General features: G+C 35.3%; 6 protein-coding genes across 15 annotated transcripts in view; 3 read left to right on the forward strand and 3 right to left on the reverse strand.

Annotated features, from left to right (window-relative positions):
- Nucleotides 1–3,719: 3,719 nt before the first annotated feature.
- Nucleotides 3,720–13,794, reverse strand: LOC120331007 (mitochondrial carrier homolog 2-like). 2 transcript variants are annotated; one of them, XM_039398024.2, is made up of 9 exons: nucleotides 13,722–13,794; nucleotides 12,895–12,979; nucleotides 10,405–10,511; nucleotides 10,242–10,319; nucleotides 8,282–8,339; nucleotides 8,100–8,211; nucleotides 7,928–8,021; nucleotides 7,450–7,638; nucleotides 3,720–7,114 (listed from the first exon to the last, which is right to left on the reverse strand). In XM_039398024.2, the coding sequence occupies exons 1-9, from the start codon at nucleotides 13,734–13,736 to the stop codon at nucleotides 7,010–7,012; spliced, it is 843 nt and encodes a 280-aa protein (XP_039253958.1). In that variant the 5' UTR covers nucleotides 13,737–13,794; the 3' UTR covers nucleotides 3,720–7,009. The 2 variants fall into 2 exon arrangements, with proteins under 2 accessions (XP_039253958.1, XP_039253957.1); XM_039398023.2 differs by lacking the exon at nucleotides 13,722–13,794 and adding an exon at nucleotides 13,505–13,714.
- Nucleotides 13,795–37,443: 23,649 nt separating this feature from the next.
- LOC120330830 (UDP-N-acetylglucosamine transferase subunit ALG13-like) lies at nucleotides 37,444–42,951 on the forward strand. 3 transcript variants are annotated; one of them, XM_039397778.2, is made up of 5 exons: nucleotides 37,444–37,462; nucleotides 39,475–39,554; nucleotides 40,784–40,943; nucleotides 41,368–41,506; nucleotides 41,804–42,951. In XM_039397778.2, exons 2-5 carry the CDS (start codon nucleotides 39,477–39,479, stop codon nucleotides 41,913–41,915), a joined length of 489 nt encoding a protein of 162 aa, XP_039253712.1. In that variant the 5' UTR covers nucleotides 37,444–37,462; nucleotides 39,475–39,476; the 3' UTR covers nucleotides 41,916–42,951. The 3 variants fall into 3 exon arrangements, with proteins under 3 accessions (XP_039253712.1, XP_039253713.1, XP_039253715.1); XM_039397779.2 differs by lacking the exon at nucleotides 37,444–37,462 and adding an exon at nucleotides 38,756–38,774; XM_039397781.2 differs by lacking the exon at nucleotides 37,444–37,462 and having other exon boundaries at nucleotides 38,969–39,554; nucleotides 41,981–42,951.
- Nucleotides 42,952–43,153: 202 nt separating this feature from the next.
- On the reverse strand, nucleotides 43,154–85,498 carry LOC120330829 (uncharacterized). 2 transcript variants are annotated; one of them, XM_039397777.2, is made up of 87 exons: nucleotides 85,367–85,498; nucleotides 85,044–85,068; nucleotides 84,689–84,780; nucleotides 84,361–84,423; nucleotides 83,974–84,158; nucleotides 82,727–82,845; nucleotides 81,174–81,373; nucleotides 80,848–80,948; nucleotides 80,299–80,518; nucleotides 80,015–80,146; nucleotides 79,594–79,705; nucleotides 78,897–79,080; nucleotides 78,354–78,483; nucleotides 77,833–78,105; nucleotides 77,411–77,638; nucleotides 77,120–77,257; nucleotides 76,671–76,761; nucleotides 76,523–76,560; nucleotides 76,214–76,345; nucleotides 75,973–76,102; nucleotides 73,924–74,062; nucleotides 73,119–73,229; nucleotides 72,573–72,794; nucleotides 72,189–72,299; nucleotides 71,785–71,934; nucleotides 71,402–71,558; nucleotides 70,943–71,094; nucleotides 70,530–70,629; nucleotides 70,079–70,128; nucleotides 69,571–69,790; nucleotides 69,057–69,129; nucleotides 68,636–68,732; nucleotides 68,383–68,497; nucleotides 68,033–68,091; nucleotides 67,307–67,526; nucleotides 66,468–66,520; nucleotides 66,058–66,247; nucleotides 65,814–65,866; nucleotides 65,499–65,682; nucleotides 65,266–65,408; nucleotides 64,904–65,017; nucleotides 64,600–64,705; nucleotides 63,894–64,012; nucleotides 63,592–63,745; nucleotides 63,162–63,342; nucleotides 62,956–63,058; nucleotides 62,316–62,502; nucleotides 62,041–62,142; nucleotides 61,742–61,782; nucleotides 60,692–60,852; nucleotides 60,388–60,560; nucleotides 60,044–60,127; nucleotides 59,670–59,814; nucleotides 59,195–59,346; nucleotides 58,769–58,870; nucleotides 58,340–58,380; nucleotides 57,742–57,908; nucleotides 57,118–57,290; nucleotides 56,626–56,771; nucleotides 56,200–56,298; nucleotides 55,672–55,777; nucleotides 55,378–55,496; nucleotides 54,986–55,136; nucleotides 54,594–54,774; nucleotides 54,085–54,187; nucleotides 53,407–53,599; nucleotides 53,175–53,276; nucleotides 52,793–52,833; nucleotides 52,321–52,481; nucleotides 51,788–51,960; nucleotides 51,366–51,449; nucleotides 51,006–51,168; nucleotides 50,475–50,629; nucleotides 49,854–50,009; nucleotides 49,461–49,646; nucleotides 49,065–49,163; nucleotides 48,853–48,960; nucleotides 48,028–48,179; nucleotides 47,677–47,878; nucleotides 47,188–47,423; nucleotides 46,352–46,562; nucleotides 45,769–46,055; nucleotides 45,368–45,575; nucleotides 44,763–44,942; nucleotides 44,450–44,560; nucleotides 43,991–44,128; nucleotides 43,154–43,853 (listed from the first exon to the last, which is right to left on the reverse strand). In XM_039397777.2, the coding sequence occupies exons 1-87, from the start codon at nucleotides 85,398–85,400 to the stop codon at nucleotides 43,630–43,632; spliced, it is 12,006 nt and encodes a 4,001-aa protein (XP_039253711.2). In that variant the 5' UTR covers nucleotides 85,401–85,498; the 3' UTR covers nucleotides 43,154–43,629. The 2 variants fall into 2 exon arrangements, with proteins under 2 accessions (XP_039253711.2, XP_039253710.2); XM_039397776.2 differs by having other exon boundaries at nucleotides 80,848–80,951.
- An 11,006-nt stretch (nucleotides 85,499–96,504) lies between these two features.
- LOC120330889 (sarcosine/dimethylglycine N-methyltransferase-like) lies at nucleotides 96,505–104,533 on the forward strand. 4 transcript variants are annotated; one of them, XM_039397869.2, is made up of 3 exons: nucleotides 96,505–96,606; nucleotides 103,103–103,287; nucleotides 103,614–104,533. In XM_039397869.2, exons 2-3 carry the CDS (start codon nucleotides 103,104–103,106, stop codon nucleotides 104,081–104,083), a joined length of 654 nt encoding a protein of 217 aa, XP_039253803.1. In that variant the 5' UTR covers nucleotides 96,505–96,606; nucleotide 103,103; the 3' UTR covers nucleotides 104,084–104,533. The 4 variants fall into 4 exon arrangements, with proteins under 4 accessions (XP_039253803.1, XP_039253801.2, XP_039253802.1 ...); XM_039397867.2 differs by lacking the exon at nucleotides 96,505–96,606 and adding an exon at nucleotides 101,526–101,775; XM_039397868.2 differs by lacking the exon at nucleotides 96,505–96,606 and adding an exon at nucleotides 101,787–102,242.
- Nucleotides 104,461–109,402, reverse strand: LOC120330983 (uncharacterized). 3 transcript variants are annotated; one of them, XM_039397981.2, is made up of 10 exons: nucleotides 109,246–109,402; nucleotides 108,781–108,965; nucleotides 108,440–108,526; nucleotides 108,001–108,135; nucleotides 107,307–107,482; nucleotides 106,378–106,497; nucleotides 105,806–106,007; nucleotides 105,449–105,663; nucleotides 104,963–105,019; nucleotides 104,461–104,648 (listed from the first exon to the last, which is right to left on the reverse strand). In XM_039397981.2, exons 1-10 carry the CDS (start codon nucleotides 109,352–109,354, stop codon nucleotides 104,579–104,581), a joined length of 1,356 nt encoding a protein of 451 aa, XP_039253915.2. In that variant the 5' UTR covers nucleotides 109,355–109,402; the 3' UTR covers nucleotides 104,461–104,578. The 3 variants fall into 3 exon arrangements, 1 of the variants encoding a protein (XP_039253915.2); XR_005567905.2 differs by having other exon boundaries at nucleotides 104,567–104,648; nucleotides 105,408–105,663; XR_005567906.2 differs by having other exon boundaries at nucleotides 104,596–104,648; nucleotides 105,441–105,663.
- A 28,069-nt stretch (nucleotides 109,403–137,471) lies between these two features.
- The window catches only part of LOC120331113 (uncharacterized), a 7,643-nt gene continuing 935 nt past the window's right edge, over nucleotides 137,472–144,179 (forward strand). The window contains exons 1-13 of the mRNA XM_078113751.1: nucleotides 137,472–137,493; nucleotides 137,615–137,748; nucleotides 138,172–138,323; nucleotides 139,402–139,597; nucleotides 139,777–139,924; nucleotides 141,207–141,399; nucleotides 141,706–141,847; nucleotides 142,157–142,249; nucleotides 142,533–142,676; nucleotides 142,833–143,055; nucleotides 143,302–143,427; nucleotides 143,885–144,033; nucleotides 144,141–144,179. The exon at nucleotides 144,141–144,179 is cut by the window's right edge and continues 107 nt beyond it. Of these exons, the coding sequence (XP_077969877.1) occupies nucleotides 137,472–137,493; nucleotides 137,615–137,748; nucleotides 138,172–138,323; nucleotides 139,402–139,597; nucleotides 139,777–139,924; nucleotides 141,207–141,399; nucleotides 141,706–141,847; nucleotides 142,157–142,249; nucleotides 142,533–142,676; nucleotides 142,833–143,055; nucleotides 143,302–143,427; nucleotides 143,885–144,033; nucleotides 144,141–144,179 (1,761 nt within the window). The remainder of the gene's footprint in view (nucleotides 137,494–137,614; nucleotides 137,749–138,171; nucleotides 138,324–139,401; nucleotides 139,598–139,776; nucleotides 139,925–141,206; nucleotides 141,400–141,705; nucleotides 141,848–142,156; nucleotides 142,250–142,532; nucleotides 142,677–142,832; nucleotides 143,056–143,301; nucleotides 143,428–143,884; nucleotides 144,034–144,140) is intronic.

A 144,179-nucleotide genomic window follows, 5' to 3' on the forward strand; every position in this document is an offset into this window, starting at 1 on the left:
GGTAGACCAAATTTTAAATTACCAAGAGGAGTGTCCAAGCTATTATCAACGCTATTTAAAAAGTTATCTCGCGTTGACCCACCATCCGTGGGCTGGAATGTAATGTTCCATAAGCCCTGACGGATGGGAAAAATACCCTCCACTAGAGATTTGAAAGGACGTAACTTGGCAACGGTGGAGAAAAGCTCGTAAAAGGCAGAGACGGTTGATATGTCCTGTGATGTAACGACATCAACCGACTCGCTGCGAGAGATCTCCACACCTTTGACACTGGCTACCCTGGGTAGCGACGCCGCTACGCTAGAAAAAAGCGGCTTTGTCGTTGCTGTTGAACCCTGGGTGGTCATGACGACTATGTTCTGACTGCCAGAAACACTCTGAACTGAATCAGTGCCAAGAGGCAAGTGTGTCCTGGCAGACATAAAGATAACAAAGAAACAATTTTAGCAACCAGATGATCGAACAAGGAGATAATACTATAGAAAAAATATTAAGTTGACTATATTATACAATTATGCTCCTATTTAAGGTGGTGCAGGATACAAATCCGGATACAAGTTGAACAACTATTATTTAAGACAAAAAGCAAGACTAAAACTGCAACGATAACGATTTATTAAAAAAAACAAATCGTTAAAGAAACGCCGGGGTGGCCTCAAAGAAATTCCAAGAAGGAGAGGCCACTCCCAGTACACCGAGAATTGGAGCGGGCTGGCAATGCCACAATTTAGTTATACCTTAATACAACCAATAAAACAACTTGCAATACATAATTTACTCATTAACATAGTAAATTATATAAAACAACTTGCAATACATAATTTACTCATTAACATAGTAAATTATAAAAGCAAGACAAATAACACTAATTAACGCCAAATACACCAAGAATATGGCAACTTTTGGATTAGTTAAATTTATTTTCTCTTTACTTTTTGGTTAGTTTTTATTCTCTATATTCTTCTTTAGGTCTATCCATCTTTCTTTCTAATCTTTCACTTCGTCATCTTGACATTTTCCTGCTTCTTCTCTCCTTACCTGGCCAAGACAAAATACTCGTCACTGGAAGGCTTAATGAGTGTGCATCAAGGTGCATTTCTCCGAGTCTTCCTAGTGACGGGAATGTTTTGTTGAGGCCGGGACATCTGTTAACTCTTTATTTTGTTTTATAGAAAAAGGAAATAACATCTACAAGCCTCCCCTGCAACACGTGAGTATAAAAACAAGGTGAGTATCGGTGGGTCGAGGCCTACTTTAAAAAAAAAAAAAAAAAAAAAAAAAAAAAAAAAAGTTAATAAAATATTATTCGCTATTTGATTAAGGTGAGCCCCTAGCGCCTGACCCGTGTCGGCGCTAGTTCAATAGCAGAAGATAAACGATCGACGGCAGAAGAAGAACGACCAACAGCAGAAGATGAACTACGCCGAAGCCGCCTCAACGACTCCAGAAAGTGAAGAAACATCTGGACTCTGCAACTACAAGACCTTCGAACAACGCAACCTCTCCGCAGACAAGACCCCGGACACTATTCCTTAAAACAGATCAGGACCTAGATTTCCCCAGACTTATGGATATACTTAGAGACAACTCAGCTACACGGGATTATACTTCAGAAATAAGAGGATTATTCGAAGGCAGAAAAGGTACGTGGATATTAACATTCGCCGAAACGGACAGCCCTGTTACAAGCTGCCGAGAAGAATTTCTACGGGCCACCCGAGGAGAAATCATCTCAGCCGACGCCCGCATACAAGTGAGTCTTCCCAACAAAACTCCTGTTCGGATATCAATTCGAGGGATAGCCCACGAGACCTCATTCGCCAAAGCCTCTGCTACAATTAACAATCTTAATTGTGGAAAAATCGTAACTGCGATTAGGAATTACTACAGGGGAAGTCTGATTTACAACGGACACACTTCTTTCCTAATGGAGGATTTCAAAAAAGAGAAATTACCGGATTATGTCATCATCGATGGCCAAGAATGCAAGACGTACCTACCTAGGGAACTTTACACCCCGACTTGTGGAAGGTGTCTACAGACTGGTCACACCTTTGCTGAGTGTGTGAATGATGCGGTCTGTAGGCTTTGCAAACAAACTGGACATCTCCAAAAGAACTACAGCCTACGGGAGAAGGAATACCCAAATCTCCAAGACGCAGCAAAAACATGGGCTTATCCGAGAAGGAGAGCGCAGATAGTAAGACCAGACGACTCTGCCACTAAAACTACTCCTCGAAGAACTATACGACAGCCAATGTACAGCAACCGTCTTCCAAAAAGACACCATTAAGAAAGACTAACACTCAAAAAAGCGTGAAATATTTGGTTCCAAAAACTGTCTCGGATACTACAATGGATAAAACACAACAGGACAAACCGGTAAACCCAACTACAAAAGAAAAACAGAATGGGGACATATCCCAAATTGAGAAACAACAGGAAGACACTACAACGGAAATTTCATATTCGGGCACAGACCTGAATGAAGTCAACAACTGGTCCGATTGTGAGGATATCGGTACAATTATCAGCCCGTTAAAAACTCCGCCACGTCCAACAATCGGGAAGCCACCACGGCTGAATCGCACTTCTACAATTGGAAATACACCATATCACCCACCGCCAAAAGGAAATGCTTACGTCAATGTAAGGATACCAAATTATGAAGCATACGATTCAACACCATCGCTTTTTAGTGAACCGCCCCAACAAATTCTGTCTGCACCACCTAATTTGGAAAGTACTATAATGGACTTAACTGACTCTAAAATGGGCAATTCGGACTAGAAAAACAAAAGAAGCCGTGAGGAAACAACCTCGTCAGAATCGTCATATTCAACATCATTAGAGGTTAGACTGATTGGTAAAAAGAAAAAATAAGTGAGTTAAAATTTGACATATTTCAATAAAAATAATTAAACTCATACTCTGGCTGCCACAAACATTAGTTTAAAATTTGACCCTGATAAAAGATAATACCATCTCCCATGTAGCGGAAGTGATGAAAGGAAGTTAACCACAATAATGTGGAACAAGTGATCTTTAAATAACACCTTTAAATAAACGTTGTCAATGTTACATTCACGCGAACGTCCGAACAGTACCGATTAGAATTGATTTTACATGTGATACGTTCGCTAACAATGTTAGCGGGAAACAACGAAATAACGCATTCACCTTCAGTAAGTACGCTAGCGTTGCGCTACACAGCAACACCAGTAACGAGAACATGTTCGCGTATTATACTGCATGGCTGAACGCAAAAGCGGGACTTTTGGCTGACTTGTCGGGACGGCGGGACAAGACGCTAAAAAGCGGGTCGTATGGTAAGCCTAAACATGAGGCATCAATGTAATGGAGATTCGAGAGGAAGCATTTATTGACATGAATGAATTACATACGATGAGACTTGTAATCGCTTGGTGAAATGCCACAGACCAAAAAATGATAAAAGTAAATGAAAACTTGATTTGATAAACTGCGCCAGGTATAGCTGCAGCCTGCGGGACAGGAGTTTGCATGGACTTCAACATAATTTCTAGGCTGAAACGTTCCTTCAAATAAGAGGTCTTTTTTGAGTTCCATGGAGACACCGGAACAGGTTAGTTTAGCAAATTCGATCGATAATTTTGTTCTTGTCCCTTGCTTAGAGAACGTATATAAGGACAGACCATCACTGTGAATTCTGCAGTAACCAACATCTACTCACCGGCAAGTCATTGAAAGAACATAATAGCCTATGTACTGTACAGATTTTAATATACATATATAGCGACAATATAAAAAGGACTAGTTACAGAATCAGAAAAAAACTGGTAAGCGTTATTTCACTTGAAAATATATTTACAGTAATATATATGTCCGGCACAGAGATCGAGCATATTTTACCCTCCATTTGTTTACTGGCATTTCTAATAATGCTACGATATTATTTGAAAATATTGGTATGTATACAAACCACTGCAGCGTTTGCCGAATGCAACGACCAAAATATCCATAGCATACTATTCAAATGCACAGAATGCTATATTTGCCTTTAACCTAATTCAATTTACGCCGACGAGTTTTCAGTGCTACGCGAAATTTCATTATGTCAAGTTAATAACTATACTATAGTCACTGAATTTGAAACAGTCAATTTTCAATCTTCTCCGATAAAAAAGACAACACATACTCCTCTACTCGAGAAAATATGATTCAGATAAAACGAGGCGATTGCACAAAGCATCGGCGTAGTCACAGCATCGATCATATGTGTGCCTCTTTGTTTATTTTCCTTGTATTTACGTATTTTCCCGATTCAAAAAACCTTTATGGTCGTTATATATATATATTAATTATTTTTCAGTCCTAATAAATATATTGGAAACTTGGCGCACTCAATAAATGCATTCATTCATTGACATCATTTAATCACAATTAGAATAAAGTAAAACTAAATAGAATCAGATTCGAAAAATATATATATTCGAAATATGCATCCCCACTTTGCTCTCATTGACTGGCTGACGTATGGCACTGTACCGGTGATATACTATATCAGACATGTCTCGCGTGCACGTGTGAAATGTATTGACAGAATAATTTGATATATCTCGCACTGCTTCTGGTTTCAGTCGGATTTCATACTACCGTGTTTTCTCAAGAAAAGACCTACTCTGAAAATAAGATCTAGCCTGATTTTTAAAAAACGATTTTAAAATAAGCCCTTCCCTTAAAACAAGACATAGTCAATAACGAGATTTTTTTTTTACCTAGTCGGATAGCAAGAAATCTCTCCTAGACGTTTTAAATGATCATAATCTATGTTTTGCAGTTATTTTGAATAAAAACTGTTATTTATAAGTAAATGTATATGGGTTTCCATATTTTTTTATATTTGAAAATATTGTAATTCTCTACTTTGTAATTTTGTTTTGATAAATTAAAATATGTGTGGCTCAACGGGCTAAGCGTTAGGAATACGCTCGCCACCGCACCTCTAATTACTCTGCGTGGGTTCGCATCCCATGCAGGGATGGTTATGTGCGAGAGGATTGCTGGACTCCTCGCCGTCGTTGGGTGGTTCACGTAACCGCTGGTCGGTTACGGCTTCCTCCACCACCAAGTCTATGCTTCCGAAAACAAACTATATAACTAATCCCATACCCGACTTGGAATGGTAACCGGACGAGAGGCCGTGGTTCGCCATATGGATAAGCCGTCTTATCGGCTTTCCTCTCCCCTGGGATAAATATGTATATCCTATCCTATCCTATAAGACATCCCCGAAAAAAAGCCCTAGTGTTCTTTTTCGGAAGAAAGTTGAAATAAGACCCAGTCTTATTTTTGGGGAAACACGATAGTTGTTCAAGTTGGGCAGGACCGAGTTATAAATTCTCGACTTTGTTTGTTCTGACCTTACTGGAGTAACAGGTCAAAATCAAGATTGACGAGCCAGGCGAAATAACAATGCACTCGAATCAACCCACGCTTCGTAATTTGGTCATGCCAATGACCACTTCACAGCAGGTCTGCTGGATCAGAATCTAGCATATTGTCGCGATAATAGAAGTCAAAATTTTCTTCCGCAGAAACTAAAAAGCAGTAGACTAAGAGTGCCCAACAACAGTTTTAGAAGGCTCGCACACGCCAAAATCTTTATATCAACATTTGACGCCGGGAGTTAGAAGCTCTAGACTGGAGTTTAATCAACCTGCAGTGCGATTCAATTTTCATCATCCCAGTGTCGGCAGTCGATTTTAATTACCCTGGAATCTAGTCCTGCAGCAGTCCATTGGACATAGCGCTGTGACGCCGTCTTCGTATTTGAGACATTTTGTTTCGAGACGGTGGAAAACTCGGGTGCAAAGCACAGGAGTGGCGGGGCGAGACAAGAATATATTGGAAAACCGTTCAAACTGAAGCCTGGGCGAGAGTGGATTTGAACGGAATTTAATGGACTTGGCCAACTTAATTCTTTTATTTTAATAAAACTAAATACTGGAACATCGATTTAGTACCAAATATTCACCAGTCCGCATCGGGTATGGATAGAATTTACATATTTATCCCGGGGGAGAGGAAAACCGATAAGACGGATTATCCATATGGCGAACCACGGCCTCTCGTCCGGTTACCATTTCAAGTCGAGTATGAGATTAGTATATTGTTTGTCTTCGGAAGCATGGACTTGGTGGAGGAAGCCGTAACCGACCAGCGGTTACGTGAACCACCCAACGACAGCGAGGAGTCCAGCAATCCTCTCGCACATATAACCATCTCTGCATGGGATTCGAACCTGCGAGTGCCTCTCGCACATAACCATCCCTGCATGGGATTCGAACCTGCGAACCCACGCAGAGTAATTAGAGGTGCGGTGGCGAGCGTATTCCTAACGCTTAGCCTGTTGAGCCACACCGCCGTTAGCCAGTTATTTTGTTTTCGACGCATGGACTTGATGGCGGAAGAAGCAGTAACCGTCCAGAAGTCACGTGAAAACCCTACGCCGGCTAGGAGTCTAGCAATCCTCTGCAAATTATTATCCAGCACAGGATTTAAACCCAAGCAGGGTAACCAGTGGTGCACGGTGGCAAGCGTATTCCCAACGCGATGCGAGAGCACGGTGCGCCACACCTCAGCCGGTAATCAATAGAAAGTTTTAGGCGTCTTTGATTCCTTATTAAAGTGTATTGCGCAATAAAATGCAAATTTTTACTTGAGATTATTCCTTGTAAACACAGAGATACTAACTAGAAGCTTATTTTCATATCCTTTCCGACAGCAACTGATAGAGAATTTACCCCCACCCCATATCACATGTTAGTAGCTGCTTATTAATTATAATTATTTTCTAAAAAGCCAATCTGTCATTACACTGAGAGAAGAATTTCCTTGAGATTTAGATCCAACCAATGTTTCCAGTTTGCTCTGAAGCTAAAGCAAATTAATGGGTTAAGTCGTCAATTAAGTCTGCATTCAGGATTCAACAAAAATGTTAGTCAATATAGTTTTGGAGTAAAAACGTCTAACGTGGAATTGGCGGAGATGGAGCCATCATATAAGAATTATGTTGATCAAGTGGCCTTATAACTGGGCGGAAGAACAAGCTGGATCCTCTACTCGACAACCCCTGTAAATGAAAAAAACTACATTTCACAACCAAAAATCCAATTAGCATGAGCTGGTGTCACCGATGATATGGCCAACACTAATTATACTGTATGTATTGCTAAATATATATATTATCTTATATTATATATCACATATTACTTGATCTGCAATGTACAGTGTGCACCCATCGATTCATTACCAATAATGCAGGAATCACAAAAGATGGAGACAAACAATACACAGAATCTCGATTTAACATTCCAGGAGTTGTAATGCATGAGGAAATTGCAATCATTATTTAAAAGGTGGTCTCTTATAACTGGGGGTTTAATTGTAAATTGAAAAATATCTTGCCCTTTGTCTCAAATCTTTGATACAGCTCAGCCATCCATCATAGACATCCATATGCGGCGGATTGCCAGCTGCTAACCTACTTCCACTTACAACAACCATTGTTGATGTCAATGTGAGAGGATAAGTGACTACACTTGCAACGTAACTTGTCACAGCTTGGCTGTATTGTCGAAGCTCACCCAGATCGCTCTGAATTCAACATGAGCATGTTTAAAATGAAACGTTCAGCTTTCACTGGTGGAATGAGGACAAAACTTGAACCTTTTAAACTTGGTTTCCAGAAATTTATCTTTCCTGTGTGTATTGCTTTATTTTTGCAAATGAATTAAAATCTATCTATTTGCTCAAAGTCAGTCTCTTATCTCACTGCGCAACCGAATTCGGCCACTTACATGCCCAAATGAAACAACCAACTTCAAAAAAAAAATAACTGGCTTTATGTGTTATTGTTTCATTAATAATATTTGGCTGTACGTACCTGGTCATTTAGGACATAAGTGTTAAGAATATGAGATAATATGTTACAAATCCATATCTGTGTTATCTCCAGTACTAATCTTGGTAGCAACCCTCTAAAGATGATAACACAAATAAAGAGGTTAATTATCAGGAGGCGTAAATAAAAAAAGACAGACAAATATGAAACTTACACAAAAAAGCCCATTATCCCATCTTCATTGTAAATTTCTTTTATTGAAGAGAAAAAACTAGAATAGTAAGTTTCATGCCCGACAAATTGTGCCATGCTTCTTAAAGCAATCACTAGAATTAAAAAAAATGATGTTAAATTCCTGAATAGACCTCTTTTCGAAATACAAAACAAAATTCTTACCATGGAATGGGTGTGAAACAATAATAGCACAACATTTAGCAGTCATTTCCTTGCATGTCTGCAAAACAAAAACAAAATGGAAAGTTGAAATGGAGGAACTTAAGAGTCAGAATATTCACAGAATGTAACTGATCATAATCCTACTAAGACAAACTAACTATGCAGTTGACGCATGATACAAACTTGGTTGGGGACAATTTGTAAGTTGATATACTGGAATAACTTTAGTTCATACTTGATAGCCGCTATTATCATCGACAGAGCACCTGAACCACAAAATAATTTTAACAATATAAGGTTGGAAAGCAATCCCCATTTTCTCCAAATTTTGTGTTTCTGCTTCTCAACATAAATATTTGTTGTTTGTTCTGAGCACCTCAGGAATTAAATTAAATAAATGCGCAGCATAACTAAAAAAGAAACTGTCCCACATTCCCACTAGATAGAAAAGTCTATCCAAATGCATCCACTTATTTCCGTGAGCAAATATATATATATATGGAGTAGCAATACCAAGCTTTCCATTATCGATTACGTAATGACCCCGTAATTGCGATATTTTTTTCACGCATTTAAACCTATCATAACAACCAATTTAATCCACTTCTATTCCGAATGGGACATCGAAGTTTGGTTTTCATATTCCCGGCAGTACTACACGCCGGCGACAGATGTTAAAGACAAATATCAAGGAGTGAATTCAAAATAATTTTATTCTGATTTTTATCTTTTGTATTAGCTTTGATTTTTTTTATCCACTTTATCACCAAATTTTATGCGATCAATTTTATCATTACCAACACTGGTAATATATTTAAGAAACGATAGTTCACTTTTTTAAAATCGTATTAACGTATTAATACGACTTTCGTATTAAATAAAAATTCCGGGTTGCTAATTTATTAATCAACCACAAGCGTATTGCGTTTGATTATACTTTCGCTTGCCTCGCGACGAAGACTTGTTATTTCAACGTTTTTTACAATATCCGACTTTACTACTTAGTTAGCATTTTATAATAATTATTGATGCCGACTTATTGACGATATTCCGAATTCCATGCTTCATTTTACATTAAATCATTTCGCGGCCTAAAAGTTACAGTCGACGATAAATCAAAATAAGTTGCCGCATTTGGTGAAGACAGGTAATCATATTTGGCCGACATATTGCGAGGCATTGTGAAAGACATATTGAGCAATGCCAAGTCCGGACAGATATATAACGATAAAATCGGTAACAGAACATCAAGATTTTGTAATAGAAAATGGATCTCGCGCAGAATAAACACGGGAAATCCCGTCGTATTGTTGTTTCTCTGCCGTCTCAGTCGCTTTACCGATGCCGAAAAGACTAAGTTGCGTTGGTTCATTACGCAATTTCTCTTCCGTCTTTATATTGCTGTTTGATAAGCGCGACATTAATTATCACGGCATTTACAAATAGACCATGTTTTATAAGTTGATCTCTTACATTCTTTAGTCATTTCACCCGAAGAAGTTAAAACCAGGTGTGTTGACGTCCATCGGTTTCGACACAATTCTATTCGAGCTCGTTTCAATCGCGAAAGCGCTCGACCAATAATTACGACTTTACGTAATTCGTAACTTCGCTTCCGTAACTCAAAATAATTCCGTAATTCCGTAAATTACGTGCAAGCCCACTGAAACAATATAATCAGGTAGGATTTAATGCTGCTCTACGTCTGTTCTTTCACAATTCACACATGCAATTAAATTTTAAAAAAATCTAAATACAGTTTGGAAAGATTTGTTTTCCCAATGTGATGGACTACAAAGAGGGCTGATTGAAAACAAAATTTATACACTTGAATGTTAAATCCATGCCTAGAGGAGCCTGAAATAAAAATGGAGCTTGATAGTAACGATTTTATAATTGATATGGATGAAAGCAGAGTGTTGAAGGAATTTTATCATCTTAAATGTTAATTACAACTTACGTCTATGGAGACCTTTTTCACAATTTTATTTACTCCTTCATTGGTAAATGGTTCTGATTCACAGCACTGGTCCAGTTGCTAAAAAGAAAAAATAAAGTCTTCACTACATATCCAAATTGCAGAAATGAGAGAATAAATTAAGATAAACAAAGTCCTTTGCAACCTTGACCATTGCCATATGAGATATAGACATTGACAAGTTTGCCATCAATCTTGGTTGCAATCCTCTGTACAGTCCAAATAAGCCATCTGTAGTTTTGATATGCTTCACTATAAAAATATAAAATATAGTGACAGCAAAAAGGTTAAAATACTTGAGGTAACTATTGCCAAACGCACTCTATAATCAGATCACACGCACATATAAACCACATTAATGGGCGGGCGGCTATTCAAACAGGCACTTAATCAAGATTGGGCGGTAAAACGAGCATATACGGTATTTCAACCATTTTTATAGTTTTAAAACAAGTTCTAAATGCGGGCACTTGAGAAATCACAATTGCAAATAGTTTGTACTGAACCTGCAATATTCACGACAGTGCTATTGCATCTGTTTCCTTTTGCAAATATCCAATAGCAAGCAAATAGGACATGCAAAATAGACTATGAATGGCGTCTGGCAAAGGGAGCAGAGCAACATGCAATGCTTTAATATATTGGATGTGCAATTACTAACTCTTCAAATCTAAGCACGCATCATGGCATTACTAATTTTCTTAATTTGAAGGAAGAAATTGCGTCACAAGTTTGGGAACTTCTGAAATATGCGTAATATCTTAAGAACATATTATTAAAATAGTCAGTCAGTGGTTTATTTTTTCACATAGGCTACCGAAAATACAAAGTGTACAAACAAAGCGAGGTAAAAATAAAAGAAAAAGGTATATATCAGCATGAATGAAGACACAATAAACCAGTAATGATGATCAAGTAGCATCTATGAGGGAGTCTAACATTGAATCATACTAAGATAAAAAAAAAAGAAGGACGAACAATATTTACTAACAGAAGCCGGCCTTCGAAGTATGTTTGAGCTACATTTATATTAAAATATAACAATCGACAATTTACCTTCCTCTTTTTGACTGATTTGAGAACCAGTATTCAAGGCTTTCAAGAGTCAAAGAATAGATAAATATTGTTCTCGATATTTTTGGGCCACATTTTCCAGTTCTGCCACAATAGACCAATTCTCTATTAATAATAATCAATGCCTTTTAAATAGTATATTCTGCTGTTATTTGGTGTCTGAACCCTGTATCATATGTTATCAATCCGAATAGACTATGAGTAATTATAAGTGCCAACTAACAGCGATAACATATTCAAAACATTATCAAAAGCCTAGGTGTGATAAAATGTGTTAAAGTAATAAATGATGGAATCAAGAAGATACGATGCGTTGACCATAAATTGGGTTGATCGTTTTCACGCAATTTTCACGAATTCCGTTCCGGCCGTCGTCGGGTGCGGACGTGTCTGCTTGAAAAGACTAGAGAATGCTACGCGGTGTATGTTTCGGTATTTGTATCGCATAATATCAACATGAGCAAAGCCCATCCACCGGAATTAAAGAAGTTTATGGATAAAAGATTGGATTTAAAGTTAAATGGTGAATGATCTGTTACGAATATATTGCGAGGTTTCGATCCTTTCATGAATCTAGTTGTGGATGATGGAAGCATTAGAACAAATACAATGATTCTGCCCTGGGATAGTGGATTTCATTTTCTAAAATATGGTAGACCAGAAAATTCTTAAGATAGGACTCTTTCAATTCTTGATAATTTCAATTTCAGTGCAAGCAGGGCTGGAGAGCTGGTTGGAAATCACATTGGCTCCATCTCACATTATATTCAAACTGTGGCCCCAGTTCAGGCGCTTCATTTTTCTATGTTCAGATGACTCTTTAACATTAAACAAGGATCCACTGAAAGGCACTGAATAGCTTTCCAGTTCGCCTAAGATTTTAACATAGTTTGTTATAAACACCACACCATCACAGCACTATTTTTTTAGTTGGTCAACACCCAAAAGCACCTCTTTCAACAATTTTTATCAGTCATTTAATGTTCGAACAAAGTCTTCATTCAAGCGACCTGTTTATTCTAATCACAATTTTCCTTTACCATTTGCAGTGTTATTCCTACAATCACTTCATTTTCTTGTTACACATAAAAACAATGTTTTTTATCTGTATGACCCCTCTTTAAAATAAACTCATTGTTGTCACTGTTATTCACAAATTTATTTATTTGAAGTTATTGCCCAATTCTGTATCGTGTATTTTTGTTTTATTGTGTTATTTGACTGTTTTTGGTGGACGGGCGCGTATTTTCACGTTTTTAACTTTTATTTAAGTTATGCCCGTCCTCCAGGTCCTCTGTGTTTGTTCGTTTGTTATTGTTTTTGTTTTATACCAGAGCGACCGAAATAAAATTGATTGATTGAAAGAGTTGTTATGTTATGAGATTGGCCTACTGTGTCAGTATAAGTAAATATTTCTAAATCACAGAGAGCTGCACGTAAAGTTGTACAGGCGATGGTCAGTGCTTAAAATTTATCACAAGTAAAGGAAAACCACCAGTCATGAAACGTTATATGGTGATCATCCAGTAGGCTACATAGATTGGCATACTAATATACTCACAGTACTGCAAAATGTTTGGGTATTGCAATTGTTTTCTAAAAAAAACATTTCTTCTTATCACAGGAGCAAGAGGTTCATGACCAATCTGAAAACATTACCAAAAGTCATGCATTTGAATCATATACACTCTCACAAAAATATCAATGGCATATGAGATAGAAAAAAAAACATTTGAATTGTTGCAATAAAAAATTTCTCGTCTATCTTGTTATGCAGCGCATATTTAATATATACTGCTCAATTCGATGGCTTTGTATTATACTGTTATAACTAATTATTTCTATAAATATGATGTAATGAAGATTGCGAGAGAGTATATTTCATGTCTGCTGAGCTACAGTAAGGTAAGCATCATTGTAATAATCTGCATTCTGACGCAAGAATCTGAGTGGGGCTATACAGTCGAGAAAATTTAACCAGACTCTGAGCCATTCAAAAAACCTCATGCTCAGAGTTGACAAAATATTGACCCCCCCGGAATTACTGTACTCCATTTTCGAGAAAATTGAATTTTAATAACAAAAAGTATTGGCGAATGGCGAGGGCAAGATAGTCCAAAAAGAGTTCTATTATTGCCAAACCCAAATGAAAGATAAATAAAATAATCTACCTGAATGAGTAATTTACAATATGACATTGGATGAGTGACAGTTGTCATGAATGCACCTGATAGAAGGGTTTGATAATCGATAAAACTCATGATGGCTAGTTGAATTATATCACTATGCTAAAACCAGAAAAGAATTATCGGTACCGGTAATTCTGTAGAAGTTTTTTTTTTTTTTTTTAAATATGTGTTATTACAAGAATACAATAAAGTTCATCACATTACACATCACCATCCAATTTAATCCCCATCATCATTGTATGTTCCATTAATTCAGCATCAGTATCATCCAATTTTCTTAAATACAAATTATCCAGTTGTTTAATATTATCAAATATTTAAGATATTATAGTCATAAATGTATGATAGTTACATAAAAAACAAAAATGACAATTAGCAAATGAATAATTCACACTATTAGTAATAAATGAAGTTAAAACAATCTTATCTTACAACTATCAATACCTAGTGCTGATGTATTTATGTCAAAAACATTGGCATAATATACCGATATTTAATATACCGTACGGTATTAACATATTTGTTGTCATTCCTATGCCTTTCTAAACTAAGTCTGTGTTTGAACCCTTTTAATTTTTTCTTTCACCCTTGTTACATCTGGAGTGACTCCTTGAAATATAACATCATTCGTTCCATTCATACTTTAAACCTAACAGTAGACAGGAGCAATATCAAAGCATCTATTTGAGAAGAAGTAGCATTTTACAGTTTCACTAAAAGACCGTGGACAACAATCAGACAGTTAACAGCCTGTGAAGTTGTGAAGTTAGCAGAAAATCACGAAATTGGAGCTGACAGAATCGCAGAAAATTCCTACACTTAAAAAAACGTTCCCAATCATTTTGTGCTAGGGAGTGGATATTTACCGATAGCAGTTAAAGTAAAACAATTAGTCATAAAACTATTCATCTTTTTAATATAAGAAATAACACGCTAAAACAACTGTAACAGTAATTCCAAGCTGTATCAAAGGGTTGTTTGAAATTGAATGAATTTCAATATTGACTCGATTTGGGGCAGATATTTCTCTGAAATCTCCAATAGAGACAGCATAACGACATATTGGGAGAAAAGAGAAACCTCATAGATTCGATTTCATCATGACAGAATAGTGGCAGCACGTTTTGAACTGGCCATATATAATACCAAACATAGCGTATTTTTCGGTAATTTTTGGAAAGTATATATATAAATGATAGTTAAAATTGGTTTTGTACTTCCACTAAACTCCATAAAAAATTGAACAATTATCTTTTTTAGTTGCTAATACACCGATATTAAACGTCTAATAAATTTAAAATGGGTATCGGTGAGATTAAAATAGGAAAAAACATTTTACGCCCCATCGTGGATTATTTTGGAAATTTCGAAAAGCCAGCATAACGACATATTGGGAGAAAAAAGAAACCTTATAGATTCGATTTCATCATGTCAGAATAATAGCAGCACGTTTTGAACTGGCCATATATGATACCAAACATAGCGTATATTTCTTTAATTTTAAGATATATATGTATCATAGTTCAAAGTAATTATGTATTCATCAAAACTTACAGAATAATTGTAAAATTAATTTTTTACTATCTAATACACCAATATTGAACGTCTAAGACATTTAAAAAGGGTATCGGAGTAAATAAAATAGCAAAAAACATTATACACCACCTCGTGCATTCTTTTGGAAATTTGGAAAAATTACAGTTTTGGATGGACGATTTCTCAAAAACCTCCAATAAAGCCAGCATAGCGATATATTGGGAGAAAAGAAGAAACCTTATAGATTCGATTTCATCACGGCAGAATAGTAGAAACACGTTTTAAACTGGCCATTTATAATACCAAACATAGCGCATATTGTTCGATATTTCCACAATTCAGATGTAAAATATTTCGAAGTGATTTTGTGTTTCATCTAAATCGATCAAATGTTATAATTTCACGTTCTCTCGTGAATAATTTCTAAAATAAATCGGAAGTGATATTAAAGATTGTCTAGCAGCGAATTATCAAAACATTCAATAAAGTAGGCGGTAGAAAAATTGACATAAATGTTATATCAATAAAAATATTTCACAGCAGCACGTTTCCATAAAGTCGTACATGATACAGAACGTATCGTTTATTGTGTGATTATAATATATTTAAACTATTTGTTGTTACAAATTTCAATGGGGTTTGTATGTTATTTTTTAATAACCGAATATTTAATAAATTGAATTCGAATATATTATTACAAATTAGGACTCCAATTCCGATGAATTTTCATGAGAATTCTTCAACGATTTTTTCCTCCCGCCCGTGGATCATTTTAAAAAACGACCCGATATCGAGACAATTGTATTGCATTGTATAGCAATGCGAGGTTAGCAGTAGTCGTGTGGAATTGCTTGATAAAGACAGATGATGAGATTTGTCTATTTTAAATTAAATAGTTAGGGTGCTGTTACATTTGTTATTGTAAGATATTCTTGGTTAAATTCAAAATTTAGCGCGGTTAAGAATTTTAAAGGTAGTTATGGTCACAAATAATGTTGACAAACTGGTTACTGGAGAATACTCCAAAAAGCCGCGAGCGGAAGATACAACGGAGAAATTAAGTGAGAACAAAACACCGCATGCACCTTCAGACATCTTTGCGTCTTCAAGCAGTGAGGATGAACGCCCGACAAAAGACTCATCTCCTCACCCTCATCGGATAGAAATACATCACTCAAACTATCCTTATAAGCGAAAGTACAGCGAAGAATTTATAAAGCTTGGTTTTACGTGTATTCTTATAAATGATGAGTCACGTCTTCAATGTGTTGTTTGTTACGGTGTTCTTGCCAACGAGAGCCTGAAAGCAGTGAGATTGAAACGCCATCTTACAGCAGAGCATCCAGAATTCATTGACAAACCAATACATTTTTTTGCCGATCATAAAAAGAATTGTTAGGCGAAAAGAAAACAATGACAGACTATCTCACAAATCACAATCTTAGAAAAATCTCAAAAGGTATTGTACGAAGTGGCAAATTCAATCGCAAAAGATAAAAAACGACACACCATTGGAGAAACACTAATCAAAACTATTGCAATTAGTCAAATTATGAATGGAGACAAGGTAACTAAGTAAATGAAAAAAATACCAATGTATGTAGATACTATTCGCCGACGTATCAGCGAAATGGGTCAAGATATTAGGTGCCAACTGATTGACAGAGTCAAAGGAGGCAAATACGCTTTGCAATTGGATGAATCCACGGATACGTCTGGTTTAGCGCAGTTGATTGTGTTCGTTAGGTATATAAGTTACTCATGTGTTTGGAGCTTTCTGGAACATGCACTGGTCAAGACGTATTCTCAGCAGCGGCGACAAGACTACAGAATGATGGATTATCATGGGAGCGGTGTACTAGCATTTGTACTGATAGGGCTGGGGCCATGGCGGAAAAACAAAGGTTTTTTAGCAATAGTATTACAAATTGCGTCTCATATCAATTTTACGCATTGCATTCTTCATAGGGAAAATCTGGCTAGTAAAACATTGGACACGCCAGGGGTCCGTGAATACGGGGTCGCGACCCAAGTTTGATTTTCCCCTGAGTTTAGACTTCCTTATTTACTGCCGTAACATTGGCCAATCAGCATAAGTGCAGAATTTGACGTAACAATAGACGTTTTAAATTTAGGTTGATGTTAAATTTAAAAATAACGTATTTCTTACTTTTAGCCTACTGCGATTTTCTAGTTGTCAATTTTGAAAACCCGATCTCACATAGATGTAAAAATGCCTGTAAAGCTTTATTTTGCAATGCCGGGGTATTTAGATAGCAGTATTGCCCAAAAGATTGCCAAAGTAGATAACATATAAATCACAAAAACTCTTTTCAACTCATTATTGTTTAATATTTCAATCAACTAAAGATGTTATTAGAACATTATCCGTCTTTTGCGTCACGTTTCTGCGGACCGGTAGTAACCTTTCCGTGGACCGGCGATGGGCCGCGGTGGTTGCCGACCACTGATTTAGACATTCAGACAGATTTTCATGGTTGTAAATATTACCTCGTTTTGTCGGTTTTCGCGTGTTATTTGTTAGATTTTAGTTGTGTTTTGGTAAATATAAGTCCTAAACTCGCAAAACCATTCTTGAAATATTGCAATGGTAGAGTGTAAAGAGGAAAGATCCAAGAGATCAAAAGTCGGGGAAACATTCGTTACTTAGTTGTTCGCATTGTTATATCCTACTACGTAGACTTTAGGTTCTCAAAGTGCTCCGTACGGAGCCTCAGGACTCCATTACAGACACTTAGGGCCTCCGCGAGCTATTCGTTTACTGGGGAACTGTCCTCGACCCACTGCCCTATCTCCATCTACTTACCTGTCCTCGACCCACAGCCCGACCTCCCTCAACTTTTCTATCCTCGACCTTCTGCCCTATCTACCCAACTTTCCCATCCCCGAACCAGCGCTCTATCTCCTTCAACCTTTCTTTTCTCGACCCACTGCCCTTTATCCCCCATCCTACCTATCCTCGACCCATTTCCCTATCTGCCACAACATACCTATCTTTGACCCACGGTGCTATACTATTCAGTACCTGGCCTAACGGCGCCTTATTCACGACCCGATGGCCACACTGAACTTTACCATCTTGCGACCAACATCCATGGGTTATACTGGTCGTGTATGCCAATGAGATGATTCAATCGTACGTCAACAAAACATGATTGACGGCATTCGTATATGTAGGCTGGAATCTCAAATGGTGAACAATAACCATAATTGTCAAAAATGTGTTACTAATTGGGCTACTGATGGTTTCTTGTTGGAAATGACAGTTTTCTAAATTTTAACAAGACGTTATATTTCCCCTTAATAATTAGCGAGGCAGACCTGGCGAGGCAGTCAACCGCGATCACGCAGGCGGTTCTGCCTATATTGCTGTTTGATTAAGGTAGCGCCTGAGCCTCGCTCGGAGCTTCACCGCAAACAACAGCTGGAAAAATCAACAAACATCATGGATTACCTACAAGCCAACAATGCAACGCCAGTGACAGAAGCTGCCTCCTCCTCAAGAACAATCCGGGACTATTCTGCGGTTGTCACCTCGACTCCAGCAGCTGAAACCTCACCAGGAGAGGCAAGACCAAGGACGGTCTTTCTCAAAACGGAAACGGATTTTACATTCGCTCCAATAATGGATTTACTTAAAAACGACGAAATAACAAAAGAATATGTTAACGAAATAAAAGGATTATACGAGACCCGCAAGGGCCATTGGATACTAACCTTTGCAGCCACGGATACCCCCAACAACAGCCGTCGGGAAAGCTTTATGGAAGCCACCCAATGTCAAATACAGACAATCGAAGCAACAATCTCAGTACAAATGCCAACCGAACCACTGGTCAGGATTTCGGTGAAGGCTACGCGTTGTATGTTTCGGTATCTCTAATCTGTATCGCGCAATATCAACATGAGCAAAGCCCATCCACTAAAATAAGAGAAGTTTATGCATAAAAGATTGGATTTAAAGTTAAATGGTGGACGATCCTTTTATGAATCTAGTCGTGTATGATGGAACAGAGCATAGAAAAGATGGCATCACTGCACCTGTTGGAATGGCTGAATGGTGGTCGTTCGTGGAAATTCGATATCAATGTTGGAAGCATTGGAACGGATACAATGATTTTAAAGTGAACTAACCGAAAACGACAAAAGAACCCAATACCCCAATTCATGATTTGTGCATAGACTGCTATGGAACATTCAATCCATTTACCAAGCTTGTTTTTTAGTAAAAAAAAAATTGTCACTGTGTTATATTTGCAATATAATTGAAGTAGGCCCACAACATCATCCTTTTATGTCAGCGAGTGTTCTTTAATCCATATATCTGTATAGGAAAAGCACATACACGTCTCACTTTTTTATTAAGTTATGCCCGTCCTCCAGGTCCTCTGTATTTTGTTTGTCCCTTTGTTGTTGTTTTGTGTTTTGTTTGTATCAGAGTGACCGAATAAAATTGATTGATTGATTGATTGATATACCGCACGAAATCACCTACGCCCAAGCAGTTCAAGCTATCAACAAGCTTGGTTGTGGAAATGTAAAAAGTGCAATAAAAAACTGGCACAGAGGGACAGATGTCTACAATGGTTACATTGCCTTCATAATAGAAGATTTTAAGAAAGAGCGCCTACCCGACTATGTGGTTTTCAAAGGACTCAAATGTAAAACCTATCTCCCGAGAGAATTATACATTCCAAAATGTGGAAGATGCCTACAATCCGGACACACCTTTATTGACTGCAATAATACGCCAGTCTGTATAGATATTGTAAACAGCCTGGGCATCTGCAAAAGGATTGTCAAATCAAAGCAAGAGATTTCCCAGCCATAACAAATACAGCAAGAACCTGGTCCTTTCCAAAATAAAGGAGGCCGCAAACGGCAAATCCCACAAATTCTAAACCTAGCAAAACGAAAGAAAACAACGGAAACACCAACCAAAATCCAGCGATAATTACACATAATCAGAGTAATAGCCAATCAACTGCTGAAGTAATTACACCCTCTAAAGCCAAACAAACAACAACGCAAAGTGGAAGGGATAAATCTGTCTCCGAATTCTCTTGTTAGCCTCTGAATTGCGTGAAATAAGCGACTGGTCGGAGTGTGAAGACGCTGGAAACACTTCAAGTCTGATGCAAACACCAAAGAAAGACGTGCAACCTATAAGATCGCCAAAAGATGTACAACCTGAAAAAACTCAGCAAACACCAAATCAACCGGAACCGAGCAGAAAACTCAAACAGAATTCGACCATTGGCAACACGCCTTTCCACCCTCCACCAAAAGGGAAGGCGTATGTCAAAGTTATGGTCCATAAATATGAAGCCCACGACCCAACAACGTCGCTATTCAGTGAGAGGCCGGATGAAATTTTGTCAGCTCCAGCTAATTTGGAAAATATCTTTCACTCAACAAGCATGGTAGATCTGACTGACTCAAACTTGGATAACTTGGACCTCAATAATAAAAGAATCAGGGATACGTCATCAGAATCATCATTTTCGGCCACCATTGAGAAACAATCAACTGGGAAAAAGAAAAAAGGAAAACACACGTGAGTCCATTACATAAATTGGCCTACTGACGTAAAAACTTGTAAACCTGTAACCTGTAATAGAACTCAATATATTTTGCGTTTGTACCACAAGTAGTAGTATACACCTCTTTATTGCATATATATGGCCAAGGTAAAGATAGTCTCTATGAACGTAAATGGTCTACAACACCATGCAAAAGAATTGGACCAATTTTTTCAAAGTAGAGAGGCCGAATGTTCTCTGTATACAAGAAGCCCACAAGGTCGACAAGGCCCTCATGGCCCAGTGGGCAAATGATAAAGAATGTAATACATATTATAACACTCTAGATAAAAATGACTGTTTCCATACTAATTACAGGCAAGGCACGGTGATAATGGTAAAAGTTGGTATTACCATCATACCACCAACCAACTTACACCCCACATATCATACATCGTTGCGATAGTATAGAGATAGAAATAGATAAGCGGATCGTCAAAATATTTAATGTCTATGCCCCGGCGCAAAACGGCCCACATAAAACGGAGTTCTACCAAAATTTGACCAACATACTGAGCAACTACTGCGAATCAAATCACTTGATAATTGTAGGAGATTTCAATGTCGTCCTGGACAATCGTGACGTCACGAATACCAGTAACTTCAAACTGCGACCCCCTGAGAGAGTCTTTCAAAATTTCATTCAGCGGAACAATATATTCGATACCTACCGTGCAAAATATCCAAACAAACAAATCTATACCTTTCACTTCAATACGCATGGACGGAGAATAGATCGGATATATAATTCGGCCAATGTAAATAGCATCATTTCGGGCATAACCCATATACCCAACACTGTTTCGGATCACATACTATGCCCACAAATTACATTAGAACAAATTAAAATAGTTCGATGGGGCAAGGGAACGTGGCGCAATAACACCGCGCTATATAAAGACCCTACTTATATCACCATCATCAAAAATACGTACGAAGACGCACTCGCCGATATCGAAAACTCAGACTCCCTGCCAGACTGGTGGGACTATGTGAAAAAGAGGGTTAAAAAACAAACCATTGCCTATTCGAAATTCCGGACACGTGACCATAAAAACAGCTTCATGCTAATTCGAAAAAGATTGGACATATTAATCAATGAGGGGAAGGCGGAAAATAGGATAGAAATTGAGAAACTAAAATCGCAGCAGAAGATACTTCTGGACGAACAAAACAAACGGGACATATTAATGGCGAAAATGAAAAACCTCGAAGAAGGGGAAAGACCCACCAAAACCTTTTATGAAAAAATTAGGCGCAGATCTAGACAAACAACAATAGAAGAACTCGTGACTAATGACCAAAATGTATCTACCAATCAGGGGGAGATCTTATCGATAGTAGAAAAATTCTACCTATATTCATGGGGCAAAGAAAGCACAACGCAGGAACGCTACCAAAAGCACTATCTGTCCCTAATGAACTGCTCAAAAATTACGGACGACGAAAATTCGAACTTGGAACGGTACGTCTCCCAGGAGGAAGTGTACACTGCAATTAAATTTATGGGAAATGATAAATCCCCAGGTTTTGATGGATTATCCAAAGAGTGTTATTTGACTTTCTGGGACCTTATTAGAACGCAGTTTACCCACCTCACGAATAATATACTATGTTTCGGCCAACTTCCAAAATCTGCTAGCATAGCGAAGGTTAAACTACTATACAAAAAGGGCGACAAAACAAACTTGAAAAATTGGCGGCCCATCACTACCTTGAACACAGACTACAAAATCTTATCCAGAATTTTAGTTAAAAGACTTGCACCCATTTTGAACAATATTATCAGCCTAACCCAGAAATGTTCACTTCCCCTAAGAAGCATGGAAACGGTACACTATAACATAGATGCAATTGTGAGATACTGTAGAATGAAGGATATTCCAGCAACATTAGTTATGATAGACAACCTGAAGGCATTTGATATGGTCAGTCATGGTTTCATATAGGCTTGCACGTAATTTACGAATTTACGTAATTACGTAATTATTTGGAGTTACGGAAGGGAAGTTACGAATTACGTAAAGTCGTAATTATTGCATTGAAACGAGATTTCTTCAAAGCAGACAATTTCGTCGATTGCGAAAAATGAAAGCTCAACAAGTAGAAAAAGTTAGAGTTCCGGTATTCGCAGCCGTTTATTTCTCTTTTCTCTCTCTTGTTACGTAGGTGAAGGAAGGCATGACGCGTTGCCATTTACTAACCTATTATCAACTTATCTGGCATGGCAAATGTAAATTATTAACGTAGTTAAGGGGGAAGAACTGAGTAGGGCCGTTTGACGCCAACACACCTGGTTTTAACTTCTCCCACAACTTAACCGTAGATAAGGGATATAATTGCGTTGAGACCGATTGACGCCAACACACCTGGTTTCAACTTCTCTCGCATCTTATCTAGCATGGCCAATGTACATAATAACCGTAGATAGGGGGGAGAATTGTGTTAAGACCGATGGACGCTAACACGCCCGGTTTCAACTTCTTCCGGTGAAATGACTAATGAACGCAGGAGATCAATCTTTCAAACATGGTCTATCAAACATTTGTATCCATTTTACTTTTATTTATTATTTACTTGTTCCAGTTTTCCGTTACTTATGGTATATATGTTCCGTTTCTATTTTATTCTATTTTATAGTCACGCGTTTAAATAAGGGGAATTCCCCACCAAGTGTGGATTAGCAATGCTTAACCATTCTTTATTGTTAATATCAACACTTGATATATGAACATTGAATATCATACTGTTTTTGGCTGTTTTATTTCAGACTTGGGGTATAAACAGGAAAATATCCATAACCTTTCAACACGACGATCTTGTGAAATTTAACGAAGAGCTTTCGCGACGAATTGGAACCAAATAAGCGAAAAGAGCGATTGATCACTCGCGCCAATACCTCGCCGTGATAATTAATGTCGTGCTTATCAAATAGCAATATGACGACAAAAGAGAGATTGCGTTATGAACCAACGCAACTTCGTCATTCTCGGCATCGGTAAAGCGATTGAGACGGCAGAGAAACAGCAAAACGACGGATTCCTCGCGGACCGCTAAAAATTTAACTGCTATCATATATAATCAAATATGAGCCAGTGTGTTTATTCTGTGCGAGATCCATTTTCTATTACAAAATCTTGATGTTCTGTTAACGGTTTTATCGTTATATATCAGTCAGGACTTGGCCTTGCTCATGTTTTTTACAATTCCTCTCAATATTTCGGCCATATATGATTAACTGTCGTGAGGGTAAAATAAATGTCACAAAATGCATTGTTTTGCGATATAACTTTGTATTTTCGGAGAAGGCATATCATTTAAGTTCGGTATTTAAATTATACGCAAATAAATAATATTTGATCTAAATTTATCGCATATAATGTTATAAACATTCAGTCCGCGAAATGATTAAATGTAAAATGAAGCATGGTAATCGGAATATCGTCAATAAGTCTATATCAATAATTATCATTATAAAATGCTAACAAGGCATTAATGTCGGATAATGCAGAAGACGCTGCAAAAACAAGTCTTCGTCGCGAGGAAATCGCAAGTATAATCAAACGAGAGAATACGCTCGTTTGATTATACGTGGTTTTAAAAAACTATAGTTTCCATAAATATCCGTATACCAGTGTCGGTAATGATAAAATAAAATTGATCGCATAAAAATGGGACGGTTAATTTGCGAAGGTGATAAAGGAAAACCAAAGCTAACACAAAAGATAAAAATCAGAATAAAATTAATTTGAATTCATTCCTTGATATTTGTCTTGAACATCTGCCGCCGGCGTGTAGTACTGCCAAGAATATGAAAACCCAACTTCAATGTCCCATTCGGAAAAGAAGTGGATTCAATTGGTTGTTATGATAGGTTTAAATGCGTGGAAAAATATCGCAATTACGGGGTCATTACGTAATTGATTTTGCCGTAATTACGGAATTGATTTTTGTCAATTACGTGCAAGCCTATGACACTTTCATAGTCAAATTACTAAATAAATTGGGATTGGCGATAAAATTACAAACGTAATCATAAGTATGTATTCCGAAATAAAGAGCCGAGTTGATGTCAACGGTCGATTGACGAAGGAAATCGCAATTCGTAGGGGTATACGACAAGGGTGCCCACTAAGCATGCTCTTATACGCACTCAACACTGAACCCTTTGCAAGAACAGTGCAATTGAACAACAACATACACGGAATAAGACTAGGGTCTTTCGGGCATAAAATCGATCAATATGCCAATGATGTCACTTTTGTTGCTAGAGACGTACCATCTATAACGGAAATCTTCAACGAATTGCACAAATTTGAAATAGCGACAGGCCAAAAAATAAACAAGGAGAAGACGGAAATTCTATGCGTTAACAAAAGATGCTTCAACTTAGTACACAACTCTCCTCATAGGAAATATATCAAAGAAACTACCAGAATACTTGGTATACAATTTGGGAACATGAAACTGGAAAAAAGGTGGCAAGAAATTGAAAACAAGCTGGTCAGAACGCTAAACTACATCAAACTGCGCAGCCTAACCTGGTACGGTAAACTAATAGCGATGAATTCCTTAATTATGTCAGTCGTAACGTTCCACGCGAGAGTAAAAAGAATTCCCCAAACCTCTGCAAAAAAAAATCGAAAGAGCGCTTTTTAAATTTTTGTGAGACCCTCAAAAAATTGAGGCCATAAGTCGGAAATCTCTACAAAGAACATGGAAAGATGGCGGGATAAACATGCTAGATGTGGACGCAAAGGCTAAGGCCTGCATGGTGGAAAAATTAAAACCATCATATGTAACGAGCCCCTAACCCAATTCTTGGAATGGGAAGCGATATACTCATTGGGATCAAGAGTGAAGAAAATAAATAAGGACAGGTACACCAACTCAATGCCCCACAGCAATACAATTCCAGAACAATGGGCATACATCCTGAACATATTCGAAGATATAAATTTCTCGACACCCACCTGGGAGGTTGCAAGACATAAAGATCTGTATACGAAAATGAAGAACAACATGACGGCCAAACAAGAACAACAACTACAGAATATTAATTGGGAGGAAATTCACTTATATAGTAACGATTACAGAAGCAAGTTTACCAACGCGGAACGAATTAGCTCATATCGCATTGTACGAAACGGTTACATATTCGGCGACCGCATGAGGGGAATGACCCTAAGATACAATGCATTTGGAATCCTGAGAATACTAGATTGCAAATTCTGCAGAAACCCCGTAGACAATACCAAACATATATTCCTGAACTGTCCTACAACAAAAAATTATATAGCTGAACTTATAAACCTACTCAACAGCGTACTAAGCACCCCATTTAATATCACGAGAGAGGAAATCTTTTACAATAGCTATAGTGGCCCTAATTCAACAGCTGTTACCAAATGTTTAACATACGACCAGTATAACACATGGAAGTTGGTCGCTAGATGGTGAAGTTCATTTTGACGATCGAGTCGTGATTATAGCGCCGATAGGTCATGTACTAAGTGGTATAGCGCCGTGGGTCGAAAATAAGTAAGTTGATAGAGGTCGGACGTTGGGTCGAAGGTGGGAAGTTTGAAGCAGAGAGTGCAGTGGATCGAGGATAAAATAAGTTGAGGGAGATAGGGCAATGAGTCGAGGATAAAAAGGATGGAGGGGATAGGAAAGTTGGGGAAAATAGGACAGCGGGTCGAGGATAGGAAGGTTGAGGGAGATAGGGCGGTGGGTCCAGGATAGGAAGGTTGAGCGAGGCGGGAAAGGCAGGGCAGCAGATCGAGAATAGGAAAGTGGAGGGAAATAGGGCAGTGGGTCAAGGATTTGAGTTGTATAACTTCACTGGCTCTAAAGTCTAAACCAGAGGTCGGCAAACTTTTGTCGTTCGCGGGCCAAAATTAAAGGTTGCAAGTCATTGGCAGGCCGCACGTATCTTCAGAAAGTTAAAAACCAAAGGAATGGCCAATGAATCACATTTTTTCACCTAGATTTCAGTTAAATTTCAAGCAGTGCGCGAAGACTGATCATTTAAATATTTTCAGCGTCATTAAACCATTTGTGATCAGCATCAACTTTTTTACGTTCTGTTGCCATTTCTCTAATTATCATCAATTTTAGGCTCATTAAACGAGTGATTGTGAATTATATATTTGTTAGGTTATAATATAATTTAGTTTCTCAAAACAAATTCTGTCACGTAAAGAATATAATCGTCAATAAAGTTATTTTGTTAATATAATTCAGTGAAGCGTCGCGGGCCGGATCCGGCCGTAGTTTGCCGACCCCTGATCTAAACCCTTCAATGAAAGTTGGATCATTTTACTGTGTCGACCGATATTTATCCCATCACTGCATCTAGAAATCACTGATACATTCATGCATAGACCGAATTCGATATGAAGGTATCAAATATAATTGGCTTCATAACTGCAAACTCTCCCTTAACAACGAAACATTGCGATAATCCTAAGTGCTGGAAGAGCAACTCAAAATACGATTTCAATCCATTCATTGCTAGTAGACGGTTTAACAAGTATTGCATGGTTGCCGTAGTATATTAGTCAACTCAAAGGCGAGCAACGATGAACACAATTGAATTGATATGACAAGACATTTTAAATTCTCGAGTCGGCCATGGATTGAATATTTTACGCAACAGAAATCTCGTTACCCGCTGAAAAAGACGTTTTTTAAGAAGTGGTCTAATCACGAGGAGTGTTGCTCGGGAATTTTCTATTCTGAACCCCTCCCTTTTAGAAAAACATGGCTGCTATGCCCTTAGTTATAGATAATGTTATATTTGAATCACTACCACATTTCGACACCACCGTCGTCAAATCTTATTAGTGACGTTAATGCTTCTTCACAGATACAAAATTAACCAAGTCAGTTTTTTAAGTGAACGAATAGCTCGCGGAGCCTTGAGGCTCCGTATGGAGCACTTATAGCAGTGGGGATCAACGCCCGACAAAAGACGGATAGAAATACATCACTCAAACCATACATATAAGCGGAATAACAGCGAATAATGTATAAAGATTGTTTTCAAGCGTATTCTTATAAATGATGATTCACGTCCAGGCCTGATTACATGTCCATCAAAACCAGTCCAGCGAACCGGTTAGGTCAAAGTGGTCTCGGAGACCACTTAGCGCCCGATTACATGTCCAAACCAACAAGATGAGAACAGTTTTAGAATTGCCGGTTTAAAGCAAATAAGTCATGATTTGCAAACACTGCATATATTTTTATTTTCAATAAATTCATAAATTCAATACAAATGTTAATTAAAGCGTATATATATTCTAGATTAAAGTATCAAAATTAAATGCACGTTCTTGATTTAAGTTATATGCAGAGTAGGGGTTGCTTTCCCGTTGAAATTTGCCCTCAATCTAAGAACAAAACGACAAATTTATTTGGGGCATAAAAGATGATCATTTTGGCCGACCATCCAGCGTTCAACGTTGCAGACTACTGGCATCTTACGCCACATGATACATTCAAAAATTACGGTAGGCCCACAGTTACCAGTAGTCTATTGGCAAACTGGTAACCAAATTAAAACAATTACACTTTATCAACCGAACACTTCTGTGAAGTGGGCTCATCATATGTAAACAGAAGCACTTTCATATTTATTATCGCCCTACTACTGCGATGTTACCGACACTGAAGCTTTGTGTTTGTGTAGTAAGATGTACAGTAAGAGTACCGGTACCAGCTAGGATGCGGTATGGCTGTATGGTGCAATTCCAAAAGAATTCTCAATGCAAACTGAAGTCGTACTGCGCTCAGTTTATACTAATAAATCTTTGGACATCAAGATTTAATTCTCTGTTTCAAAACAACAACCTATCATGCCAATATGCCGCAACTTCCGTACCCCTTCGATCACGGTGATTCACAATTTCTCGAGTAGCACGGCGAAGCAACTGAGCAAGACCGGTTAGCTCACTTCCAGATTTCCTAAATAGGAGGTCTGTTGGTCTGGAACGAGAGCACGGATTTGAATCACTGAACTGGAAATATATGGAACGATCTTCTCTCTCGTTTTGCGTTGTCGCTGCGCGGGACAATTTGATCGCCGCCATCTTGGCACTTATGCTTCCAAACTTTCTTCCTGCTGGTAGGGTAGTTCGCTGGTTTTGGCTTGTTTTTCGTGTTTAAAAGCTGCTAGTTTCATAATTGGGTATTTACGTTCAAACTTCCCTAAGTATAGGTGGCTAGGTTAGTATTTGTCACTAGCTAGTTAGTATTTTTTTTTATATTTCAGGCTGACAGTACGATATAGTTACGGAATAGTTTAACTAAAGGTACGGTATGGCATTGCCAAAAAAATCTGAGGCGGAGAAAATGATTGGAAAAAGTAGCGGTATTGGTACTCAGTGCTCCGCATATGGTTGCAAAAAACGTTTTAAAAGGAAGGACTTTCGAAGTGATAGCGAGGGAGATGATGACGAGGAAAGTGTGCTGAAACGAAAATATCCAAGGACATTTCATAAGTAAGAAAAATAGCCCAGCAGTTTGTGTTAACAATATCAGTTTTCAGTTGTCTGCCAGTGTGTGTTTTAGCAATTTGTTCATAGCCTGCTAAACATTGTAAAAGATAAAGCTAGTTTTATTATCATGATATACAGATATATGTTAGAGTAAATGCATACAGGTATAGCTGTCTCGGTACAGTATTGAGGCTCGTCTTCTGTAACTATAAGGTCAGAAGTCAGTTTGTAGTAAAGTTGTAATTTAGTCAAAGTTGTTGGAAAAATTGTATAAGCATTTAAATCATTTGGGCTGAAGGCGACAGCAAGTTTATAACATACAAAGTGGTCAACAATTTAGCGCATAAAACTATTATTGACTAGAAAAGAGCGTTTTTGACTATACAGATAGACTATGTTAAATCCAAATTCTGGTTCTGGCCTGCTTCAATTCAAGTAGCTCAAATCCGAATAAATTGTGCACTTACTGCATGAAATGATTATCAGTTCTTTTTTGCTCATACATAATTAACAATATTTTTCTCAGATTTCCTTTGAATAAGGCACTTTGCGAGAAGTGGGTAACTGCTTTGCGGAGGGCGAATTGGATTCCAACTAGTTCTTCACGTTTATGCTCTGACCATTTTAAAGAGAGCGATATTAAGAGAACCGGGCAACGCACAAGAATTAAGGACAATGCTGTTCCGACCCGATTCAAAGCATTTCCAAAATATTTAAGAAAGGTATGCATAAGATAAACAACAAATTGAATCCTCAATAACTTTAAATGTTGTACCCAAAGCGACAAAAAATCCTGTCACATATTTTAATGGGTGTTTTTTTCATATATCAGGCAATTAAGATCACTATAGCATGCAGATACCTAGTATTTTAGCTTATGGTAATAGACTTGATCTGTTATGTATTTTAATTTTTAGTTTATCGGAATAACTATATAAAATCATCTGTTTATGTGATGTGTGAGATTTTTTTTTACGACAAATGCCTTCTAAATTTTCAAAATTCTCGTTTTTTGTCACATGCTTCGGTTCAACGCATCTAAAGTGGGACATGCTCATGATCATCAAAATTTCTTGCAGGTCAACGAACAGCGAAAGTCACCGACAAAAAGAAAATTTCATTCATGTGTAAAGCAGAAGTGGTCAGTGCAGGAGAAATTTAACAATGTGCTCCATGACCACTCATATTCACAGGTCATTGCTTCACCTACAAAGTTAAAAAAATTAAATCTCAGCTTACAACATTTAAAAGCAGTAAGAAAACGACTCCGGCTTTGTCAAAAAAAAACATATCGATTGCAAAAACATGTAAAATCTCTTGAAACGGTGCTAAAGTCCCTGAGAAAGAAAAACTTTGTGAGTGCTTCATGTGAAGAAAGTCTACAGCGATCTATACCTTCATCAATCTTCAATAGAATTTTAATGAATTTACAAACTGGAAAAGGCGTCAAATATCCCAAGGAGCTAAAAACTTTTGCTATGACTTTACAGTTCTATTCAAATAAAGCGTATCAATATGTGCGGAAAGTCTTAAATCTGACTTTACCACATCCAAGCGTAATAAGAAAATGGTACCAGAAACTTCCAGCTGAGCCTGGTTTCACAAAAATTGCATTTGATGCGATCCGGCTGAAGGTGAGTGCTGCATCTCACCCATTGATTTGTGCTATGATGATTGATGAAATGGCAATTAGGAAACATGTTGCTTGGGATGGAGAAAGGTATCGGGGCTTTGTTGACCTGGGAAATGCTGAAAATCAGGATGATTCTGCCCCACTTGCCAAGGAAGCTCTTGTTTTGATGGCTGTTTGTGTGAATGGGATTGGGATATTTGGGATATTTTCTCATTAATGGATTGACCGGAGAAGAAAGAGCAAACATCATAAAGATTGGGATTCAAAGATTGAGTGAAACTGGAGCCAAGGTGGTATCCTTAACTTGTGACGGGCCATCTTGTCATTTTTCAATGCTCTCTCATTTAGGAGTTGTTGCCTCGCATGTAAGCATGCAATCATATTTTACTCATCCTTCGTGCCCATCTGAGCGGATTTATGTTTTCATGGACGTTTGTCACATGCTTAAATTAGTCCGAAACACCCTTGCAGAGTGGGGTGTTTTGCGTGATGGCAATGGGAACAAAATTTTGTGGGAATATTTTGTGCAGTTGCAAAAACTCCAATCAACTGAAGGTCTTAGGCTTGCAAACAAGTTGAAGCTAAGACATATACACTGGTATCAACAAAAGATGAAAGTTGATATTGCTGCTCAAACCCTGAGCAGCAGTGTTGCAGATGCGATCGAATACTCTGATACGGTGCTGAAATTCAAGCAGTTTAGTGGAAGTCAAGCAACTGTAAAATTTATCAGAATTTTTGACCAGCTTTTTGATGTGCTAAATTCCAGTAATCCCTTCGCTAAACGATTTAAGGAGCCACTAAGACCTTCAAAAGAGCATATTTGGGAACCATTCATAAATCAGGCATGTGCATACATTGCACAGTTGAAGGATTCTTCAGGAAGACCAATCTTGATGTCAAGAAGAAAAACTGGCTTTATTGGCTTTTTGTTATCTGTATCCAGTGCAAAAGGCGTGTTCAATGACTTGGTCACTTCAAAATATTTAAAATATCTTTCAATGTACAAATTTAGTCAAGATCATTTGGAACTCTTTTTCTGTGCTGTAAGAGGTGCTGGGGGATTCAATAATAATCCAACTGTGCAACAATTTACTTCTGCCTATAAACGACTGCTTATGAGAAGTGGGGTAAAAGGCACAGGAGGGAACTGTGAGCCCCAGGATGCAACAAGCATTTTGAATGTTTTGGACAGCTTCAGTCTGACTAATCATAATATGAGTTTAAGCTCAGTATCTTTTATGAAGAAATATGACCTTGAACCACGGACTCCACTAACTTCTGATCGTGACTATGCTGACATACCTAACACAATCAGGTTGTCAGAATACAAGCTTCAAATAATCAAATATATTGCAGGATTTGTTGCAAAGAGGCTGCGAGATACCATGTTTTGCATAAAATGCAAGGAGGCTCTCGTATCATCTACTGATCATACTTCAAGTTTAATATATTTTAAAAACCGTGGAGGATTAACAGTTCCGTCAGCAAGTGTTATAAAAGTTTGTAGAGAAACTGAAAAATGTTTTCAAAGAATATTAGCCACCTCTGGAGGTAGACTGCCCCAATCCACTGGGCTCATCAATGCTATCGTTATTGCAGTGCAAGATGGTTTAATCGATAAGCCTATTTTTCCCGACCTTGTAAACCACTGGCGCGATACAGGGTTTGGTGATTGCCATATTAGTTTGATGGTGAAGGCCATTATTAAAGCATATTGTGGCATAAGGGCCAAACATATGGCACGAGAGTTTAATGACCAAGCTTCTGCAGTTAATATAAGAAAAAAATTGTCAAAGTTAATTATATTTCAGCACCAGTGAAGAAAATTTTTCGTCATTTTCTCAACAGGTCATGCTTTGGCAATGAATAATTTTAAAATAAAGTTATTAAACAAGGTCAATCATTGTCTATTTGTATCACATTTTTCATCCTGGCATGGCCAAAATTATGTAATGTGGGTGATAATTTGGAATGCTATCAACGGATACCTAAAATAAATTTTAAGTTTAAAATTTGTTTTAAGAAGAAGTATTTCTAGTCTTTTCTGAACAAGTACTGGTTCATACCTTTCATCTCGTACGTTTTCATTTGTGCGATATAAAATGAAACGCTTTTTTTGCCACTACTGTTTTCAATTTTGTCCTATTTGTGTCATTACTCTTGTTTCACGATTATTAGTTACAATAAATTAACATGCTTTATTATAGGTATAATGTAAAATGTGAACCGCCAACCTTATTCATGTGGGGGAGATGTTTACTTAGTGTGTGTTATTATTTGTTTGGTTTGTTGGCTAATGACTGGATGTTAAATAAACTTCGCTATCTATCCAAGTTTTCTGATTCTTATTATATTTTTATGTCCTGTTCACACGGGCGGCTATTCAAACGGGCGCTTAATCAAGACCGGGCGGTTAAACGAGCATATACGGTATGTTATGAAAAGTTTTTTTGAACATTGGAAATCGAATATATTCTAAATTGGAAAAAACTTCATTTGGAAAATTACAATAATCAATGTCTTAGCTCCGATAACATTTTAATTAGCAAAAAATGGTATTAAGGCGCACAAAATATGAAGCCGGGCTAGGTAAACTATGGCCAAATACAAGAAAATGGGTTGGCGATTCCGGTAAGCCACTCGGAGCAATGTAGCCTACTGTGTGATTGGTTAGGCAATATTATTCATCCACGATTAATGCAAAATGAAAAATTAGCACGGTATGGCGAGCTTGGATGTATTAGCGTTTCATACCTAATAAGAAACGAATCAAGATCAAGCGAATATACAAAAAAAATCGACGCAAATAATTGGTATCTGTCAAATCCCATATGAAATACATTACGCGCTACGCAAAATTTGGAAGTCTAACGTCAAAACGAGAGAGGCTTCAAATGGTCCCGCGAAAACGAGAGAGAAGCACACTCTATATTTATATAACTCTGTGATTTGAATAGCAGGTGAACCACTGAAGCGTGAAATGTGGTGTGCTAGAGTTACCCTGTAATGGACCTTTCCCCGAGCATCGACTTCCTTGTTTACTTCGTGACATTGGCCAATCAGCAAGATGAAAAAAGTGACGTAACAATGTCCCCTTTTTGCATCCGCTCAGACACTTTTCTCACTCAGACAGATTTTCAAGCGTGGTTGTAAACATTACCTCGTTTTCGCGTTTTTGAACTCTATTCGTTAGTTTTCAGTTGCGTTTCGGAAACTTAAATGAAAATCAGATAATTCAATGATCACTCTGTCTTCCTAGGAGTTTTAATTTAATTGCAGTAATAAAAATTAGTGTAGAAATAGCTGTGATAGACTAGCCTGAAATTCTTTACCGGTACTTTGAAAAAAACGATTGTTGTGTGCAATGAATCATAATGATGGTTTGAAACACATACCCCATTTTACAGGCGCCAACTCGCAAAAGCGCTCCTAAAATAGCACTAAAAATTTTGCAATGGTAAAGTATAGGAAGAATTTTCCGGGGGTCAAAGGTCGGGAAAAGGTCCATGTGTTGTTTGTTCCAACGAACAAACGTTCCTCATGTTTTACCAACAAAAGCTTGAAAGCAGCGATATTGAAACGCCATCTTACAGCAAAGCATCCAAAATTCATTAAAAAACCAATATATTTTTTCCGCCTATCAGCGTTTTTATACATAAAATACAATTACAGATCAAGGCTAGAGGTAGAAAAATATCTTCGAGTTGCCGTCTCCCAAATTAAACTTCGATTTGATATGTTGTGTATTATACACAACAAAGCTTATAATTTGCATTAGTCATAATAAACGCTATTATTCGCAATTTTATGTGCTAAGTTTCATACAATTTTGTGCAAAAAAAATGCTAGTGTCGACAATAGTCTTAAAATCGATAACTAATTACATGTTTACCAAATGCTTGGGTCGCGAGAAGTTAGAAAAACTTTTTTTGGGACGCGCTAAAAAGTATTCGCGGACCCCTGTCCTAGATTGTCTCTCAAGCAATATAAAACTTGTCCAAATATAATATAAGGTTAGTGAGATATGAGGTTTCAAACTTCAAAGTTGCATAACTCACACGGAATAATAAGATAGATACCAGTATTATTCCACTAGGCAAATAGGCAAACTTACTCGAATAAAATGCAAAACAATAACAAATCTCCAAACAAATTGACTAACGAAACCTTATAAGCAGACTGACTGTAAATTCGATCATTTCATTTCGCGTTTTTATGGGGACGAAATAAACAAGTTTCGGTAAGATCATTGAAGTGTGAAGTTATGAATCATTAATTCTGCATATGTGCAGTTAAAGCAAAACTAGATTATTATAAACTTTTTATAACGAAGTAAACCAAAACGCAATGTCCACGAAGCGTAAAGGTTCGGAAGAGCACAGAATATTTAAAGAGAAGTGGGAGGATCTGTATTTTGTTTTAAATTATAATAACAAGGTTCAGTGTCTCATATGTTGTGCAATTATTGCTGTTCGAAAGGAATACAACATTCGATGACATTACGACCTATTACATAGGGGGAAAACACCATGTCTATACTGAAACAATTTGTCACGAAAAGGCATCGCAATTAAAATTTTTACTGATGAAACAGAGAATTTTTTTTCAGTCATAAACAAAACTTGTGAAGCTTCAGTGAGAGCAAGCTTCTCCATAAATGAGATGATTGCAAAATAGTCGCGTTCTTTCGTTGAAGGAAGCTTTATAAAAGGGTGTATGTTGAAGGCATGTGAAGTAATAGCAGCATTAGTTTTGATTCAACAATTAAAGTTAACAAATCAGCCTTTCGCTCACGACTAACAGACGAACGTTTGCATGCTGTTTTAAGACTAGCAAACCAACCCCAAATAAAGCCAAACATCGAGTCTCTCGTCGCTACAAAACGTCGCTTTCAATTTTGTACCTAATTTGTTGGTTTGTGGCCCGCGTCGTCGATAAATTTTCAAAAAGTGGCCCGTGACGTATTTTGAGTTGGAGACCCCTGATCCATAACATACGTCTGAAGCAGATATTATTTGAACTGGTACTGTGATACCTGTTCACATCATGCCGAACGTTTGAAGCCTGCGTTTTGCATTAATCATTCAAGAAGCTGATAAAATGTCCGAATTTTCTCGGGACAATTTTTCTTGATTTAACGAGCTGTTGCAACAGTTGCTTCAAAAATTATAGAATGTAAACGGTATCATGGCTAGCCCATTGTGCGGTATGAAAAGTTTCATCGAGGTGTACAAGTTGCACATTATAACGTACAAAATTTGAAGACCAGTTGCCGCGACTGGTGTTACAGCACTTATCAAGTTATTGTCAGGATATTTCGATTCCTTTGCGTCGGAAAATGTAAAATATTTACTAGGTGATCTAGCGACGCCATCATGTCTTCCACGTTCTCGTTGATAAAACCTAATTGTAATTTTAATGATATCCAACAGTGAGGGGGTGGGGTTCAAATTTTTTGGTTTGGCCATTTAGTTACGTCCCATAATCAGATACCAAACGTATATATCATGGCCCTTGTTTTTTAGGAATTATTATCTATGTTTAACCCTGCTAAAACGCTTAATCAATCGTTACCACAATCGTTACTTAACCCTTTTTCGGTCTTACACACATGATAAAAATTGATAGTTTTACCCAATATTTATGCCACCCATCCAAAAAAAGCAATCGTATTTTTGCGCGAAGTAGAAACTATATTTCGCGCCAATATTAATGCCTTTCATAATATATGTTCGCCAAGTTATTTTTGTGACAGATAAAGTTGACTGCTTGAAATATAATTTCCCATCTTGCCACAATGTCGCTTTTAAAATTTTGAAACGTTTTCTTAATATGAGGTTAAATATTCACGCAAAAAAGGTGGCAAATAAAATTATTGAACACAGTATGCTAGTAAAACTGCAGCAATAGCTCATGTGACATAGATAATATATATTATTTTATACACTCCAGATTATGGGATGTTCTTGTAACCTTGATATATACCGTTATTCTCCATTTCATGCATGTATAGGGTTACCATATTTTTTTGACTTCAAAGCGGGACGCCTCCAAAGACACGACCCCTTAGCTGTAATCCTGTAACTTTACAGTTTCCGATACTGCATAGGCCTACATTTAAAGTCATCCCGGCTGTCTTCATTGACCATATTGTCATCGAGAGTTCATGCGCGTATTCTCTGTCTAAATATCGGGTTCAGTTCGAAAAATAAAAAGAAATAGACGCTAACGATACAAATGATCCGAATTTAGATTTTTTTTGTACAGCAAAAGGAATAAAGAATAATGAGATAGTCTGCCGTTTTCAAGCATTGAGAATTTACTTATTCGCCCAAGCATGCTTTTCTGTAGATAACAACCTTCAAAAAGACGTTGCTGAATGTTACATTCACGTGAACGTCCGAACAGGACCAATAAGAATTGATTTTACATGTGATACTTCGCTAACAATGTTAGCGGTAAACAACGAAACAAACAAAATAACGCATTCACCTTCAGTAAGTAGGCTAGCGTTGCGCTACACAGTAACAACAGTAACGAGAACATGTACGTGTATTATGATGGATGACTGAACGCAAAAGCGGGACATTTAGCTGACTTGTGGGGACGGCGGGACAAGACACTAAAAAGCGGGACTGTCCCGCCTAAAGCGGGACGTATGGTAAGCCTATGCATGTAGTATATTTTTTTAATATATTTTAGCGATGTACACCGTGTTGAAAATTTCATCATGTACAAATATAGTTGCAAGTTTCTGTAGTGTAATTTGTATTATAATTCTGTTTAACTTTTATAATAGAAATGAGCATCGTTTTTAATGGTAGTAGTATATATTTACGGTCTAACGATCGCAGGTTTAAATCACTTAGTTAGGAATTAGGATCATACAGCGATAGAACTCTGGACACAAAATGGCGGGTGTGACGTCACCCAAGCGTTTATAACGTTACCAATGCATGTCCTCACTTGTGTTATAGTCACTTTGGCTAAAACAAACCGAGGCTGCCGCGCTACCTCGATTCACCAGACTCATAATGGCGTCCGATATGCATCATTGCACTCGTTGTCACCACTTGGTTTATAGTCACTTTGATCACACCACAGCACACGCTAACAGCCAAACCAAAGGACAGATCGACAGGTATATATGGGCTTTGAGATCGACAGAGTCACAGCGCCCTCGGTGTTGAAAATACAAAATATAGTGTGGCGCACCTGCCGGCACGCTGACAACCAGCTAAAAAAGAAAGATACTCAGCTGCTCACTAGTGACTCAAGTGATTGGAATAAATATGGTCATACAGAATAAAACAGAGTTATAGACGTGGTCGTCTCAATAGCAATAAGATCACATGACATCATTCAACAGATAAAACGAGAATATCGGTCGGAGACCGAAGACTTATCGATCAACAACAACAACAAAAACGAGTATATCGGTCAGAGACCGAAGACTTATCGATCGAAACTGCGGTTTGATTCATGACTCTATAGTGAGACCGCGTGTCCCATCACTAATTAATTAATAACTCGCTAATTATACGACATATTTCATCCTAAATCAATAGGCTTCTGGTTCGAGATATGATGAATGCATATGCTAAATTTGGAGGAGATTCAGCCTCGCTTTCGTGAGATATCGCGTAACATACGAAAGTGTCCAACAGACAAAGACACAAACACACAAACAGACAAATCGTAAATATATACTACTACGGACAAATACCTATTAACATACTTACCGATCTTTAGACCGATAAGTAACAAGGGTCGTTACACACGTTATATGGACTTTGAATCAACAATTATACATGATAAATAATTTTTTTTGTATAATATTTAATATTTGGCAGAAAACATATTGGCGGTAAAAAAATGGATAATTAAAATGACATCTGACAAATAAAAAAAATTTGTCCGGTGAGCAAGTTCTGAAGTTGTAAATTTGTGTTATTACTCATCGATTTTAATCGGTAAGTATGTTAATAGGTATTTGTCTGTCTGTCTGTCTGTTAGATGCACGCGATATCTCACGAAAGCGAAATTTAATATGCTCCAGATTTTGCAAGTGCATTCATCATATCTCGGACCAGAAGCCTATTGATTTTGGGCGAATTATGTCGTATATTTAGCGTTAGGTATTATTATTATTAATAAATTAGTGATGGGACACAAGGTGTCACTATGGAGAAAGAGCGCTGTTTTGGGGATCCCCTAACATTCAATCGATAAGTCTTTGGTCTCTGACCCGCATTCTCCTCTTTGCACTTGCAGTTTTGGTATTCACTTACGGATGGTGATCTAGGCAGCTAGAAGTAGTTAGATGTTTGGATTCTGTTAGGATAGGATAGGATTTACATATTTATCCCGGGGGAGAGGAGAGCCGATAAGACGGCTTATCCATATGGCGAACCACGGCCTCTCGTCCGGTTACCATTCCATGTCGGGTATGGGATGAGTTAGTTATTTTATTTTTTCGGAAGCATGGACTTGATGGTGGAGGGATCCGTAACCAACCAGCGGTTACGTGAACCACCCAACGACGGCGAGGAGTCCAGCAATCCTCATGCACATAACCATCCCGCATGGGATTCGAACCTGCGAACCCCACGCAGACTAATTAGAGGTGCTGTGGCGAGCGTATTCCTAACGCTTAGCCCTCCTGTTATTCAGGAATGTCTGTATTTGTTACCGTTGGAACAACTTTTTTCGAAGACTTGGTGGAGAATGTGACCAGCAAAAATGTAATACAGGTACGTACAGTTGATACCGGTATAGAGCAGGGGTGGGCACGATTTTTGGATGAGGCCTCAATCTCAACAGATTCCTTGAACTATTTTTAATTAAAACTTTGGCAAATACTTTCCAGAAAATGCGGATCCTCATCAGGGAAACTTTCGGATTAATATTAATCCTTTTGCAAAGTATATTAGGCTAATTCTTGCAATCTTTTAACACTGTTGAGAAAGAATCGATGATTAAGCTTTCCTGTGATACCACATTGATGTCCAAACATAAAGAGTTGCCCTTGTCACAGTTTTGGATATCTATTGAAAACTAATATCTTTAGCTCAGTGACAGAGCCATTAAACTATTGCTGTTTTTTACCTTTTGTGAGAAAAGCTTTTTAACATTAACTTTCATCAAGGCCAAACGGAGAAATCGTGTGGAAGTCAACTCTTTACTTAGCCTTGCAGAAACTTCTTAGAACGACATTTATTAACATGTATAATATCAAACAGACAGCAGCAAATTTCTCATTAAATTGGATTATCTTCTTTTGCACTGCCTGCCTACCTCTGTCGTAATTGCATTCTTTTGATTATGTTTCGTGTTCATGACATTTTTGGTTAATTTTGAAGGTCCGCCGGTCTGTAAATTTTGTTTTGAAATTTTACCAGTCAGCGAATTGAGAAAAGGTTGAGAACCACTGGTATAAAGCCAACTACTATTCACTAATTACACATTACAGCGGTTCGCAAAGTTTGAGGTGATTCAAATCTGTCAAAACAAACTTTTCTTTTAATTCTTCAAGTTCGTTCTATTTTGACACAAACTGGATCATTGCATCATTCGCATATCATCCGGCTTCGTTTTAAAAAGAACTAGATCATTATATTACATTCAGAGAGTTCTAATAGCCAGCACTGCTGCTACCAGCCGTAACTATTTCAAATGTTGCTAAGATAAGATTTGTTTATTTCAGAATTATTTTAAACTTGAATAGTTAGGTAAATGGAATATAAAGTTTTTTTCAATATAAAACACATCAAAAGTAAACATTGCCCTTTATCTATCGATCTAATGAAAGAAATGCACTAAAAAAACTTGTGTTACTGTAAACTTTTGAAAAGCATAAGTGTAAATGTCATGGCTCTGTGTAGGTTTGATGGAAGGAAATAATACTAAATGACTTTTTCAATGCTAAAGGTACAGTACAACTACCATAAATTGTTATTAAAGAATCTATATTTGTATTCAGATGATGCAGGAATTTGGATATTCGAGTCTCATAATTCAATATGGAAGAGGAAAATTTCCTGTTTTACCTGACAGCAATAACTTTCCATGTGAAACATTCGACTACAAATCGTCCATTACAAAATATATTTCAGATGCTGCACTTGTTATTAGTCATGCTGGTAAGGATAATAGGGCCTAAATATCATCTTAACTCCAATATCCGAGATGAAACATTTTTTTACTAATGTTTGAGGATTACAGATGCAAATCATTATTAGTACTAAATCCCATCTGTAAACTTGTTATAATCTAAACATACATCTTGGGTTATTAATATTAACTACTGTATGTGATTTCATCCAATTGTATCTGTGGTGTCCCAGAAATTTGATGTTGCTTTTTCCTGCAGAAGTAGTACTTTATGATTTTGCATTTGCTCAAGTGCGTTACTACTCCTGTTTATTCTTTTCTAATCTATATATATCTGTATTCCATTTATTAGCATTCTTATCATTATAGGCATTGCCTGCGGAGAGTCTGTGTGGATTATGGGCATTACTGTTTTTTTCAGGCTAATTTAGAGTAAGCGTGTATATGTTTCAGGGGCTGGCAGTTGTTTGGAAGTTTTAGCTGCTGGAAAACCTCTCATTGTTGTTATTAATGAGAAGTTGATGGATAATCATCAGCATGAATTGGCTGAACAGCTCAACAAAGACGGACATTTGCTCTATTGTACACCAAGGTATGCGTAGTGATTCATGTAAATGAATAGAAAATAAATTATCTGTCTGTGAAACATTACAATTCGAGTTTTACTTGATCTATAAATTCAATTCAAACAATGCTTTGTGTATATTTTGGCGATTTGGGAATACCTGCCGCTGTGGTTTTTGAATAGATCCTACAATATCCAGAACAAATATTTAATGTAATTATACTTTCATTTGATTCTCATCAGACTCTTCGAACTTTATTCAAACTGTAATGAGAATAACAATTGGAATTGTTCATTTTTTAACATAACATACTTATTTTTTAGTACTCTTGTAAAAGCAATCAAATCCATCCAGATGACAAAATTGCTGCCATTTCCACCAGCACGAGCAGAAAAATTTGCAATTTTCATGGATAGCTACTTCAGTGTAACATGAATACAGCGATACGTCATTGAGTATGCATACGGACAACTGATTACTTAACATTGACTTATATTCAGGTATTTGCTCTGAGTGGGCCCTGTACAAGCACAACTGCTAAAAAGTGTGGGGTGTGGAAGACTGCATCTGTACAACTAATAGCTGAAAAGTGGGGACTTATATCATTACATCGTTTAAGAAGACTTATATTTTCATCTTTAGTTTTTGTTTCAACATGGGGAAAAAATGTTTGAGACACACAGAAGTGGTTTCATGCATAACAGCTGATACTTCTTTTTGATTTATGTCTATTAAAATCTCAACAGTCGCAACAATCTGGGTGTATCAGTGATCTCTGTTATAGTTATAGTTTTTCTGATGGTAAAATTGGGGATACTTCAGGGTTACCACACCGAATACTTTTCCAGCTTCTAGAAACCTTCACACCTTTGGCAAAACCTGAAGTTCAACTGATGCTGCATACTACACCATGAATGATAAGTCAACTGATTCGCAGGTCACAAAGTGATTTCAGGTGCATTGGCTTGATGATGGATGATACAATGGTAAGGCATCCAGCAATCTTCATGTACATCATCTCCCATGGTATTTAAACCTGCACAGGGCAGTTAGAGGGGAGATGCAGGTTTTAGAGCTTACCACATTGAACCAAAAGTGTAACTGCGATTTATACAACTAAGCCTAGTTTGAGTTTCAAAAATATGTGCAAAATGCATCATTGTGACGTTTATTAATAATTATTTCACTTCTGATGAATTCTGCTATGATAACCTGTCTCTAAGACTAGGAATGTCTCGTGAGCGAAGAAGTTAAATCTGACTAGTTTACACTTTGCATCTAGGTTGTATTGCTTTTAAGCACAATTTGGTATAGAAATTCCAAATTTTTTTTATACAATTCTCATAACTTTAGATTTGGAGTTTGCATTACATTTTTGCTGTTCTGACCTTTGCACAAAGCCCATTATTTTCTGTTTCATTGTATTAGAGTTGCGATAATAATCTTCTCAAATAAACATTATGCAATCAAATTTTCAAGGTTGTGTTTTTGATTGACAGGGATTTTTGTTGGGTCATACAGCTACATACCCAAACTCGGTTTTATGACCTTGGATAAATCCTATTTCAAAATTCTCCATAGACGTTACAGCCTACAGGTATGCATGCACCTCAGCTTAGATGCTTAATTTCCTCTACATGTAGATCCCATTATTATATACCAATAGACAACTATTTATTTTATTTGCATTGTGTATTTTGGAGATCTAAAGCAGGTTCAATCAAAATAAAGTATTCTAAGAAAAATTCTACAACAGCCTCTACATGTTGCTCACACAATATTTTATTAGAAAGACCAATCCCTCAAATGACAACAGCGATCGTTTTTTTTTTATTATGGTGTCAATAACTTATTACATATAATTGTATTCGATTATCGGCATCAGGTGTATGATTTAGGGATGGTAATCTATTGAAGGCATCCCACAGCTGGGATTTATTGCACATGTCCCGACTTTCAAATTTGACATGAAATGGTGTACATTCTATGATTGAAATTATTGATGGCAGCGGCTATCATGATATATATACACTTCTCTACACAAAGTAAATCAAAGAATCCTGCTTTAGCTAGGCCGAATTGATTCAAAAATAATAAAAAGGACATATTCGTGGTCGTTATGTAGGAGTATTGGCCATATGGATTTCATTTACATATCACCCGAACCAATCATGCGATTTCCGCCAGAGCCGAGAATACGGTCATCACCTGATACACCGAATTCTGTTTCAGGGCATTGGAAAGAAGCGCATTCACAAGCAGTAATGACTTTGTGTTGATGAATTTTCGTTTCACCATTACTGCAGAGAACTGTGACCGACTTTGTATCAGTTGATATTGGATTGCATGTAGAGCATTCACTGTCCATTCCTCCTGAAACAGTCATAAATGCTTGTTTAAATATATTATCTTTCAACAAAACATAGATTTCCACAAATAATATGCGATAACAGATGGTTGTGTCTCGTATTCCGAAAATTGACGTAAAAATACCCTAAACAAAGTCTTACCGTTTGTTGAGCGAGTGGATACAGCACAATTTCCAACACAGTAAGCGCTTTCCACCGCTTCAGCAGACGCACAGCTTACTCCATCAATATTTACTTCAAGAGGTTGCCTCTCTGTTTTCACTTGGCAACCAGAGGTTTCTATAAAAAGAGATGACCAAATTAACAACATTGACCATGAGATATCATCACATGCAGAATCCGACATACACTTGATTAAACCTTTACTTACTGACAAGCTGTATTGGTTGCGAGCTTGCCTCAACCTTTCATTAGGGACAGGATGCTAGCGCTTGCTAATAATCTTTTGGAAGCATTCGAATGTTTAATAATTTGAGTGGTAAATTCAATGATATTCATTTGAAACCTCCAGAGAATCTTGAAGCACACCCTTGATGACGATAATTAATACACATATTTACAATTGAACCAGTCATTTTCGAGGAAAATATTCAAACTTACCACCACCAGCTGCACACACATATACTGGACATCCACATTCATCCAAATCTTCTCCTGGCATTGACACAGTTCCATCTTCATACTTTGGTGGTTCGGCACATCCACTACAACCTAATCAAATGAGTTCTATCATAAATACTCTCCTTATTGTATTTGTTTGATACTTTCATTGTTATTATGAACAAGTCTTGCAGCCATTCTACTCACTTATTTGAATTTAAGATTAAAAAATAGATTATTTTGTCTTCACGATAATGTTTGTTGAAGAATAATTTCATAGGCTCATTCATATACAATTATACCATATTCTTACATTTGATTGGAACACATTCTTCAGATGATGCAGTTTTTCTTATCATTCCTTCTGGACAGAAACATCCTGCAACATTAAGTGATCCAGTGACATTCAGAACAGGTGTATCACAAGACAAATCACGCTTAGCATCCAAATCACATTCTCTGTATTCCTGACTTGGATGAGGACACATCATATCTAAAGAGAAACAAGTTTAAAAATAATTTTACAACGAAAATGATATTTCAATAGAATTAGGCCAGAATTTTAAATTTAATGTAAAATATATTTAGAATATGATATTGAGGTTTATTTTATTTGTAAAGGTTGAATGCACAAGTCACATAACTACTTTTGATTAGTAAACATTTTCCTTTTCTGTAGGATTATAACAAATTAAAACTCAAGCAAATGTTGATAAAACGAATAATGGTCTTCTTATTGTCTTGAACAGACAGTTTTGAGTTATTAGATGAACCAAGTTATAAAAACTGCAATCTGTCAAAAGTCAGAACCACGTTAGAATAATCAAAACAAATGATCAACGACACAAAAATATATAACGTAAATACATTATGATATGTTACAACACTTCACTACATATACAATAACTCCTACTTTACCGTCACAATTAAGAGCTGATCTCCACGGGATACAGAGGCCATGCATTTCATTAATTGATGCATATTGTGCAACAGAGGAGGAAAAGCAGGCGTTGCATTTCTTTGTCATGTTGCTTTCTAGTGACAAATCAAAAGCACATTTGGCAATGTATACTCGAGGGTCGATGTGACTTCGTGCTTCCCTGTACACTTCTTTTGTTGCTAAAACCTGGAGACATATAATAATATATATATATACTGAATACACAATATACTGAAAATTATATTTTACCATTTGAAAGATTTTTCCTGAATTGTTGTTGATAGACTAAAACTGCACTAGCTGATATAACAGACAGAATATGGAGGATGAGATATAAAAAAAAAACAATAAAATCTTTTATTCAAAAGTAATTGCTAACCTGACAAGGATTAGTTTCACATGGATTGCATTTTGGATGGATGAGATGACATTTGTTATCACAGTTGATGCAGACATCTGGTGGAAGTTCTCCACAATCTGGGAACTCAGATTCTTCTGGACATTCTGGTTCCAAGGGGAAGCATTTTGGTTGATCATAGTCAGGGATGCCCTTAATCCAACTTTCTCCAAATTTGTCAATAGCCTCTTGATCTTCTTCATCCTTCACATGAATGAGTTGAGATAACTTGTTTTTAAACTCATCGCTCGGATCATTGTTGCATGTACCTACAAAAAAGCTCATGTATTACCATACCTGATTTTCATATAAAACGATATTACAGATATACTTTGCCTAGTTGCAATATCAACTAGTGCCGTTTGTTCAGAATACAGGCAATGAAGTTAGGAAATTCAGTGGTAAAAGGTGAAAACCAAGTTTTTTTAAAAATACTATCATTGCCACATTTTGAAGATTTGTGATAACCTTGAATCAGTTAGTATCTTTGAAATAATTTCAAAAACTAATTACTCAATCCCACTTTAACTGCTTTTGAACAGATACCAGTGTCACAATAACTAACCACATAATCCCAACATTTTTCCTTCAAGGGATTCAAATGGAACTGTAAGAATAAGTGATTGCTCCCATGTTCTTGTTTTGTATATAATTTGTAGATTGAGCGAATGAACAGTCAACATGAACTTTTTGTATCCAAATTCACGAACAGTTACTTCCCCATTATCAGAAGTCCATGGCTCGCGTACTTTGATTTCTTTTCCATTGAACAAGAACTGAAATAGATGAAAAGACTTGTTCTCTCTTGAATGGAATACCAGTGTTACAATAGTATGGTTATATTATACTAACACTTCAATGTTTAAATTTTTCTTATCTGGGACCTAGATAGAAAACCAAATTTACTATAATGAATATGAAGCAAGATTTTAACCTTTAAGGGCAACGATATAAATTGAGTGAGTGATATATACAAACGATAATACATCATCTTCCACATTGTGCTATACAAAAATTATCAAAAAAAACTGGAGTTATTTGAACTGATAAAAGGGATTAATGAACATTATGATATGCACAATCTTCCTCATCCTTCATGGTATGATGTCTCATAACATACTGATTTTATCACAAGATTGTTCAGTAAAGCATGCTTGTATGGCTAATTCTGATTTCTAACAGACAAATTTGATATCCGTTTTACTGGGAATACAACGGAATACTCATTCTACTTTTTCTAATATTTGTTAGACTGATTTATTACATATCTGGCATTATTTTGCTGCTATTTGTTCTAGAATAATATTGACATTTGAATATTGGCAAAACACTATGTTTTTTGCTAATCACGAAATATTTTTGACTGGTGCAAATATAGAAAATGATGAGTCATATGTTTACCTTCTGTCCAAATGTCAATGTGTAGTTCTTGGTTTTGTGAATTACAGTTAATGTTTTAAGACAGGATAGTGATTTTCTTCTTGCACTAAACCATCGGCATAATTCGTTGTCAATAATAACTTCTGTTTCATTGAAGGCATATTCTTTCATAAGGGTATATGTGCATTTTCCCTGGTAATTGTATGAGAATCCATCGAAAGTTGTGAAATGTGGGTCACCGTAAGCTTCACATGTGCCTGTGATATTGGGAAATATTGACATTTATAAATCTATTTCCCCTTATACTTTAAACTTTGATAATAGATATTTTTTGTTGAGGAAATTCACTTTACACATTATTCTATAGGTGACTGTATCTGTATCCTGAAGAGAGAGAGTCCAGTTCCCTCCAGAATTAGAATATCATGTCTACCAAAATGATTGTACATATACTTTTCAATTTCAGGTGTTAAATTGATTTTTCCTAAATTTTTCCATTGGAATACTTACAGGGACAAACCCATTCACGACAACATCCTTCCTTGGTAGAAGCGAGATATGCCGTCCCTCCATTTACACAACTTGGTTTTTCTGATGAGCAAATAAATCGATCAAATTCTTCAATCTTGTATGAATTTCTTGTTTTGGTGTTGGAGTATGAACATTGTAACATCTTGCACTTGTTATCTTTGTTGATCCACGGGACACCGACCTGGCAAGGATGTAATTTGAAATTACCAATTTCCAACAGTTTTGTTTTAGTCTCTCATGTCTTGAGACTGAATCGCCTCATGTGGAAGCCCAATGCTCAATTCTTTTTGTGCTGTAAATTCTAAAAATATTATGTATACAACAATTTACCTTTCTTCTCATTCCATTATAGTCTACACATGTTTGATCATCATCGGGAACACACATATATTCTGGGCAACAACATTTCGTTGCAGACACATTTCTTACTGGAACTTGTCCAGATGGACAAGACGGTTCGACACATTTTGTGTAGTTACATCCTGAAAACATAATTTGTGATAAAATTCTCCTGATTTTATTTTTACTTTCAAAAGCAAGAAAGTATGTAAAGAAGATTCTGGGAATCACGCTTTAACACTTCCTAGCCATATTCTAGTGCTAGCGAGTTGTTTTCGATATTGAGTTTTCAAACATTGTTACAATCAGACTTAAATTCAGTCGATCCTATATGCAATTGATAAAGGTGTTCTTGAAAGTAAGTGTGATTTGCAGAGCAAAATATTGAACCTTGTTTGTAGCGTTTTATATAGTTGTGTCACAATTTAGATCAGGGTTTTTTAAACGGGCTCCTCGCTCTCTCTGAGGTGAGAAAGTTGATCAGACTAAAATGAAACCAAATATCAAAGGTACAAGGGATCAAGGGAGTACAAGAACGCACTCTGCACAGACTACATTGAATTGAAGTATACATGAAGCTATGTGTTTACTCTTTGACTGTAATGCATTTGTTCTTCTATTTTTTCTAATTTACTTTTTCTCAGTACAAATAAAATACCGGATTGAAACTCCTTACAAGCACAAAACATGGTTGTAATCATGTGAAATGGGCTAAGGACAATAAAAGTTTGAGAAAAAATTATATAATGCTTTTGAAAATAAAATATGAAATACCGGTAGTAAAGCGAAATACAATGTAATACAAATATAACATACTGCAGCCTTGTTGTTTGCAACATTTGTTAATGGATAGATCCATCCAGCTGTATACATCTTCTTCAGGATTTGTGCACTTGGTAATCTTTGGTGGACATGATTTTGGTCCTGAAATTTAATTAAGAATATAGTTATGATAAATGAACCTTTTATTATTGAACTTATATCTGACCAGCTAAAAAGTCTCCTCCAAATAGAACATAGATACTCACTGCAAGCAAAGACTGGGCAATTACAGCTGTCCACTTCTTCAGTCTGATATACTTCTTCACATTCATTCTCACATGAAATTGTTGGACATGGATTTCGTTCTACAAATAATAACAAACTCTGATTGTAAAAAAAATAACTAATTATTTGTAATGCGCATTATCAAATATAGATTTGGACAAACATTTGCTTCCATATTTGGTGAATGCAAAAATAATAATGTACCGTTAAGTATAATGCGAAATCTCCATATTTCATTGATAATTTTGTACTTCATTCAGATAGCAGCTTGTTAAAAATAAGAATTCAAAATGAATATATCTTATTGAGCGAAATATCACATGGTGTAAGAATTCAAGAGTCTATGAAGTCTTGTCTATAAAACTTGCTCAACTTACCACACACACGTTCAGTACATCCACAATCATTAGTTGTATCTAATGCAGTATAGCATGCATCACATTCTTTCGGTTCAGTGCAGATAGTATTGTTGATAATGTATGGACATCCCAAATTCTTGGATGGATCAACTAGACATTTCCTTGTGTAACATGCATCAAGAGGATGGGGCCATTCTAGATTTCCTGTGTATAGAACAGCAAAGATTTATAATAACATTGAATTTCTCAATTCAAATTATGGTTACTTCTGAGAATAGTGAATTCAAAGTTGCAAATCTATACAATATATAAGCAGAATACGATCATATATATACAATGCCCACAAAGTATATATTCTATGTAAATATCATAATTTCGAACAAGACCGCTACATCATAACTATTTACTTACGATCATATTTCTTAGCAGTTTCTGATTCCAAGCATTTATCTGGGCAGTCGCAGTATTTTGGACAACATTCATCACCAGTAACAGTTGCATCAGATTTCAATGCAATCTTAGGTAATTCACAATCATCGAGAGTGTTGATGTCGCATTCAATCTTTTCTGTATACACAGTAAAAATTGGATTTAGAATGATAGTACATAATGGCTCACAAAAAGGGTCAAGTAATAAACATATATAAAAATAGCATAATCTCTCTATCAACAGAATAGCAAGTGTTTTCGTAAGCTTTCATAGTAACTGCAAATATGGAAGATCACTGGTCAATTAAAGTTATTATAATAAATTATTATAATAACTTTAATTGACCAGTTCGGACTCGTAAACCCACACAAGGCGATCAACAGAAAGATAACAAGAATATTCCTGTATTTCTAACACTTGATATGATAAATGTTAGACCAGATGCTTTCAACAAGTAAAAGTGCTTATATAAATAAGGGTAAGATAAAGTCCATAAATGAGAAGACAATCTGCAGCTGTTCCTTGCTGTTTTAATAGCTTCATGTTAGTATGCCATGAATAAGCTCAAAAAATTTCAGCTGAAACTAAGTAGTGTCACTCACTACATGTAATGACAGCACAACATCTATCATCCAGAGTTTTGATTTCTTCTTCACATGGTCCACATTTAATTGGTTCATCACATGGTACAATATGAGTGTGTGGGCAGATCTCACTTAATTCTGTTGACTCAGGTTTGGCAGCTCTGCATACTTTTCTATTGAGATAAAGAAAGGAAATAGATCCAAAGATTGAGCAATGGCCAATTGATGGTATAACTTGTTAGAACATAGAATGTGATATTGGAAAAACTGACATTCTCCCAACTCACAAGTATAGGATGACTTTGTAAGTTGCTGCTCAAATACGCTAATAAGATAATTTAAAATGAAAAACTATTATTTCTCAAGATTTTATGAAACTGTGAAATAGCAAAATCTGAATGTTATATAACAGACCATCACCGTATGTTTGAGGATCAATTCAAAATTTGAGAATATCAACTTTTAAAGCTCATTGAATGATTATATAAAAACAATTTCCACAGCAGAAATACAAAAATTATGGTAGCCAATAAAGGATGCTATTTATACCTGACGATGGAACCTGCGACAGATGGATCCGAGGTGCATGCATATTCTAATGGTTCATCCCAGGTCTCCCCAATTTCACGAGTTTGGTTTTGATAATCGAAGCAAGTTTTGTGACATGTACATTCTCGCCCAACACTGCAGCAAGGATATTTATCAGACAAGCCTAAACATAGAAAATATCAATGTTAAAAATTGAAAAGTATCTTGTTTTTATTGAATTTAGGTTAAGAATGACTTTGATGTTAACTTAAATAGAATGCTTGTCATTATTTGGAGTGATAAATTGTAAGCAGGATTAAAAAGAACTCTTTATATTTGAGTAAAAGATAAATCGGGACGAGCAAAATATAATTATATTACCGTTAAGAGATATTTCCACCAAGTTAGATTTTGGTTCTGAACACTCTTTGACATCATATGGAGATGGTGGACACTTGAATGGAGCTGAATTGAAAAATATTTGTAAACTATAAATGATAATTTTAGTGACATATTGATCCTTGATTTGAATATAAATGAATTAATCTTCAAAGTTAAGGTACATACTAAGCTATTTATTCAATGCATCAAATTTTGCTATATCATAGCAGTTTGAAACCTTTTAATAAAATCGTTTATCGATAATCAGAATGAGATCTAAAATAGCGGTTCGTGCAATACACGCATTAACCATAATCGGGAAGCACTTAAAAAGAAAAAATATGCAGTGGCTGTTCAAAATTTGATTTACAAAATCATAAATAATATGAACGAAAATTATGACTGAATAGTCAGTGACTTACAACATGTATGAACAGTGCAGCCACATGCATCTTCCGATTTAATAGTATTCGTGCAGTTGGGACAAGATTGGGGTTCTGGACATCCAATATCTCGTGCTACAGGACAAAGATCCATGTCTTGTGAACATTCTTCATATAATTTTGTTGCAATATTTGATTCAGTCATCATTCGTCTAAATAAATAAATAACATGGGATACTAAAAATGGAGTAAAATATATATAAATTATATGAAATTAGCAGAATAGTTGTTTCCTAGTATTATTCCTTGCAATGATATACACAGAGTCAAGATTTTGATTTGTACATAAAATACCATATTCTAAATTTTTGGCCACAGAATATATCTCTGATTTCTCATAGAAAAAAACCAAGCAAGAACATTTCAAAAATAGAAAAAGAGCTATATAATGAGTTTTCTAAAAAGATTTGCGATATGTATATTTCATGGTTAGTAGAATTTAAATAATCATAGATTCATAGTAAAGTATTTTTGAAACTAATTTCAAATTCTGCATACGACAAATGTTGTACCTGAAATCAATCTTGGATCGAAGTTCACTCCAGAAAGCAACATTTTCGGTATCTTTGAAATCAATCACCGAAAGATCATAACCTAACTTGGTAAGTAATGACTCTGAAGCGACACATCTCATTCGTTGACATGTTGATTCATCAATCCACACAGAGAAAAGCTACAGAGAAATTTTCAAATCAATTATATCAAGCACATTCTACTTTATAGAAATCTAATAGTAAGATTAGCCTAGAACCTTGAATGAGGTGACATATATTTCGCATGAAGTGACTGTGTATGTATGTATATTGCTGTTTGGCATTTAAATTATCATTTATTTTTGACATGTTCACAGATAATAATCCTATATAAATTCTGATCTTATACAATAACACAATTTTCATTAAAAAATTTCTGTAAATAATGTTTTTTTCCAAGGTATTTGATATTTTATTAAGTACAATAAAATGATCAGAAAACATAACATACATCTTTCTTAACTCCTTTGAAGTAGCAAGAAGAATCACACACTGAAAATATAATTATAATATTTTAAAAATAAAAATTTCTGTTAATATCATATTTGACAACCTATTGAAACATTTGTGCATGGAATTTATGGAGCCAATTATCAAATATAAACTCCAATGTAATATTCATTACTTTTAACATTGATTAACATTAATTTCTCTATGTGAATTAGTCAAAGCAAGATCTCATGCACTCATAAAGTAATAACCATCTTGCAGTGGTGACTGAAATGCCATTCAGAATTATGATGGATTTCAATTCATTTAGTAATTATCACTTTAATTTTATGCTGTGGCATCATATAGTTGGATTTATAATAAGGGATTTCAACTATACTTACTGCAACAGTTCTTTGATGGGAAACATGTATCCTTTGTTTCAAGTGTTGTAATTATTTGCCGTTTGGTTGCCACTGAGCAATGAGTTGGTTCCTCAATCGGAGCTGAATTGATAATAGTTAGTTTACAAAGCCTTACAAAATGAATTGCAAATTGACAATATTAGAATGCAAATATGACAAACTGCCTAGTCCCTAGTTTTAAAATTAGATACAATTATATATCTATACTTACGACAAGATACTTTATCACAGTCGCATTCATCTTTAATGATTTTCTTTGTAGTACAGGGTGGGCATTCTATTGTCAAATCATTTTCACAATGATCAATAGTTCTTGGAATTGGACAGATCTCCTTGTTCCAGTCTTCTTCCGACACATAACATTCCAGTTTCACGCATTTCTTTGGCACCCAGATTGTACCGTTCTGAAAATATAATCAAGCATGCATATTGGTGGTGTAGAAATCAACTGAAGATACCCACATAAGTGACTTCTATAAGCTTTTTTGAATATGTTTATGTGACAAATTACCACGATGATAAAATATAGGAATTTGAAAGATTTGAAAACTACAGAACTGTACAAATCTTGGGCTTGGGTGGTGCGATGGAAGCGCAAGGTTGGTAATCAACAGACTTTATTTTAGTTTCGTTTAGTTTTAGTTTAGATTAGACTCTAATTTAGTTTCGGCACATGTACCCACAGACCTGCGATGATGATCATTAAACTTCCAGGTTACTCAATGATAATAATTGGTAACAAGTAACTCTTTATATATGAATGTAGTAATCCTTGATAGTGAAATACAGTTCATAATACATTTAAGATTTCTCTTTTTCAATGTAAATTTTAGCATCTCCTGTTTCTGTTTCATCGCAATGCTATAGCAATATTATAATAAACATTCACCGGTACTCTAGCTCCATCTTTGATGCAGACTTTCTCTGCTTTGCATCCCCAGATATTACAACATTCACCGTTTGCTACATCCCGCTTTACAGCTAAATATTCACTGAAAAATTCGTTTTTCAAGATTATTAACATTATATCTCTAAATTATACATGGAGCCAACTAAACTAGATATTAATATAGATTACCGACATTTGTATAGCATGTCTGGTCAAGTTTGATTTGGATAAAGCTAGGGTTTTGTTTGTTTCGGATTTATAAATGTGGTTGATGTATGGAGTCTAACTGACAGAAATTAACAAAACATATTACTGTGTCAAGAAGCCTAAACTTTCCAACGGTCATCATACTGCGATCACCTCAAATATACACAGAACAGCAGCTGTGCAAGAATTACAAGAATGTTCAATATTGTTTGTGCGATTGAGTTAAATATTTATCGAAAAATAATACTGAAATATAGCATGAGACTTGGCTTCATATTCAGATCAACTTAAAATAAGCATACACAAAACAATCTTCGCAAACTTCTTTGGTTTCATTGCATGGAGATTCTTGACTTTCAACTTTCTTACATTTGGCTGGGTCAGCTTCATCAGTTACATTAGTACAGGTGTAGTCGATGCAATCTTTTGTCCATTTCTCACCAGGATTATATGATTTTCCATTGAAGCGACATTTAACACACACTTAAAATAGAAATTTAATATAGTAAATTTAATCAAATAAGGATTGATCAATGAAGTTTGTAGTGGATGATTAAAACTAAGACAAAAAATGGAGTAATACTTGTTCGTACACAAAAATACATATGGACAATTTAAACATATGGAACATTTGTATTAGTACATGAGTAGTTTAATTTTTGTTTCACTTTGAATATTTATAACGATAACTCACTGCAATCATATCTTGGGCAGCATGTTCCATCATAGCAGCAACTTCTGTCTTCATTCTTGATAGGAACATAATCTTCGGGACATTCAGAATCAACCGTGCATTCCTTTCTTGTCTTTTTCACTTCGTAACATTCTAGTTGTTCTCCAGATTTCTATAATTTTGCAGTTTTAGAACTTACCGGTACCTTGAATAGCATTCTTGTTCCGTTTTAATATATAGATTTGATTATTAAATTAAATTCAAGATTGATAATTCCCATATAATTTCTTTGGACAAAAAATTCTAATTAAAGAAATCATCATAAATCAAAAGTCTATCCTTTTCGTAATTGAAGTTACTGCTTCACAATATTTTTCAAGCATTATCAGGAATATGCAAATATTCCAACAAACCTTGATAGGATTACAGTAATATGTATCATAACATCCACGGTCAACGTCTCCTTTTGTCCATGATTCACCAGCAGATTTGTTCGCTACAATTTCGCCATCGAGCATACATTGTGTGCATTCTGAAGGAATTAATAATTATTAGGACCTCAACGAAAGTTTATGATTGGACAGCCATCTATTGAAAAATTGGCGCTCCAGAAGTATGTGTACCAATTCGTATGAAATTATGGCCTAACCCTAACCTGGTACACATACTACTGGAGTACCGTACAATTAATATTCTTTCCATCATACCACATGAAATCAGTTTTTTACATCCACAATCATCTTTTCCGTAAACAGCTTTGTTGTAAGGTGCTTCACACTTTTCTACCACTGGGCATGGTATTGGCATACATTTCTAAACAAAATATAACAGTTCTAATTTTTGTATGAAAGCAAAATTGGGTCCACTCTTGTATGCTAAGACCATCATAAAGTAAACAATTTTAAACAAGAGAGCAATGCTGAAATATATGGACACAAAGTAGTACAGTTACCGTATGCAATTTGTCTCAGTAGACTACTGTACCGGTACACCAGTCTTCACGACCAACGTGAAAGTGGAGCCAAAAAATATTGCAAACTTCACCATTAGAGCAAACGTAACTGACACAAGGTTCACAATTTTTGAGAGGTTGGATAATCCCTCTTTTTCTAGTATCTCATGATTTTCTTCATGCACCAAAAAACAATATTACACAAATAGATATAAATATAATAGAGGAATGGGAATTATTTACACAAACTGTTATTTTTTATACTTATACTTATTATTCAGACCTCTTTCAAGCATCCATCTTTCTCATCCTTGTCATCAGTACAAATACAGCTTTCGCATGATCTCGGGTCCATAATTGTCCTTTCCCATGAAGTACCAGGCTGCAGTAAATACATAAATGTATCATTGAAGAAACTAAATGCAGTTTAAATTAGAATAGGAATGTGTTGTAAAATATAAACAAATGAATTAGGATCGAAAATAGTTTTGCTGAAAAGATAAAGGTAAGTGAAATTACTGTTTAATCAATAGTGTTGACCATAGTGCATAGTGTAAAACATTCAGCAAAAATATCTGAATTTAACATATTACATCAATTAGGAATGTATAATTGCATGCCACCTGTATGGCTCTATGAAAAAACTTTAGTTCATTGTAAAAATCATGGTATTAGAAATATATGGGAATATAGGCATATAAGATCTTACATCATATGTTGAGTTGGTGACATCATCGACACATGTATGATCACATGTACATTCATAACATGGGGCTTTGCATGGATCAGCATCTTTGATTTCAGTTGGTCGGTATGGGAAATCGCATTTGATATTGGGGCAACGTTCAATCAAGGCTGTAAAATTCATTGGAGTTGAATATCAACAAAAATAAGACTAAAGAATTAAAGCTTCTGGTAAATTGCATTTTCATAATCATTCACCCAAAAAACACAATAATAAAAGACTATCGAATACATACAAATATTTCATAAATACATAAGATGACATATATATATATAAAATATTCCCTTCTATAAAGGCAGGCTGCAGCATGATGGCAGCGATATTTGTGTACAGATGTAGAATTTACAATCAGAAAAAGGCAACAATTTTCCTAATATACCGTAATATTATCATAATGTAACTTCATAACAATGAATGTTCCAATAAAATAACAAACAACAACAATAAAAATCTTACTGCACGTGGAAACATCGCATCCACATGAATCCTTTGTAATAGTGGTATTGAAACATTCAGGACATTTTTCAACTGGTTCGCATCCGATATCAAAACTTGTGGGACAAAGTGAAACATTTTGTTGGCATTCTTCATACAGTTTATGCGGTATTTTTTTCTCATCCAACATTTTCCTAAAATAATGAGTATACCTGTATTTTTATCAATAAACCACAAGACCATGACATGGTCTAGGTTGACATAATACAGTCCAGACATTTTTGTTGTTGGTTCCAGTAAGTTGTGTTATGTGATACAAATCAAACATATCAAGTAATAAGCAATAGCAACACACACATGCCATATTTCGATGAGTGTATTACTCATGTTCAAAAAGGTTTTCCGTGCAAATTTGCCCAATGTAAATTTAACAACATTTTCTGAAAAGCTTTATATTACTTTTACTTCAGCATATTATACAGAATAGTAATGGATATGTAAGAGAAGTGAAAATTTTAAATTTAACTTCATCCTAATTATTCTAAGGATTTTTTCGACTACGAAAAATGTAATTCGAAATCCTTATGTAGTAATCTGAATTGAATTAGTCAAACTATATTTATAGAAAATATTTTTGTAACACACCTGTAGTCAACCTTGGTTTTTAGGTTAGAAAATGTAGCTTCCATCATAGTATCAGCCAAATTTTCAAAATCAATCTTTCCTGTGTAACCAAGATGACGAATTGTTGTTTCAGGAAGAATGCATCGCATTCTTGTACATGCTTCAGTGTCCTTCCACACTTCAAATAGCTGAAATTATTTTGTAAGAACAAACAAATGAGAAATTAAATGATTTTATATTATGTTGCAGATATTGACCAGAAATTTAATAGACATAGATCTTGTGATATTTTCCGATATTGAAAGTTTTGAAATATGACATAACTCAAGGTATTGTCAATATCTCGATTCTCGAGACATATACATAATTCACACTCAAATAATGGAAGTTTACTACTGCTTGCTCTACCAATTAGATCTGTACAATTAAAGAAAGTTGAGGCATTGGTTATTCTCACATGTACGAGTTTCAAGATATCACTAGCAATTCCATCATGCAATCAAGAATTCTCAGGTGATCTTCAATAAACTTTGAGAGTGTATTTAAATATTTCTAGCATTGCAGCGTGCTTACTTGAGCTATATGGTTTTGTTACATTAGAAATAATTAAAAAACCTACCTGGTATGTAGCACCTTTGTATGTACAGGTTGTGTCACACACTGTAAAGCAAATACTATTATTTAACCTCAGACCATTATATCCACATGTATTGTAAAGACTAATATATATGTTTCCTAACACATAATTATTATTATGGTAATGATTTCCATCTATTTAAAAACAAGTTAAATATTGATAAACATAAGAGAAAACAATCAGAATTTCAACTCTGGTCAGAGCTGCTTGAAATGCAGGGCAAGAAGCAATACACTTTTCTTGGGCTGCAGAATTACTCATAAACTCTTCCGAACGCTTGATTTTGGTTCCACAAAATAAAACACGAACACTCTTTGGTCATCCCCGAGTTAATTACTATAATCTAATTATGTGTTCAACCAATATGAACATTTTATAAAAATAATATATATTCAAAAATTTTAGTCTTACCACAGCATTCTTTACTTGGGAAGCATTCATCACCTGTTTCCAGCGTTGAATGTCGTTGATTTAGTTTGGGTTCAATACATTGAGTTGGTTCATTCAATGGTTCTGTAAAAAAAACAGTATATTTATTTGTGATAATTAAATATAATTTTAATAGGAAACTGTGAAGGGATGATAGAAGTTTTATATTTGACACAATAGCACATTAATCAGAGCATCAAACTGTGTCGGCTTCAGCAATTAAATATCCCAAATTCATAACCATTCATTCAAGGCATCATTCACTAATTAAGAAATTAGAAATTAGGGAAAATTTTTTGGATATCATAACAGTGACATTTTCACAATGCCCAACTATATTTTTCAGAATGTTCCACTTCTTCCACATCATTTTTAGAGTCATTGTATGGAATGATTAAAAGTACTTACTGCAAGATGCAATTTCACAACAATATTCATCAATGTAACTGGTTCGATTTTCACAGTTGCCACATGTTATTGGTTCATCACATGGAACCTTGACAGCTTCTGGACATTCTGGTTTAGGATCTGGGAATTCGGCTGGAGCTCGACATGTTTTTCTGAAAATATGGCATCAATATAAAATGCAAAAATGGGAATTTAGTGTAACCTATAAGCATGAATATTTTGATTATAAGGCAACTGTGTAACTGTACCTCATGTTTGTATTGTAAGTTGAAATATAAAAATATTTTAATAATAATCCTATCATGATGACACACTCAAAGTGAATGATTGGCTATGCTGAACCATAACAATTAAAAGTATTCCATTCTGTTATGAAAGTGCTCATAGAATGGTATTGAATAACCTATAACTTTCCAATTACAAGATAATACAAGGAGATTATACATTCTTTAATAGGTAATATCATTAAACATACTTAGTCAAAGTCTTGCCACATTCATTAGTTCCAATTTCATCCCAAGATTCACCAACTGGATGTATTGTACCATTTTTATCCTCACACCCATCTCTACATACACATTGCCGTCCTTGCTTACAACATGGGTACAACTCCGTCAATCCTAAAAGTTGATAAGAAGAATAAAGACAAGTAATGTTTTATTTTAATTTACCGGTAATCAATTTACTTTATTCAATCAATCTGTTGCATTGGTTGGTTCATTTTACCCAATCAACTAAATTATATGTAATCATCCTCAACTAAACTGTTATTTCTAACATAGAGTACATACTTAGCAATAAACAAAAAAATTGTGAAATTTATTGAGTAAAAAAATATAAAATATGCACCTTCAAGTGAAATGTTCTTCATAACAACTTTAGGCTCAGTGCATAACTTGACATCATATGGTGCCGGAGGACAAACATACGGAGCTATTTGAAAAAATAATAATATATAAATATATTGAATATATACAATAATAATATATAAATATATACACAGCTACTCGTTGTCACAGGGTTGTTGGACGTAATTGCTAGTCTGTTACATTTTTCTCCGCCATTCATACAAAAACAATTTCCTTATCTACATTTGATTCGTAACTGGAAAAGAGGCCATGGTTTGCCATAAGACTCTCATCCATTCTGATATGAATGTAAAATTCCCTGTACTGGTCCATAAAATTACTTACTGCAAGTTACAATAGGACAGCCACATTCATCAACAGTTTCTGTAGTTGTCTCACATTCGCCACAATCTTTTGGTTTTTCACAACCTAAGTCATAAGTAATCGGACAAAGGGTAACATCTTGTGAACATTCACTATATAGAGATTTTGGAATGATAGAGTTACTCATCATCTTTCTGTAAAAAAAAATGAATTTACTTTAAAGAACTCAACAGCTATAAAAGAGATTTGCTACTTTCATTGAAAAAATAAACAACTTTATCACTTCATTCCAAATTACCAGATTCCACTTTTAATCCTAATTTACCTGTAGTTTAGTTTGCTTATAATTTGACTCCATGTTGTGACATCTTCCAAATCGTCAAAGTCAATTCTTTTAGGATCAAATTTAAGAGCAGTGAGTGTTGCTTCAGGAAGGACACATCTCAGCCTCTGGCAAGTGGCCTTATTTTTCCAAACTGTGAAAAGCTAGAAAAAAAATACATAATTTTGGTAAAAAAAACGTACGATTTTAGTATCTAAGTGACTGCAATAGAAAATAGTAAAACCAAGTTGAATTCCAAAAAAAATATTCGATAAAATAAAGGAAATGCAAAAAGTTGCGTCTTTAGCAACAACCAAATAGGTACATGACTGATAACTCCAAACTGATAATATTAAGACTTCTGAAATTGACGTCGGGATGCAATTTTGGCTCAAACTCCTTATAACAAATTTGAAAATTGAATTACCAGTACCAAAAGATCAATTAGACTTTTCATAAAAATGAAATTTTCATTGTGCAATTTACCAAATTTGTAAGCAACAATAACATACGGTAATAATTTATATACACATCAAAAATGTTAATGCATTCTTATACAGGATTTGATATTAATGTTGAAGGCCAACACAAAATCCCAATATCTATTGATCAGAAAATTGTAGTCCCAAAATATTCACTCAATTTTTACCAATAATACTATCGCCTACTGCACCTTCCAATCCAACTTCAGGATGCTAAACTTGCGCCCGCTCAGCATTTTAGCCTACAAATGCGACAAGTCTACATTGTGATGTAACAATGCTTATGTATTGCACGACCATCTTTTTTTGCAAATCAGCGAAAACGACAAAAGATTCGTTAAGACAGTGAACATCTGAATTATCCCCAAAAATTGCCAAATTACCTCTTTTGGAGTAATTATCCCCAATTTGAGAACCACTGGTATTGAAAAAGCAAATGATAATTAAGTTTGAGTGATAAAGAGCATGAAAAATAACGATTTTATAAATCATAAAAATGATTTTATAAATGGCATGCAAAATACAAATAAAATGGGAAAACTGAATAAAGTTTATTATTTAAAGAACTTACACTCTTTCTTACACCATTGTGGTAGCAGGCATCATCACAAACTAAAAAGTAAGAGTTGCTTTAAAAAAACGGGATCTTAAATTATTTTAGATGATATGATTCATAAAAAAGTATTAAAAATTATGTTGAGATACGTTATATATTTAGGAGATTATATTAAATCAAGAAGAGTCGAAACAAAAGAATAATCATAAAATTATTATATTCAATATCATATTCATACTATTTAGGTATAAAACTTTTCCTCTAAATTCTAAAATTATATTTGATACAAAAGAGGAACAGTCTAGCTCACTTACCGCAACAATTCTTGCTTGGGTAACAGATATTGGCTGTGTTGAAAAAATCGATGATTTGATTTGATGCAGGTTTGTCACATGAAACGGGAGGATCATTCGGAGCTGAAAATATTTAAATGAAGATATAGAATATCTTTATTTATAACACATTGGTTTTGAAGCATTCGTGTATAATAGTTTATTGCTGATGCATGTCAAGATATTGTTCTACCACATTTGTCTCTAAACCAGTAACTAATTAGATCATGATAGGTATTCAATGCATATATGCTTACGACATTCAGTGTAGTCACAACCACATTTATCCTTTTTCACAGTTTTGTTTTGACATTCGTTACAGACTGTTGGATCAGGATCACAATGATCAATATCAATTATTTCTGGACACTTTTCGGGATAATCTTCCTCAGATACAAAACACTGAACTCTTCTACATTCATCAGGTTTCCAGATCGAACCATTCTATAATAAAAATGCATGATGGTTGTTGAGAAAATGCAAAGTCATGTTTTACTTTAGGTTAATTAGAACGTTTATCGTTAAGTTTTGACACTAGAAATAAGCTTTGTCAAACATTCATTAAGTGATTAAGCCAAATTATTAAATCAGATAAGAAAGAATTTTAAACCTAATGTATTTCTTTGTGAGTGGGACTGGGAATTTTAACCAAATGGAGGAAAAATATATGTGCATACTTGATATGAGTGAATGATAGTGTTCAGGGAAGAAAATTGTAATTTTGAATTGCACCTGCTGTTTCCCACCATCAACTGCTAGTTTCTGATTTAATACGGTAGTTATATTTTCTTGATATTCACCAAATGAATTGAAAACCCCAGGGCATAGAGTTTCAGTTTATGTGAGTACACTAATAGATGAAACTTAAGCAAGTGAAATAGTGAAATGGATATTTACAAGATGTTTTACACCACCCTCATCATAGCAGTACGGTTCAGGTGTGCAATCCCAGATATCACAACAGTGATCAGGTACTTCTCTCTTTTGTTTGAGATATTGTCTGTGGAACAAATCATGTAATAAAAAAGACATACAAAATTAAGATATTCTTACAATATTCCAATTTCAGTTCATTTTATTTTTCAATAAAAAAAGAAACTTACACATGACATTCTGTGCAAGTAATATTCGTAGCAGGACAATCTACAACTTCACTAGTTATTTTCTTGCATTTTGCTGGGTCTGCACTATCAGTTTCATTTGTGCAATGATAGTTGATGCAATCCTTTGTCCAAGTATCACCAGGATTGTAAGATTTTCCACCAAAGCGACATTTTACACAAGCTGTAACATAATATTATACATTTATAAAAATACTGTGTCATGGTCTATTGCTGTCAATTCTTTTCATTTTGAAAAATTGAATTATAACATCTGCCAAACTTATTATTGCCATAAAATAAAAAGAATTGTTATCAAGCTTTCCTGCTAGAACCAATTTTATTAAAATTATATGTCAAACTTAGTGATATGATAGTATATCAATTAAACTCTGTGAAACCTGATATAATCGAACACAGTAAGTCAACATACTACAGTCGTATTTTGGGCAATGTTCCCCATCATCATAATCACAACTTCGCACTTCACTTTTAACTGCAACATGATCATCTGGACATTCGTCATTAACAACACATGGGTTCCTCACTTTAGTGATATTGAAGCATTCTTTTGACATTCCTGGGTTCTGCATCAACATTTGGAAAGCGTTATGTTAGCATAGAATGATTTACAATCAAATGGTGGCAAAATAACATGTAAATGTAAAGAAATATAAGCCGGAAAATGCATATAGAATTAACCAAAATAAAGTTAAAAGGTTGCATCTAAGTTACCCTGTATGCCAGGCATTGATATGAGTCATAGCATCCAAGTGCAAGGTTGCCAATGTTCCAGGTGTCACCAGGTTCTTTTCCATCAATAATTTTCCCATCATACATACAATGTGGGCATTCTAAAATGAATTAAACTGCTTTATTTAAGAAGATTCTATTCTACTTCAATTGTATATATACTAGGTCTATATTGCTAGACAATGAAGATAAGGTCAAAGCAAGTTTATGTACACATAATCAGAAGCATAGAAGTTTCTCTGAGCGAACTTCCGCTAGAGTTGCAAGACTATAGAGAATTATAGCGTTGGAGTGAGCTTCACCGATTTTTCAGTTCAGGTCAATACAATTATGAAAACAGCTATGAGGAATTTCACACAACTGAAGTTCTTTGAAAAATGATTTGGGGATAATTGTTTGTCTGGTAGTTACACTGAGAGTGAACAGATGAAGGCTCAACCAAGTATAATGACTGAAAATTTTATTTAGAGACAAAATTTTCAAAAATTCAGAAGAACATAAACCATTATATTTCGTGTAATATTAGCCAGCCATAGATACCACAGTTTGTCTACGAAAAGAGTGTTTGCAGTTTTGAAAATTTTGTTAAATATAAATTACATTATTCTCATTCTGATTGTTGTAAGTACATCACAACAAACACATGATTTCTTAATAATTTTAGCAATTGTACAAATTCTATTCTTACTGCATCCGAGAAGTATAGTGCAACCACATTCATTTTCTGAATGAATAGGAACATCATATGGGCTTTCACATTCTTCAACAGGCGGACAAGGAGTTGGAGTGCAATGCTGTTCAAAAATAATAATATTTAATTATTGCATCATGAAAAATAAATAAGGTGTAAACGCATCTTAATCCACATAATTATGACAGGATTGTTGAAATTGATTTGCATTCTTCAGAATACAAAATTTTAACATCGTTTTTTTTTTAATTGCAGGAACTCATTATCATGAAATTATAAATAGGATTGGAATTATACCAACCTCTTTCATACATCCATCATCATCCATGGCATCGGTACAAACACAGTCTTCACATGTTGAGGAAGTGAGGGCCTTTGTTTTAGCAGCAACTTGACGCTTCCATTCTTTACCAATCTATTGGAAAAACAATTGGATTTATAAAATCAGATAGACTCAATTAAATATGAAGCAAATAGATATCTAAAAAAATTAATAACATCTCAAACATCCAGTTTTTAACTTTCATGGTATGGCTGGTAGATTCATAACTTTTACTGCAGTTGCTTGGTCACAGTTTAAAAATACTTCAAGTACTTTACGAAATTTTATCATAGCTACTAGTACTGACACAATTTTCAGTTTTTGAAACCGATCAATTTTACCTGGTATGTCCTGTTTTGAATTTGGTCCCAACATTCCTTGCATTCACAATCATAGCATGGTTCTTTACACTTGTCCCCGGATGGATCAATTACGCGAACATATGGGAATGGACAGTCAATAGACGGACAACGTTCAACAGGCTCTGTCAAGAACAAATAGAGACCAAACTATAAAACACGATAACGGTTACCTTATATTGACTCGCTTCTAACAAACAATGATTATCACTTACGACAGTCATATTGCTTGCAGCCACATGTATCATTTACTGTTTTTGCAATGTATTCACACTCTTCACATTCAGTTGGTGCGTGACATGTTTTTTCAACTCTTGGACAGTTCTTGTCTTCTTCGGAAGTTCGTGGATCAACGCACGTATACCAACACCCATCGTCCATCCTTATCTCCTGACCAGGCTAAAATAGGGAGAAATCTTCAAAACCGACTAAGACGTAAATACCAAATCATGGTTAATTGCGAAATCACACATTTGACTCAAAATCAAGAGTAAGGATAGAAACATCCAAATAAAATTTTCAGTACTTACATCAATGATTCTCTCTGTTCCTCCAATTGTCACACGGCACTGATCATAACATACTAAACATAGAAACAAACATATATTAGGCATTTGAATAGTCAAAATAGTCAATTTGAAAATCGAATCTAGTCCTAGTTAAGGCTTAATTCTAGAAACTTAACTGCTTTTGTTTACTTTGTTACTTTTTACTTTGCAAAAAACATTTGCTGCAGTTCAGAATAAGTAAAGTTGATAGACATATAGTACTTACCACAGTCATAAATATCGCAGCATTCCCATTCATCAATTCCGACGATTTTTACATATTCATCTGATTTGCAAATTGGCTTTTTAGCACAAGTCACATTTTCATAATTTATGCTTCTGAAACATCCAGTAGCATCTCGAACACCTCTCACACATCGGAACTTCATGCACTTCTTGTTCCATTGATCTCCTATCTAAAAATTGATTCCAATACTTATATTAGAAATAAGTCAAATGCTAAGATAGGTTTATTGATAGTAATTGTTATAGCAACTAAATGAAATGTTGGAAACAATATTGAAGAATTCAAAACAATTAGACCCAAGCATTTATCGAAAAATATTTCTTCATACTGAACTCGAATTTTCTGATATAAAATAGATAATAGCTTGTAATCGAACAAATTCAGCAAACCAGTTTGAGATTCCTGTTGTTGCTTGCATCATAGTCATAACAAGAATCACATTCTGTAAAATAAATAATATTAAATATTCTGTGAAGTGTGAAATAATTTCAGATCATTTTATACAGTAGATCAGCGGTTCCCAAACCATGGATCGCGACCCACTGGTGGGTGGCAAAAGGAATCTTAGTGGGTCGAGAAAAGATGTAGAAAGCTTTGACTCATTATACTGGTTATTAGGATCAGTGGCGACTCGAATACGTAAATCTTCAAAAAAACAAAAGAAATTAAATTGAATTTAAATTCTAATCTGTGAAAGTTTCCTTTTTAAGATCTTCTTAAAGGAACAATAATTTGCTACACAGAGAATGACCATGTGACTTTTTTACGCATAGCAGTTTTGTACACTGTACAGCACTTCTTACCGTGTTTCCCCAAAATTTATACAGGATTTACATTTATTTTCTTTTGAAGAATAACACTATGGTTTTTTTTGAAAGAGGTCTTTTGTGTTCATTCATCAAAAATAAAATTACATTGTAGAAAATCGAGAGATGTGTCGCCATAAGCTGTGGTAATAAATAGTGGGTCCCAACTCTAAAAAGTTTGGGAACCACTGCAGTAGATCATGAATCCAAATCTCTACATGTGACCTGTACATATTGCACAGTTTCCCAATTATATATGCCTGCCTGAATTATAGAATAACTCAGGGTGATTGCGAATCATTAATTGTACTTAAACATGATTTGTTTCATCAATAAATCATATCTGCAGCTTTTAAACAAATACAAATTTCAGACTTCAAACAATGTTTACATAGCATCTAAAAATTTGAGAATATTTATACCGCATTCTCCCCATGGACAACAATCATCAGCTCTCGTTAAATTCCTCCAGACAAACCCTGGAGTACACGTAGGTGCTGGACCGGTTGTACATGGTGCTTGTGTTCTGGTCACTATTGGGCAAATTGTCTTGTCTTCTCTTTCTGCATCGACAGTGCAAGTGTCAGTATAGCAACAATTAGAAGTGCTCTCATCTTCACACCATTCATTGGTTACTCCAGGCTGTTTAGAGAAAGTTTGGAATATTACTTAGTAACGTAACTATCAAATTGAAGTGTTTTTTAGTTAATACACAAAGTCAAACTGAGAAGTGCCAATCGTTGTACTTTGTTAAAAATCGATGGCATAAAAAAAAAGTAGAAATATTTTTTGTAAGATGACCTTAACACACACAATCTTGTTGAATAATATCAATGAATCTTGGGATTTAATTAAAAAAAACTTATGAGGTACTTTCAACGCTTTGTTTAGTTTCCTACCCTAGATCTGTCAAATTTCACAGACCTGTTATCAAACTGCTTGTTTATAGTACTAATATTGTTGTGGCTTTTAATTGTCGACTGTTCCATATTGTACACAGCGCTATATATTGCTTCACCTTGAGACTATGGTAAGACATGGTTAAGTTTCAAATATACCGTAATCCTATTGCTGATTGACCTTCGTTACAGCATTGTCAAAAAAAAAAACAGCAAGCGCATCCATTGAATGCAGTACCATTATCTCACCTCATATGCTTTAATGTATTCAACTACACCATTATTGTCCAATGCGCAAACTTCGCAAACTGTCAAAAATAAATAAATATGGTTGAAATTTATTAATTAATGTACATATGCTCGGTTATAACACCACCATTCGACTTCCATCAACATCCAAACCTATACATCTGAACCTTTCCCTTTGTAGCATATTCCATATAAGAACTAGTAATCAGACTAGAGTTACTATCGAATATGAAACATTCATGCTTATCCCTAGTACTACCGAATTACATCAAAAACTATAATGAATTCAATAAAATAAGTCTGACAACAAATCATTGTAATATATATATATATATATACAAATAACATACCACATTCGTATTTTTCTGGGCAGCATTCATCGCCAGTGGGATAAACCTTCAACACCTCATGTTCTTTACAGATGACATCAGTGATACTCTGTTCACAGGTTACCCTTTCTTCTCTCTAAATAAGGAAGTTATGCATATACACAATGGATCTCTTACGCATTGTTAGACTAGTCTGAATTGGATTCCTTTTACAGTTATATTTAAATGAGTAATAAACTTACTGTGGAACACATTTCAGTAAATAAAAAGGTACCTGTATAAAACATTGTGGTTCTGTTGCTACTGGATGGTTTTCACATGTGTATTTAATGCAATATGTCTTTGCGCCTTTTTCTGGTGTTGGAATTACCCTGAATGATATGTAGTATTTTTCCAAAATATTTCCATATAAAGCTGGTTGATTAGTAAAACAATAAAAGTATTTTGATATTAATAAAATTATATCATCTTTATGTCATGAGATAAATTTTTATTTATTCGCAACGGAACAATTAATTTGTCCACTCAAGCTATCAAATATGCACCTTACAAACTATTGAAAATATCTGCATTTCAAAGTATTGCCCCATATTTGCTAACAGGTATATATGTGTAAGTACTTAGTAAGGCTTTGAGCTTGATAATCTTTTCTTTTATTCTCAACAGATAAGCAGAGCTAAATTATTGAAACTTACGGGAATACTTTCTTCCACGATGAACTATTGGATGTCTTGCCAGCTTCACAACTGTCATTCCTCAGCTTACATTCTAAGTAGAAAAGACTTGAATTCATATTGAATAATATGACAATTCTTGGTGTACATTATCGATTGAATTTAGCGATAACGTAAATAATACTCCCATACTATATGCCAATCTGAATAAATAAGGATCTCGAAACACATTTTTACTACCTTACCTCATTTCATTCAATTCAAGAGTCTTGCTGCACACGAACACAAATATATTTCTGTAACGTTTACAGAAATATATTTGTGTTCGTGTGCAGCAAGACTCTTGAATTGAATAGAATAGCCATTTACACTCTTGCTACAGCATCCTTGCGTAATACGCATACGGATCCACCTGCGCAAAGGCATAGAGAGCAAGAAAAGGTAGTTAGTTTCACGCAACCTCAACTGTTAGTTACTTCATTTCGGATCAGTTTTTAATCTATATATATATCTCGACTTCATCATTTAGTCATACCGCATTCGCAATCCCTGCAGTTGCTGCATTTAGATGTAGTCGAATTTGAGCATATTTGTGTGTAGTACGTTGGATCACAGGATGGAATTGGTTTATATTCTTCTTTGCAATCATACCAATTGATTGTTCCATTATAACAGAGGTCTCCTGTCGTGTCCATGGCACACCATTCACGTTCGCAAGCATCGGTAGCAACGGGGAAGTAAATGGTTTGCCCAGGCTTTTCAATAGAAAAAATACAAAATTTACTTGAAATCATAGTAAAGATTAGAAACATCTGTAAACTTTACAAACAATGTGGATACAGTCCAATTGTAAGGAATATATATATATGTGAAATCCAAAGTTTTAAATTCTCATAGCTACCGGTAAATTAATTTTTAAAGAGAAAGTCATGATATTTCATGCATAATATTTTTCTGCGGGACGGGACATTTAAATATTAACTCTATAAACAGGGAACATGTTTTTATTTGTGTATTAATTTTAATTATTATCTAGAACTTACTGTAACTCGAAGTTGGGCTCCAGATTTGGTTTTGCAAACTTCACATTTTTCTGAACAGAAAAAACAAATTTATTGAACAGGCAAAATCATCAAAGACGCTATATACAAATAGACAATATGTGGAAAGTCAATGAAGAACAAGAAAAACTTAAATTACGATTTAGAACGCACAAGGCTTATAACGCTGTCTGTCGGTTTAAGACGCCAAATAAAAATCAAACATGCCAGGGAACAAGGTCATTTTAATTTCAAACCTAAATATAGAAAATAAAAAAGCATAACAAGATTGCGAATTACATGTTTGTATCAACATTGCGAATATAGCTACATAGAGAGGCATGATTTCGAATTTAACATAAATGAATTAAAAAAAATCGTATGTGATAATAAAGAATACAAATTTTGTGAAAATATAAAAAAAATAAAACAATCAGCTCTTAAAATATCTCACTGCAAGTATGACACATGTTCTCTGTTGTATACCAAGTGCATTGAGAGTCTCTCTCAGTCTCCAAGATGCACCTCTGCGTCATTTCGTCAAGAATATAACCCTAGATAACACGAATGCAAATTAGGAAAGCAACACTTGTGAGATAAAAGTAAACGGAATGTTTATTTAATATTTACTAAAAATATTTCCGAGTATATTATTGGTTTTGCAATTTTAGATAGGACAATGGTTGATAATAGATCATAGTATAATTATATAAGTTGAGTATGTGTGGTTTTGAATTTTCATTTCTCTTGCAGGCGTCATCTCTTCTTATATATCTATTTCTATTGAATTCAAAAGGTAAAGGGTATGCATAGATGTTTCTCATCTTATTAAAAATGTTAAAGCACGCTGTAATAAATTAAACTCACATCAGGACATTTAGGGAAGCACCCCTCAACACACCAGTGCGTGTCTTCAGGCTGTTGGCAATCGCAGCATGTGTCGGTGATGCAAGTTGCACACGGTCTGTAGTGCCATAGACAAATGTCTTCATTATCATTGTACTGTTCACACATGATTGCTAAAAATATAATATGACATGATGGAAATATCATCTGTGAAGAAATTTAAAGTAGGGGACGTAATTTAGGCATAATTTATGATTTTTATTGCACGTCAAAACCAAACTGTTCACATTACAATTACATGTATAACTAAAAGTAATACAAATTAGAATGCAAATACAACAGAAAATCATGGTTTCATCAAGGCAAAGTGGGAGGGATTTAATTTCACGCTTATTCTCCGATGCCGTATAATGGAAAATTCATTGTTGATGCAATTTTTCAGACACTTTTATTTGACATACATTTGAAGAATTTACTTACGACACAAGTTATTGCTTCTCCATTCAATAGGAATGCCGTTATCAGCACAAGTATGTGCATAGTGAGCAATTGCGCTGCAAAGACATTCACAATCTCCGCCACCATCACATCCGCATGCATCATGAACACAGATATCAAAATACTCTTGTGGATCAACCTACAACAAAATGAACTGCACGATGAACATTTATAAATGTGTACTATTGATTTAAATTGAAAGAGCTATATATCAAATATAAAATGACGATCCAGTACAGCGAGAACAAATAAAAAACGAAATGCCAGCTAAAGGTTTTATTCAGGGAGCTACATTAACCGTTGAGAAGTCTTACATGGTCAACGACATTTTTTACAAAACAAAAATCGAAGAGAGGATTACTTACAGTTGAATGACAATCCGAAAATAGACCGTTGGCTTGGGTTATTGTTCGGCATTTGTTTATTGCCCATTCTTTCCTGGAGATGTCTGTGCATGATGCGTTGATATGTGTAGATATTGAAGAGTCTGGACAAGTTGTGGTTTGTAGAGGAAACTGGAATAATGCAATAATAACTTTATTTGAATAGCGGTGGTTATTTATAGATCATTCCTATACCCTTGAAAACATTTGGATTGAAAAAGATAATTTTACCGCTGGTGTAGTTGAACAAGGCGTTAGGGGTATAATTGAAAGTAAAAAGTATTTCCTTATTATGGGCTTGGACATTGCCGTTAAAAATATTCCAACATCTTAAAATGATATTAACACATCTAAAATATTCAAAAAATATCGAACGACTTAACCACCTTCCAACTATTTCCAAAGTTTATAACATTCTCAGTTTTTAGGCCAGTAGAAAGTTTCAGATCATTGTCATCTTTTCCGTCGTAATTACCACACATACCGCATGTTGTTCCCTGTTAATAATGAATAAATGAGTAACAATTTGGGGGAGTTTGGTAACCAAAAACGATATACTTATATTATGAAATAATTAATAAGCTACGTGCATGAGAATGTTAATTGTGTTACTTTATAAGAGGATGTCAACTTTATTTATCCAGAGTAAATTCTCATTGGGTTGCGCAGTGACTGCAATTGGATTAAATGGAGACGCGTATTATTTGTTTATACCTTGACTACTGGACTCACCGAATAAAATCATTAGGGTTTGATAATAAAAAATGTACCTGGAATTCTTCCGTCAATCTGATGTAAATTCGTGTTTTATTATCCCACAAAACAGTCATTCCGATGCAAGTATCGATAACTGTGAAAATACCCTTTTGCTTGATAGTGAATGTGCCAGCAGTTTCGTGATCTGTAAATCCTGTTATTGCGCGACGGAATCGAGTACCAGGGATAGTTTCAATTACTGGCTCACTGCCTCGTTCGACAGTGATTTTTTGGTTCTGGAAAAGATAATTATACAATGTTTATATCATATATTGTATGAGCACCTGTCTGATACATCTCTTTATAGTTCTCTCTCAATAGCTCTACTATTGATTACGTTGATCGCGCATCGATTAGTAGATATGTGATTTCGAGATTTCTATGTGTTGAGTCTTTATTGGAAGCTTATTTGAGTCACACACAGTCGTGTTTAAAAGTGGACACATTGATGTAGGACCTATTTATATAAGCTATATATTTATGTACGGTACATATCTTAAATCTAAAAGGAAGACAAACAAAGAAAGCTATTGAGGACAACTTCGACATTCACTGCTTACCTTCACTGTTACGACAAGAGCTTTTGAACAAGTCATCCCATGAGATCCGCATCTTGTATTCTTTGTGTGAACGCTGAATAACCCACCATTCGGATTATTGGGACAATAATCCTGAAAATATGTTTCATTAATTTGGCTCGAAAAACTAAACTTCAACGTATTTCATTCAATAAACATACGCATATATTGTAAAATTATGCATCATTCAAAAACAATATTCCATTCACCTCTTTGAGGGCAATGAAGAAATGTCGCTTCTTATTCCCAGGACATATTTTAATTTCACTACGCTATTATTATTAAATCCCAGAAACTGAACCTTTTTATATTGTAGTTTGTGAAACGTTTGTCTGTGAAAGCAATGGGCCTGACAGTGATGGCGTTATAGTTAGCGTTAAATCTATCTAATGCCAGCCAATATTGATCTAATTATGGAATAACAATTTTGAGCTCTAACTGCTTGTCTACGATCTAAGCCACGGTGTGACAAATTCGTCATACTCTACGCTGAATCGGTAAACTTGCACTTCCATGGGGCTAAAGACTTGTTAGGAGCAAAGGTTAGAAACAATTCATTAAAACTTATGTCACGTCTAAAAACCTAAAATAGATTATCTGAAAATGCAAATCCCCAAATGTATTTGAGATTATTGTAATGTAGTACATTTTTCTCTTAAAACAAATTTTAACAGAGAAATGAAATATGCAAGTTATGCAGATATACAATATTAAGGTTGAAGGGCGGTTAATTATTTATTTCTGGGAACATGTTGATTTCACTTGACGTCATAATTACTTTACTTACAGTGGCAAGAACGTATTCACAATCTCCCTCGAAGTCGTATCGCAAACCATCGAATGACTTGTAATGCGAGGCTCCGACGGCCCAGCACGATCTTGGACAAATAAGATCCGTTTGCGTGAATGTTCCCCCCATGCATGTTCTGGGATATAAAAATGCGATTTATTTCACCATATTAGTTGATTCCAATTGTATTACTTCATTTTTTTATGCTTGCGAGATACTCTGTCGAATATATATCAATGTTCCAAGTCAAGAAAAATATTGCGAAATAAATCACAATGTGAAGAAGTTCCTGATTTACGATGAAGGTGTTTATTTAACTGACACCACATTCATTTTTGATATTTAACCACTTACTTGTTCATTTTACTAAAGACATAAAAACACAATCAATCTAATGTTTATTATTTAAAAGAATGGTTCAATAAATTTTGCGTTGAAAAAGAGTGTCCCTTTGCCAGTAATAATTATATTACGGTCCATTAACCCTATACTAGTTACTGTTCGCGTAATTCGCGATTATGAACGTGAATAACTGGAAATATTGTATTGAAAAGGTCTGACAAAATACATTAAAAGCATCATTGTAATGGTCAAAAAAGAACTCATTATTAATGCGGTATCTCCAGAAAATCACTAATTGACTTCTCCTTCTTTTCCAACCAAGCGATTAGTTGGCAACGAAATAATTTTCATTTATAATTTTACGCACAGTGAAATTATAAAGAATATGAAAAGGGCGTTAACACATTTAAAGTGACCCAGTATGCCCGCAAATGAAACATTTTTTGCACGCAAGTAATAATTTCGAATTGAATTACACCATTAATTTTTAGCTTCAATAAAATTTTAACAAACACCATAGAAAATCAAAACGTTTTTAAGTCAGAGTTTTCTACAATAGTACATGACTCGCTAATAATTACTCACAAATCACACTTGGCCAGATAAAATATACCTCGTATTATTGATCAAATAAGTAAAAAAGATAAACGTGATTTGTGGTTTATATGAAAAAGATAATTTCATAGATGGGCGTAACAACATCATTTATGTTTATTTGCGTTCTTGCGTGCGTGACGACGCATACACTTTGCGTGACGATTGCGTGAGAACCCTTACGAAAGTTGGCATGATTAATCATCTTATTTATATTTTTAGGTTCAGTGTGTAGAGAATTATACATAATTAGGTTGGTTCAAGAGTAAATCATTGCAGCGAGAACCAAATTATGAAATCAATTAGGAATATTAAATGTTTAAGATATGTGAAATGATTTGTTTGAAAATAGCGCTTGAGAATAAAAACGATCGTCTTGTTCCTGTCTGTCAAATTGTAACTAATAATGAATGTGTATAACTGCTGTAATATTTAAATAACAATTTAACGAAATCGATTGATACCACAAATTTAGGATTTAAATGCTTACGTCGTGTCGAAATTACATATTACAAAATGCTGTTCTGATGTTGGATTAAAAAATCGATTCAAATGTTTGATATTTGAAAACTTGGAGAAGGTTTGGTGAATTGAAAAGTACAAACTTTCAGAACTAGCATTCGGCCAAATACTATTTCTACTATATTTAAACTGCTTTGATGGTCCATATATACCACAAAATACCAAAGATATGTTATGATTCATGTTGTTTGGGGTTCGAATGATTGATTGATTTGAGGTTGATTTTAACTCCTCTACTTTTGTTAACTAATTTTCTTCACAGAATTAAAACTTGAAAATCGATTCATGAAGCTGAAATGGAATTCAACTTAGGCCTCATAAACCCGTGAACATTGGATTGAAGAATTATGCATTGCGGAATGCAATTCAGTTTAGTTTCTTGTATAAAGTTCTTCTTGAATTTGATTTGTTTCCGTGAGTGGTTCTTATTCTATCAGGTGTAGAATATTCACATCTCCTTCACAACTCAAGAGTAGTAGTGCCACATTAATAAGATTGTCGTAAAACACAAAAAATTGATAATTAGTTTGAAATAAATTATACTAAAAAATATTATCCAATGAAAGCCCAACATAGATAAATACTTACACAGTATTGCAATCATCTTTAAACGATTCCCCATGTTTGTAGTATTTATCACCGGCATAACAACCGCAAGTCTCTTTTGGAACACAAGTATTCTCATCCGTTCTATACAAACCGGGTTTGCAAGTGCATCCTTTAAATAAGACATTTGTTGGAAACTGATTAAATTACGCTTTTATAAAATGTATTCAAGGTGTACAAAATTCGCAGTTAACGAAATGGAGCTTCTAAAATTTGTACTCACCGGGCATGCAAGCTCCTGCCACGCATAGTTGATCTCCATCTCGGCATGTTTTTTCGCAAGCGGCTCCAAAGTCTGATGTGTCCTCACATGAGTGATAAACCATGTCGGGTGATGGACAAGCAATCGTTTCGTCTGCAGCAACATAGTCATTATTTTGCCTTAAATTCTATTGTTTATTTATTTGTGAAAAACTCTAATTTTCCAGTCTTATATTCATAGCAAATCCGTCATGACATAAATTTAGAGGCACAATCTTTCATTATATAATTAATTATTTACTTTATTTTTTTTTTAAAAAACATGACTCACTTATCTCATTACACGTCATTTCTCCGGAAAAGCAAGAGCTGAAAGAAATTGAATGTGTAGTTAATATATAATTTAATACATCAAATAGATCTCTTTATGGATATTGAATGATGGCCACTATACCTAAATAAGTACAAATTATACATACCATTCTAAATTTATAAATGTAGTAATTTCTCCTTGTTTATACCAACTACCATCATGAAGACACGGACATTCTTCTTTTGGAACACATACTCCTTTCAATAAGAAAGATATAAATATTTACAAAAGTTATGGCCCGGAAAGTATTATGAGTTATTACAATTATTTTGGTGATTAGGCAATTTCACTATCAGACTGTGATAAAATATTTGTAATGAGATAAAGAAAAAATAAAATCGTAGGCGTTCTTATCCATTCGGACTTTGATCTATTTATGGTAACCAACTGTATTATTGCCATTTCTCTCCCGAACTATTCTCTTTTTTGTACCACCAATTTCTCGTATATCCGTATGACAAACGCATAAAATAGGATACGATTCGACATAAATATACAGTATTACTACTGATATGCTTTATCTCACTGGGCAGTAAATAAACCATGCACTCTCACCTAAGTCATTTCTGTAAGTTCCTTCTGGACAGAAACAGCTCAATTGGATTACACTTGCACAAAGGTTGTTAAACGAAGAGCATGAATCGGCGCAGGTCGAAGATTCACGATATTCGAGTCCCTCGGGGCATTCTCCCTCTATAAATAAAATAAGTTAAAAATTTTAGAAAAATATTGATAATAATATCAACATCATACTATGGGTATGTCAAATATTTGAGATGAAATAGATTATCAAATAATTTGGTATTAAAGCATTTAGGAGGTAACTATGGATTATTTGTCTCATACCGCATTCTTCTATGTCGAATGGTTGCACAGGTATAATTCCAATCGACTTTCTCTGCTCACACACGTTAATAAGCGTTCTACTTGTAGAACAAGCGAACATTCTGCTCATTTCAACTGATTCAGTAAAATAGCACAGGTCATTTGAACACGCCTCGACTGCCTCATAAGTGACGCTACAGCTCGAAAAGTCGAACATTAAGTTGCAAATGTTTTCTTCCTGCGGCACCCCTAAAGTACGTGAAACAAAATTAGCATGAAACGCACATTAAGATGTTCTCAAACCCGCCAATATTAGAGACTATTAAACGGTATAAAGTATCTATATTGTCGGGCTGATGAGACAATTGTAAACTATTACCAAGTTTATTTATACGTTTTACAAACATGGGCTACCACCTTTGCTCTAATGATAAAGTACTTACTACAGACATGAGAACCAACTGGCTGCAAGCAAGACCGATCCGTTTTCCAATCGCCAAAGAAATCTGGCAAGGTTTTACTAATAAATTTTGATTTCAATCTTTTGTCGTCTCCTTTCAGTCCATTATAGTTTCCAGCTATTCCACACATTTTGTCCGAGTAGGTTGGCGGTACAATAACATACACACCAAACATTCTGTCGTACTTCACAACTACGTCTTTTCCGATGATTTTTAAAACCATTGCATAAACGTTGCTTTGTATTTCCACAATTCCTAAAAATATTTTGAGGTTTAATTTGGAGTCATTCAGACCCCTTCAAAATGAAGAAAAACAAATAAATGATGTTACACTGGTAAATGTATTTCGGTTCTTTGGAAATGTGTTTGGAATGGAGAATAACACATGTATATCCAGCATTAGATACGGATGGCGATGTGACTGGTTGATTTGCGATATGATATAGAACAGGTAAACCTGCGTGCATGTGTTAGTCCACTATGACAGTGATCGATCAACTTACCTTTCTTATATGGTGCCGTAACTAGTTCGCCATCAACTTCGATTGTACTGTCGCGTCTGAGAGTGTAACTGACAACCTTGTCACCAAACTGGACATTCACAGTCACATATTTGTAATAAAATCCATTTCGCTAAAAATGAAATAACTCTTAGATAATCAAGTGCTTCTGAAGATAAGATATTAATTAAAGTCAATCAAACATAATTATTAATTATCAATCCAATATTAATTAAAGTTAATATCCATTCTTCAGTGAACAGAAACAGATGGCGTTAGAGAGATATTTCTTGTGTCTTCGTCTTTAACCATATTTTATGTGCTTCTCTCACAGCCTTTTTAATTAAATTTTGATAAACTGATGTGATATCGCATATTGTATTGCTTGAGTTTGAAATGTAGATATAGGAAGGAAAAAGTGTACATATAAAACTTCCTTTTTGAATATGCAGGCAATTGCCGAATTTAAAATATTCGTGAAATTAATCGATCACCTATTAGATGTTATACATAGATTGTAACAAATCCAACAACGTAAAAAGTTACCTCTTCATAATGTAGAATAACTTCAAAATCACCATTTCCACAATCCTTGGCGAAAATGTGGCTGCAAGCATCCAGGTATTGGAGTTGCTGACCGTCGAACGTAGTGTAACGGAACATGCCAATTGCTGTGGCAACTCCATTACAAGTATTCTCAGTGCAGATCCACTTTCCTCCAGAGCAAGTACTGAAATTTTATTGAAATACCACATAACGAAATCTTATTTTTGGGTTGCTTAGCGCCGTCTATTCATAAAAAATATAGTTACTCGTCGAATGTCTATCGCCGTCTATTTATTACAGAAATAAATGATAGTTAAAAGTTAGTTATATTATAGCTGACAGTCGAGTAAAAAATGTTGCTAACTCATGATGTTTCCAGTTTTATTTTTTTGGACTTATATGACTTTAATACCAAACGCACTTAAAATCGCAAATGTCTCGTTATGAACTTACAAATTGTTATATTTTACTCTTTTTGCCATTGACACAAAAAAAAAATTCATTATGTTTGATTTTGCAAAAGAAATATATAGTTTTTGGGTTGATATTCAACAAATAATTATTTATAATAATTTAGAAGAGTCTTCCAGAAATCGGGTGACAATCATTTTCATGCATAACCGTATCGCCACTTGGCGATCCATCTTTGGCCATGCTCTGTAGTGCCGAATTAATTTAATTAAGCAATGTAGCTAACCATGTGTTGTTACAAGAACTGTCAATTCGGTCACTCGGCTCAAAAAATTCTCCATTTTGTTCACATTTGCATTCCTCTGCGGCGACACATTTTCCTTCCTGAAGAAAGGTGCCTGGAAAACAATAGATAGCAGTGGACATCGTCACATGAAACTAAAATTTATTTATCAAAAAAAAACAATAAAATATGGTATTTCTACGCCAGAAGTAAACTTTTTGGTGGGTTACATAGTAAGTAAAGCGTTATATAAAGAAAATGGTCGACCTGGGTTGGTTTACACCAGTTTCATTTTTGCTTCGAACTTCATATTATACATATAAATAAATAAAGCATCACGTTCTGAGTTTGCACTTATTTTACAATTAGGGATTTTTATTTACAATTACAACAATTGAACCTATTTTAGGTAAACTTAATATACCTTCAATACACTCGCATCCGCTGTTGCAGAAACCCAAAATTGCGTACTCCCCCTCATTCCCGAGCATAGCACAAGTTCTCGACGATGCGACACATTCATTCCATTGAAATCCGTCAGGGCACGACTCCACAACTAAAATAAAAATCGAGAAAACTAATTTTACGCACCATCAAAATATTTTGCTGAATACAGCAATATGACGTTTTATCAAGTTTTAACGGATTGAAAAAAAAAATTTATTAATAACATCCCATAGCAGATCGGTAGATTATATCTTATCTTACCGCAGTTGGCTTCACTTCTCCACTCTGATGGACTACCCTTTCTTATTGAACACTGACGTGAATATTGAGCTGTAATGTTGCAAAGTAAATCGCCTTGTCTGTGCACATCTCCTTTGCAAATGTCGTGCAAGCAGAATGCATAGAAGGGTGTTGGATCAACAACAGTGAGACATGTACGAAAGACTTCTGAGATTAGAATGTTGCAAATACGGCGTGTACTCTGAATGGGAAAGAAAAGAACATACAATTTGTAGAGCTGCGTAGATACATGCGATCAGTGTTGAAATTATGCCTGATGAATGCGGTGTTTTAAAGTTGAATACGTGAATAATTCCTTAAAACCACTAGATGCCATTTATATATTTGGTGTGATAAAATTAAAAAATAAGGATCCATCATGTCTAAGCGTCGAATGTACATTTTAGTTGTTCCCAATTAAATTGCGAATACCTTTTGAAGTATAACTTCCGCAACGAAATTTTTACACACAGAGGAAAATTCGACCTATTTCATAATTGTGCTATTCAAATAGTGTATAAGTTAACTTACATCGTGCTTCATGCATTGAGACATAGCCGGATCGATTTCGTCAGGAATGATTTTATTATGACACGTGTCATGGGATTTTTCAAGAAATACCGGTATGCCTTCTGCTGACAATATAAAAAAATAAATTTTTTTTTTTTTCATATATATGTGTTATTCAAAATTAAGAACTAACATTTAGGAGAAATAAGATTTCTCTTCTTTAACTTTAGACCAATATTTAGAGAAGCATATATATGGTTCATAATTTCAGACTGATGCAGAAATAAATAAAGTTATTAGTCGCCGTACTTTAATAAACTAATATATTTAACAACTTAAAAATTCACCTGATACGTCATTACTTTTTTCACCGTCCATGTTTCCGCACAAACCGCATGTTTCTCTTGCATATTTTTTAGGCGAAAACCAGTAGACCGTTGATGTATCGCGATTGTATCTAAGTTCCGTTCCGTAATCGCTACTCTTCGCCACGATATCTCCATTTTCATAATATATTTCAACATCCTCGGCGCGGAGAGGCATTCGGCTTATAAAATTGTAAAATACTGATAATCATAATGCTACTCGTGTTATATTGATAGCGGAATATATTTAAAACGAACGTACGGGAAAATAAACTTGATATAAAAATATGAACTTAACATCTTACTTTGATATATGTCAGGGATAACCTACAAGACACTATTGTTTACCATTTTTATGGTAAAAGAGTTTCCAAAAATAATGACAATATTGACAGATATAGTCAACTGCTTCAGTAGTCGGCGCGATTTGGGATGAGTTTATTACCTATTGCTGAGAAGTATCGGAGCAATTTCTTTGTGCAAGTTTTTCACACTAGAAGGGTGGAAGCAGGGGGATGTGCGCGCTGCTTTAGGAGTCCTACAATTCGGCTTCCCAGCATTCATCAATAATTATAATATTTAGGGGCGACCGGCGACAATTGTTACAGGGGGAGTTGTTACAACCGCTTCGAGCACAAAATAAAGGGCTTCAAACAGTTTGATTCAAGCTAAATGTTTATTTATTTATCAGAATCAACCGGGTATGATTTAATATCAACTCATTTTAAAAGTGTAGTGGTGAGAAGAGACAATTGTGTAAATTTACTAAATTTTGCTAACTTTTCAAAAAAAAATAGTGTACTACTTTTTTTTTTGACCCAAATTATAGATAAATTTATTTGTATAGGCAAATGCGGTATGATGGGGGTGAGGTTCCAGTTTTCTACTCCTATCAGTTTGAACAGTACAGCAGCATCGAGAAATTCGAGTTCCACATCTTAGCACTGCTCCGAAGCACATATGGATGTGAACAACTTTTCATTTATGAAATCAATCAAAAGTTCTCAACGAACATAATTAATTGACGGTCACGTGACATCGTTAATTAGAGTTAGTACTGTAAAATTATTTTAGCTTGATATTAGCATGCTGCTGGTCCAAAACTGATGCCAAACGTCGGGACAAATTCAAATAAAAAATATTAAACTTTTGTTATATTTTTTAATTTAGGATTTAAATCAAACGATTGTTAATGAATGTTTCGGATAATTGTATATAATGATTTATAACTTTTTGTAATAAATATACAGAGAATCGAAATATTTATAAATGCAGAAATTGCCAAGGAAATGCAATTGACTATTTAAAAAAGTAAAACATCACGTCTGTCTCATAAATTACGTCGCAATGTATGTCATAAACTACACCTAAACAAGTATAAATTATAAATTCAGATCGGAATTTGTATGCGCCCTCGCATAAATCCCAACATGTGATGTGGCCCGGAAAACCTGCGACACACCTCGAGTAAGATATTCGGTCGATTGTCGGACCTCGAATTGAACCAAAATTCAAACAAAAGTTCTCATAGTTACCTAGAAATTGACTTTTTGTCCAACAAAACATCATCGTTCAAAACAAGTTCATGTCCAAGATAGGATAGACGAACTTCACTAATGCAATCTTCACAGTCTATGCTTCGTGTCAACCAAACCTGAACAATAGAGAAAACAGTGCCTCAGAGAAGTGTACAGGTTACAAGAATTTATGATTGGTATTATGTTTTAAGTTCTTCTACATAGTTTGCATTCTTGCTCTTGAGGTGGCATTCATAAATGACATATCTTATTCTATGCTTTGAAGTAGTCTTGGTAACGAACTAATAAATAAGTGAAAACACATGGAACTTTAGGGCAATAATTTTATACAATCTGTCTAAAATTCAAACTCATGTAGCATCGTTGAAGTATTTTCATGCAACCAAGGATCGCCGAATAAGAAAACCAAGTTTGCGTCGGGAAACCTTATACATACAAGAGGATTGCCGCGCAGGGTGCTCCAACACTAATGTCCATCTATATGAACAATTGACTTGTTAATTATTCGGCCGACCTATGCCTGTAACCACCTCCATGGGACCAATATTAAAATCTGGTTATAGCCATGACATCTTCATTTCGCTACATCGCTTTTGAGCTGCTGCTGTTCTTATTTGCGGACTAAAAATGGCCGTCAGACAACAGATCCAACGACACATTTATTGTGATTTACGTCATAATTATTTTTTGATTTTCTCTCATCCCTAGGGAGACCAAATCACCAACGTCGTTTAAATTGTTTGCATGGGAACACTCAAGTGTGCATAAGCAAGATTACACCGAAACGATTTGCACGTGAAAAATACGCAACGCATTTTCGTTCATATTCTTTTTCCCTGGTTTATACTTCGTTGGTGTGCAACTAGGATTTTGTGCTGCTGTTAGTAACGTGAAGCGCACATCTGGGGATGCAAGGAAACTTCGAATAAAAATGAATAAAAGTCGAAAAAGTTCATTACTGTCCCCGTTCGAATTTGCCTTCTTGGGAGCAATGAATGACAATGACAGGGACCCTTTTACGCAAAACAGGGATTTTCGTGTTAATTTTTGTGTTTGCCACTTATAGTACCACGACGGTTTCAAAATCCAATAATCGCCCAGCTCTGACGTTTACTAAGCATTGTAGCAAAATAAAGCTAAAAAAAATTTAAACTAAACCGCTCTGAAATATTTAAGTCGTGAGAAGTTGGAAATCATGTTTGCGCCGCGACCAATAGTGACTAAAAGTTTCATCGTTTACTCACGGATGGGCTTTGGTCATCATCGCATAATCTTGCCATCAAAGTTTCGCATGTGCTGCCATGGTATGCATAGGCGTTGTCAAAGGTAATGATATTTTTTCGACCAAAGACTGAGCACATTGCTCGATTACCGGGTACATCATCTTTCCACGCTTCCATTGGCACTACCGGATTGTAATCAAACATGGCTAGAAAAAAAGAATTTTGATTTATGACTCGTCCAACGGAGGTTTGTTATAAGTTATCGATACGAATTATATATTTATACCAAACATACTTCCAATAAATCGGATTCAGTCGTGAATTCGCAATATGCTTCGTTAAATAGAATAGATCCTGTCGATTTTAACATATTTATTTATTGTTCGAGAACTTGGTTAAGTTACTTACTATAATCGCAGCCATTGCCGAATCGTTTGTCGCCACATCTTCCAGGTGTGTCCTTTATAATATCTGAATTATCAATAAAATTTGTTATTTTGCTAGTAAAACAATTAATTTTGTGTCAGGCAGTAACCATAATTACAAGATGTTAGTGGAAATTAAAAGTTAAATTAAATTGATATTGCATAATTATGAACATTGATCCATTATATATATATATATGCTGGCTAGTTCAGCTGTTAACAATAAAAAATTGGAATTAATAGTTTAATTTAATCATAAAATAGTAGTAGTTTTGTAGTTTTTTATTATTATATATCCTTCGATTACTGACCATCTCTGTCAAAAAGGTCACGTTGTCCATCGTCGCCTGAACTTTCGTCAAGTTCCCCCAGAACAGCTCTGAGGGAATCAGTTTCAAAAAATCTAGAACAAAATGACAAATTTCATATTCCGAAATGGTAGGCGTATCGGCCAGTTGAAGTCGATTATATGGTTTTGAATAGAGATGAAATAATATATCATATCAAATAATTTGATAATTTATTTCCTATAGACTGCACTACATTTAAATACTTTACAGGTTTTCAAATTAATGTTATTTACCATATTTTCTCACGACTTGCACTTTATATATAAATCAAAATTTTTTTTTATTTGTTTATGAGTTAAACTAGGATGGAACTTACTGTCCGAACGTGTGCTGGGCAGATCCTGTAAAATTAATGTAAAATAGTTTAATCAGTAAAATACTTGAAATAACATTAAAATGATTTGCTCAAAATGCTTTTTCTTTAAAATCGAATCATTTCTACTTTTTCAATGTGGAGAAATATATGCACTTTCCGAACTGAAATAAAACAATTTTTCTGCGCACTCTTTGCGCACTAATTGGTGCAGGTGACTTGAAAATTTTACTGTCGCTAAATTAGATTAATACATCAGGGTATATAAAGAAGTCGAAGCGAGTGCACCCAATCCGTTATAAATAGAAACATGTTTCAAAACATACCCAACATTAGTAGAAGGACCGTAACTCGTAGCATTTTGACCTCTCGCCAAACTGATTAACAGACTGGCTGAGTATTTGCGTTTATTTCGCGAATTAAAAATATTCGGGATCTTCCGCTCACAAATCGCGAATGAACCAGACCAACCTCATAGTAGTTATTTATATATATCGCCCGGAAATTCCAATTAAAGTAGGCGTCACCTTCACGCGTTTACCATCAATACGCGTTTCGCACTTAATATTTTCAAAATAACATGGTGAACAGATCCATAAACGTGGCATTGTTTGGAAATGAATGTTATTTATTATAGCTGGCTCATGATTGAATAAATCGATCTATTTATCATGCTGAAAAGGATTTATTTTATATTCAATACTTCTAGAGTCCAATTTAATTCTTACATTACTGTCACTATTTCCAGGTTTGCCCGCGCGTTAAATTGAACTTTTCACGTCCAATGTCATAACTTGAAAAACTATTATGTAAACAACGCGTTTAGTCCTTGTTTTGTTTTAGTCGAATGCTTTTATGTTGTGTTTGTAATAAATGGTATCGGGGATAAAGAAATACAACCGTGGTATCTTTCAACTTTTACCGGGATATTTTCAAGGTTTTGACTTCGGTTTGACTCCACGTAAGCTAACATTCCGAAAGCGTAATCTGGTATCAATGGCTCAGTTTAGTTTAGTATGAATAATTGTATTCTCCTTCACACCTGACAAACTTCAGAATAGGATCAGGGTATCCAAACAATGAAAACAGAAGTACACCAGTTTTTCAAGATGCTTTTCATATTACCCTACACCTACAGTATATTGGTATTACAGGCAGACTCCATTGTAGTGGTGATTTGTTTTATCATTTATACTTCTCAGTATGTATGTCAGTTTCTATATGAAAATAATAAAAACGGATTTAAAAAAAATGACAACTGATAATACGTTGCAAAGAAACGATTTATAACTCTTTCAGTATAATCTATACCAGCGGTTCGCAAACTCTTTGTTCGTGCGGCACCAAATTATTAGGGAAAAAACTCACGGCGCACTCACACGAAAAAAAATGCTGCTTTCAAATAAAACACAAATTTGTGACCGTTAAAGTGTACATTGTGAAGTTTGTAAACATGTAGGCCTAAGGAATAAAGGCAAAAGATCGGATCAACTGGTATTATCGGCTTAGGTGGCGTAGGAGAGGTGGATATTCTTCAGCTGGAAAACGGGATCAACTGAAGAATCTCTACCTCTACTAAGACCAATTGAAGAATGAGGTGAGTTCAACTAAGGAATCTCCTCCCCAGGCGGGCCAGGGGGGGGGGGGGGATTCTTCAGTTGATCCAAAAAATCAACACTTGTTCCTCACCGCATTTAAAATAAGGAACGATAAAACATTTATAACAAATACAATATGTAAAATATTCAATCATATGTTAGTTATGTTTATCACAATTCTGTTCATTTTCAAGGCGCACATAGCAACTCGCCGCGTCGCACTTGCACCCACCCTTTTGGAACCGCTGCGCTATACGATTTAGCAGATTTGGGTATATCTTTGACCTGCGACTGCCCTAGAAATAGAAACTATTTTTGCCCATTTGTAGGTAGTGGCAAGAGCAAAACAAAAGCAATCGGAATTGCAAAATTTCGTCGGTCAAAGACTTATTATAGATGGCATACAATTAAAATGTCCAGGACTTGGTTCTGACAAAGATATTTGTACAGTCAAATTAATGACAAGTTTATCGTTGTTGTTGCATAGCGAAAAGAAGATACTACAGACAAAACGACAGTACAAATTAATGTCATTAATTTCTTCATTTTTCACAAGTATACACAACAAATTATTTTTCTTTTGATTTGTAACACTTCGGAGCTTGTCTCCATGATTATACTCACAGTGACGTGAAAGATTTTATCCTATTTTCATCACTTTAAAAAATATTCAACATAGCTTCAATGAGTTTACCAAGCCTAATTCAAAATGAAAGGTTCCAATAAAAAATATTTTGATTACTCTGAAATCCAAGTTGTTCCGTTATATTTTTTATATTGGTGTACTACTTCAGGCACATTTAGTAACAATAGAATAGGTGTGAGGGATTTACTTAATTTACAATATACAATGAAAAGTGCTTAAATGTAAGATTCATGTGAAGTCAACCAAAGTGAACACCATTTTAAGGGTACAGCTATATGTCTCATTTTCGCACTTTATATATTGCCCAAACCACATCACTTATGTAATTAATGAAAGATTAAATTATAGCATTATAGATGTTCAGGAATAACCCATTAACATGATTAATTTCATAGGTTTGGTCCACAAAGTATATTCAATTACATCAAACACAAGAACATAAAGAGGGATTAATTCTTTGAATTAATTATATTTAATGGGAAAATAAATAACACAAATTTATCAGGTAATATATTTAGTTCTTTAATTGATTATGAATGGGGGCTAAAAGCTTGTTTCAACTTAGCACTTCTAATTTGCTTGATGAACTCAGCACGTCAAAGCAGCTCTAAACATGTTTTAAAAACAGTAATTATCTTCTTTGGCAAGTTATATTGATTAAAAGATGTAATAATTGCTCAAATTTAATAAAATTTTCTTCCTTAGGTACAATGTGCAAATATTAAGTCTATGAGCGGATTCGTTCGCTCCATCAAATCAAATTGAAAAAGTTTTTTTTACATGATTACCTGTCGAAACGAATCGAGCGTGAATCAATGTTAAAGTTGGGTTATCACGCACACATTTATGTGGCAAATTTATTTCTAAATGATTTTTTTAGATTTTTGGCATTTATTGCTTGCATAAAAATCTTCGTTTGCCAGACTAGAATTTTTAAAAGTCAACCCGGCCGAAATCGAAAATAAATTAGTTAGTATGTCCCGTTGATGACGTAGTCTGTCCCAAAGCATGAAACAAGAATGAAACTATGGATCAAATTTTCGCAACTAACCTGTTCTGATGTCTCCATGGAACGAACTAAAAGAATACCCGTAATTTGAACGATCGTTTCAGCTTGAGAATTATATTGAAGTCAATGCAAACTCCTGCTCCTAGCCGGAAACAACAATACCAGACGCAGTTTATCAAAACATTGTCTGGTCTATGGCATTTCAGCAAGCGAGTTTTCATTATATATGTAATTCAGGGTGGTCCAAACTGCGGCCAGCGGGCCGCATGCGGCCGGACATTCCCGAATAGCATGTCATTCCCCGTCCCGGCGAAAGACGTAAATGTCCCGGTTTTGCAGTATGACAGTCATAAATAATTTTTCTATTTAGATACTACTAGAATATATATTTTTTTTTAACGGAGGCGGAGATTGACCACTGATTCGCGTCTCAGACTTCGAGTATTTTAATTTTCGGTACATCGCCAGTAACCCTGGCCTCCGTCACGCAGGAGGGCCATAAACCCTGCGTTGATTCAACACCCAACTGTACTGTCGTTGGATCATCAGTGTGCCGAAAACAAAGTGCAAGTTTTCTAATGTGTCGAACGATTTCCAATATTTGAAGCAAAGACCAGCAGAGGATATTTTAAAAGTATTTACAGCTAGTTTTGGATGCCCGGAATCTACCCTCAAGGGTATGAAAAACGGTTAAATTAAACCCTACTATGCTCCTGGAATGAAAGGTTGGCTTGTCAAATCCGCGCCGTCCCGTTTTTTTGCTTCAGAAATATTGTAAGCTTAGGTATAGTCCTTTTCCTGATCCCGATGTCGGGATTAAAGTTTGTTAAAATCACGGAATTTCATTGTATCTATAAACGTCAAGACGGTGGCTATGTGGGAATGACGTCCTGTGATCGGCAAAAAAAGAATGAATTGTCATGTGCAGACCAAAGTGACTAGGTTATAGTCACTTTGGTGCAGACATGACCCGAGACGTTTGGTGCATTTATTTTAGTCAAAATACTCAAGCTTCAAGCGATAGTAGTGACGAACCGCAGAGCTGACTTAGCGTCGCGCGATACAGTTTTCTTTTTATCTGGTTGGTTGTTTTTTGACGGTAGCACGAGGCCTCGCGCTACAAGTGATGAATTCATCATACAATGCGTGTAGAAAAAAGGGACCGAAGTGAACTGAGAGTAAACGTATTTCCTCACGTTAAACCACAGTGTCTGGTGTGTTCCCAAGGGTTCCATTATCTTTGAACCCGCGTACATTTGAACCCGTACATCTGAACCCGTAATTTGAACCCAGAACAATTGCACCTGCATACTATTGCACCTATGGACATTTGCACCTACGGACATTTGAACCCATACATTTCCACTCATGGATTTTAGCACCCGCATATAGATTGAACCCGCGGACATTTGAACCCGTGTACGTTTGCACCCGCGTACATTTGAACCCATGTACATTTGCACCCGCGGACATTTGAACCCGTGTACGTTTGCACCCGCGTACATTTGAACCCATGTACATTTGAACCAACGAACATTTGCACCCTGGACATTTGCACCCGCGGACATTTGAACCCATGTACATTTGAACCCACGAACATTTGCACCCGCGGACATTTGAACCCATATATATTTCCACCCACAGACATTTGAACCCACGTATATTTGAACCCGCGTACATTTGAACCCACGGACATTTGAACCCGCGTATATTTGAACCAACGTATAATATATTTGAACTCGCGTACATTTGAACCCGCGTACATTTGAACCCACGTACATTTTCACAAAAAATGTTTGCCCCAACGGCAATTTCCAGTCGCAATTAATTTTCATGTTACAGGCGCAAGCTCAATATTCTAAATTTCAACACTGTTTCACTTGTAGTTAGTTTTGATGTATATGCATTTACCCGCTTCTACGAAGCAAGCATTTTTGAGTGTCATTGTAGTCCGAGGGATGAACATCTCTTAACGATATAAACAACATTGTTCTGCCAAGGTCTTTTTTCTTTTGCTGTTTACATTGACATTTGTAAATCCTTATCTCATTCGTTAGCCGCGATCTCCAAAACAGACGATGACCTAGAAAGCGAAAGTCTTAAATGAGGGTCTTACTAAAACTAGCTTTACAGTAATATTTTTAGTGGTCAACTCCTATAAATTTGTTCTGAAATTATTGCACCGAAAACGCCTACTATGATATCCCGCCCAGCATGAGATTTGGGAGCTCTGTGGGCACTTCATGTTTTCTTGCTAGCATGTTTACAAAATTGTTACATGTATGCATACACGACCACGCTTTACTGTTGAAAATGAGTGTTGTCTCAAATCAGGTTTTGCCATTTTTCCTAAAATCAATCTATAAATTGAATACTATCGTCTGTATATAAATAAATAAAAGCACAGATTCTTCGTTTCTAAGAAAATATGAAATTATGCCATTACCATATGATAATGAAACTATGCCATTTTTGTAACAACATGTTCATAGCCAAATACCAGTTTTATTGAAGTATTGTTTCATTAGAATGTCAGAACAAAACTATACATAGAAATCGTAAGTCATGTAAATATGTTGAATATTCGAAAGTGAAGAAGTTTTACAATCATTATCGTGGCCAAAAATGGTTTTTGCTGTTTACACTATTTAGAGTAAATCGAACATATTCAGCATATAGGGTCTGTTAAATATGATATTGCAATTTACAAACGACGTCATAGGTTACGGATTACATTTATTTTAATATCTCAATAAAGTTATCACTCACAAATTTGTGTCGAATGGGCGATCAATTTTGAGATAGAGTAGCTATGGACGTTTTACAAAATAGGAATTGTTATAGTTAAAACAACAAATCAAAATAATGACGATAAACGAAATTTTACGATATCACGATCAAAGTCAAAATCAAATAGACTGCATTTGAGCTATTGAGTGGAGATACCTCAGCTTGTCGGTTTCAGTTCCGTATGAAAAAACTTTAACTGACAACCTAACAGCAAGTTGTACATACTTTGATCTTTGGTGGGCCGTAACTCCTACATGAGCATTTGCCGCAGTCAGGGTTGTCCAAAACGAATCGAATATTCGAATGTATTCGAATATCAAAGTATTCGAATACCTTTTCGGCTGATTTTCGAATAATTACGAATAGTAGCCACTTTTCGTCGTAAACGTGGTGTTTCGTTTTACGGGAATCTTCAAACGACTTTTTACGCTGTCTCACGTATTGTAATGACGATGAATTAGAATTGGCACTTTGATTGTTTATATTCTGTGTCACCGTACGTCGCATAGTGTTGCGACACATTTGCAGGTTTGCGTGGGTGGACATTGTCGACATTCGTCTACGAGGCTTCTAATTTACAAATTCATTTCCATTACGTCGAAAAATTGACAATTACCGTATTTCCCGGCTAATAAGTCGCTTTTCTAGGCCACCAAGATAAAGTGATTTGTGACCCTTCCGTTTTGCCGATTCAGCAGAACACGACAAGAAAACACAGCTGTGAAATAACCCGTGGACGTACAGTGTATTACTTCCAAAATCTTCACAGTGTATTACTTCACATTCCAAAATTATTTCAACATTCGGGTTAAAAGGTTGTCCAAAATGATTGCCGCTTTACTAATTAAATTTACCGCTCAATTGTTAAAAATAGTTAATTCTGTGAGTATGATTCTACCAAACTAACATGATCTGGTTCTAAACATTTAAAATTATTAGCGCATATCAGCATAACTGAACAACAGGGACACAATTTTTCTACCCGTCTTATTAAAGGCCAAATGGAAAAACCCCTTTTTGGAGTGCTAAAAATAGACATCGTCCTATTTGCCATGTGGACTTATTAGCCGGAAAATACGGTATTTATAGCAGTCATTGTTACGATATCCAATAAATTGTCACAAGTTGGAAAAACAAGTCGGTTTATTAGAAAATAATTTCTGATAACGATAGTTAAAAGTATCGATCCTTTACCAGGATGATTTTTTGTTGCGCAAAATAATCCAATCCATGACTGGTACCAGCATTTAAAATGTCATGCCGTATTAATTTAATTCTGTTCAATGTAACTCATGGTTGTATCGACAATCTGTGGACATAAAATGTGTGGTAAACTGACCGATTTTATTAAAAATTGAATTCATATTTTATATTGATAAAATAATGAAAGTATTAATACCAAATACCACGGGCATTTGTGGACATGAAATACGTGGTAAATTGCCCAATTATAATTTCGGATTCGTATTTACAATATAATTAAACTATTATAATTCTAAAATGCAACGGCGATCTGTGATCTTAAAATGTGTGATAAACTGCCCGATTTACCAACATTTGAGTTATGATAATAGAATTAAATTAACACGGTAAGGCATTTTAAATAGTGGTATCGGTCATGGATTCGAATATTTTGCGCAGCACAAAATCATCCTAGTAAAAAGTCCATACTTTTAAATACAAACCAATGGCAACCATTATCCAAATTAGTTCCCAAGAGCGGGATAAAATATAAATTCTTTTTCTGACGTGTGACAATTATTCGTGAGTACGAAAATAAGAATAAAAAACTAATTATATTCGGCACAATATCACCGCAATCTGTGGACATAAATTGTGTGGCAAACTCGCGATTAATATTAATTTTTGATTCCTATTTCCGTATTCACAAAATACAACGGCGATCTGTGGACTTGGAATGTGTGGTAAACTACCCGATTATAAATAATTTTTGATTCCTATTTTCATATTTATAAAATAATAAAAGTATTATTACTAAAACATACAACGGCGATCTTCGGACCTCAAATGTGTGGTAAAGTTCCCGAATATAAATAATTTTTGATTCATATTTTTGTACTCGCGAAAAAATTGTCACAAGTCGGAAAAATAACTCATACTTTATCCCGCTTTTTGGCAAATAATTTGGATAATGGTTGGTATTTGAAAGTATGGGCGTTTTACTAGGATGATTTTGTGTTGCGCAAATATTCAAATCCATCATCGATACCACTATTGCCGTATTAATTTAATTCTGGTGACATGACTCATGGTATATAAAATATATACTGCAATAATCTGCAAATATGAAATGCCTGGTAATATAGCTAGGTTGTAACCTGTAGATAGCTGTTATTCCATTGCTTATTGTATGGAAATTCCTACATACATTTAGATAAGCTTCAATTAACGGATTTTATTTTCGAAGTATTCGAAATTTCGTATTCGGAAAAAATAATTTCGAATGTATTCGAAATAGTGAACTATTCGGTTTTGGCCATCCCTGGCCGCAGTCAGTTTGTGGACCGCAATGTCTTTTCGTAGGCCATTCAGCAAACCCCATCCTAACATTCCTTGTAAGGCGTTGTGAAATCCTTCTACAGCGTTTGTTGTTCTTGGGGCCGAAGGCATCATTTCAATCTCTTTGGCATAGTTCCACAATCGAGGGGGAAATCTTGCTTCTCTTGGACGTGAACCCACTTGAGGTCCACGAATGTAGGTAGATTCAAAATATTGAAAAAGTTGATTGCATTCGGGCGAATCTTCGAAAGTGTTGCAAAGCAAGGTGAAGACTTCGGCAACCTCGTTAATGGGAACAAAAGCCAGAGCTGCCAAACTTCTAATATTCAGATTGAAAGAGGGTAAACATTCAAACTTCTCTTTTAATCCGATAGAACCAACTTTTCGAATTATAGCTTGTGACAGGTGAAAATAACATCCTCTAATATCGGCCAGAGGAAATTGTGCATGAAATGCATTGATAGCTGCTATTTCAAAATCAACAATGATTTTGGTGGGGTTAGCATTTGGGAAAATGATTTTCAACACTTCCAACATCTGAACGTATGTTTCTTGTCGCTTGTCTCGTAATAGGAAATATACGCATGGTGGATAGGATGCGCTCACTTTACAGTGAATTGTATACAACTGGAAGAAAAAATCGGGCACCACATCAAATGTACCGTCGCCAAGATATGTGTCACTATCTAGATGTGCAAGTAGTGATCAATCTCCAATAGCCATTATCCGATGACGATCCTCCGGGCCAGTGTCATGCAAAATGATATCTAAATATTCGCTCGGAATATCAAAGCTTGCACTTGTAGGATTCGTATGTGAACAATTTTTCTGTCGCCTTACTCTGCGTATATTGGCCTCCAGAGTCGACTTGCCTGGCAAGCGCATTAGTACATCTGTTGATCTATTATTCAATACTTCACCTAAAATATATCTTGTCGATGTATTTGATGGTGTTGATGCTGCTTCTTTTAATGTTGCACGGATGATCCCAACTTCAGTCTTAATGCTGTCGCCAGAATGACTGTGATATCCTAGTTCTTTTATTACATTTTCACCGATCGTAACAACAGTCGATTTACATCGAATGTTCCTAAACTGACGGCAGCGCCAATGAGTAGCATCTGAAACCCGATCATTTCGCTTACAATATTCGTGGCCTTTGTAAATCAGTAAGTCGTTTCCTCTTGTGGTCTTGGAAAATGTAGGCGCCATGTTTCCAACTTATTTTCGCAAAGGGACTTGTCATCTTCGCAGCTGCAACGTCTTGAAGAAACAGTTTGGAATTGTCTGCGAGGGAAAAAGAGCATTGATGCGAGGAAAAACTTTGCGCGGGATCGAACTAACACATCAATTAAAATCCGTGCTCGCGCTCTTCAAGAGTCGTCGACCGTTCAAAGCACAAATCATACTCCCCAATTTTGGCTCGCATTCTACAGCGGAACATTTTGTCCATTGAGTCTTATGATATCGACAATTGCGATGACAATGACAGACGGAGTATAATATAAATATATAATATAATTTAAATATATAGAAAATAGTAATAAAGCCTTCGAGTATATAATCGACAATTCCATGGTAATATTGATTGTTTTCGCTACGTATGCATTTGGAGAAAGAATCCTAAGTGTACCTTTCAATCCTATATACTATAGTATATAGCATGGAAGGATAAGGGTGTATATGTAAAGACGCTAATATCCGTAAATGTAAATGCCCATGGGTGTAGATGTTCATGGGTGCAAATGTCTGTGGGTACAATTGTACGCGGGTGTAAAAGTACGCGGGTGTAAATGTATGTAGGTTCAAATGTACGCGGGTTCAAATGTACGTGGGTTCAAATGTCCGCGGGTGCAAAAGTTCGTGGGTTCAAATGTACATGGGTTTAAATGTCCGCGGGTGCAAATGTACATGGGTTCAAATTTCCGCGGGTGCAAATGTTCGTGGGTTCAAATGTACATGGGTTCAAATGTCCGCGGGTGCAAATGTACATGGGTTCAAATGTACGCGGGTGCAAACGTACACGGGTTCAAATGTCCGCGGGTGCAAATGTACATGGGTTCAAATGTACGCGGGTGCAAACGTACACGGGTTCAAATGTCCGCGGGTTCAGTCTATATGCGGGTGCTAAAATCCATGGGTGGAAATGTATGGGTTCAAATGTCCGTAGGTGCAAATGTCCATAGGTGCAATAGTATACAGGTGCAATTGTCCTGGGTTCAAATTACGGGTTCAGATGTACGGGTTCAAATGTACGTAGGTTCAAATGTGCTGTCACCGTTCCCAAGTAATATCTGTCACGAAAGAATATAATTTTAAGCGACATTACATAACCAAACACGAGAAAAGATATAAAAAAACACGATATTTCTCAGGGAAGCAATTTTAAAATAACTAAAGGCTCATATAGACCCTTGAAAAACTGATTAGAAAGATAAAATGTCATTTTTAAATATATTTAAAGTGAGTAAACTCGCGATGTTTCGCGATGTTTAGGGTTTTCTCCGACTGCGGCCCGTGAGGCTTCCTCAAAAGTTTTTGCGGCCCTTCAACGTCGCAACCTTGGACCACCCTGAGTAATTCATTAATGTTAATAAATGTTTTACCACAAATCGGCATTAACTGATGCCTCGTGTTATGAATACTACATTTGTCTTAAAAGGTGTGCTTTATCATTCCAGGCATTTCATTTCAAACAAGCCTCTGTATTAATATTTCGATTGATATGCAAGGGCCAACCTTATTTTTGGATGGACTTGAACGTTTCTCTTATTCTGGATATTTCGCAGGATTCGGGTCAAGGCATTTAACGACTATGTGTAAATGAATATATGAATGGACGTTTTGGAAGATTTTCACGTCTTTCGTTAGACATCGTATGCTCAGCAGCATTCAGCACTAAAGTTCATTCAAAAGACGATACAGTTGAAGAACAGGAAAATGTGAAACAAGCAGAAAAGATGTTTTCGGGATCTCTATTCAATTCGCTAATTTTGTTGTGCAGTAAGTAACTGCTTTAATATATTACATTATGTTTTCAATATATGCCTGAAGCGAACAAATCAGCAAGAGGCACATAAGCACGATATTATTGTTGTAGTCCTTTTCCAGATCGATAATCCTGGTCAATAAACGTGTTAACCTGTCACTGTTACGACTTGCCACGAGTCTCCATCTCCATCTTATCATCAAAGTTCTATCCGAAATTGCTATTTACATCGATGTTGAATTAAATTGGTAATTGTTTATACCGGTCAATGCGTCTGAAGACATTTATTTGTCTTTTTGTATGGATCTTTAAATAATTTCTTAGGTTCTAAACTTGAAAAACAGCAGATATTTTATAAATATTGCAATGTTCAGAATTTTAGCCGATACTGGTCGATTCGTAAATTATACTCGTATTTACGTATGACGTATTGGTCAAGATATTTTGTTTTGAGCTTATTAGGGAAATATATAGCCATTTTCTATTTACAGTTTGCTTTTGAATGATTTTAAACATCGAAGAACAAGCAGAGTATCGGTGCACAAATGCTGACTCGCATTGCGCATAGGGATTTGTCCAAAAAGATTTGTTTTAAAACAATTGTTTCAAATCGTGTTTTTTTGCCTGGTTTGTTCAAAATCGCTTACTTGTTTTTTTTTTTGTATTAAATAGGTCAAATCAAGAAAAATTTAGGCAAAACTCCCCTTATCGATTCTTGTAGGTAATAAACTATTCGAAAGGTCGCAGGAAGTTACGGACAGGTCGATGACTTGCCCGAACACGTCCTCTCTCTTTTTTTGACATACGATGCTTACAGCAACAAAACAAACAAACACGCCCTCTCAAGCTGTAGCACAACGCTAATGTCAAACTATGTCACCACGTGTTGGAGTTGCGACCCGCCAGATCACAAACGCGGCGAAGTTTTCGGTTTTCAGTAAGCATTCCGGCGTCGAAATCAGGATTGCCATCAGGGATGGCCAATTCGAATAAAGTATTCGAATGTATTCGAATATCTCGTCATTCGAATATCGGAATTCACGTTCATAAGAATATCGGATATTTGTGTGACGTCACACATTTTCGACGCCGCTTTCAAGACGTTTCCGTTGAATGAAAACATTTTCGATAGTACCTTGCGCGTGATTGTTTTCATCACTCATCAGCGTAACGTAATATTTAGGCCCGTAAACGCCTTTACAATTGTGTTATTTTCTCTAAAACGAAAATTTTCCACAAATTTGTTCCACGATAACGATAACATTTATTTTATTTTTGTACACGCACGGAATTGTGAATCTGGTAAATACGTTCATCGGCGGCGAGTTTCTAAAGACAACGCAACTTTTTGATTGAAAAGCGGCAATTTAAAATACTGAAAATAAAACCGTAAACAATATAAGTTTTATTGATGCCCGCGAAAATTTAAAAAACGCTTTTCTAGGCAGTGAACGCAAAATTTCGTGTGCCTCTGGCACACATTATGTTTGGTCGGCGTTTAGAAACATATCGTCACTAATTGAGGGCGGGATTTGCCTGATTATCCATTATTTTAAATTGCCGTCAAATATTGTCGTGTTAACACGATACAAGGTTTGAAACGCGACTTTTTCCCGGGTTGTGAGGATGTATATAATATAATTAATCTAAAGTATATTCAATCAATTTTATTTTGATGAAATAAATTTTACTCTGAGATATTACAGCATATTTATGGATTTTTCGAACGGTTTTATCTAAAAATAATCCGAGTGGCAGCATTTCGATCGAGCGGAGTCACTGTTAACAAGTACATCTAAATATTTGCCGAATTCGCAAAATACGTATCAAAACAATATTTAATCGGACAGTTTACCTCACGTTTTTATTTTTATGACCGCGGATTGCAATGGTATATAAGAGTGGTGAGGATTTTATTTTGTCGACGCAACCGCAGGTTAAATTGAAGACAATTAGATTAATAAAGCAAGACATTTTAAATATGCCGGTTTCGGTCACGAATTCATCACTTTGCACAACAGAAAAATATATATTCGTTGTTATATTATTTGTTGTAAAAGTCGACTCTTTCAACAGGTGGCATAATCGCGGCGATGAATATGTATTTTTAATTTACTGCTAAACTTTATATGTATATTCATTGTATGAAATGAATTATACTCTACACTTAACAGGATTTTATATAATTATTTGAGATTTTTCTAACGGCGATAACGAGTTGGCAAGATTGCAAAAATACGTATTAAAATTAAATACATCAGGCAGTTTATCTCGTAATTTTAGGTCACAGATCGCCGTGAACGGAATAGTAATGTTTCTTTTTTGACGTAAGAAGAAGCAACCGCGAGTTACATTGGACACATTAAATTAATATATAAAGATATTTTAGAATCTCGTAGTTGTCATGGATTGAATATTTTACGTAACAGAATGATCATCATTATACGCTGACAAGACGACTCTTTTAACGAGCGCGTAATCGCGGTGGTTGTTACAGGCGGCAATGGGAAATTCCGATTTCGAAAATCCTGGCTGCGCGCTCGCAGTGATGGTCATCTATTCTCTACTAATTTATTTCTAATCCCAAACACAACAATATATTACACATAATAACAATATGGTTCTCATAAATTGATATACAAATATACTGGTGGGTAGTAGAATACTCTAGGCCCAAATATTAGAATTTTTAAAGGCATAATGGATTTTCGATTGGTATTGCCAATAAATTTTATTACTCTCAGAAAATATACACAATTATCTGAATACAAGTAGTATTTTTGTCAATAGACTTGACTATTATCGTAATATCATGGTACCAATGATAGAAAGCGTCAGACAACTTTTCATATGGTCATTTGTACAAAGTGATTAATTTTAATTAACTGACTGTGTCACAAGTTGCTATTATTTTTTATTGATAGCTATAAACTATCAATTACTTTGTGTACATATACTGTTGGTTTGTGGCTTCATTCTGATATTTCTATTGAAGCTTATTTCCTAATTTACTGGGTTTTAATCAACTAAAACAAAAATGTGGTATTTTAGAATGTATTCGGAATTCCAGATTCGAAAACATTATTTTAGAATGTATTCGGAATAGTTTAGTATTCGGAAATGGCCATCCCTGATTGCCATATTGGATTTTTAAGGCCAAATTTGCCATTTTTGGCTTTTTTTAAACACGTTTGGCTTCAGAATTTCCGTTTGGCTTTTTGGCTTTTTCTTTGGATCTGAGAGTTGTACCAGGAAGAATATAATTCTATAAAAATTTAATGAAATGTGGAACTTTTAACTGCACTCAGCTATACAAGATATTGAATATTTAAATAATATACGTAATGAAATCCGCGCAAACATTCGAAACCACCAGCAATCCTTAAAACACCATAAGTGTCGTGGCTGTAATGATGAATCAGTTTTCAATCAAATTTTCAAAAATTCGAATAAAATAGTATATAGAACAGTATTTTGTTCTTATTCTACCTTCGCAGTCGCATGGTTGCCAAAAAAAAACGAAATTATCTTGCTTTAGTAGGCTTCTTTCGTGAATTTAGATGTCTTTGCCGACAAGTAATCCGCCGCGAAAGCTTTTTGTTAATACGTGCGACTATCTAAAGTTCAAAAATCTACACGATATTTGTTCCACAACTCCCAGAACAAAAGTGAACATCGTTACATGAGTATTATCGTGGTTAGACATCTAGAATTTAGAATTTGGATGAAGGCATATATATTTTAATGGATTTATCTATAAATTGAACTAAATTTAATTCATGCAGCTTGGCATGATAGTCCCACTACAGACTTGTAAATGAGACTTTTAACCTAATTAGGGGGATAATAACAGGGAACATTGCATTATCTAAAAAAATCCGATTCGAGAGCGACCACAAAGCCCCGAGGAAATGAATTGGTCACTTCGTATGATATGGTCAAGTGTAAAAAATGTGTGAACGCGTACAATTCGATTGAATTTTAAGTTTAAAAAAAAACTATTTCTGCGATCTTCCGTCGTTCCAAAGCTATTTTTGTATTTGTTTTTAATTTATTTTTACTTTTGGTGGACCTATGGTTTTACAAATTTCATTTTAGAATGGTTGATTTATTATAGCGAAAACACGTGAGTCCCCGTTACTGCTTCTAGAGACAAATCCATATTAGAATTACTGTCACAAAGGCGATCTGTAGTTTATAAGAGGCTTTCGAACACATACACGGTCAAAAACAATACGATAAGCAAAATATGAGGCACTCAATACAGCATAAGATGTATTTCCTGTTCTACTCTCATACCTAGATACTTTAAATTAACGTCTGTAATATTTCAACATTGGACTGAATTGCAAAAAAAAACGCACTGTTAAAATGTACAGAGTTATGTTGGCAATTATTCGAATATATTCATACTTCAAAAGCATCCTTATTATTTCGCAAAGAGGGTCATGCCAGGGGTCGGCCAACCTTTTGTCGCTCGCGGGGCAAAATTAAGGGTTTCAGGTCATTCCGGACGGGCCGGACATATTTTCAGAAATTTAAAACCGAAAAATTATTCATTTCATTATATAAATCAAGCATTGATACATCTTTCTAATAGAATATGGATTTATTTCCTCATTACATTGCATCTCAAAAAATTCGACTTGAATATTTTCTGCGTCATAGAATCATTTGTCTAATTATAATTAATTTATAGGCTCATCAAACGAGTAATTGTGAGTTATATACTTATTAGGTTATAATATAATTCAATTCACACGTGTCTCACAATAAATTATGTTACGTAAAGAATATAATCGCTAAAACAGCTGTTTTGTTACTATAATTCGATGAAGCGTCGCGGGCCGGATCCGGCCGCCTATCATTTTTATAAGTTGGTTCGCACCTTCAGTGTGTTGATTTTATATTTATGTCTGAGGAAGTCTAACCTTGATCAGACAAAACGTTACAGAAATATATTTGTGTTAGTGTGCAGCAAGACTCTGGAAGAATGGACATTTTAGCTCCGTCGCACACGAAGGATAAATTAGAATAAAAATACTTCTCATTTTAACGCTGTGTCGCAAAGGCAGAGAGCGTAACGGTTATGCAGTAGAGTCGTAGACGGACCGAAGGCATTCATTCAAGTCGTTGAAGGCCGTTATGCCACTGGAATTATATCAGGGACAAAGAACTTTAAAGTTGAGTTAAATTTAATGGATTCTAGAATAGGGACATAGTAGACTACCTTAGCTAACTGTATGATGATACATTACCCACCTTGCAGCCTTGCTGTATATAGATCGCTTCAATTACATAACTCATTCTGTCCAATTCTTGCTTCAAATACTTGTACGATAATTGGTAGATTTCCACATGACCATGCATATATCTTACATGATGTCATTTTTAACAAGAATCACAGCCTGTAAGTCCTAATTTGCGTTGCTCAGCGGCGTGAACAACGCTAAACTTAAATGTAAATCTGAAAGTTATCGGTATTCAGTCTGATGCTATAAAACGTGGTTGAAGGTCGGATTGTTGAGTTTTATATTTTGTTTGAAACTGAGACGATTTAAAACAAACGTATTGTTTGCTTCATCTTGCACACTATCGCTCCAAGACGGCAATTTGTATTACGCGATGTCGAGGATGAGCAGCGATCGAGGTATTTCAACTTTTAGTCGTGCTTCAGGGTTCAAAACAAACACCAACTCTCAAATTTGCTCTGTTTTTTTTCGACTTTCCACTCATTACGGATTTTCACACATTGACACAATCAAGCACCAGTTTGTCTATTCATCGATAACTTGTGATATCAGTATATATTATATTCGCTTATTCTTAAAAGCTCAAGCTAACTTGGAATTGTGAAATGAAATTTTGTGATTGAAATACACGCCATTATGATGAATTGTGTTACCAAAATATGCTATAAAGCATTTATTGATTCAATTCGGAATGCAAATAGCAAATGATCACGGCTACATACTAAAAGCTGTTTCGTCCTATCTCCTATCTTAACCTGTCTCATTTGAAATGCTTCAATTACCGGCATGGTGAATCTGTATTAAATCAGTATCTCATTGTGATTTTTGTGCTAGCTGTAACCAGAAAATCTAATAATAATTACATTGTTGTGTCGATTATTTAATTTTCTGTATAACGTCTCGATTAGTAATGGGAGTAATTATTGCAGTTTTTGTCGGGTGGTTATTGCAATACCTTTCATCAAAACAAATCGTCGTTGCGGCTTTTCTTTTAGCAACAACCTTGTTGGTGTTATTCAGGTAAAGTGAATATTAATGTTCCATTGAATCATAACTAGTAATAGGAGCTTGGAGTATTACTTCGAATTGTTGTCGCAATTTTTTGTTGATGCGAACTTCCGCAAATTACCCCTGCGATATCTCATTTTTGCTTAGTCTTTAATCAATGTTTGAGAACTCATTTTAACTTGTTTTATCCAATTGGTCATAAATATTTCTACAAACATTAGGTATTGATTCAAAATGTATTGCTGTTCAGAATGAACTGTTTTCATGGATTTCTCCAGCGAAATCTCGCCCCACATTTCCGAAAACCAGGGACCGGATTTTTCGGATTTCTTTGTCGTCAGTTTTTGAAAGGAAATCGACCACTTGAAGAAACAGCATTTCGATCGCTCGATGCTCAACCACACCACAAAATTCTTGAAATAGGTTTTGGATATGGTACGTAAATTAATAACTTTAGTTTGCTTGTATATTCGCTAACCCTAACTTGTGGATAAGTCCTTAGACAATGAATTTGTTATACGTTTATATATTTTTAAACGTCGACATTGCACTGCCGAAATACAATATTAGTTTTTAGCTCGTGTTTCTTCTGGCACTAATTTTTCTTGGGTTTTACTTTCAGTATGAACGTGCAAAGTTCCCATTAAGTTTATTCCCATTACTCATTTCATTGAACGATTCACTGATAATTCGGTCCATAAAATATTTATCCTACGTTTTCAAACCTGCCCTTCGTTACATTTGTGTTCCATTGCGTATAGGTCACGGAATATCTTACGCTTTGGACAATGGAATGAGAGATGGTAGTGGAGTGGTATACGGTATGGACTTTTCAGCCGAAGCTTGTGACCATGTCAGGAAGTTACTTATAAACGATTTGAAGAGTGGGAAATTGGAAATAATTTTTGGAGATGTTGCAAATATACCGCTGAAAGAATCGACTATAGATAGAGTCTTTCACACAAACTGCTACTACTTTTGGCCAGAACCATTGAATGTTTGTCGGGAAATACTGCGTGTCATGACGCCTGGTGGTATCATGACGACTGGTATAGAGCCAGAGAAAGTTAAACGAGCCGCATTGTCGGGAGTAATAGAACCCTGCCAGATTGATCCCGATTTTTACATAGAGTGCTTAGTTGAAGCTGGATTTGAACACGTACGTATGGAAGAAGCATCTTATCAGAGAAATGGACATAAAGTGATTTTTGCTCAGAAAAAAAAAGTATGACTTGTGTACCGATCAGATATGCCAATCAGCATTACATACGTTGCCATGTGTAGCAGAAGCTTCAGAATTTTTACATTGATTTTTTTTCATTTGGTGATCTCTTGCATTCGATTTTTATATGGTACTCTTCAAAGATTTTCTCAATTAAACATAATATTATGCAATTCAAGAGCCCTGCTGCCCACTAACACATATGTATTTCTGTAACGTTTCGTCTGACCAAAATCGGACTACCTCAGGCAAGCAGTTTACAACAATGACCTATTTTTATTCCTGCTACAGCATCCTTTCATTATACGCATACGGATCCACCAGCGCAAAGGCATTGAGGAAGAATTGGGAGTTAGTCTCGCGCAACCTCTACTGATAGAAACATATTATTTATCGGATTTTATTAATAAAACAATGACTAACGCAAAAATTAACAATATATTCAATTTGTAGAAATTATGTTCTGTTGTAACGTTGGTATATTCTGTACATATATAGCACGGGTCATTGTAGTTTGTAGGCAGCAGCCAATATCAGTATCGATACAATGACGACGATTCCCAAGTATCCAAATCTGTCAAGTTTAAAAGAATATATAAACATAATATTATATAAACACAAAATTCGAGTTTTTTTAGAAAGAGTGAGTCAAATTTGCGTAATGAGCATTATTCCGTGACAATGTCATTGTGGCTTCATTCCATACCAGATTGCTGAAGAACAAAGCTGTTTCTTATCTTTTGTCTAAGTCCATGAATCTTTGGTTCAGGGTGCAAGCATTGCATATTGTTAGGTAACAGACCGCTGATGTTTTCCACAGCAGTTACAATAAGAGTCTGAGACTAAAAGTAAAATATTATATTGGATTCAAAGGAAGTTACCACTTACTTGTTGGAACTCTCTTCTTTGTCATTTTTTGTTTCGCCATCCTTGTCCGCCTTCGTTCTAAATTACAGTCAAAGATATTGTTAAAACAATTTTACTATCCCAATATTCGCTAGATAATTGCCCTCGTATACATAACCATACATTTTAAAGAATTAATTCTGTGTTATTGGTAGGCCAGCTCTCTGCGAGTCTGACTAGGCTATGTCCAGCTCAAACATAATGATTAATTTGTGTGAATAATTAAATAGAGGAACGAGAGCAGAGAACCAAAGGCCTATTCAACTTTTAAATATTCTGCTAAATATCTGGTGATATTATTGAGTGAGCCGGGCAAAGATGTCCGGAACTACTGAGAACGATCGTCGAGAAAGTAAAATTTGGAAAACATGATTCAGAAATCAAGTGTTAATTTGGGTAAATTGTAAATATTCTAATATAAGTTTACACTTGACAAATCCAATTGGCGTTGAAATATTACATATATACTTCATCACAATTTCTTGAAATTTGCTTCTTTTTTTTAGAACCTCTTCGTCGTTCAACTTGTTGTTCAATTCCTTATTTTTTGGCCTTTTTTGTTTATCCAATGTTGTTGGGAATTTTGAATTTTCAATTCCGAACTCTACAACTTCAAGTAAAGTCAGGAAATATGGTTTTTCATCAGTTTCCGAATCTTGATCATTTCGTAGATTCCCAACCATCTGTAATACAATGTTGGCGGATCTGGTTTAATGATCTATGTGCCTGGTTTTTGTGTGTTTTATAGTCCAAAGCGTTTTCAAATTACTATCAAAACATGAAGTTATATAGATTATGAGAAGTATTAATTATAAAATTGCATACGCTATAATTGCCTGGAACATCACATCTTATTAACCAATCAAGTGTGCTACTTGGACTCATGACACTTTTTCCATTTAGTAGTGATCTTGGTTCATCAAGATAAATTCCATCAAACGCGATTTCTCTGGTCTTGCAGGTTTCCCCTGTTGCAACATTGAACACTTTCAACTCGAGCGTTAATTCTCGATCTGAATTGATCATCCTATGATGAAGTAAACAAAATATAAAAATTATTACAATGCGAATGGAATCTAGTATCGCTTTTCAGATTTGATATCAGATGGTGTCTGTTTTCTCAAAAATGGTGATATTGCCAATATTAGAGGACGGTCTTCTGTGATTCATCGAGATTTGAAATCTATTTTGAGAAAAATGATCAACAGAACTAATATTTCCCAAACAATATTTTAAACGCATTGTGTGTTTATTTGACCGAGTCCGGTATAACGCTGGAGACAAATATTGAACTGATTGTTATGCCAATTGATATAATATTATGATTGGGATTATTGCCCAGATATTGAATATTAAAGTTCTGCATTCAATAGCAATATAATAATTTAAACCGTTACCTTATTCTCTTTATTTGGCCTCGAGCCATTGTTAATGTTGGTTGGATCTGGCCGTTCACCGTAATTGCGTCGATGTTTTGAAACGACCACTCAATTACGTTTTTGTTCCATCCAGACGTTCTTTAAAACAACGTGAAATGAGATACATATTCGATTAAAAATATATGTCGTATTAGTTATGGTTATATCATCACTTCAAATTCAAACACACATAGCAACATCTTTTTTCGTTTTTGTTCCATCCAGACGTTCTTTAAAACAACGTGAAATGAGATACATATTCGATTAAAAATATATGTCGTATTAGTTATGTTTATATCATCACTTCAAATTCAAACACACATAGCAACATCTTTCTTAAATAAAAAAATTTTGTTTTCTACCAGGCGATAGTATAAAAAAAAACATTTACATAGGAGACGGGTCCAACCTTTCACCGTCTATATTCTTATGGTGAATATCGGAATACTCAGTAATTGAAATACCAAAATATTACTATTGATCATTATTATTTTCGTTAAATTGTGCAGCTAGTGTTATAATATACCATTTTTGTTGCTGGAAAACAACATAGGAAAATGTTACACTGTTATTTAAAAGATTGTGATTTCTAACATATGGTGACTATTATAGAAATACTATATTCTACGGTGTAAAATGTGCCAGTTTGAGCGTTGACAAATAATGAGAATTGTTCACCAATCACGACTGACGACCTATCAGTTTTATAAACAATTCATATTCTTAACAACGGTTATTTGTATTTTATACCATATCTTCATATCGTCGTCACAAATCGCAGTCATGATTAACATTTACAAAATGTCACTTTCTGTCAAGTAAATTATTTAAACTTACGGTCACTAACGCACTGTTAAATATATGTTAGGAAAGAAAAACAATATAGGCCTACGAGTACACACACTCACTCTAAATATTGCGTAGTTCCCGGCTTCCCTCTATATTTTTTCATTACAAGGTTTGTGCTAAACAGCATGATGACGTCATGTTGACAGTTTATCGGACATGATACGTCAGTAAGTTCAAATGGTGTACTGTCTGGATTATCTTCTACAATCAAGGCTCCGATGAGACCAGATGAAAACTGAAAAGTTGAAATTCAATGTGAATTGAAAAAAAATAATCAAAAAAATTTAAACGCGAGGACATTTGACACCTTCATATTAATAGGTTTGATTATTCCTAGTTATTAATTTAAAGACATTGAAATGAGAATATGAATAACTAATCATGGCATATACCTTTAAATTATAGAATCCACCATTTCATTACCGCGTCTCAAAAATATGAACAATAATCATCTGTAATACACTATTTCTGGAATTCAACAATCAGATGGTGTCAAATTCTCACTATCACATATTATAAAGTACCTATCTATATAGTATTTTGTCAAGTTATTATAAGTTACTATCTGTTGAATCTTAAACATTTTTGAGAATACTGTTTTATTTTTTGACATATCACATGATCAATATATCAAGTCGCAATATCTCATTACAACATCTCATCAACGTACATGCGCGACTGAAAAATTCCACTTGATTTGAACTTGAACAACGAACCTACCTCTGAGTTGTGGCTGGTTATGTGTTTACTGACCTGATTATATACCGGTGCCTCAACTTCCGTTTCATACCAAAATGTCCCAGATGGATGATCTGGTAATATTTTAAATGAATACGTATATGCATCTCCAGGTTCAACGCCATGGTCCTGAGCATTCAATATCAAATCCTAGAAGATATTTTCAAATTTTTCGTGACTAAAATACAATACTGATTAGAATTACAGCACTGATTCATCGTGAAGATATATCTCGCTTTTGATGAATGTTGTAACATTTATTCGATCTTCAGTGGACAACGAAATTACAAAACAACCGACAGAAAGCCAAGTTCATTTTTTATTGTCTTTTACTTTCTATTATCTATTTTACTATATCAATAACAGTCACTTGACATGAGTTTGTGGAAATAGTTTTTCGAAATGATGTTTTTAATGAATGACATGAATCAGACAAGTAAATTATAATACCAACTTCATCACTTAGTTGCAATCCGTGTGTTCGCACTTTCATAACGTTAGTCAACGAGTCTTTGTTGATATTTGGTGTCATATTGTTTACCTGAGAATATAATGAAAGACTTGAACATGTAGACATAGTACATGTATCGCTTACATATATTTTATAATCAGCTTTCAATTAATTAGTATAAATAGAGTTTTTGCAGCATTGTTCAAGAATATTGGGCTCATGCAAATTGTGTCTCGCGTAACAATATCATCAATGCATGCGGGTTTTGTCGAATGAGTTGAAATTTATTACATTAAAGTATTGGTAATTTCTCAGTGAAGACTTTGCCTGTTTATTTTAATTACCAGTTTGATTGAAGCCGTGTCACTTGGAAGCAATCTCCATGTCGGAGGACATCGGTTTCTTTTGTACGAAAGTTGGCGTAATTTCAACCAGTCCCATCTGTGCGTGATGACGTCAACATTTAAAGTAAGTCTTAAAAATTGTCGATGGGAAACGTAACTTTGACACTGTGAAAGAACATTTCCGCCTGGAAATAAAAAAGGAAAGAATTGGACTCCACGGATACCCGAAACAGTTTTATACACCTTGCTGCATGAAATGGATACTCAAATATTTAAACTTTCTTTATTATTCATTGTCATTCGCAAATATCTAAATTAGTTGTGTCACAAATTTACAAGAAAACTTGCGGTCATACCAATATACGCCCGTAAAAAAAAAAACTCTAATTACAAACCTAAATTTCTTCATACGAAACAAAATGCTAACAATATAATGAATAAGATATTTACACCAGAAATACTCACCACGTAACCTGCATGGATTCTGTTGATCACATGAAGTAGCAGATGCAAATATATCCCGTGCAATCACAATGATTAATAACAAGAAAGCAAAGAAAAATTGTAACTTCATATTTTATATAACTTATATCACAAGCTTAATAAAATTGTATGAGTTAACGGATTAGAAATGTCAAAAAATTGCATCAAAAGAAGCATATTGTATTTTATTCTTGCTGATTATAAAAAAAACTACATAGTTATTCCGGATCCCTTCGTTCAATGAGAGCGGCGGTGCAACTACCGTTCTCGCAGTTCCCTAAGACAAAACAATGCTGACTAAATAATTCTAAGAAGTATTCCAATCAACTAAACGTCCTAACAAATCCGTTTCAGAATTTAACAATTGTCTTTCAATGTTTTATTCTATGCAGTCGAAATAGGTAAAATTAGGAATGATGCGATCAAATTGAAATAACGTTATTCTGAAATAGCATTTCGAGTTTTATACTGAAGATTCAGCAGAGAATCATTAATTATCAATAAAAGATATTCTGTGTAATGGATTTATTCAACTAATTATTGTCGAATTCCTGAAATTTAGAGAATTGTGTCGCTCAAATAATAATAGTGACGTGACACGAGTCGCTAATTATAGGAACGTAGTATTGAGGCAACACGATGGACAACCATACGACGTAACAATTTGACGTGTCTGTAAATTGACCTAATTTTCTTGTAACTAATTATATTTAATTGCTAAATTAAGAACAGATTTCAATTTGCCAGACTTTAACCACGTAGGGATTACAATTTAACGATTCAATATATGAGTAGACAATTTGGTGAGCAAAACAATTATTTTGACAATTGTTTCTGATGTACGTCGAACCTACTTTGATTACATCATTCTAACATTCTTTGCTATTGCTTAAACATATGATTTGTTAATAAAATCCAGAGTTTATGCCCTTTAACAAAAATAGATGTTATAGGAGCGAAAATAATTGAACCAATATATATGCACAATATTTGGTACCCCCAAATTGCACCATGATGTCTTCATCTTTCAAATATACATACTTAATACATAGTATACATTCCTAATGAAAAGTCTCTGAATTGATATTTCCCTCTGTTCTTTTTTCATTCCCTATTTTTCCAGTGTGGGACCAATGACAAAAAATTAGGTTTTCATCAATATTCAAACTTGACATCAAGCCTCTCCGCAGTTCGATTTATACTAATGTTCAACTCGTCAACGATCAAATATATAACATTCTCTACAATTTCCTGTAAGATAAAATCTGCTGTTCAACTTATCGTTATTATAGCTAGCGTCGGATGATCAATGAATGTTGCATGTTTGCGTGGTTTTAAAGTTGCAAAAATTGACAAACCCAATCAACGACGGACATTTCACGACAAAGTGCTTACTCAATCTTTAAATTTCGGAACTGCCTAATGCCGTTTAAAAACCTGCGTGAAGTAATTTGATGCAAGGCGGTTGATTATCATGATACTCAGATCAATGTTATTCAACAGTGCGCTTCTCATTGTAGCACATAAATGCGACAAACAAATTTCTGTGGACCTTGCGGACGAGACATCGCTAAATTGATCGAAATTTGGGATGATATTAAAATTTTCCCCGGTTACGATTTCGTGATAAAGATTTTGTGTTTCCATGCAAAAAAACATATAGACCACCGCAATCAGATCAAATTGACGCAAAGTACAAAATGGCACCAATTTACGCCTCTTCACATTGACATCGTTGTGTCTTCAAAATTTCATGAACAATTTATCACGGTGAAAGTTCGCTATGATTGTGCAGCAGAGGGTCAAACAATGTGGTATATTTGTCGGCAGTAGGATAATATCTTTTCTGGTATTTTCAGTTTATTTCAGAAATCAAAGATCAGATGACCATGTAGTGTAAAGGTGAATCGCCCACTGCGTTCCCCAGAAATGTGTTTGATGATGCCATATGTGATATTTAGAGTTGCAAGAAAAGTTGAACGTTATTCTTTTATTATAACAATAGCCATACTCTAGTGACCTAGTCAATCATTCATGCTCAGTTTTGCACAGTAAATAATTTTAGAGCGACGCGGCAAAAATAATTATAATATTCTAAGTATTGTATTCTATTAATAAATATAATATTATACAACGCAAACAATAGAAAGATACTTCAGATATCTGTTCTAATTTATTTGAAAAAAAAGATTGAAGTAAGAATATGACTGGTATATATAATATTCAGCGCTGTTTATAACGGTACTCTCCCCATTCGAGCTACCTGCCTTGACTCTATAACCTTGCGTGAAACAGACATTATATATAGTAGCGAAAAAACATCTTCTAATAAAAAACGCATCACTACTCATAATGTTGCCATATTAAGATTAGGAACAGTTTTGATTTAGTGTTCCTAAAACCTTTTTGAATGAGTGAAAAAATAATTCCATTGTATGTCTTTGTCACAAAATATTGTTGGCACTCACGGTATTGTTAGACTGCAAATATCTTACCGCGAAATCTTTAACTACTTATTAGAGACTGAAATCACTAAATTCACACGGCTGAGATATCGCAAATACTACTTGAATATGATTAATACTATTGTTATCATCTTACGTCACTGATTTTCGATATACATTCTTAGGCATATTATACTATTTTCAGTCTGCATTCACACAACCTTAAGTTTGGTGGCACTCATACGTCTTTTCTTCCTAGAATCCACCCATTTTACCGACGTGAAATGCTCTGTTCAATTTTTTTTTCGTCGTCAGGTATGTTGTTGAAAATTTGATGAGAGATTGAGCGGTGAGTTTAAGACTTTCAAAAACGTCGCATTTGCATAGTGTACTGATATCACCGCAATCACGCAGTAATAAATGGGCATTCGGTTCCCAGCTGGATATATACGAGGGAATACGCTGTAGTGCATTATAAAATATGGGATAAAGTTTGCATTCAAATAGGAACTAATTTGAGTAGATGTACGAATTAACTACTGTGATTAGGAAAACATTTTGCATAAGCCATTTAAAAACCACAGAGCATCCATATCTGCCAGACTTCGCCAATCATTACTTATTAAACAACTTTGTGACTCGACAGCAAGGACTTTCAATTATATGCTAGACACTTATATCAAGTATTTCATTTCCCATTTGAATATTATCTTTTTAAAATTTCACTTTCCTCGTATATCTTAGTAAGCTTAGGATTTATCACATTCTTTCCATTATCTTATAAAATTTTTAAAAATGCAAACGTATTGTTGCGTACTTTATCTGTAATATTTGCAGTTCTCAAATTGACACGAGGTTAACGACAAATAGTTATCTTCTGAACATTTATACTGATTCCGCTCATGTTTGTCGATTGTTTGTTTATGTCGTTAAATGGAGTAATTGCCGTAAGGGTAATTGTTGCCAGATTTGCGATTCTTCGATGGCGAGCTGACATGTTTTATCTTTGGGTTAAGTTACGTTGATACTATTCAATGGATTTCATACGCAAATTGAGAGGTGTATGAATTCTTTTTATTTCGTGGCCAGTGCTTTTTACAAAAATGCTTTTATTATTAATTATTCCACTCTTATTAGTTATGATATTTGGACAATATCCCGGGCTAAGTAAAATACGTATCCATCCATGAAGCTACGTTTCGGTATACAGCTATACTTCTCAGTTTCTCTTAAAGTAAAATGGCAGGGTTTTGCAGCAGAACACATATCATATTAAGTGTTTGTTGACTTATCTAAGTCAACAGGGTTGAAACATTTAGAAGTTTTGACCCATATTCCATGAAATCAAATCTGTTATGGATGTCAAACTGAGATTGATCAGAAATACGAAGGCATGCATATAAAGCTATCGCTTTTTGCTCTCGCCAAACTGCTCCTCCTCACCGCAACAATATTAGATGAACTGTCACGAACAACCAACCATACAAATACATTCGTATAAATGTAACATTTGACGCATGAGTCTACGTAAAACCGAATTATATAAATATCGAGTTCTGCCGGCATGGAATAGTGGCATACAGAACACGTTGTATGACAGCATATCATAAATATATACTTTCTGTCAAAAGTTCAGCCTCATTCTCAAATTACAAACATTATGACAATATTTAACGCTTCAATAATAACGCGAGATTAAAACAGTAGTGAAATTACGACATTTCATATGATGCACCTTCGGAACGTTTTCTATTTTCTAAGTGCTGGACAAAAATAAAATCTGTTGTGATAAATCAATCAATATATTCGAGACCAGCCAAAATAATTCGGTCTCGAATTTAAGATTAAAATCTATAAAACGTTCCTGGAAACAACTTTCGTGTGAATGTTGGTCACGTTCATTTATATTACACAATGAAGCCCAGTGTTGATATGTAGTTACATTTTCTGTCATCATTTTTCATTTCAAACATTTATGGTTATACATAAGTCATGACATATCGAACAATATTAAATGTAAAGCACTGATCGAATTGATAATTACTATTACTATGACAAAAAACTTGAAGAATATGCTTTTGAGAGATTAAATAAATACATATTTTGTTGAATCATCCTGTTCATCTGTTATATGTATAGTAAATTTTAATATCACGTTTTTTTTTTCTTTGGCCTTTTAAAAAACAAAATTTTTTAATTATTTCTATTTGGTTTTTCATACGTATAATGCGGTTTCCTGCGTAATCGAAATTTATTATTATGCTCCATTTATAATGAAATTGAAACGCACGAATATAGACTAATGACAGAAGTTTGGCATGTTAATGTTCGCGCGTCTCTATCATCGCAGGTTTTCTTATTAACCTCAGTATCTCGACATCCAACGTCTACCTGGCTCGAATGTTTAGGCTAATTGACGAGTTGTAAAGTTCAACAACAAGGTACCGTTTTTTACGCCAATTAGCTTATGGCCCACTATTTTTCCGATTAAATAGTTTGAAACGTGCACAATGTTATGCTACGTAATAGTTGACATTGACAGACTGCGATAATGTGCTTTATGTATATTTCACATATTTAATTCCTTCCCCTCTAAGTGGCATTTATTCAGCGGTTTTTCAGCTTACTACGATTCTCTGATCTTGATGATAAATTCAAAAGTGCGTCTATTTTATATACTTTTATTGTAATGATCGATAGATTTTTTCTGATTATCTACAATAGCTGCTGCTTATATACATACATATTATCAGGGTGGTCCAAGGTTGCGAGGTTGGCGGGCCGCAAAAACTTTTGAAAATGTCTCGCGGGCCGCAGTCGGAGAAAACCCAAAAATGATAAAAACATCGCAAATTTACTCACTTTAAATATATTTAAGAATGGGATTTTACCGTTCTAATGAATTTTTCGAGAAGGTTATTTTAAAATTGCTTGCCGAGAAATACCGTGGTATGTTCGATATCTTTCCTCGTGTTTGGTTTTGTAATGTCCTAAAATTCCATTCTTTCGTGGCAGCTATTACCTGGTTTTCCTACTAGTTTACCTCGGTCAACCTTTTTTCACACTGATTGTATGATGAATTGGTATATTTGGCTAATTTTATTACTTGTAGGGTGAGCAGGCCAGGTACTATTTTCGAAAAACAACCAAGTCCGTCTAAGTTGGGACTCCGGACCCAGCTAAAAAATCTGGATCGCGAGGCGATAAGTCATCTCCGCGGTTTGTCATTGCTGTCTACATGGCCGATAATTGAAAATAAAGAAGTGTTTTTACTAAAATAAAGCCACAAAACGTCTCTCCAAATGAGGAGTTACTTGGCGCGAGCTTTAGGTTCGAAGTTTAGATAAAAAGCGCGACTAATCTCATCGGCTTGGTCCTGTCTGCACAATACAATTCGTTTTCCTGGTACCGATCACAATCATTCACTTCATTTTTCGGGGTAATCTCATTCTGTGGGTTGTTGAATAATGCAAACAATACCTAAATTTTACTACTCATCCATACTATATGTTTCCTGAAGAAATGAACGTTTCATGATGAGTACACGAAAAACAAATCAAAATTAAAAGTGTATACTTACTTTTGAGATACCCTGTATATTCGGTATGGATTGAGTAGAGTTGGTAAAAAAGAAGATAAAGAATATTCTCGTCACACATTCTCAAACTCGAATATAAATGAGGCTGATGAACAACCAAGTCGGTAACGAAATTACAAGACAAAATAGCTAAATATATTCGTGCAGATTTATTGGATATGTCCAAATTTGCGCGATCACATTTTCACTTGGTAGAAATAAATGAAATCTCCTTGTCCTGAAACTGGAGAGCGGGGGTCGGCGAACTCTTGTCGTTCGCGGGCCAAAATAAAGGTTGCAAGTCATTGGCGGGGCGCATATATTTTTAGAAAGTTGAAACCGAGGGAATGGCCAATGAATCACATTTTTTCACACAAATTTCAGTTGGATTTCAAGTAGCGTGCGTAGACTGATCATTTGAATATTTTCTGCGCCAATAAACCATTTGCACCTAACATCAAATTTTTTACGTTCTGTTGCCATTTGTCTAATTATAATCAATTTATAGGCTGATTAAACAAGCGATTGTGAATTATATACTTGTCAGGTAATAATATAATTTATTGTCTTAAAACAAATTCTGTTACGTAAAGAATATAATCGTTGATACAGTTGTTTTGGTAATATAATTCAGTGAAGCGTCGCGGGCCGGATTATATTGTTCCTCGGGCCGTAGTTTGCCGACCCCTGCTTTAGAGCAATGCTGCAATACAGAAATAAACATCGTTTTTAGATCGCATTGCTTTTAACTTGAAATCCTCAAATTAATTGAATACGATTTTGATGGACTTTCTTACGATTTGTGAACGGAATTTATTTATGATACTGGTAAAGTGATTTTATATTTATATTTTCATCCAAACGCAAAACATTCAACTGCAGCAAATGCGAATTTAAAAATTCGGTCGGGGAAAGTCTTCACCACGTCGAAACGTATTTGGTATCAAATTTTTCACAAGCAAAATTATCTGATTAATTTTCTGTAACATTTCTCCTATACCACCTCTTCAACAAAATATTATGGTCCTGGTTGGCTCGTTCCTAACGACAATCGGTTGGTGTACATTATTTATCTGATCATAGTTTCTGTGCCATGTCCAACCATTAGTATGCGATCTGTCGTATGAGAAAAATATAAGTTACTCATTGAAAAATTTCACCAAAATGGCGCACAGCCTGAACATACTGCGCTGGAATTTGAGTCATAAATAGAAATCAAAACTTCAGCGTTAAATTTGTAGTCTACAAAGTGCCACTCATTGTGACATTAGTTTATAATGAATTAAGAGACCGCATAGTTGGTGTCGTGATGTTTTTTAGTTTCTGGAATAAACGCCCTTGTTCAGGGTCACCAAACATTGGATCACATCGCGGTTACAATTAACTCAAATTTTCACTTATAGAAATATTCGTATTCACAGAGACTAAACCGTGATTGTTTTGGTACAATGAAGTGTTGTGTCCACCAGAGTTGGATCAATTGTAATTTGTAATTGATGTAAATAATTACAGTTTTTCATGTAATTGTAATGTAATGGAGGCATTTTCATTCTGTGTAATTGTAACTGTAATTTGCTAAAATTTTGGCTCAATTACACTTTCAATTAGACTAAATCTTAGTATTTTTAAAATGGATGAACATCAAACAAACTGTTCTAAAACCTGTGTTTAACCATTTCCTGCACCATCGTTAGAGTTTTTCAAATTTTTGAGCAGCACTGAGGCATGCTGTAACAACTGCAAAATGAAACCTCAACCAACCTCTCATCGTCACTCATCGTCACTCATGATGACGGGTTTAATATACAAAACGTCATGGCACCAGAAAATCTAACATCATAATACTCGCTTTCAGAGAGATCTGCGACATAGTGGAATTATATATACTGAGGCTTACATTCTCTGTTGCTTAGATGAATTGGTCTATATATAGCTATATATTAGTCTTTTTTCTCAAAAAATATAGGAATTTATTACGGTTAAAACTGTTCAGTTAATAGAAATTACCATATTATACTTTGTTTTTGGGAGTTAAAGGGGTCGAGTTTTTCAAAGTTATACAAATTCATTTGTTCGAGCGTATTTCAATTTTTAATATTTTCTCACTACCGCAAAGAATTTTTATAAAAAATTGTAATATATATGGCAATGTGTGTGTATTCTTCAATTACGGTAAAAATTTGGAACAAGAATTATTAACCTGAAAATATATGAGATCTATGAGGTTTTAAGCTTGTATTATTCTGTAACAAGCCTTTACAATTTCAAATGAATAATAATTCAAAAATAATTGCCAAGGACTTCGGTGTTCCAGGCCCATATGTATTTACTCTTCGCCCCAACTTGCCTAATGGTATATCTGATCACGTTAGATATTATCTGTTATGAATAATGGTCCAAGTTTTTTGATAATGTAGACTCCAATAAACGGATATGTAGATTTTAGCAACTATATTTTTAGTCTAATTAAAAAAGTGTTTGAGATATTTATTACTAATTCACAATTTACAAAAATGAATGACTCGAGTTAAACTAATCGGTACTCCCGTAGTATGTGAGCCAAAATAGCTGACAACGGAACGTAGTATGTGTACCACGTTAGGGTTAGGCCATAATTTTATTCAAATTTCACCTATTTTAGTTATATTACGAGTTCGGGGACTAGCCAAGTGACTCCCGTAGTATTTGTACCTGAAATTATGGTCTAACCCTAACCCGGTACACATACTACGTTCCGTTGTCCGCATCTTGGTTCGCATACAACGGGAGTACCAACTAATTCATTTTCAACTAAAATATTTTAGGATTGAGAACGTCTTAAACGTTATTATTTCACAGGCTTCTGCAAAGACTGTTCTAAAACTAGCCTACTGAGCAAAAGAAAGTGCTGTGGTTCTGGTAGTGGACATGGGAGCGGATGCAACGTATTTTGCTGCAACTGTGGATCATGTAGAAGTGGAAGTCCATCGATTGAATTCTATTGTGAGCGATTGATACTGTTTTGAGATTCAAATTATAGAAATTACCAGTATTAATTATCATTCGATAAATCATTTTCGACTGCCTACTGTATAAAATTGCCGTCAAATGGACCAAATGAAATGCCCCAGTGATCAAATTGCTGTCACTTGGATAGCAAATGACAAAGTTATCGTTAAAAATAGGTTAATTTCATCCGGAAATACATTAATGCCCTCGCCTTCATCTTCATATGTTTGAGTATTGCTCGCACCTTTGTATAATAAAGTGAAGTCATTAACTCTGCACTGTGTAGACCGGTGATTTGAGTTACTGGCAGTGTTCCCTCTAAGGTGTGCGCGTGTGCGCGCGCACACAGCTTTCAGAGGGTGCGCACACGCATAGATTTACTGCGCACAGACGTATTTCGATGTAATGTAACAATGTGTTCCGTTGGCAGATTGAGAAAGTCTGTTGTTGGCCCACTTATTACCCGGTTAGAACGCCTAAATTTCTTCATTGGTTTTTGCACAAATATTAGTTATTTCCAAAAAAGTGCGCACATATCAAAATTTCTGCGCACACATACTACAAAAAATTAGAGGGAACATTGGACTGGTAATAAAAGTAAAACCATTAGATTTCATGCAACTGTGATGATTTTGTAGGAAACACTATTAATACCACGCTTGTAGATATATATATATTATATATATTGTTTATTGTAGTTGTAATCCAATTGAACCAAGCAATGGTTGAACACCGCTGGTTATCAAAGCAGATTTTACAGCCGGTTTATACTTTTTTCAAGATGCTAAATATAACTTCAGGGCCAATTCATATATGTGTTGCGATTGAAATAAACTGAACTAAAATCAGAGCAATTATATATCGGTAAATCTTGTAAACCCATTTATAAAACTAGTTTTACAAAGCGATCCTACTTGAGGGGAATCTAAGTTGTTTTTCGCTGTCGCGCTTTATTATGAAAAAGATAATTATCCACTTTACGTCAAAATGCAACAGCGTTTTTCAAATTAGAAGAAGTTTTGGGCCAATTTCAGGTTTTCGGAACATAATTATAAAAATTGTTGTCTAAATACCTAATATTCCCCACAATTTTTCTTCTTTTTATATTTCTTCCCACTTTTATTCAGCTGGTTGGTTATTACACAAAAAATACTTTTGTAAATTGGCTGACCAGGAGGTTCAACTAAATAATCAGGAAGATTTGAAAAATAGCTGGAACGTGTTCAACGAACTTGATGAAGACGGCGCCATATCGCAATCAGAGTTTCGTGAAGCAATGGTTGCCAGATTATTGGTGAGATATGTAGAAAACGCTGCGGTGTACCAATAGCGTATATTTGCGTTCAAGTTCTTCTTCAAATTAAATTCATATAAATGTACATAATTTGAATTTGCAACAACAATCTACACCGAATAATTTTTATCAACAGGACAACGAGTCCGGTCAACTAGTTGCTTCTCATGTTTTGGACTCCAACAACGAAGAAGATGTATTGGCCCTTCTTGATGCCGTTACCGAGCAAGACGGACAGGACTTGGAACAAAGCAAAAACCTTGACGATCTTATGAAGCAGGAATTCCAGAAACTCGATGCTTATAACAACGGAATGATCCAAGAGATTCCAGCCTACATATACGAATGTCGTCAATCATGTTTTGTCGACGTACGATTGAGTCATCTCATTGGCATACACGACCAGTATAACCCATAGAAGTTGATCGCAAGATAGAAAGTTCAGTGTGGCGATCGGGTCGTGAATAAAGCGCCATTAGGTCAGGTACTGAATAGTATGCACCGTGGGTCAAAGATAGGTAAGTTGTGGCAGATAGGGCAGTGGGTCGAGGATAGGTAGGTTGAGGGAGATATGGCAGTGGGTCGAGAAGAGAAAGGTTGAGGGAGATAGAGCGTTGGTTCGAGGATGGGAAAGTTGGGGAGATAGGGCAGTTGGTCGAGAATAGGGAGATAGCGTAGTGAGTCGAGGATAAGAAGGTTGAGGGAGATAGGGCAGTCGGTCGAGGATGGGAAAGTTGAGGGAGGTCGGGCAGTGGGTCGAAGACAGTTTTCAAGTAAACGAATAGCTCGCGGAGGCCCTAAGTATCTCCTGAGGCTCCGTACGGAGCACTTCAAGAATCTAAAGTCTACGTAGTAGGATATAACAATGCGCACAACTAGGTAACGAATGTTTCCCCGACTTTTGATCTCTTGAATTCTACCTCTTTACATTCTAACATTGCAAAATTATTGGTACTTATTTCAAGAATGGTTTTGCGAGTTTAGGACCTATATTTACCAAAACACAACTAAAATCTAACAAATAACACGCGAAAACTGACAAAACGAGGTAATATTCACAACCATGAAAATCTGTCTGAATGACTAAATCAGTGGTCGACAACCACCGGGCCGCGACCCATCGCCGGTCCGCGGAAAGTTTACTACCGGTCCGCAGAAACGTGGCGTAAAAGACGGACAATGTCCTAATAACATCTTTAGTTGATTGAAATTTCAAACAATAATGAGTTGAAAAGAGTCTTTGCGATTTATAGGGTAGCTACTTTGGCAACCTTTTGGGCAATACTGCTATCTGAATACCCCGGCATTCCAAAAAAAGCTTTTACAGGCATTTTTACATTAATGTGAGATCGGGTTTTCAAAATTGACAACTACAAAATCGCAGTAGGCTAAAAGTAAGAAATACGTTACTTGAATAACATCACTTTTATTTGTAAATTTAATATCAACCTAAATTTAAAACGTTTATTGTTACGTCAAATTCTGCACTTATGCTGATTGACCCAAACTTGGGTCGCGACCCCGTATTTGCGGACCCCTGGTGTATCCAATGTTTTGCTAGCCAGATTTTCCCTATAGTGAATGCAATGTGTAAAATTGATATGAGGCGCAATTTGTAATACTCTTGCTAAAAAACCTTTGTTTTCCTGCCATGGCCCCAGCCCTATCAGTACAAATGCTAATACACTCTCCCATGATGATCCATCATTCTTTAGTCTCGTCGCCACTGCTGAGAATATGTCTTGACCAGTGCATGTTCCAGAAAGCGCCAAGCACATGAGTAACTTATATACCTAACGAACACAATCAACTGCGCTAAACCAAACGTATCAGTGGATTCATCCAATTGCAAAGCGTATTTTCCTCCTTTGACTCTATCAATCAGTTGGCACCTAATATCTTGACCCATTTCGCTGATACGTCGGCGAATGGTATGTACAGACATTGGTATTTCTTTCATTTTCTTAGTCACCTTGTCTCCATTCAAAATTTAACTCATTGCAATAGTTTTGATTAGCGTTTCTTCAATGGTGTGTGATTTTTTATCTTTTGCGATTGAATATGCCACTTCATACAATGCTTTTTGAGATTTTTCCAAGATTGTGAGATACTTTGTCATGGTTTTCTTTTCGCCTAACAATTCTTTTTCTGAAACCAAGCTTTATAAAGTCTTCGCTGTACTTCCGCTTATAAGGATGGTTTGAGTGATGTATTTCTATCCGATGAGGGTGAGGAGATGAAACTTTTCTCGGGCGTTGATCCCCTCTGCTTGAAGACGCAAAGATGTCTGAAGGTGTCCTGTTCTCACTTAATTTCTCCGCTGTATCTTCCGCTCGCGGCTTTTTTGGAGTATTCTTCAGTAACCAGTTTGCCAACAACCACGAAAGACTGTCTGAATGGCAAAAGTATCTGAGCGCTTCTGAAACGTTTATTGTTACTTCAATTTTGCACTTATGCTGATTGGCTAATGTTACGGCAGTAAATAAGGAAGTGTATACTCAGGGAAACATTCATAATTATAATCAGAGATTTATAAAGTTGTTATAAATAAATACGCTACACAGACGCGATGCTCATATTTATGGAAAATTTAAATTGTTTCGCGACCCAGAGCGGAGGGCTTCGCGACCCAAATTTGGAGGCGCAGTTCTTACCATTTCATGGCAGCTCCTGCCACGAACGAACCGCGGCAGCTCTTGCCATGGTTTTATAGCGCTATTCAGTAATCAGTATTAACGGTATATTCACAAATTAATGTACCAGATTTTAATTGATCATGTGTAATTATATCTACCTAAACCCTAACCCCAAATCCATCAAAACTGTATTCATAAAAAAAACGTTCCAACTTATCCAATATTTGTCACCATAAGTGACAGCCCTGTCTTTACGGCTCACCTGCCGTGGTTACGGCAGTAAAATTTTACCTGCCATAGGTTTTCAATTTGCTGCCGCGGTAACGGCAGCTCGTCATTGGTTTGTGGCAGCCAAAAAGTCAGTCGCCATAGGTTTGGCCGTAGCGGCCATGGTATGGAAATACCGCCATGGTTTTGCGGCAGCTGCAAACGCCACAGAATACTTGAAACTGCACTTGCAAATTTGGGTCGCGACCTCGTAGTTGCGGACCCCTGATGCATGGTACTGCATTCGTCCTTTTTAAAACACACAACATGCGCTACATGAAACTGGTTCAGGACATATTTTTGAATTATGTTATCAGATTCACTCAACATCATACGCTCAAAAGACGAGTTGGTCAGGCAGCTGTCTCAATCATAGCAATTAAACTTACATCTTTTATTATATTTGTGCTTCCTGTATAATTTGTTTGCCATCTCCTCTTCTTTAATGGAATTTAAATGTATTCCGTAGATTACAAGGAATACGTTTAAATTTAAACTTTTCAAGGAATGCCACTGAATTTAAATTATATATAAAATTCAGATCTAAAATGAATATTCCTAAATCAAAGATTTTACATTACATGACTGCTCAAACTTCTGTATCCAATTTAAATTTTGGATTTTTCGCTCGAAAAAAAAAAAAAAAAATCTGATGCCTGTTACCACGGAAGAAATCGGACATTCTGAAGCTACTGTTACCCTTACAAATAAAATTAATCCTACTACTCTTGGAGTGAGACATTGACTTTTGCATACTGCAAGAGTTTTTGTAGAAATGTTTGTCAGTCTGAAACTTGGCAGCGGCTTGGCAAGACTCAAATACTGTATACAGGCTTGCCCGTAAGAAACGTCCAATTGAATGTGATGGGATAGCATACATTCTTATTTATCATGAGACACGAAATACTGTATGATTTTCCGGGAAATTATACCAAAACATTCCGTTATGTATTTCGTGTAAATATCGTATTTTGCGCAGTAATGGCACTGTATTGTTCCTGTTTTAAAACACATAAAGGACGCTGCCTGAAAAGGCGATTAATGAGGATATTTTATTAAAATCATTCAACATTAAACGCGGCTGACTATTCCAGACGCGGCGATCGACTTGTTGGTTGGCCCCGACTTATATGCTTATATGAATGTCCGTTGTACCGGATGTTGACAAGAGTGATAACCATAACACTGGATTTCATCGCCTTGCCATTTGATTTCAAATCAACAACGATCATGTAAAATTATAAACAGTGGGAGAAAATATTATTTCCATAGAAGCAAAGGTAGACGTGAAGGAAAATTTTGGGACACAATTCCTATATATATGACAAAAAATCGGACTTATATGAATGTCCGTTGTATGGGCTTGCTGATGTTGACAAGGGTTATAAGAATGCACGTACCCCCACCTTTATGTGTTGTATTTAGGCTATTTTGTAACTATTAAAACGCTAACAGAGTAAACAAAATTGAGATCAAAGATCTTTTGAGTAAGTTCGCCGCGTGACTTTGCTTTGAGCAAATTTCCTATAAAATCGAGTCAGTTGTATGGTCGTTTTATATTGTTAGAATCAGTTATATCACTTACTAAATCGCGTTTGCTGTCATTGACATTCCAAAGGTCCTAAACGCCTATACTTTTTTGGTATTTAAACTTTTGTCATTATTTTATCCTTCATTGTTTACCAGGCTGACCATCGGTTCAGTACGACGTCAAAATAAATAGAAACATTATTTTATATAGTTAAAATTTGATTTGTGCTATCGATTGGGTTTCTACAAGACTGACTACTTCACCGTCTTCTGTTCTTTTGCGTTGATGGATCCGTATGCATATAATGCTGTAGCAAGAGTGAAGATAACTATTCTAAGTGATTCAATAGTCTTGCTGCACACTAACTTGCTGCACTTGTGTTAGAGTGCAGCAAGACTATAATTTGATTGTTGATAAAATTCGATACTGACGAATACCTGCTCGTCTATCTACGTTTGCTGACCAATGTAGAATTGTATAAAAATGTTTAAATTCATTGACAGAAGAGGACCACTGTCAACGTGTCCCAATATCCATGCCCTGTCCCAGACAAATCGATTTATTCTCAACTATATTAAGCTTACAAGCAATTCGACTTTGCTCACAGCGATAAAGTGCCCAACTGGCTTTCTGTGCCTTAAAGTGAAGCCGCAATTGAATCCAACTTGAAATCGATTCAATTCTTTCATGACAATTAATACGATGGTACTTGAAATAATATAAGGAACATCGACGTCTTGAACGTAACCTGCAGAGAACAATGAACAAACTGAATATACCATGCGGATGTCTAAACAAATCTTACGGTAGTGAACAATGGTAATTACAATTCACAGATATCAGCAGATAACTATTATAAATGCATAAAATTATATATAGATCACATTATTTGAGACGGATTAGATACATACCCAATGTTTTAGATCCCCAGGTGACACAATCCAATAAAGTGTAATCCAAAGTGAACTCAATTTATCTCGCATGACCAAATATATAAGCAGCTGTTATTTTTCTAATATACCTATAATACAGCCCTAATCTGCTGTCATAAATTGTATGTTAATCGTACTCGGGCACCTCACATTTCACCCAGATTCTAACTTCAATCCAAATTGTTATTTCTAACTGCGAAATTACGAATACTAAAACCAATACTAAACATAAGAAACGACTCCGAAGACACTAACTAACAATGAAAATTAAGCTGAACAGTAGCAATGCATCTGAGCTGCTCGCTATCAATTTGCTAATTACGCTGATTAATCCAAACACTCCCGAAATACTGCTATGGGACACTGCGTCAGATGATTTCTCGTCGGCTGCGTAACGTCATGCGTCATCATATTCAGAACTGAGAAAGTCATTATAGCAGAGCTGGCGTTCAACATAACTATGTCTAAATAACAAAAAAAGGTCAAAATATTACATTTAACAAACTAGTGCAATGAAATTCATCAGTTAGGACATAATTATTTGGATCTTTTGTACCGAGATCCTGTCAATAATGTAAAAATGTGAGATTTGAGAAAAACACCCCGGCACGTCTAAGAACAAATTAGCAATATTCAAGTTAGGGTTATAAATGATTTGAATTTCCAAAGTAATCTGCATTCCTAACCCCAGTCCCCAACCCAAACCTTAACTGGATAATTACAATTTTTAGAGTGGTGGTGGGGTTGTTTTTTGGCGCGGGATTTGTAAAGTAGATCCAAACGTTTTACATAAATATCCCAAAGTCACTCATTGTTGTTTTTCCCTGTTTTTGAATCAGATACTAAGTTTTCACTGAGTAATACTTTGTGTCTTTGCTCTGGGGAGTTTGGTTGAAAACCAGACAGACTTGACTTGAGATTTCGAGGTCATTTGGGCTAGTCGTGGAATTGGGGAACAAATTCTGGTCGAGTACGATTCAAACTCTGCTCATATTGCGTGTCATCTGCTATTTCACATTTGCATGTCCGGGTTCGGGGGAATATTTTACGATAGGCGCATCTACGACTAAACGTGACTGCAATCGACGACTGTGAGCAGCCTAATGAGGAAATTCCTTTATCTGCAAAATGCAGTTGAAACTCGTGTCGTGCAGTGGGGTCAAGTCTTCAGCGATTAAAAAAAATCACTTGTTTAAGATAGCACCAATTGTGAGTGATACTTCCATACTTAAGTAAAACACCTAGGAAACGAATTTGGTTGTGTGAAAGTTGCTTGATTCATGCATCCCTTATTTCTTTATCAGGGAATATTACACTGAAACCAACAAAATGAATTATGTTCTCCTCCCTTCAAAGCATAATCATTCGCAGAAGTGCATCGAAGCACGTGTCAGATGGGAAACCATACGCAAACGTATATATACAAATACACGCATATGCTTGCTTAGTCAGCAAAATGCTCATAGAGAAGTTGGTAATTGTGCAAATTTTTTATTTGTCAGGTAGTAAAACTGTATGTTGTTATTGTTGCTTTAAGATGTGTCAAAGCATGGCTCGAGGTCCTAATTACATGTGGAAATAGTGCTGCTAAAAAGTTTTAAAGTCTAACACTATAGGCCTGTATAGGTGCATGCTTACCACAGATGTCAATAAATAGCGACTGTAGCGAAAATTGAAATAGTCCAAGTCAACAGAGAAAAAGCAATAGAAAGAAGTTTTCATTTAAGATAAAACAATATATTTTTTTAATTACAATGCATTTATTCGTAGTTGATCATACCCCTGCCCATATCCATTGAGTGCGTTGGTTTTCAAATCCAGGTCGTACCGAGTCAGTGACCCAGCAGAACATAAATTATCTATTTTTTCAAATTGTAATAGAATAAACACGAATACTTTTAAATATGTTCTAGGCCAATCATTTTCAACCGCTTTTCGCGAAACACTAGTGCCCCGCGTAAGAACGTTGCTTTACATTTGTCTGATTGGCATATTCTATAATAACAAAGTAATAATCATAAACTGAGAATTGCGTAGTTGGTTTGTACGTATATTAATAAGAATCAACAAGACGTACCTCCCTGCAGAGCTTCATATAAAAACTTGCCTGAACTGTTTCCAATTTGGGCACCTTGCTCGAGATTGCGTATTATCTCCGTCTTGTCGTCTCTGCAAGAAATTGGGGAATGTTCAGAGAGACTGTCCCGAGTTTCCAACTATGCCACCAGCTGAGAAAACTCGGTAGCGACATACAACCTCGCACCAGTTCTCCTAACTTACTCGCTACATCCATCCCAGCGACGCCAGCTAGATATAGCTACTCCAAAGTTGTATCTAGCACCCCATCAAAGCAGAGATCGTCTTAAAAAAAAATAATAAGAATGAAACATCCAATAAACTCAACAAGTACTCCAGTCTGGTTAGTGTCGAATTGAACCATATCCCGGCTGAGTTACGTGAGATATCGGACTCTCTTGAGTGTGAGGGGAAATTGGATAGTATTAATAAAAATAGTTTAAACCTAGGAAAAAACCAGGATGAACCTGAAACTAATATTAGTGAGAAAGAGAACTCTCCGGAGGATGCCCCGTTAAATCTGGTCAAACTCTCGGAAAGTTCCGATGAAGACCATGCGTCCTTTCGGAAGAAACTCCGAAGCCATGGTAAACAGAAGGAACCTGGTCCAGATTGGGATTGTTTCCGAATTGACAAACAATCAGTTCTTCGGGATGATAAAAGGGACAGGGAGAGCTCGTCTAGCACATCAGACATCTCCCTAGTTCTGCCCACGGGTAAATCTAGAGTATTTTCCGTCTTACCTCCAGAGAAGACGAATAATATAATATATGTCCGATTCAGTAAATTCTTCCATTTCCATCTTTATTACATCCCGGGAGAGGATACATATGTTTGTGGATTTTCATATATGACATTCTTCACTGCCTGTAATGAAAATAATAAAATTATTAAAATAACTGTAATTGTAATTAATAACTCAATACATAATATAGTTGTATTATGTTTTAATATAGTAACAGTAATATAGTATTTTTTCCTTGCCACTTTATCAATGGCCTCTTTACAAATAGCCACTTTTAATATCAATGGGTTGGCTACTAATCGGCTCAAGCTAGGTCTCTGGCTTCAAAACCAGAGACCTGATTTATCGCTGTAATAAAAATAATATTGATTCTTGGGCCAACGATCTGGGTTATACTGCGCATCTCAATACCATCAACCATGAAGATAAAACCATCAAATATTTCAAGTCTGGAACCGGGTTTCGGATTAAAAATAATATCTCTTTAAGATGTTGAATATAAAAGTCCGATTCCCGATAGACTCGACAGACTGAATTTTTCTTACGATAATAATACCTACTGTATCATTAATTCGTATGTTCCGTCTGTCAGAGGCCACGCCCAGACAGACTTCATGGAAAAGATGCGCAGTGTGATGAAAACCCTGGATCCTTTGCTTTATGTAATTATAACCGGCGACTTCAACTCTGTCCTAGATGAGCGTGATGTTCTTAACAAACATCATTTTAAACTCTCTAAGGCAGAGAAATTACTAGCCTCCGCCATGCAAGCCTCTAGCATGGTGGATATCTTTCGTAATAAATATCCTGACGGCCAACTTTACACCTGTAAAATTGGCACCCAGTCACGACGGATTGACAGAATCTACATATCTGAAAACCTCGTGACTGGGGTCAAAGATATTCACCATTTTATGAATACCGCTTCTGACCACACCCCTGTCCCAGTCCTTGTATTAAAGTCTTGTATTAAAGAACAATACCAGCTCATATGGTGATGTTGATTACTATAATACAGCGTTTCCCTACCTTTTTTGGTCGCGGACTATTTTCTCACCGGCGAAAACCTTTGCGGACTCAAGGTGCGTTTATTGCAACCGTACTCTGTGTGAAGAAGCAATAAAACCAAACACAACAGAATTTTAACGAATTTCGAAATCGGAAATTTGTCACAATTACGCGTTCGTCAAAATAGCCGAATTTTTTAGTGTATGATACCCTTTTCTGTCGCAGAATAGTCAATCCATGACAACGACAAGTATATAAAATGTCTTTCTATTTTAATTTAATTGTGTTCATGGTAACTCGACGTTGCATCGTCTTACGACAAGATGAAAGCATTACTTCTTAAAAATGGCACGGCAGTCTGAGAACATATTAATCGGAGAATATATTGCCCGATTATATTCAGTTTGGATACATATTTTTTGCGATCTTGCGAATTTGTTATTGTCGTTAGAAAAATCCTACCATCTGCTATAAATTTCCAAAAAGTACAACTTGATTTAGTACTTATTAAAAATATATTTAAAGTATAGATATTAGTAAATCAAAAATACATATTCACCGCCTTGCTTTATCATTAACTTAATTGTGATCATATTCATCTGCAGTTGTGTTGACGAAACAAAAGCAATACTATTCAGAAAATATTATGACAATTCATGGACACAAAACACAAAAATGCGTGGTAAATTGACATTGATGACGATAAAAATACGATTATATTTCGTTTTGATTCGTATTTTTGTGAATTCGACAAATCTGAGATGTTTGTACAACACTTGCGACGCTGCAGTACTGTACGTACCAATGTGGAAGCAGTAAAGCAAAGAATCCTAAGGGAAAATGCCCTGGTACGTATACTACGGTGGCACCCGAAATTTTGCGATTTGCAATGTCTAAAAGAAGAGTTTTTAATCGGCCTCGGAAAATCATTAAACAAAACTTATGGTGTTCTCCGTTTTATTTTCAGTATTGCTGGTATTCAATTTAGAAAATTTGGGTTGCCAAAATTGACACATATCAGAAAAAAATATTATTCCTTGTTGTTCTAGCTTGCGAGAAACACCACTTAGGTATCTATCGAAGCGTGTGCAGACTCGTGTTTTCGTCGGAAATCCGCAAGTGAGTTGTGAAATCCGATCGTTTGATTAAGTGACCTGTTGCGTCATCTGTTACCAAATTTCCGAATAGTAAATTGCTATTTTAATAGTATGAATATATGACCAGCCCTACTCAATAAAACGTAATTATTGATTCGATTAATATTATGGGAATAAACTTGCTTTTTATGTTTCTTGTAAATTCTACGTAAATCGTAACTTGGCTGATAGTGAAGTTTCGCAAAAACGGCCCGCAATGAGTTTATGGCTCGTTGCGAACTCATTCAAACGCTCCGCGGACTCATTTGAGACCGCGGACTCGGGTTGGGAAACACTGCTATAATATAATAAAACATAAGTATAATAACTTAGTCCATCAGATAGATGAATACTCCAATGTCCAGATATAGTGGGATTTTGTCAAATATAGCCTTAAAAAAATGTCCATTGGGTATTCTATTGGAAAAGCAAAGGAAATTAAAAGGAAAATAGAACGACTGGATTATCTAATTAAAGAAGGTACTGACAACGATGAGATTGTCATGCTACGTCAGGAACTTATTTTTCGTCAAAATAAAAAACTTGATTATATATATAAAATGAAAGGCTAAAATTGAAGAAACCGAGACTGGTGGAACACCTACAAAAATATTTTTCCAAAAGATAAAAAAAACGAGAAGGGGAAACCACAATTTCGAAATTAAAAGATAATAGCGGAATTATAAAAGATAATCCAAAAGAAATTTTAAATATAGTGGAGGATTTTTATACAGACCGTTTATATTGCGTTTTGGCCTATAATCAAAAAAGAATTTACAATTTTACTTAATATTATTTTTATCTGGGATATTACCAGATTCATTTAATAAAGCTTGTGTTCAATTAATTTTTAAGAAAGCCGACGTTTCAGATTTGAGAAATTGGCGTTCGATCTAAAATCTGAACGTCGACTATGAGGTCACAGCCAAACTTCTCGTCAAACGACTTATAGGACCCATATCTAATATAATAAGTAGTACACAAAAGTGTACTATCCCTGGACGGAGTATTTTTGACGTCTATTATAATATTAATAGCATAATAAATTACTCAAGAACCAAAACTTACCTTGTTGTATAATTTATTAATTAATCTATGTATTCTAATATTATTAGCGTTGTTGAGGTGAATGGGGCATTCACATAGGAGATAAACATACTCAGGGGCATTCGTCAAGGATGTACACCATCAATGTGGAGCCCCTGAGCCGAAGAATAACAAATAACACCCTAATTAAAGGTATAAAGATTGGAAGATTCGAGCACAAATTGGACCAGTATGCAGACGATGCAACTTTTGTTGTATCTGATGCATACTCGGTAGAGGCTATCTTTTCAGAATTGGATTTTTTTCGTTCCTCTACGGGACAATGTATAAATAAGGATAAGACGGAAATCCTTTGCACCAATCAACGGACCAGAGAATTACTTACTGTCTTTCCATAATTGGTTTGCAAAGGATTCCATAAAAATTTTAGGCATTTACTTTGGCAAAGACCAAGTAGCCAAAACCGGGCAGGAAAAATTAAATATAATTAATAAAATCATAAATTATAGTAAAACTCGTTCTCTTACCTGGTACGGCAAAATAACTATTATAAATTCTCTCATTTTGTCGCAGGTCTTGTACAATGCGAGATCGGTAGCAATACCATCTCAAACTGTACAAGCAATAGAGAGAGCTATTTTTCCTTCATTTGGTCCTCGGAACCCATGGAGATTCTAAGTCGGAGGATCCTACAGAATGACATAGATAAAGGCGGAATGGGCGTGGCCAGTCTCAAGACTAAAATTGCTGCTTGCCAGGCTGAAAAATTAAAACAACTGGTCTCTTTAACTAATCCCAGACAATTCTGGCATAGAGAGGCCCAGTACAGCCTGGGAAGCAGAATAAAAATAATCAATCCATCTTTATTTAATAATTCCATGCCTCATGCCCCATGTCTTCCTGAATCTTGGTCGATTAGGCTCAATCTTTTTCAAAGACTGTCCTTTTCGATCGTTGAATGGGAATCCTCCAACTTGCGTAATATTTATTATAGGGTCCTTGGGGAACGTACAAAACATCCTCCAACAGATGACGACTGGGTCGACTGGTCCATCTTCTCAGTCGGCATTTCCGGAAACATTTTAATAACCACGAACGAGAGATTTCTTATTGGGTTGCGCGGAACGGTTTTTTATTCGGACAACGGCGGAAGCACACGGGTTTCAAATATAACAAATTTAATAACCGTTTGCTGAAGCTAAATTGCAAGCTTTGTAACGCCGGGCTGGATACTACCCAGCATATTTTTTTGGAATGCATCCTTTGTCTTTACATATCATCGAGAGTCCTCAACTTTTTAAATGAAGTAAGTTTAAGTGCAATAAGTGTCTCTATGGGAGAAATCCTGTATAACACTTATAATAATAACTGCTCTTTATCTGTTCTCAAGATTTTTCACATCTATAAAGTTCAGATAATTAACTTAAAAAAGGCTCTTGATAAGGAAGATCAATATGTCAGGACAAACGATGTTAATAATATGATAAAATCAGTTGTGGGAAATTTTTATCAGCACCTCTTGGAGCGTGAAACAAAGTATGGGGATGTTTTCATATACGAGTTGCTTCCAGATTTGAAGAAGATTTTATCAGGATACAATATCTATTTATGGGAAATTTCATGCTCTAGAGTCTAGGACTCTGATAACGGAACTCCTATAATATTCCATTACTCCTAAAAATACTATTTGTTACTTAACTGTGTCTCACTTCTGTGATATAGACTAACTTTATTCCTTGTCTAACAAATAATAAGTCTGTATTTACAGTTCAATAAAACCTATTCTGACATACTAACAGCAAGTCAAACATAATATTTCTTAACGCCAACTCCATCAAGGATTTTGGCTTCTTTTTTTTGGTGAAGTTTTTGTTTTGTTTTGTTTATTCCTTACAATTCTTATTTATATTTTCTTCCTAACACATCTTCCTTCATAACCTTTTAACTCTTATCTTTCTCACTTCCTACTCTCATTTCTTTCTCATTTTCTAGAAGAGACGAACATCACGTGACAGGGGAGTTGATATGAGTGTGCATCAAGGTGCATTTCTCCTAACTCTCTCCTGGCACGGAAGTGTTCGTCAACTCTAAACATCTGTTTTCTTCTGGTGTTTTTCATTTTGCCTGCTTAAAGGTAATTTTTACAGGAAAAAGAACTAAAAGCCTCCCCTGCAGCATGTAAGTATACAACAAGGTAAGTATACAACAAGGTAAGCCATTATAAAAGATTTCATCCTACCACGATGTCACGACAAGAGAACGAAACTTTGTCACGTAAATATCAAGTTATTTTATTCCGACTGCAAACTGGCCATTGCGCACTGAATGCACATTTACATAAAATTGGCTGTCATTCTGACGGATTTTGTGAACAGTGTTTCGTACCCGAGACCGTAGACCACTACCTATTGCATTGTCAACGATATAATCATCAAAGAAGACCAGTCATTAGCAAAGCCAGAAAACTTAAACTGGAAATGACTTTGGAAGAAGTGTTTAGTAACATGGATATTATTGAAACTGTTATCGAATTTGTTTTGTCTACGGGCAGAAATATTTAGAAAAATTACCTATTGTAATTGATTCAATTGTATAATTATATATTCGTAAATATTGTAATATATGTTAGTATAGGATTTTTAAATTCAAAATGATCAAAGGCGCAAAAGACCACTGAAGTTATAAGCGCCATAAAACATAACAACAACAACAACAACAAGGTAAGTATCGGTGGGATGAGGCCTACTTTGAAAAAAAAAAAGAATCAACAGCGCAAACTCTGAAATACCAGAATATCTCTTTGAGGTTTAATGATATCGTTAAATAATTTCAGCCATTACGATTTGTCAGTTGTATACAGTTTTCCAGCATTATTCATACCGCATATACGGCATGTTATATCAATTACTCTTGCCAAGATGCATATATATATGAGAAAACAGCTGAAACGTTAGAAACGTTGGTGAGGACTGTGCGTTTGTACCAATCTCTGCCAGAGTAAGGGGCGTGTAGACTAAACCCACCGGACTAAACCCACATATCACATTAAAATGCCTGTTAATATAGCTATGTGCACTCTTTTTCAGATAATTCTTTGTACCCACAACTTGAATTCGTTAAGTATTATGCAACTAAAGTCAATGACCTCTTAGTCTCTTACCTATTTCCTTTCTTTGACCACAGTAATCGAGATTGAAATTCAGATGGCTATTAAATAATTGGATCGTTTATTTTCCGAAATAATCTGGGGATATATTTGGTGTTCCGAAAACATTCCATACTATCGAAAGTTGTCCACGGTTAAAAAAAGGTTGAAATGTAATTTTCCAGACCAGTGCTTCCCTACCATTGGTCCGCGGGCCGGCGCCGGTCCGCAAAGCTTTTTTGCCGGTCTTCTGGAAATTTTGTTGCTTTTCTGCCGCCTCAGTCCCTTTACGGGAACCGAAGGAAGTTGTGTCGGTTTATTAGGCAAGTTCTCTTCCGTCGTCATATTGTGGCTTCATAAGTGCGGTATTAATTGCGCAGGCAAAGTCTTGGCGCCGAATAATCACACATTTCGCTTCCCCAGTTCCGATTTGTCGCAAAATTGCTCCGTTAAATCTCACAAGTGTCAGAAGTCTAAAAATCGACACGAGAGTTTTTCCGATTCTTCACGCTTTTTCTGTTCAATATGAGTATGACCATCCAATAAAATATTATAAATAGTTCTCTGTTTATACCCGAACTCGTAAAAAAACAGTCGATAACAGTATAATATTCCACGACTTTCCTTGGCATCCGATAGGATATGAACTTTTTGTGACGATGCAGGGCCACAGAGATTTTTCAAGGTGATATACATCGGGAATTTGAGCCTCGTTCCTAATTGCCTTGTCATTGTAATGCAAATTTATTTTTTCTGAGGCTTGGATCACTTCTCTCGTTTGCCTGTTGGAAATTATTGGAACTAGCCTATATTGGTAGCAAAACAGCAGTAAAATTCTCACTAGCGTTACATTTGTTTGCACATGATTTGGCATATACATTTTTAGATAAAATGTTTTGTTTGTGTGCTATTTTACCTATAATCATAGTGTGTGCCCGGCATTGCATTTATTAAGCAAATATATGTTATTATTATATGTTCCACTTATTTATGCCAGTCCGCGAGTACATTTTATTCAATTTTACCCGTCCGCCAGCGAACAGGAAACCACAGTTCTAGACTAAAGAGAATATAAATTTTATACTTGCAAAGTAATAGTCTAAGTGTACGATGATTATGCAAGTTTTCGTCATATCATTTAAGCATATATATATTCATATACATACTCGGGCATCAAGAATTCAATATTGTGATAGTAGCATCATTGTACCATGTTTGACAAATAAAGTTTTTAATCAGTTTTCGTTTTCAGCATGTATCAACAATTTAATATGGTAATGGTTGTGTCATTGTAGCATGCTTGACAAATGAAATTTTTAAACAGATTTTGTTTTCAGTCATGTTATCGGCAACCTATACATTTATCGCTTCGTCGTGAGAATACCCATCTGCTCAAATAGAATAACAACTATGATGAACATTAACCATAAAATGCTGGGATATATACGAAACCGAATAGCATTCATGTATAGTTGATTTTCTCCACCAAGCTAGAAGGAGATACCGAGAAAACCAGAATGCACTCGTTTGTGAAATTCTGTGTCCCACTGTTATTTGCTATAAGTGCGTCACATGGTGAGTTATTATTTTCTGCCGAGTTTTATCATTAATTTATTTGTAGCATTAAATACATTTTCAAAATTTTACTTGGCGCGTGACAGTGGTTTTATGCTGTGCTTGTATATATAAACCGTGGTTTACAACAGCAATAAGCAGTATCGTTTTTGGTCACCTCAAGAAAACACGGAATCGTACTCCAATCTAATCACATAAAGTTAAAAAAAAAAACGCTTTTATTAATATGAAATCCTATTTTAGTTGACGCCAAGCTTCTGTATACGCACAATCCTGACGGTTCATACAGTTTCGCGGCAGCAGGTAACCCAAGATTTAACTTCAGTAATGGAGATGTGTTCTTACAATCTGATGGAAACTTTTATTCAACCAGAGATAAAACATTAAAAATGACTGGTAACTAACTATATATATATATCTAACATTTAGTAATTTTGTTCATGTTTTTACCATTTATTCATACTCAAAGAATCGTTAATAAAAAAAACTAAAAATCAATCATACAAATAATTTAAGATGCTGTAATCATATAAGCGCTGGTGTTATTTATTTTATTGAAAAAAATTCATTATGAGAATTTTATTATACAGTATTTTATTTATGAACTTTTGTTTGCACCCCATTGCGAATATTAGCACAAACTTGTACCACGATTAGAGAATTCCATATTTTGTTAACCTTGTGGCCAAAAACCTTTTGGATTCTTGAATATAGTCCATAATAGTTGTGCAAAGACATTGACTGTAGATGAGTTGATGTAGTATAAACGTTGCGGTTCTTCGGGTTTACCTTAAGTGAAACAAAACGACAAGAGAAGAGGCCTCGCTGGTCGGGCCAATGAGCGGATGACTTGATCTCTGTTAAAAGCAAAGTTATAACGGTTTTATATTTCAGAATGGATCTTATTTAACCTTCTTCGCAGATTCAACCTTTTTCCCTTAAATAAATGTGGATGACCCCAGATGTTAACCTCTTAACAGTATTTTTTAGGAAAACCAAACAATATGTATATGTAAAAACTTCAAGAATATGAAATTATTATAACTTGTTTGTCCAATTTGTTATTATTCCACTGATGATGTTACGGTTTGTCAAACTCCAGAATTCTACCACAATATATTTATTTCGCCTCGTATAAGATAATAACCTAATCATTTTATTAGTATCTATGCTATGTATCGCGACGAATATGTCAACTTTCTCAACAATAAAGAGTTAGATTCTTAGTGACAAAAATGCTGTAAGTGTAGCCAAAGAGGTAAAGCAACAAATAAAGGAAAATATTGCAATTAGATCAAAGTACATCAGAATAATGGAATTTGTGAAATGCACTGAAGCATTAAACTTGGCGGGTGGCTTAATTACCTCCAAGAATACTGGAATTTAGCTATAGAAAAAAAAAATTAAGCAATAGAATTACAGTGATACGCAGTGCAAAACAGAAACATGATAGCAATTCAGAATATTCCCTCCAGGTAATCCGGTCATAGATATTTTCAGCATGACCTACTGATTCTCTCTCATCTGACTATTTACTGTTATATTTTCGTTTGCGTTTTTGAAAAATATATTTTGCACGTACTTCACCCGTCCACAAAAATAAAAACTACACAATACCCAATATAGCTTATAAAAGAATAGCAGTTTTAAGGGATAATGTGAGTAATTTTGCTATTGAATAACTAACCTCAGGGACCGTACCAATATCGAAAAAATATCACCATCTACCTAAAAAGGCTTTAAATAGTGGACCATATATTTCGATCAAGCTTTTCATATATATTAATTTGTTATTATGCGTTTAATAATGATTTACTTTTTCAATTTTGGTAAGTCCTTTGCTCGTGTCATTTAATTCATGAATTGCACGATTCATGTTCGCATAGAAGTTTCGTAACTCATTGGGTATTGAATAAAGTTCATGGATTATTATACTGTTGTAATTAACAGCCAACAAAACAATATCTGGTGAAGATGTGAACGGTGAGTACGAAGGTATGGTATATTCGTATGCAGCTGAAGAATATCATATGCAAAATCAAGTGTTGGTTTACAATGGAGGAGAGTTTGCACGATTCACTCAGGTAGACCATGTTTCAATGGAAGTCGCGATAGCGTTTTTTTTTCGTATATTTTAAAGACATTTTAAAGACGATAAAATATGCGATTGGTGGTGGATTAGTTATTATCAAACAACTAGCGGGAAAGCATTAGGAGACATCAGACTTACCTGGTAAAAAATGTGTTTTTCGGGGACCATGTGAGAATGAGGTTTTTGGAGAGATGATTTTTGTGACGATGTGATTTTGAAAAAACATACTTTTGCGAACGTAAAGTTTTGCAACTATTAGGAAGAGTCATTTGCTAAAAAGTCTGTTTCGCAATAACTTTTCACGCATAAGATACCAGTCCTGATTTGATTAAGTGTAGAGCATCCAGCCTCCTGGTCGGCTTGACTGGTGTTTCTTAGTTAATGATAAAAACAAATGTACTTTGTATTTGTTCAGAGTTTCCCAAATGGTGTTTTAAAGAGTAACATCTCGAATACCGACGGTTTGCTTTCCTGTTTCCCTAGTTTTAATACAAAAACAACAGCGGAATTTGCCGGATTTCTTCATATGAATGGGGATATGTGTGGAAAAGATTTCAGTATTGCAAAGTAAATTATTTTATTAAAATTGGTGGCAATCATGTCCATCTTGCTTGGTGTGTGCGACAAAATCGTGGCAATCGCATTCAGATTTAAAGAGAACACAAATGAAATCACAATAATTTACATGAATTCGTTTATTTCACAGGCTCCCCTGTTGCTCGCGGCCTCAAATCGAGTTTCAAAATACACATCTCCTGCCTATTCTTAATATAATATCTCACGCATTCGTGGTAATTTTCGCCATCGACATCGATATGCGTCGGCCTATACGCGATATGTTCAACTAAAATAGAATGATCAGTTTAATTTCGAATATATGAGCGAAAACAGGCTAACTAAATAGTTGTCTTACACTTTTGAAACAGCTGTTCAAAACTTGTGTGATTTGTTAAGCGCCTGAAAATACGATACCTCTGATTGAATGTTTTATATATACTTTAAAAAAAATCAGCATTCTCGATACTGAAGTAATTTCATGTTAAATTCAAGTGTGCTTCTCTGTTTTCGTTATGACGTCACGGGCACGAGATACGATTCGAGTACATGACCTATTACTCGTATTTGTCGAATCCGACTAATATCAAATTCGTCCCATCCCATCCCTAAGAGTTGCTTAAACATCATAAAAGTATCTGTTTGTGTCGCTTCAAATAATTAATCTTTATGCCGGGTAAATTTAAAAACCCTGCGAAGCGCATTTAGTTCAAAGTTCGCGACTCCATCTTTGTGTGCACAAATCTGACTAGTTCTTTATTGATTTGGTCTTGGATGCAACTGTATTATCGTTCATACCCTACTACAGAAAAAAGTTTCAATAATAGATTATAGAGTGGTCGAAAGATATTTGTATAAACCTATAAGCGTAATAATAATCCAATTTATTCCACGTAATCGCGATTAAAATTGAATCAGTTGGTGTGTATTTTAAAAAAGCAATACATTGCTTGTATTCGAATTTAAGATGTAGGATTTTTTTAAACGTGAATATGTAAGAATAGGTCGCGCTGAGTGGTACATGAATGCTTGGAAAGAATTGCAATAAACTCTTCATTTGTGAAATATCATTACTTTAAATTTTTTGCAGCTTTTCTATGGGATCAGACATGCTTCACAGCGGACAAAAAGCAGGTCCTTTGGTTGCATTCGATGAGTATGGAAATGCAATGGTGATTTCTGCCTTCAGTAATTTCATGGCACATAGCATGATGTACGACAGTGTGACCTCACAATTATACTATGGTATACTTGGTGGCTTCAAAAGCGTTCCACAACACTACCAGGTTAGTCATGATTGCCAATATTATTGTTCTCTATACCTAACCATAGAAGGGGATTATATCGCTAAACTAAAACTAAATACATATATTCAATCAAAGTGTGCTTACGGTGAATGTTCACCGTTCTTACGAGAAAATCCTTTGTAATATAATCTCAGAAAATGAGTATAATGTTTATCTAGATTGACACAATACTTTACTTTGGAGATGAAGGAATGAATCGCGCAATCGAGGGATGGGGTGAGGTTCTTGCGAGAAGATATGGGAAATCAAGGTCTCGTCGTGATAGCGACCTCACGGTCAAATATCTCGGATACTATACGGATAATGGTAATAATATATGTTTACCATTTTGTTTTTATAAACTGATTTTAAATTACCCGGCACCTTGACTTGTTTTGACAGTCACGTTGCAAGGCGTACAAGGGATTTTGTTGAGGATGGGCATTTGATATTTGAAATTTGTGTCGTCATAATTTGTACTATACACCACATTTAAATCCATCGTGACGTTGTATATCAAATGTAATGTAATACGTCATCATGAACATTTTATATTTCCGTAAAGGAGATTATGACGTCCTGAATTAGTGGCGTGCAACTGTTTATCGCAATGAACCAAAACGAAAATTTTGGTGACGGCGAGGGCCGGGTCATCGAAAAACTTGTTTTAGGTTTCAGCAACACGAAGTTGAGCCTGCTCATTTGTGAGCTGATTCATGAATTTTGTCTTGTACAATTGTTTTTTTATGAAACGCTCACAGCTTCTTTTATTATCAACGATTAGTTGTGACTTTGTTTATATCAACATTTAAATAGAGATCGTCAATTAGCGAGTCATTGTCTATAATATGCTTCACTCAATATTTTTCTCCGGAGACATTTTTCGATGAATATTTTCAGGCCGTAATTGATCCACAATGTCATCGTAACTGGCAGAGTGTTGTGTACAATAGTGTCGCTTTTTGGCACATCACATCTTGATTGGGCATAACGATGAAGTATGTCTTAGACCACTCAGTGATGAACTTCCGCCATATTTTGAAGACCTTGCTCATCATTGGTAGACAGTTTAATGTTTTTAATCACAACACGGCACCGTTAAATAAATATCTCGTATTGAATCCTTGTCACGTAACAGTTCGAATACGACAATGATGCCGTTACAAATGATAAAGCATTGAAACATGATAGGATACCATGCCTATTACTTTACTGGTCACATAAATAGATTCTCGGGCCGAACAGTGGTCCGCGGGCCGTATGTTGCTACCCTTATTCTTAAATGATTTTTTTCATATTCGTAACTTATACTAAGTTACAGTTGTAGGCAACCCACGTACCGCTACTCATCATCTAAAATTAAATATATTTAAAAAATATGTTTTGCTCAGATTTAAAAACAAGTTGGAAAGTTCAAAACTGTCACAGAACGCCATGGTACAAGAAATGTAATATAGTAACACGCTTTTATAGTCGTGAGGATTCTCAAGCACTTTTGTTTTTCACAGCTCCTTCAAAAAACAAATGAAATAAACGATTTCGACTTGGATAATATAGCAACATGTTATAATTTTGAACATCTTTAAAGAATTGTTTGCTGTCTTTTCAGGTGCATATTACTACTACAATACCGAACCAAAAATGAATTATGAAGAAACCATTCTTGGCGTCGTTAACCAGTCAAAATTTGAAGGCATTCCATACAAATATGTTCAGTATGATTCTTGGTTTTACTACAAAGGATTAGGGGACGGAGTCAAAGAATGGGTTGCAATGCCCAGCATATTTCCGAATGGAACGGTGTAAGTTTATCTTTACCATTGCTTTATTGCTGTATCAGAACTCACTCAAATAACATAAGCTATTTAACAACGATTTTGGTAGACTGAAATTTACACTAAATAAGGCCCATTGACGTCGTGATCAGAGCTTGACAAATTTCTCCTTGAAGATGACATTGTGTAGGCACGAGAACATAGATATATTGGTCGGTTACACTGATTTCATTAGGCTTGAGGCTAGAATAAACTTAGAGGACGCAATAAAGTACAAGGGTTTATTATAATTATGTAGATATAATATCTAATTCTGATATCTTAACTTGTCAGAGGTCTTTTTCAAGAACATGGTATGCCAGTTGCAGCACACAATCGTTACTGGGCGTCTGATAACGTATATGCAACACAGAACGGTGGAAAATATAGTTTCTATATCGATACCCTATCGGGAAAAGCTCTACCTGATGACTATGTAAGAACAACAAGTATCAATCAATAATGCATGGCCATAAAATAAAGAGTATTGCAATAGTTTTTAGTTAATAACTTATTATATTGTTTTCACGGTTCGCGATTGTTGCTGTATCTCTTCGTTGTTAAGGATCCTACAATCATAACCTGTCTTCTACCTGCAGATAACAGGATGCAATGCCTTAAATATTCACATCGATAGAGTTTCATCGTGATTGTAAAAAATCAGCATTTGAAAAATAGATATCATATCCACAAATATTGAAATTTAAAATAAAAGAAAACTAATTGCTGATTCATTTCTTTTCAGAGATTTTGGTCAGATTTTTTCCACAATGCAACAAAGTGGGGATTGATATTGTACGAGCAAGATTGGCTAGACATTGAATTTGAAAATATGGATGTATGTACTATCAAAAATAGTTACATGACGCACGAGGTGTTATGTGTGAATAACTTGACAAATAGTCAAATAAATTCATCGTTGAATCACTGATTTATCAAAATGCGAGATAAATTAGAAGTCACGAAACATTTAAATTCATTTGAAAATAACTGTTCGAGGATATGCTAAAATATATCTGATAGGGACAACAAGTCTTCGTTTAGACGGAAACCAAAGGTCAGCTGAAGCCAATGCATGGCCAAATCTAAAAATTCTTTGGGTGATTTACATTTTTTCTTAGACTATACATGAAGATATCAATGTTGGTAAATACTGGTTGAAATCGATGGGACAGGCTGCTGAAGAACATGGAATTAGTATTCAATACTGCATGGCGTTGTCTCGACATATGTTACAGAGTATTGAAATTCCCGCTGTAACGCAAGTAATAAAATTATATTAAATATCCATTTTTGAATGAAATTGCATATAAGTATATAAAAAAATCATTTTTTCAAACTCATTCCCTATGAAATATCAGCACAGTAACTAGATTTTTAACATTAATACGTCATTCCAAACAAAATATCTGAATCTACAGGCCAGAGTAAGCGACGACTACCATCCTGGAAACAGTCAATGGAAGACTGGAGTCGAATCGATGTTTGCAAATGCTCTTCATCTGGCGCCATTTAAAGACACTTTCTGGAGTACTTCAAACCAAACTGGTAGTCCATACGGCAATGATACCGAACCGAATACCGACTTACAGGCTGCTATGGCAACGTTAACCACTGGACCTGTGGGACCCGGAGATAGATATTGTAAATTTTAATATTTTTTGCAGCTAGTTATTAGAGTTTATATAACCCTCTGTGAAATTTCAAACCAAAACTTTCATTCAAAAATTTTGTAACGTATTGAACTCAAACCGGACAATTCAGATATTATTCAGATAAAAAGTTTGATAAATCTATATGAATTCAAATCATTTTATTTTAATTTTTGTCATATAGTTCATATTAATAAATTATACATTTCATACCAAATTATAATATATTCGTTAACAGCCAACATGTCAAAGAACATATTGAAGACTTGTAGAGCGGACGGAATGATTTTGAAACCATCACGACCAATTACGGTTTGGGATCAACATGTGATTAATCACGCTTTTCCTAAGAATATGAAAGCGGGTGAGTAACATGATAAATCAGGATTAATCGTTTTACATTTTGCGAAAGCAAGATAGCAGATCATCACTACGTGTATATACTACCTTCAACAATGTCATCAGTAAATCCCTCACCATTTACATCTACATAATGTTGCCACAATGAAATCTGTAGATATGGGTTCACTGAAACAACTCATTGATGCCAGGGTTATAGTGCCTCCGTGGAATAGAATGTGTTCAAAGCAAGATTATGCGCGCTCACTGTGAAGTAAACATGAGCAATCTTAAGTTTTCTTCTTGACACAAAAGGGCGTAGTATATTTCTTTGTTGTAGATAAATATACAATACTTAAAATAGAATAAGCTAAAAATATAATACAGTAGTATAAATTGATAAATGAAGAATGATAAAATGATTTCACCCTCAGACTGAATATTGAAAATATTTATTTGTAGCTTTACGTCTTTATTTCCAGGATCTCCCAACTTGGATGCTGAAGTTTATTCGACATATACAGACATACCATTCACCAACGGTCCACTACGTCACGGAATCATGGTGGTTACTGATCTGAATGTCACAGATTTTAAGGCTACACCGAGTATTATGTTTCTGGACGAAACGGTAATTATAAATAAAACTGTTGAATGAAGATATGACATCGTATAAATATAAAACTTTTTTGAATTATAGTTCAACTTTCTTCTCTGTAATAAAAGTTTATGTTTCAGAAATATACAGATTATATAGCCTATCACGGCCATCCCGGA

This window comes from Styela clava, chromosome 6 (assembly GCF_964204865.1).
Source record: "Styela clava chromosome 6, kaStyClav1.hap1.2, whole genome shotgun sequence".
Classification (NCBI taxonomy): Eukaryota; Metazoa; Chordata; class Ascidiacea; order Stolidobranchia; family Styelidae; genus Styela; species Styela clava.

Coding starts and splice junctions, on each gene's coding strand:
- LOC120331007 (XM_039398023.2), bottom strand. CDS start 13,594: ATGAGTTTTATCGATTATCAAACCCTTCTATCAGGTGCATTCATGACA. Junction 10,320..10,404: donor CTCATATGGCAATGGTCAAG/GTTGCAAAGGAC, acceptor TTTTCTTTTTAG/CAACTGGACCAGTGCTGTGA. Junction 7,115..7,449: donor TCAAAGATTTGAGACAAAGG/GCAAGATATTTT, acceptor TTTCATTTACAG/GGGTTGTCGAGTAGAGGATC.
- LOC120330830 (XM_039397778.2), top strand. CDS start 39,477: ATGTCTGTATTTGTTACCGTTGGAACAACTTTTTTCGAAGACTTGGTG. Junction 40,944..41,367: donor ACTTGTTATTAGTCATGCTG/GTAAGGATAATA, acceptor TATATGTTTCAG/GGGCTGGCAGTTGTTTGGAA. Junction 41,507..41,803: donor TTGCTCTATTGTACACCAAG/GTATGCGTAGTG, acceptor CTTATTTTTTAG/TACTCTTGTAAAAGCAATCA.
- LOC120330829 (XM_039397776.2), bottom strand. CDS start 85,400: ATGCTACGAGTTACGGTCCTTCTACTAATGTTGG. Junction 84,424..84,688: donor TGACCTTTTTGACAGAGATG/GTCAGTAATCGA, acceptor TTGATAATTCAG/ATATTATAAAGGACACACCT. Junction 68,498..68,635: donor AACCACAATGTTTTATACAG/GTACCTTTTTAT, acceptor TTCCTTATTTAG/AGAGAAGAAAGGGTAACCTG.
- LOC120330889 (XM_078113938.1), top strand. CDS start 102,755: ATGGGAGTAATTATTGCAGTTTTTGTCGGGTGGTTATTGCAATACCTT. Junction 102,865..103,102: donor ACCTTGTTGGTGTTATTCAG/GTAAAGTGAATA, acceptor ATTGCTGTTCAG/AATGAACTGTTTTCATGGAT. Junction 103,288..103,613: donor TGAAATAGGTTTTGGATATG/GTACGTAAATTA, acceptor CATTGCGTATAG/GTCACGGAATATCTTACGCT.
- LOC120330983 (XM_039397981.2), bottom strand. CDS start 109,354: ATGAAGTTACAATTTTTCTTTGCTTTCTTGTTATTAATCATTGTGATT. Junction 106,498..107,306: donor GGAACTACGCAATATTTAGA/GTGAGTGTGTGT, acceptor GTTGTTTTAAAG/AACGTCTGGATGGAACAAAA. Junction 104,649..104,962: donor AAAGAAGAGAGTTCCAACAA/GTAAGTGGTAAC, acceptor TAAACTTGACAG/ATTTGGATACTTGGGAATCG.